The following is a 144,179-nucleotide window of genomic DNA, read 5'->3' as shown; positions in this document are numbered from 1 at the left end:
AGTCAATTGGAGGTGTACCTGTGGATGTATTTCAAGGCCTATCTTCAAACTCATTGCCTCTTTGCTTGACATCATGGGAAAATCAAAAGAAATCAGCCAAGACCTCAGAAATTTGTGGACCACCACAAGTCTGGTACATCATTGGGAGCAATTTCCAAATGCCTGAAGGTACCACGTTCATCTCTACAAACAATAGTACGCAAGTATAAACACCAAGGGACCGCGCAGCCGTCATACCGCTCAGAAAGGAGACGCGTTCTGTCTCCTAGAGATGAACGTACTTTGGTGGGAAAAGTGCAAATCAATCCCAGAACAACAGCAAAGGACCTTGTGAAGATGCTGGAGGAAACGGGTACAAAAGTATTTAAATCCACAGTAAAAAGAGTCATATATCGACATAACCTGAATGGCCGCTCAGCAAGGAAGAAGCCACTGCTCCAAAACCGCCATAAAAAAGACAGACTACGGTTTGCAACTGCACATGGGGACAAAGATCGTACTTTTTGGAGAAATGTCCTCTGGTCTGATGAAACAAAAAATAGAACTGTTTGGCCATAATGACCATCGTTGTGTTTGGAGGAAAAAGGGGGAGGCTTGTAAGTCGAAGAACATCATCCCAACCGTGAAGCACGGTGGTGGCAGCATCATGTTGTAGGGGAGCTTTGCTGCAGGAGGGACTGGTACACCTCACAAAAAGATGGTATCATGAGGGAGGAAAATTATGTGGATATATTGAAGCAACATCTCAAGACATGGACAAATGGACAATGACCCCAAACATACTTCAAAAGTTGTGGCAAAATGGCTTAAGGAGAACAAAGTCAAGGTATTGGAGTGGCCATCACAAAGCCCTGACCTCAATCCTATAGAAAATTTGTGGGCAGAACTGAAAAAGCGTGTGCAAGCAAGGAGTCCTACAAACCTGACTCCGTTACACCAGCTCTGTCAGGAGGAATGGGCCAAAATTCCCCCAAAATTCACTTATTGTGGGACGCTTGTGGAAGGCTACCCGAAACATTTGACCCAAGTTAAACAATGTAAAGGCAATGCTACCAAATACTAATTGAGTGTATGTAAACTTCTGACCCACTGGGAATGTGATGAAAGAAATAAAACCAGAAATAAATCATTCTCTCTACTATTATTCTGACATTTCACATTCTTAAAATAAAGTGGTGATCCTAACTGACCTAAGACTGGGAATTTTTACTCTGATTAAATGTCAGGAATTGTGAAAAACTGAGTTTAAATGTATTTGGCTAAGCTGTATGTAAAATTCCGACTTCAACTGTATTGGGGTGTGAAAACGTATGTAAATTAGACATGTCTGTATTTCATTTTCAATAAATTTGCAAAATGTTCCAAAAACATTTTCACATTGTCCTTATGTGGCATTGTGTGTAGATCGGTGATTTTTTCATTCATTTTGAATTCAGGCCGTAAAACAACTAAATGTGGAATAAGTCGTGGGGTATGAATACTTTCTGAAGGCACTGTATATATAATACTTGTTTTATCCTTAGAAACACACTTCTCTCTCCTTGGGGACCATTCAGAGTTCTTAAACAGGGTTGGGTGGTGGGGTTACAGCCAGTCCTGATTGGTTAATGTGTGGCCAGTAAGCCATGGGGTTAGGGGGTCCGTTTGTGGACACCTTGCGGTCGAATGGGCGTTTGAGACAAACACAAAGACTAGGGTATGCAAAGTTCCGCTCAATTGACCTTCCTTTGTAGCCCCGGGTTAAGAGGTGACAAGAGGGCAGTGATGATATTCTCTTTATGGGGTGGTGGTGGTCAGGGTGCCCCCAAACCCAAGTCTGGTCACAAGCAAACAAACATATGCTCTTTCTCAATGGAGGCGACGCCATCTGAAAGCACACGTGGGGTTCCAGTTCATTAAGTGGACTTGAACTTCTGCTCTGGTCAAGATTAGTCAGTATTGATGTAATTCCATAGTGGATTAACTGAGCCTAACGTAGAGTCCTAGAGAGACTATTGTCTGTCATTCAGTGTGGCAATGCCTCAATGGAAACATTGCGGAAACAGAATGGTAAAATTGACAATCTGTTATGGAAATATCAACAATTGAAAAATTAAATAGGCTTTGTCACTATCCTATGGCATTATCTAACTGTTTGATTTACTGCTTTGTATATCTAGATTCCTTTTATTTAAAAAAAATGTGTCTGCTTCAAAATGGCCACTATTTCGCTGTGTAGCTAACTGTGGTAAAGATCTGCCTGTGTTGCATAGGTTTACATAATTACTTAGCCTCTCAAAAGGAACAACCAAATCAGGATAAGAGCGCAGGTTACCACAACAACCATCAGCTCTATGAAGACCTTGCCCTTATAGAGTGTAATGGTACAACCTCTGACTCGTAAACACATATCATGCATAAGTCAATGAACATTTCCATCTCTTGCCAGTAAAATACCACCCACCTTACCGAAATGCACAATAAGCCCCTTCCCACTCTCCCACGGAAGCCACTAGAAGTTCAAAATCACACACATTACCATAAGAGTCACCCAGACGAATCCTGAGACGATGCATTGTTTTATTTCCACCTTTATTCTGGCGATAGGGCAGTGGTGAGACAAAAGGGAATTTGTGTTTAGCCTCAGATTTAATGTTGGGAAGAGGAGAGAATGGGGGAACCAATGGGAGTAGAAGAACTGGGTGGGTGTGGTACGGCACTTAAAATGCAGACAGTGACAGTTGCCTTGAACTTGAACCCCCCTGAGTTCCCCTTAACCCCGGCTCTTTTCCCGTACTCCTCTCTGCCCCGATGGCGGGGATGCCTTTGTTGAACTGAACTGTCTGCATTAACTCTTCGCGCCTCTCTTCGCACCCCCCAGCCCCTCTCTTCTCCAGCCTCCTCCGCCTATTAGAGGGGCCTTCCTCAGACCTTCCACGGCTGCTTTCGGGACACCCTTCTGGTCCCATCCAACGCCACTGTGTGTGTATGCTAATTTGACCCAAGGGTTCTGTTCCCACACACTAGATCTCAGATTTCTTATTTTGTTTTTAAGTGATTAAGGGAGAAGCTCCACTAGCTTTCTGCCTTCCCATGACACTAGACACACGTTTCAGAATCTGTCGAAAGTGTCAGATTTGATCCATTCTCTAATGGGATTGATTGGTATTCAAACAACAATCAAATCCAATAAGCACTGTTTAATATAATTCTCCATAACTAACTTACTTTATGGTTTCAACATCTGACCCAAAAATGTTTTATGTTAAAGAGAAGCTGCGATTGGAGTGGATGCACAGTTGATGTAGGTCGAAACCAAATACAAGATGATAGGATTTCTGTCAATCAAGGAGAGATCAAGACCGTCAAGACCCTTTCAACAACAGCAATGTTGATTTGTGATAGTTATTGAGTTAACCTAAACCCTCAGTGACATTTAAACTTCCCCTCAACTACACCAATTGAAAGTTGAGTGCTTGAACTGAGCAAACATGGCCGAATGCAGTTTAATTTTACGAGATTGTATAACCAACCTTTTGAGTTTCCTTGATTGCATTTGGCCTTCCACCAATTCACTTTACAAATGCTATTGTCATAATTAAGGACAGAAGTAAACTAGATCCCTCTTGTTAAATAGTTATAGTAGGCTATACTTAGTTAGTCTCAACAATCCTATGTGTCCTGTTGAGAGCCTTGAGAGTGTTCATGTATACGATTGCTCAAGAACAAATGATACGTAATATTTTAAGAGGATCCAAACAAGGTTTGTGCCAAAATAACTTGATAGTGAGGATGAGTAAGTGGAGGTGGGGGATGGTAGGAGGAGGGGGATTTAGGTCTACACAGTTTTCTCAGGTCGTTTGGTTAGTGACAGGCAAGTGTAATGGTCCTTCAAGTAATGGAATCGACCACTCGAGTAACATGTGCATGCACACACTCATTCATTCACTCACTCACTGAAAGCAAACCTCTTTTGCATATGAATGACATCACCATAAAGTTTGGAGGGACTTTTTGGCAGTTGAGGAGGATGCAGGGGGTTGAGAGGGCTGTGAAAGAGAAAACATTACTCACATTGCTGACTGCCTCCATTCGCCAGCTCTGGCCAAACTGGTTGACATTCCAGGACAGGATTCACTTGATGCACCCAAAACAAACAAAGACAGTGGCCACAATTGATCAGTGATCAATGCTTTTCACTTGATCCATTGATATTTCAGCACAATGTTTTGTTACTTTATTTCATTCTTCTGTTGATAACATTTTTATGTTGATTCCATATTTATCATAATTTTAGTATGCACCTCTGGCCACTGTCTTTTTGCTCACTGCATGGAATGGCCGTACAACGAAAGATGGCAAAAGCAGCAAACTATGGACAAACAACCGCTTAAAGAGGTCAAAATTATTTGAACAGGGTGACTGCTTATACTTGGCACTGACCACAGTTGGATCCAAGGACACGCATCCTCGGTCCATAGTGATAGGTTGAGAACGCGTTTCCCTCTAAAACCACACAGAATGGACTCCTAGGGGCACATTCCTGCATGGTAATGATGATGCTGAGGAACCTATGAAAGGAGCAGCACCCGAATTCCTGCCCATTGGACAACTACCAAAACCCGCCATTTTCCCCTCTGTACTCCCTTGGCGCTGGCCCTGGTGCCACTGTCCATCAAACAGCTATGGTCAGAAATGTGAATCTTCCATTTTACGTATCAGGTTAAAGCTACTGTATGTTGACAGACCGTTGCCGCCATCTTGGAATGCCTAAGAGTCTGTATTCATACATCGCTCTCATGTTAGATGTAGCTAATGCATGCTTCTCCCGAAAGAAGGCTACACCCTCTAAATGTTAACTAACTACAGCAACTCCTTATTTGCGCATGCTAATCCTTTGTTTGAAGCATTCACATTATCAGTCAATAAAATGGCAAGTGACCTCAAGTATTGCAAATCCACATTGTGCATCGTAAAATGAAGCTCACAGAGCCAATACGATTTGTAGCCCATATGATTATAGAACATTGAATTCTATTTTCCATGGCTCCCCCTTGTTGAAGTGATGCCAATGGATGACGGGGCTACAAAAGAAGCCGGGTGGTATCTTGACGAGTAGCAGGAGCGTTTCACAGACAAGCTGGGTGACTTTACCCTGGACCTGACCCTGACCCTGACCAACCTGTGAGTCCAAGCAGCAGCTAGCTCAGACCATAATCCACCATCAGTCTGACAACAGTTCCGTTGTGTAGTTAGCGTTGCTCAAATGTGCTTAACATCACCGCTCAGTTCATTAAAGCCTATAGCGCTCAGCAAATGCAACTTGTCTCTTGGCAGGTTGACAAAAACCAGTGAATTAGATTATGAGGACGATAACACCGCCAAGAAACATGGAGGGCGAGGGGAGATGTCACAAAAGACTGGATGTTAACGCCTGGAACATAATGTATTTGCAACCTGGCCCAGTTAATAAGGGCACTGTAATATTTGCATGGAGTGGATGTTTATTTGTACAGCCAATTGTTTTCTGCTGGCCATAGCTATACAAAACAGTAGAGTTTCTTCTAGAACTCCAACACTATCCAATGTGGAAATCAAAATCCTGTATCGGCATGCTTGCAGCATTAAAATGTTTACATTAAATTGCACAAAGATTCATGAAATGAAAACAACTGCTTGATAAGACTATGCTGTTAGGGTTGCATTTAATTTGTTTTACAGTATATTTACAGTCCTATACACTAGGGTCAGTAGACTCTTTTACATGACAATGGTAGTGACTTGTGAGGGCCCATATGCCGGTGTTGGCACATTTGCCATATGTGGTGTCAGACATCTCAGGGGGACGGTACACTGTGACATGCAGTACACAGAGGACTACACACCTGAGTAGGGTTGTGTGCGTGTGCGTGTGCGTGTGCGTGTGCGTGTGCGTGTGTATTGAGGTTTTTTGGGGTGTGTCCTTGAGTTCTTTGTGTTGAGTAAAATAAAGTAAATGAGAGAAATTGTGGATTTCATTTACAAAAAAATCCATCTCAATTATGTATTGAATTGGAATTTTACTTTTTAGGTTTTACTTTTTATCACAGTTATTATGATGATTATTGTGATCTCAAGTAGCTCAACACTAAACGTATAAGATCCTTAGTCCTGTGGAATTTGGCAATAGAATATTACAGTCCTGGCTCTGAGTTAACAGTAAATCTGCTAACAGCTTCAAAGTAGGGCTAGTATGTCTTGTGATATACTGTCAGTGATTTTTTGGGGTCTTCCACCTTCTCTTCTTACATGCCAATAGATTCATGACGATGGACAGAAATAGAACAAAACTGTTGTTTTCTGTTTGTTTTCAATGTAAACTTTTATTACTAATCCATGACAAGACAGTTTGTTTTTCATACAAAGGCACACGTGGTTCATTCAGTGCATTCTAGCATTACATAATACATATTAGATTGCATAACACAAACAACATCGGTTGCTTAAAAATATCTGAATAGACATTTCATCTCGGTGCAAAACAAAACAAGAAACATATAATTATTTAATAACTTCAGCGACCACAATTTGTTGAACGTATGCAAATAGACTGGTTTTAGCCATCCCTGAAGTGACTTTTAGTTACGGATTAAAAATGTTTTTCAATTTCAAGCTTATCCAGGCAGATAAGTAATAATATAGCATTGTGATTATCAAAATAATACATTTACAAATTCAGACCAAGATAGTCTCCTTCAACTTAATTGTACAAGCACCGAATAGATTGTTAAAGAAAATACTTCAAAGATTTGCATAGATTATCAATTGGAATAAAAATGTGCCACTTTCTGAAAATGTATATAAAACAAACTAGTCTATGATAGTGCTTGCATTATTGCATTTGCTCGCATGTGTATTGTGTGTGTGTGTATTGTGTGTATGCGTGTATGCGATAATGTCAAGGACAGGAAATTAAGGAAGCCTTTGAAATCTCTGTATTTATCATGTCTTACTCTAAAGTACCTTGTATTACGCTGATGTGGTTTGCTAGGGAAAGCCAGGCTACTGCATTCAAAGCCTACTTGGAAAGCTTTAGTGGTTTAGTAAGTTCTGCCCGTGCAGCCTAGCTTACTCCCTATAAACCGCACTGCTTATCAAACAGAGCTCTGCCATCAAGAATATTAGATGTGTAATTCCTACACTGATTTGCGTTGGCAGAGGCTTAGGGCCAGCATATTCAATTCTGTTATTGAAAAATTAAAACTAAAATGTCTCTCCACAATTTGTTTTATAAATCAAATGTGTTATGTTCATCTGTAATGTCTAACTTTCTCTCTCTCTCTCTCGCTTTCACGCACATGCACACACACACACACACACACACACACACACACACACACACACACACACACACACACACACACACACACACACACACACACACACACACACACACACACACACACACACACACGCATACACACACACACACACACACACACGCATACACACACACATACAAAAAACCTACACTGTGAGAGAAAACTGAATAAACAGTATAATATTTCATGAGATTGTTCGCCCAAAAATAATCCAGTTGACGGCTTGCCCAATATATTTGGTAGCAGACCAAAAACAGTTGCATAGAGTATAAAGACAACAGCTCTCCCATTCGCCTGTGTGGAGCCGTCCAATCGCAGTGCAGTATTCTTCACTGCTGCCGTGGGTCTCACATTCATGTATCTGTCAGTCATAGCAACTAGTAAATAATAAAACATAAACATAAAAATGGGCTAAAATCCTAACCATTATGATCTAGGTAGGTCTATGTTATTTATACAACTTGTTATACAACATTCCCATGCAACACCATGGACTCTATTCATACATTGTTATTTACTTTAAATTAAAGTAGTAGTAGTAGTAGTAGTAGTAGTAGTAAAGTGCTCTATGCTATTATATAAATGTTTGCACTTAAGAATCTGTATTGCAAGGAACATTTATATGTATGTAACATACACTGAGTGTACAAAACATTTAAGGACACCTTCCTACTATTGAGTTGCAGCCTCAATTCATCGGGGCATGGACTCTACAAGGTGTCGAAAAGCGTTCAACAGGGATGCTGGCCTATGTTGACTCCAATACTTCTCACAGTTGTGTCAAGTTGGCTGGATGTCCTTTGGCTGGTGGACCATTCTTGATACACACGGGAAACTGTTAAGTGTGCAAAACCCAGCAGTGTTGCAGTTCTTGACACAAATCGGTGTGCCTGGCACCTACTACCATACCCCGTTCAAAGGCACTTAAATTTTTTTGTCTTGCCCATTCACCCTCTGAATGGCACACATACACAATCCATGTCTCAATTGTCTCAAGGCTTAAACATCCTTCTTTAACCCGTCTCCTCCCCTTCATCTACACTGATTGAAGTGGATTTAACAAGTGACATCAATAAGGGATCATAGCTTTGACCTGGATTCACCTGGTCAGTCTGTCATGGAAAGAGCAGGTGTTCTTAATGTTTTGTGTAGATGTTAATGAGGCTGCAAGCAAATACTGTACTTACACAGCACATGTAATGTATCTCATTCATAGCACAGTGTATCCAAGAATCACTGCTTCTCTGTTCATCTTGGATCCTGAGATTTGCTCTTGTTTTCCACGCCACCAACCCACTTTCTTATTGGCTTAAGAAAGGAAACAAAACCAATCCAGATTGGCCCTTGCTGGATAACAAAACCCAGGCCGGAGGTCCAACCACACATCAGAGGCAGCTAAAGTGCTCTGATGCTCAAATGTTGGGGCACAAGTCGGAGTATAGTGGACAAACATTGTTGTAATGGGCCTGTTCCATTGCAAATACTAGGGATGGGTTGGTAGTTTGTGGGCAACTTTTCTTCTCCCAATGGATTACTGCTCGCTGTTTTTTCTGCCCTCTATCAGTGTTCTGGACCATTATTTGCCTGGAGGGGGGAAAAAATGTATGTTAGAAGCAGGGGTTGGAACCAAAATGATTTTCCAATCGTTCCCGAACAGAACCCCTATATTATTTGTTCCGGCCAGAATAATAAAGTTCTGAACCGGTTGAAGAAGAAAAAAGTAGTGGTTCATATAGTTAATTTAAAATATATATATATATATTTGTGAAATCGACATTGTTTTTATATTTAGCTTATTACTTTACCTCACCAATTAGCACGGATAGAGCATCTTGCTATGGAACAGGTAGGCTAGTTGTTTGCATGTTTAATTGGTCAGAGATGATGCGACTGAAGTTTCACGGGTGGGGAGAGAGCGAGATTAAGCGGTGGACATGGAGGAACATGGTTTGAAGCGCTGAGCATCATGACATGACTTGGGAGTGTGTATAGGCTATTACTAGCATCAGAACTGAATTGCAGAATTATATACTAGACATTAGGAATATTTTTGGAACAAAAAATAACATTATTAACCAGTTCTCAAGATTTGAAAATAACAGTTCTGTTCCGGAACACTAGAGATCCTTGACAGACGTTGTAATTTTCTGGTTTTCGGTTCTGTTCCCTGAACCGGTTCCAACCACTGGTTAAAACACCACCACATATAAAACAAACTCAAAATAAAGCCAGTACATTATGTGTTCAAATATTTCCTAGTGAACGGCCAGTCTCTTTCATATAGCAAAAACCATCCGGGAGTTTATGACAAGTGGCCTTAGGTGCGCCTGGTCTGGTTGTAGCTGAGGTAAGCCCGGCTCTGTGTGCCGGGCGCAGACTGCCAGCTAGCCAAGGGGATTGAGGGTGAAGTTGAAAGGCACTGCCGGGAGCCTGGTACGCTAAGGGGCCATAATGCAAAGAGGAAGCATGTGACACACCCTAAGCTGTAGGAGCTGAGACTGAGGGACTTCTGCCCTTTTATTTTAGAGCCACTCAGACAAGCAACTTAAAATCTTACCCAAGGGTCACAGAGTACATAGAGAGAGCCATGATGTTTGTGGTTGTCTGGTTTCAAAACTACAATGGGTAGAGCCAGCATGCTAACTAGCTAGCATCATGTTAGCCATATTAGCTATTAGCTAGAATCATGTTAGCCATGCCAGATAGCATTTCGATAGAAGTTTAATATGTACTGTATGTCAATGGGCTAACTACAAGTAAAGGAAGGACATTTCCAATGAAATGCAACATGAGACAGAAGGGGTGTCACAAAAGGGGTTTAGGGTATTGGTGTCGGTTTGAGTTATTGGGAAGCATGGTCTTGTTTTTGTTGAGTGGCCTATGGTGAATGAGCTAGTTAATGGTAAATTTACAACCCCAGCATGTGGGCCAATAAAACCAGGGGGACATACAGGATGATGAGAATGATTGTGAGAGGGGGGGAAGAGAAAGAGGGAGAGAGAGTAGAGTGGAGGACGCTGGTAATTAAGAGTCTAAGGGAGTGTGAGAGGGGGCACGCACTGCTCAGAGCAAACTTTGTGCACGGAATCCTCACTCTTATTTATGCACCCTGTCTATTCTCCCCTCCCTTCTACCCTTTATCTTCTTCCTGGCCTTTCCTCTCTCTCCATTCACTTGTCTCTCCCTCTGAATGAATAGTCACAGCTCTGTGGTGTCCCCCCCACCAACGCCCCCACCGTACACCCCTTAAACTCCCCCTCTAGCTCAGTCTTGAATAGGGAGTCGAATTGAGCAAACAGTCAGCCTGTCAGCTCAATAGGAGGTCTGGCCGTGAACTTCAAGTCCTTCCCAGGCCCCCATCGTCACATTGGGGAGAGAGGCAGGGAGTTGGGAGGGAGGTGTGGGCTTGGGGGGCTGTGGGGAGACAGGAGGGAGGGGGTGAGTGGGAGCCACAGACACAGACAGACTTTAGGGGGCCCCTACGTGCCAATATTGGGGGGACCTCTGCCTGCCACAGAAGTTCCCAAGACTGGAGCTTTCGCTGGAGCTATGGGGGAGGGTGCTCCATGTCCCAGCTGCCTCCCCCCACCCCCTAGTCTAGGCAGGAGGGGTGTGTGCAGACGGGACAGTGTCTGCCCCCTGCCCAAACTCCAGCCCTCCAGACCCGCACACTCAGACGCAAGCTGCTGACTGTGCCCACCCACCCCCTCGACTCGCCTCGCTCCCAGCCCGCACAGGCCACACATCATCTCATTACCCAACGCCAGCCACTCTACTGTCTACTGTTTGTATTGTTTTGGGCTCTGCATAATTTACACAGTAAATTGAGAATGGCCCTGGCCCCTGCTCAATCTACCACCTGTTTACAGAGACTGCCCGTGATTAGTGGGTTTGCATTAGATTAGACACTGTTACTACTAAGATTCTCATGCGATGTTTTGTTAGACTGGCTCCCCAACATAGAAACTTTGAATGTTGTTGGTTTTGTCAGGATTTTTTTCTATCTCCACATTTGGCTTAATCAGCTGCTATAGTTTATTTGAATATCCTTAATGGATTCATTATGTCTAGTCCTAACAGCAATGTCTCTGTAGACCTCATGCAGCGGAACACCTTGGTGGGATTGGCGACGAGACAGACTTAATAGCACTCTAGTGTTTCACCGTCCATATGCATGGGTAGTAACTCAGTAGCCTATCCATTAGCAATGCTCTGGCACCGTACAGTATCTTAGCGATAGCACTGTCTCGACCTCCAGTATGCAGACACAAACAAAGGGAGTTCTCTCCGTGAGGCACGGACAATGGCACACATTGTTTACCGGCTGCCTTATTTAACCGGGCCCGGCCGACTCTAATTGGTGTTTTGGTTATTAAGCGTTTTTTAAACTTGCAGCTCCCTGCTCGGAATAAAGGAGTCGCTACAACAAGCTTGCTTAGGAGAACAATACACGACTTGTCTCAGCACCAGCTCCCCCAAAACCTCACCCACCAACACAAAGACAGCTTTCCTCTACTGAGACCTCGCTATCATACTCTCATTCGGCCTCTGCCTCTCTCGCTCCCTCTCTCAACCACACTCACTCTCTCCTGGTTCCTTTCTCTCTGTGTTGGTGTTGTACTGCAGTCTCTGTCTGAGTAGCATACGCTGGCTCATGGGCGTCACAGTTTTCTCCTTTAAAGATATGCTCTGAACTGCTTTTAGCATTTTTAACTAAACAGTCATTTGCGTAAATGTTTACATGTCAGCAAATTAGGATCATTAATTACAAAAACGGAATGATAAGACTTGGTGAAAATAAATATTGCAAAAAGCGTACTGTCTCTTTGATTACTATTGATAATAAGAATAGTGATGATGATATTATATAGCCCTAGCTAATATTTGTTAATAGTCTCTGGGTGTAACTATCTTGTGTAATATGCTAAATGTGGAACATTCATGTCTCAGATGTTCTGACCAGGGAATACGGCCCGCGTATTTCAACCAAAATGGCAGCCGTCGCCATGTCGGGCATGTGTGTGAAGAGGATGGCACAACAATTCCCAAACGGGAAGAAAACTAGGCTGTTCAGAGCACAGATGCCCACTGAATGCCTCCTGAGAGAGCGCGAGAGCAAGGAGGGATTTAATGCAAGCACACACACAAAAACCCCAGCCTGCCCCCCCACCCATCAACGCGTCCCGTGATTTCTGCAATTAGCAAACACATCTGAGGTGCTTAAAAGCAAGGCCAGCCTGGCAGAGGGAGGGAGCGAGAGAGAAGGGAGGGTCCGGAGGAGAAGGAAAGGATGGGGTGATGGTGGCGGTGGTGGTGTTATGGAGGCATGATGCCGGGCTCAGGGCTGTTATTGTTACCTGCTCTCTCTGGTCCTCACTTCCATTTCATGCCAGCGAACGTCGTCCTAAGATGGTGGCGTGGGCTACGTCTCGCGGTACAGGAGAATGGGGAAGGCAGCTGAGGATGAAGCGAGGGAGGGGAGAAGGGGAGAGGCGATACGGAGGAGGGCGAGAAGAGGGAGGCAAAGTCAACAGCAACCTCTCTTCCTCTCCTTGTTTTTCAGCCTCATTTTGCCAGCATTCTGTCACGGTGGTGTTGGTAGTCTGCACACAAAAATAAGAATAGGGAAAGAGATGAGGCAAAAAGACAAAATGTGAGTATGTGGTTTAACCAGCCGAGATACACATACATGCATTTGTATGTATATACACGCACCCACACATGTCTTTTCTCATGGTACAGTCTGCCCCTGAGCATGCAAATGACTTTCATTATGCAAATGCATGCAAATCAGATCCAAGCATCTGAGAATCAAGCCTGGGAAGAAAAAAAATTGACACAGAGATTGAATGAAAGAATGAAAGAGAAAAAGAACAGGGGGGAAATCATTTTGAGTGGCAGGAGGCGGTAAGTCAGGTAAATGGTATGTGGAGGAACAACGGTGGCCCAAATTGGACAAACAAGATTACCTATTCTATTATGAAGATGACTTATCTTTTTTCTGACTGCACTGTATTTTAACATCATACTTGATATCATACAAGTTTCACATGAAGTTAAGTTCAGACTCACATCATCTGCAATAGTAAGCAAAGCGATTGCTCCAGCTAACATAGTCTTTTCAGCAATTCCACAATGTCTTCACTTTCATTCAAGGACGCAACAAGGACTTGAGCTCCGTTATTGAAAAAACACATGAATTTCACATGTGATCACGTGATCTTATGTGAAGTTAATGTGATAACATAACCAACATGTAAAAGCAACATGTGATAACATGAAACTACACGTGAAAACATTTGAGCACACGTGAAAACATGGTCTTGTGAAAGAAATGTGACAACATGGGGATGCAAATTTTTTAAACGTTTTTCACATGTGAAACTGCAAATTTCACATGTTGCTTTTACTACAATTCACGTGAGGTGAAAACCTGTTATTCTCCACACGTGAAAAGGTGGTGTAAATGTAAACATGTGAACATATGGTTTCACATGTGAACAACTAACCTCACTTGTCTCTTTTCATGTTTTTTTTGTAAAGGAAGTAATGATACTTGAAGATTTAAGGTAAGTGTTACGCTGTTCAGCTAAAATAGTGTAATACTGTATATTTAATCAATATGATGACATTTGATGACTCAGTGCTGACTTTTCAATATGACGCATTGGGATTTGAAATCACACTCTCTATATTTGGAGTACGCTGATCTTTCTGCTGTGTCACAAAGTCTGTAGTATTCTCAGAAGTCCTCCACAGATTAATTACCTACAATGTATCTCTGCAATTAGCAAAAAAGTGCCATCTGCGCTGCTATTTTAGTTCTAAATTAATCTGACTATTATATCATCGTTGATTTCCTTTACTTATTTCATAAATTTGGGGGTTTTCTGTATAGTTGTCTAACGTTGGTGGGGCTTATTATTTACTTTGTCCTGAATCACTATGATAAATATAATGGTGTATTATTAACAAAACTGAGATTTACTTTGAAGTACAAAGTGTAGGAATAGAGGTGAAATCAGTTACTGAAACAGACATGGTGGTGTAGAAAGGAAGATCGTACGTAATGCCGTGAACCAAGAGGTTGTGAGTTCATATCCCAGGTGAGGACATGTTAAATAATAATTACTGTATAAATAAACATACACGATGTAATCATTTGTGTCAAATATGTCAATTGAAAACACTGCGACTGTGGGACCTTTTGTTTGCAGGGCATCACCTATGTAGTCATGTGAAATATCCCCACATGTACTGTAAGTCGTACCAAAACCACATGAAAGGTTATGTGATCACATGTGAAAATATAATATAATACAGTGGGAGAAAGGCTGTGACCTAGAAGGGGATTGTTGTCCGAAATATGCTGCTGGAGTCACAGATGGTTGGCTGTATGAGATCAAATGTTGTGAAACTTCATTATAACAAAGACAACAATGCTACAGTATCAACATGCTAGGTTGATGAAGAGGTTGGCGGAGCTATTATGTTAGCCTTCGCATTCTTTTAGCACAAACTCAAACTAGTCAAACATATTGTAGTGGTGCCTTTCCATGTCATTCTCCGGCCAAGCTACACATGCAAGTAACCCAAGAGCTACAAACTAACTCCACCAATCTGGGTTGGAATCTACTAACTAGCTACCAGCCTAGCCTATACATGACATTTGGTGAACCAACAAGCAGACTGATCGGGGAGGAGAGAGCTGCTGTCTGTTTTCACTCTCAGGCTGGAGGAAGGAGGCAGCTTTCGTTTCAGCGTGCCAGTAGGGAGACACTATTTTGTAGGCTGTAATGGGGGAGTAGGGCTTGGGGTGAAGGGAATGGGCTTGGGAGTATGAGAGAGTAGGCTAGGAGGAAGGGAGGGGCAGTAGTAGAGGGGGTGGGGTACCACTGAATGGTGGCAAACCTCTCCTAATTGGCACTTGACATTTTTTTGCCATTGGCACTAAAGTGGGCCGGCTTTCAAGCCCGCTCTGAGTCCTTGTTGGAAAAGTGCCATATGCAAATATGGCGAATGGGCTCCATTGTGAAGCCTCTGATATTAACAGCTCAGGGAACAATGAATTTGTGTGCTTACTCTGGACTCGTAGGTGTGTGAGCGAGAACAAGACAATGGCTGCCAAAGCCGCTTCGGTCTGAACAGCCCCTTCACATGACGTTCTGACAAGTAATTTCACCAGAATGGCCTTCTGTGGACTGAGGCTCTGTCAGGCTCTGTCCAAAAGCTTTGTTCAAGACTGAAATAGTTTGTTTCACTTTGTGCAATACTTGCCCAACTTCTGAAAATGTAATCTTTCTCTTTTTGTTGAGAGGCTCTTTTTCCTAACTGTTAAAATATTCAGAAAATTATTAGTTTTTCCTTCTAAAAATGCATCCTATGTTAAAGCATTTCCAGTTGAGCACATTGTTCTAAATGCTAGAATGTATAGTGTTCTGTAATCATTCTGATATTTCTCTATTTGGATTGTTTACCCTTCACTAGCTCCCGGGGCAACAGCGGAGGGAGATCTAAACATAACTCCTGTCTCCCTTTGGAGACTTCTTGGCAAATCAATGATGAATTGTAGCAAAACTGAGAAGTATTTTCAAAGACTGAGAAATGATAAGAGACTGGTCTTGAACAGCTAGGCCAAACAAACTCCCAGCACTAACTTCCAAGAGGAAACATATAAAGCAGATTGTCAAAGGCCGTAAAGCAGTTCCATCTTTATCTCCACACAAGTCGAAACTGTCAGGGAGGAAACAGAACAACGGGTCCAACAATAGCACCCACCTCCGGTGTGGTCCGAACCAAGTCAAAGTACACCTGTTACTGCTAAGTTACCAAACTTAATCTCCTTTGTCTGGGTGGGTCCATTGACTTCTGTAAACGCCTGAAATACATGAATTTCTCTGTGAGCGACAGGGAGGCGGGGGCCGCTTTAGAAATGGCAAAGTCTGCCCCTCTGTACCAGCCCAGCAGTGAAGCCATTTTCCAAACTCTGTTGGTGTGTTCTGTTGAGAGAAAAAAGAGGCAGAGAAAAGGGGGCAAGAATCACTGGGCCTTTTTCAGAAACCCGTCTGGCTGCTAGGACCCGGAGGTGCTGAAAGGGTGGTAAAGGAGCCCATTGTCTCCCTGTGACAAGTGGACTAGCTCTATTGACTGTAAAGTCTACTGGTGGGGGGCCGCCAGGGCCCGGCCACAATGCCTGTTTTTCTACTTGACACTTGGAGTCTAAATCTGCTTGCCTAGAGCCTGAAAGCTAAGACAAATCCACCAAACCCTCCCTCCCTCTGCCTCCCTTCCTTTCTCCTCTCCCTCCCTCCATCCTTTCTCTTTACCTCCTCTCTCTTTCCCTCCCTCCACTCCAGACAGGGCTACAGTAGAGTCCCGGAGGTTTTGTGGAACTCCCGCTTTTGTGCCATTTTCAGGCAGGCAGTGCAAAGGCCATCTTTCCTCTGGGGTAGGGTTGCAAAATTCCAGGAACTTTCAATGAACTCCCTGGTGTTCCAGAAATCCTGGTTGAAAGATTCTGGATATCCTGCTTATTCCCTCCTTACTCCGTGCATCCTCCAACCAGAAAGTTCCTGGAGTCCCTAGTGTGGACTGTTTTTGATATGACTGTGCCACACACAGTCATCCCCCTTATCGCCACCAACAAAACAGCTGCACCAGTGCACACACCTTTATGGCAATCTGTCACTCACTTCATATCATCTTCTCTTGAAATAGTATTCATGCTTATCGTACAAATTGTAGCTAATTGGAGAGAAAAAATACTATTTTACTGCCTGAAAAATAAATACAAACTGATGTCAGAAAGCTAATCTAACTTTGCTAAAATCTCTACCCATAGATGTTGTCAATCAATCAAATTTTACTTGCATAACACTTTGTAAAAGGCCAATTTGTCACATTAACAACCACAACGGCATGTATGTAGCTATACATCCACAGATAACAGCCAAGAACAGTCGTTGGGGCCTTGTTCCAGTTCCCCTGGATTCTTCCGTTGGTAATGACAGTAGCTAGGGAAAACAGACAAAGAGCCAGGTACCACTGTGCCACCGGAGGAGGTGACATCACCGCATGTCACTTGCTGTCAAGGCCCTCGTCTCTCTCGTTCCCTCGCTGAGCCCTGAGCTCAAATGTCACACTCAGCACCTGCAATGCAGCAGGCAGGGACCGCTGCACAACACGCTAAAATTGACATTGTGAGTGTTGTTGCTATACAAACGCTCCAACAGGAGTTTCAGTCTAGTCCGACGTGCCATATTGGAGTAAGTATTGTGTTTGTTATCAAAGCAGAATTCAAATGTATAAATTTAGCCGAGTAAATGTGATTAAAACCCTGTTTAGGCCATTGATCACCAGATAACGTGTTTTTCAAACATACTGGTGCTATAGTATACAATTTACTCTCCAATTTCTCTGTAATGTCTTGAAGCTATGGAAGGCTGATTTGGCCGAAAGACAGAAATATCATACTAGAGGCCTCACTCGACATGATTCTTTTTCTAGTTGAAAAGAAATCAACATCATTGCCTTTATGACTGATTGAAGGTGTGAAGATCTGATTGACCAATTACTCCCACTATTGGCTGAGGCCCGGATTGTTCCCTCTCTCATGGCTCTGTCACTGGGGGCAGTTTCTGGTTGATTGCCCTCGGACCACTCCCCCACAGAGCCCCACACAGTGGCATTCAACAAGACCCATCAGGCCTTTCCACATGGTAGCACCTCATGCAATGGAGGCTTCGCCATGGCCCATTCACAACCAAGCCAACTGTCACCTCAAATCAAACACCCAAACAAAAGCAAAATCAAACACCTTCCCACATGAAAGAAAGAGGGGGAGAAAACAAATAAACAACCATCTAGCTTAACAAAACTGGCCTCAAACAAATCTGTCCATTCGACTATGTGCTGGCAGGGGATTAACTTAAAAAGTCCATTGTAAACTTCCACAATCCAAATAACGTATGACATTAGAGGCTATAATCAGCAACCATACTTTCTATTCATTTCACCTGTTTCCCAAACAGCATTAACTAAAACCCCATCAGCCAAGTACAGAATTGCTACAACCGTAGGATGGTTACTTGCAGCTACTGGCTGACCAATTTGTTAACCGCAAAGTCCGCAGTCAGCACCATTCAGGTTGCCGTTGGTTCTTTGGGACCCGCCCACCACTGCTGGCCATGTGATCGTAAGTATAAGCCGCTGCATGCAGCCCCACACAGAGGGATCAGGGGCTTATTAGATTACAAGTGATCCTGTTGGACCAACCGGGCTGCTACGGACCAATGCCACCGGCCATGTACAAATACGTGGAAATATGTGTATGGCATTATGTGTATAGTTCATTATTTTTAGAGATCAATCTCAAAGAGATCAGGCTTTCCCAACTATATTGCTCAGAGGGAAATATCAAAAATTATAATACTCAAATATGTAAATTTATAAGAAACTCAACAAATACTCAAACTCTCAAATCTGCTGCTAAAATTCTCAGAGGCAATTGTGATATATTTGAGGCAATAACAGAGACCAGATAGTTGTAATTGTCAAGCTGAGTTAAAAAGACACACACACGTACACATACACACATAAACCTGTGCAATTGGATGACATCACACGACTTACTTGACATTTTCTTCTGCTCCCATGTCCTATGATGTCGGCCATTTTTTTGCTTGTTTTGCTGTGAATGGTAGAATGGGGTGGTGCGGCATGGGGGGTATGTGTTGGGGATCTTGATGCCTTTCAGGAGCGTAATGGGATTCTTGTTACTTTCGGTTATCTAGCTTTATGAAGAATGTACATCACTCATACAGCTAGATAACCAAAGATAACAACCAACCCCTAAGGCTGCCCATCCTCTTGTGCCACAGGTGATACGCAAGGGCCAGATTCTGACCTATAATCAGGAAAAAATAGTATTAACAATCAGAAAAATTAAGACTTTAATTTCCCTTTTCAAACTTAAGTGCACAGTGAGTAAACTGTATCAGTTCTATAGAGGGGTCTGGTAAGATGTAAGAAATGCTGATTATTTTAAATGAATCAACTTTCATCAAATGTGTACTTAACAGTTCACAAAAATACCAGAACCTCCTGACCCTCTGCTTAAAGTACTCATCAGCAATTGGCCACTTACTAACTGTAACATTTCTCTGCCAATCCGCCCTCACTGTTCTGCTGTTACAAAGCCTTTGATTGGACGGCCAGCCCGTAACATGGCAGCCAAAGCCTTGACTCCTCAAAGTCAAATAATCAGCGTGAGGCTTGATCAAAACACACAGGCTGGCGAACCAGTCCAAACTGGTTACGGCGCCAGTCTTCCCAGACCACACCTCTCCGCCCCTGCGCCCACCCCTATAGTGAGGCAGTCTCTCACATGGACTGGCTCCATAGGAGGGTGATGGCTTCAAATGCCGCCCCCCCCCCCCCATGTCCAAAATTTATTTTTTAAATTAAAGCTGTTTTACTGTAAGATACAGAGAGAAAGGTTTGCCTCTTGCGTATGCATATCTATCAGAGATTCCACAGTAAATTGTGGAGGGCATGTTCAAGGTTGGGGTCAGAATACAGCACAAAAGCACAAACACACACAAGTGCAAACCTACACACACAGACACACACACACACACGGAGTACACACATTTATGGTACATGGCACAAGGGCCAATTTAAAGCTTTTCTTTATGCCCAGCCCAACAACGAGGCTCCTCCCATCTATACATGTTCTAATGACTGACAGGAGATAGATGGAGGGAGAGAGAGAGAGAAAGACAGAGAACATTCTCCCCTTTAGTGTACACATCTTTACCTGTAGTCTCACACTGTTGGCAGACAACACATCCTCTCCTTACTGTCAGCTAGGACAAGGATTCAAGCTTCAAAATGTCTTATTTTTGATCATAATCTACCAGTCACCATAAGGATTTCTAATCACCTTTATCATTTCTTACTACAGTATGCTACACAAGGATAAAACAAGGCTCTTTCAAAGCATCCGCACTCGCAAACATGCATATGTCATACAGTGCATGCACATACACCCATGCACGCAAGCACACACACACGTGCAAACCAAACAAAAGCGTGCACACATGCTGGAAATAGAAATGATACTATCTTTCCTGAAAAAGTGACTATTCACCCAGGAAGGTATTTCTTCCTGCCAAGGACAAAATGCCATCAAAACAAAATACTGATGCAGTTACAGAAATGTCCTGATCTCTACGTGTCTTTTTGTCAGAGAGAGAATTGACATGCTACAACATCATTTGAAATGATATCTGACATGGATAATGGATACACTTTGTTTAAATAGTGAGACTTGATTATATAAGCATAAAGGGTTAACAATACATTTATCTCAGTTATTAATTTGTGCTATTTATTGGCACAGCCAATAACTTGATTGTACATATAATGCATGAAATTATTGTGAATTATACTGTCCCAGGATTAATATTTGAAATCCAACTAAATAATAATAATAATTTACTGTTTTTGTGACACTGTACACAGTATGTGAGACAGTTCTGTGAATATATATATTTTTTAAATTGCAAAGTTATTATATAATATAAATACTTATAATACTACCACAAACGATAAATAGCATTATATTCTCAACATTATATTGAAAAAAATCAAAAACGTGTATTTTATGTTATTTTCAAGAAATTACATTTACCATGTATTTCATCATTTGCAGTGGAGAGTTTGAATTGGAAAGTTGTTGTTTTTATTATCCTATTTTATTAATCAATATTATTACAATTCATATTATTGTCATTATTATTGTTTTTATTATACTGTGCAAATTCCAAATAGTTTGATACGCAGTTGCGACGTTTCCTTCTGATATTGTCAATGCATTTGACCAACTTTATTTCAAGTAATAATAATAAACATTATTTAAGGAAATAAAGTAGGAAATAATATGTTTCATATTAGGCCTACATTGCGCCAGATAAGATTACAAATAACTCACACTGCGCAACAGTAACGAAGCTCACCTCAGATTCAGCACCACAGCAGTGGACAGCGGCCTTGTCTCTTAGTAGCCTTCAGTGCCAGGATTTCAACACCACTATAACGTATCAAAATCCCCGATAAGCATATTAACTATCATACAATCAGTTTGTTAAAAATAACTGCATTTGTCTTCTTGTTTTAACAGTTAACCTAGGCCTACCCCTTGGTAAATTCAGATAGGCCTATATTGCGCAGTAACGTGCCAGGGAGAGATCCGGTTCGACTGTCTATTACTGCATCTTGCCAACCTCATAATTGTCAAGGGGTATAACTCATTCAACCATTCATTCATTCATTCATTCAAACAAACCTAATCCCTCCTCGTCATTGGATAAGACGTTGGTGACGTCCTTCAAATTGATCCTTAGGAATAATTGAAGCGCACAGGGATAGGCTGCATTGAAAATGTTTGATGAAGCAATACACAATGTACATATTTTCTGTAGATGTATTTTAGGTACAAAGAACGTAGTTATAGCTTTATAATAAAGTGATCAATGTATGCCATTGAGATATGACGTGAATCGATGTAATTCAATCCAACCTGATCCGTAATTTATTGGCACATTGCTGTTGCTCAGGTCTCAATGCTTATGCACGAGGCACGAACTGAGGTCATTTCTAAATGTTCATCATATGTAATTGGCGCGGTCCATGCAATCTGTTGGCAGAGGGCCTAAACTACTGTAGCCTACCGCTGCACACTGGAACCTTGTGAAGTCATAATACCAACAGCGTTCACTGCTACGAAAAAATGACGAGCTTGACAAGTATGAACGCAAAGGTGTAGATATGCAGTAAAATTATGCAGTAAAATAACATTTCATTTCTGTATTCTCTTGTGAAATTATGATTGATTGATACGGTATTAATATCCATAGGCTTAGTCAATTTGTAATACTTTATTAACTATTGACTCGAATTTCCTAAGTTTTCAACGGGTACTTTCACTGCACTCTTATGCACAAATTATATCATATATGCTAATTTAATAACAAAAGGTCAGTGCTATCGAGGATCCTTGGGACATCCCTACCCTAAACCCTAACCTTAACCATATCAATAACCATAACCCATTACATAACCCTAACCATAACCATTACCCTAACCATTTCGACTTCAACGGAGTATGGACGTTCCAAGGATCCCGGATATCATGGACTACAAAAAACTACGATTTTAGCAAAACACGTCCTACAATGTCTCTTCCATTTGGATTTTGTGCAAGTGATTTAACTGAGTTAAAGTGAACAATGTCTAAGCCATACCTGCCCAGTTATTAAAACTGTAAGAGATTGTGGTGTATTTATATTACCTATGCCACCTGCTCTGTTGCGCCTATATGTCTCTCCATTGAATCCTGAAAAAAACAAAAACAAGAAACGCTTATTTTCCAACCCAACTGCAGTCCTATGGTAACTGTCCGGTTTAGGTCAACAATTACAACAACTCAGTCTCGTTTGAACTGAGTATATAACTTTTTTTTATTGTGCCTACAGACAGGTACGAAGCCTCAAGCCTGCATCTGCCCCTCTAGATATGACGTTGAGGCGACATAAAAACATTACATGGTCCAAGATAGTAGGCTAAAATTCACGAGAGCGTTGTTAAGTAATCTACCTGTATAAAGGCACCTGAGCTAGATAGGTACCCGAGTCTAGAGGTAGGACACGCCCCAGATGACATCTCCAAAAGCACCCTAAAGACATATAGGCAATAGGCAGATCGATTTTTAGACAAGGCCTTCAACAATACTCGTAAAAAAACGAGTCAGACCTACATTACGCACAACCCACAATCCAGCTAAGTGCTTGGGAGAAATGTGCAGATTAAATTATTTGCAATTTAATAAATAAAACACGCACGTTTATGGATAGAATGTCACCAGATGTAACACGAACTATAACACCAAACAAAACAACAACCTGGCTGTGCAAAAGCAATTCACTTTTTGATCTTAGGCCGCACAATACAAGCGTTACATTTCATATAATTCTGCAGTCTCTTTACTTACACATCATACCATGGCCTATGACAACTAATGTGTACGCAATCTGCTATTGCGCTATTAACGTATGTATTAGTGTCCTGTACAGGCCTACCACTGTCACATATATAGTACTACTTCACAAAGCATAATGGTGGTACATATCAATGCTCTATGCTCCAGTAATGTGCACACGTGTGCTCAGAAGGCCGCGTATTCGGCGTGCACGTGCGGATTGGATGGCCTTGTGATTCCCCATCCATCCGCTATAGGTGTGAGCAGTTGTACTTTATACTATATTGCTATTAATAATTTTTATAGTCTGGACTCGAACCTCAATTGATCAACTGATCGAGGCCTAACCTACATTTCGAATAGGCGACTTTTCCTTAAAACTATAGAAATGTAATAATAGGCTACATTATTGTAGCCTACATTATGTGGCAAATTACACGCCGGATGACATATAGACAATTTCCCTGTGATGTTTTAGAAGTATATCTGGCTATATCAATAATTTATGTAGAAATGGCATGGTATGTAAAATGACATGTGATTTCTATTACCTCTGTGGGTCTGCGTCTGTCTGGGTGATGCATGTGGAACCTTGCCGTGTGAGGGGCATGGTTAGTCTACTCCATAGTGCGTAATGGAGGTCGTTATCAAGCCCCCTAGCCTGAGATTGCCCATATCCCATCTTTCTTTGTTTGCTCAAAATGATTCAACTAGAATAGGTGAAGTGTTGGGTGTAATGAAGGAGAAAGCTGTATCCTATCTAATGCATTGTAAGCCTGACCTTTCAGTCATTAAATTCAAGTGAGACCACATCCAAAATTGAGGATATATCGAAATGGTTGTTTCCTATGCTACAAACATAATTTCAGCCTACAAAATTAAACAAGCTGTAATGGATAGGCTAGTTGTTTTTTGTCTTGTAGGATATCTAATATGCGGATACCATTCAATATAAATTATCATACACAATCTTCAAATGAGCATAAACATTGCAATTGATAGCCTATTCGATTGATACAGGACAACCGGTGCCAAAGACGTATAGCTCGATATTGCACGAGTCTCATACAGTGAGTGCCAACCCCACCAGGATAAAATGATGCGCTAGCGTGTTCTTTTATTTGTTATGTTTTATGCTATACATGCATGCAAAATTACGACTGCGTTGTCCGCATCCGCGTCAATAGCACGCAACAGAACATACATTTTCTAATCATATATGCCATACTCACCCCGGTGTCTGCCAGCCACGGTTACAAACGCTCTCCACAACAATCAACCGAGCGAGTCAAGAGATGTAGAACAACTGAGCGCTTGTAGGTTGGCTCGCGCCTGGTCTTGAGCTTCATGGCTGCAGCTCGCTGTGACGTCGCGCTGGCCCCATCCATTCATCTTTTCGCGGCCGGGTCCCCCCTTGTTTAGAATCGAGATTATTTCCCATAGAGATGGTGTTCGCCTCCCCCCGCTGAGAGCGAAGTGAACTGTTCGCTGTGCCTTGCGCTCGCCATTCCTCTTGTACAATGCATATGAACTTAAACATGCTTGCCAAAAAGCATATAGCATCGCCAAGACCCTCCCCTTATGACACGACAGTAGGGGCCTCTTTGACACGATGCAGCTCTATTGTGTCCCCTCCCTCTGAAATTAAGAAAACGGGCTGCGATATGAATATATTCAACATCTCTCCCAACCATGGTTTTGTATTACCGTAAATGTCATCGCCCTCAAGAGTGCACGTGTCCAAGATATTCGTCTCATATAGGCTAGGCTACTACAATCCTTTATGTCTGTTCATGGCGTCCATTTTCTTGTGATTTCATGCCAACGTTATGAGGATGAGTTTATATGAATCAGTGATATGGGCTTCAAAACTCCCATTGGGATACATTTCAAATATTGAGTGAAATAACTCTATTGCTTTGTGAAAGTCTAAAAAGTTTGGCATAACTGGTTGGAGAGAGTTTTAGACCCTGGCTCCTGTGGGATTATATGAATTCCATGTAATCTTGTCTAGTTACCAATATTCGTTTGACGTGAAGGCCCCTGCGACTATGGACTAACTCCTGCGCCTGAATCAAGTGCGCGCATTCCCCATTCCCTTTGTCTGTCTCTTTGATACAGAAGACTCGTGGAATGTGACCACTGGATCGCCAGGGTGAGACCGTGCAAATCAACTTTTACCGTCAGCAACGAGTCCAGACCAGCAGACAAGGGCCAAGAAAGGGGTCTAGGTCGGTTGATTATCATAATAATCAGATCGTGGGGATGAAAATCTCCTTTGAATAAATTACTTATTCAATAGGAGGTTCGACTGCCAAAGAGACAACTTTGTCAGCCACAGTTGTTGTTGGTTTCTCTCTATCAGTGTTCAGGGGTCCCCATTTCTTTCTCTCCAAATGTTGGACGCTTCCTAGAGATCAAACTATAAATACGGCTACTGTTTCTTTCCCGGGCTTAGCTTGGTAAGCTTTTTTTCTTCTCTCCAGCTCACAACGATGCACGGGTTACCAAGGGCAAGCCTTAAACCGTCCTTTGGTAGCGGCTAATGGGCTATGGGTTGGGACAATGGCTTCGTTTCCCCCCAGCGACCGCATGATGGGAACCCGGGACCGTGGTGGACAAGAGATATTGTACAGAAATGTATGATGGCAATTTGCACGTCCCAAGTTCATTATCACTCGTCAGGCAACTCTAGCATGTCCCCCCCCCCCCCCCGCCCCCGCCCCCCTCCCCTGGCAGTACAGCCTCACTGTTTGCACATTTTAGACTAAAACCACAACAAAAGGTTACACTCTTCTTATACGGGCCTATTAGTAGTAACATATTTTAGGCTAACATTTATGAGGAATAATGTCATGCGTCATTACTTAATGACGCATAAATCGAATATGTCCTGTAGTGCTCATTCTGTGATGTGTCTACTGACGGGTTTAATCTCTTGAACAGCTCCCTGTGAAAAACTAGCCTATCAGTTTAGGCAACACCCATATGTTGGCTAGTAAATGCTGTGGTAAATACACAATGTCATCATGCGTAACTTTACATTCGTGTACTTCACGCATTGGTTAACAAAACGGAATATGAGGGAGGATTTTGATTATGTTCTTATTTTGTGTGACTCCACACCTGACATAACAATTATGTAAAGGACAAAGCACTTGTTATATCATCCAGATTCCGTGCACCCATAGACTATGGTATCCTTCTTCATTTGATGCTGGTAATAGATTGAGATTAAGATTTAGAAAATCTTTATTGTCCCATTAGGCATATTGCAACAAAAACCCAAACATACAAGGAAAACACACATAGGCCTACATGAAAACATAAACCATGAAAACGTAAACCCTCTCTTGATGAACATGTGTGTGTAAGTGTGCGTAATGACAACCCGCCTGAGATCCATCTTTGCTCGTGCTTCTAGTGAAGCAATAGCCTCATACTCACCTATGGCTGAGCATGGAAACGTGTTGATTTAGACTCCCAATGCGATAGTAGGCACTTTGGGCATTATGCAAACCTGATCCATTCATCTCTATGCATATTTCAGACTTAAGCCATTGTGAGAGCGTCAAATTAAATTCTAAGACAATGTTTAATTTTGCATTGGTTTGAACGTAAATTACAGAGCCAAAGTCTTATTCACTCTTTTTCACGAATAGCTCCGTACTTTTACAGTGAGGCCTCGTGTAGCCAAATTGCAAAGGTAAGACGTGGCACAACGTTTATAAGAGCACCGTAAATTCTATCTGCACAGTGAGAAATAAAAAAGGAGATGAAGCAACAAAATTGAACAAATACCGACCAAGGGCTTGTGGTTTTGTGGCCTTATTCCTCCAAATAACATATTTTTCTTATTCACACTTCAAGGCACATTAAAATATAGCCTGTGGGCTACGAGCCCAAACCAGCAGAGGTGTGTTTCCGGCAATAGCAACGTTTGCCAGGTGCAAGAGCTTGAGCTCAAAGGCACAGGTCACTCCCAATCCCTTTTTAATTGAAATATGAGGCAATTATAAACTACAAGTGCAATGCAATTTTGATCATATTTGTGTGTGTGTGTGTGTGTGTGTGTGTGTGTGTGTGTGTGTGTGTGTGTGTGTGTGTGTGTGTGTGTGTGTGTGTGTGTGTGTGTGTGTGTGTGTGTGTGTGTGTGTGTGTGTGTGTGCGAGAGAGAGAGAAAAAAATACAGATATGTGGTGTGGAAATTGAAAAACCCCACTACCTCAATTGTTTTTAAACTTTGCACATAATGCTTTCACTCGTATTTATCAATTATTTTTAATAATATCACATTTCCCCGATAAACAATCATATTTGTGTGTCATGGCTTGAAATTATGCGCTTTGCAATATATTTCCCAAGTCCAACCTAGCTATTTCTAGTTTTCTCACCACTGCTAATAAATTGCCACCCTTTTCTTGGTAAGCTAGAATCTGAGACGTGCTTAGCAACGCAAAGCTCAACGATCTTTTGTCCCCCTAAATCTGGACATATTGTCAAGACTCCATGGGAGCCCATTGCGCGCACACACTCTCCTCGCGCCACACGAGACAATCCCTTCCCCCTATATCATTCATCAACCGATAGGAAGTTTTAACGTCAGGTATTTTAGAAACAAGGCGATAATATATCGCCTACACATTTCTGTAACACGGATATCAAATATGCCTATTGTAAATAGGCTACAAATGATACCTACATATATTCTTACCTTTACATTTACGATAGGGATGCACCTTTCCGCTTGCACTTCTTGATATACAATATTAAAAACAATTAACATTGAATCTGTTCTGGAATTGTGTGAATAGCATTACGTTGAGAGAATTGCAACCGAGCGTTTCAGTAGTAGCGTACATGCCTCATGCAGATAAAAATACAAACTTGCAGGTCTACTTACAATTACAGTACATTTAGTAGGCCTACATTCTTTGGTATTAAGTGTAAGAATGTATTTTGAATAACAAAATAATCTAGGTCTGTTTATTGAAAAAGGTTTCCTGTAAACCATGCAGGAACAAAAATGGCGGGTTGAAAAATCGCACACGCAAGAGTCATTACGCCTGCAATTAAAAATAATTTGCATATGCTAATCAGTTTAAAATTAATCTTGACGCTCAATTGGAGAAGAGAAGGAGGCCCTTCGTGTGGATCAAAAGCAAAATCATAATATATGTTTGGTGCAATCGGTAAAGATGAGGTTTAGAAAGCATTAAGAATGAAAAATGGCAATACATTTTACAGCAAGTTTTTCACTTCACTGCAGGTCTACTTATCAATGCACTTCAATGCACATTGGCACAAATACATAATATGCACACAAGAAAAAATGCAGTCCAGGCCTATATTTCTGATGTCAGTGTGTGTTTAGTGTCTGTGTGTGTTAAAATTCCGAAAATGATTTCCTTATGTTAGATAGAACAATCTAATGCATGTATATGGTCACATTGCAATGGTGCATAAGTTTAGTTCATGATTAATATCTTAAACAATGTTTATGGGCCATATACGTTATAGGCTATTAACAATCACAATGCATGTATTGTGGTTTTACAGGAGTGAGAGCGTTTTATTTCACTCCAAGTGTGCAGGAAACAACCTCTCCCAGATGCACATCTGACGTTGCAAAACTTGAGGGGCAGAATGCGTACATAGGCCATACACAAACCCTGTTCGGTATTCATGTAAGTCCAATGGTCCCGTTTATTTAGTAAAGAGCCAAATTGGTGGGACAACACAAAACGCAGGTTACATCATGATTGAAGAAATAATTGATAAGTAAGTAAATACTGCACCAAGGTTATGTGATAGTATATATGTGCTTTGCACTGTTGCAAACGCTCAGTAAATCTGTTCCTGAGTCAAAAATCGTTTTCCCCAATGCATTAGACATATTTCAAAAGAAGGCTCTGCTTTGAGATATAATCTCTCACTGACCAAACATAGTATTTCTGGTGGATCATGTTAGCTCGCTGGTCGGTGGTCTGGTTTCTCCTCCCCGTAGCAGGACTCTCGGAATGATGAAGAGTGATGTGTAGGCCCTAATGCCAAATTAATTGCTTAATTAATGCGTTCATAAATATGAATGCAAGAGGCCCCAATTTGCTGACATGCGTGTAGGAGCTTTGCGTAGCTACATGATGTCATCATGGGGAACACAAAGTGCTTCAGAATGACAACGTTACAAAGGCTGGTAACCTATAGATGCCACCCTCATAATGGTATAATAATGTGGCTGAAAAATCTGAATTTACTTCCTCACCACAAATATAAGGGTGTAGGCCTGGTCCATAGTTGCTAAGATCCTTCATAATAGGTATTGCTCATAATTTCGAATATAATATAATACAATACAGATCTTATATTTGGCTGTAGGTTCATACTTAATATTAGTTGTATTCTAAAAAAAAATGTTGCCACTTGCTTGCCTGTAGCCTGAATTATTATAGAATAGTCTTTTTTTAAAGTATTTTATGGAGACGTTTGTGGCCATGGCAAATCAATGGAAAACATATTTTGAAGCTGCTCTCCAATTTTCGGAACAATAAGCCTAACAAAAATGTATTGCTGTGAGTAATTATACTTCTATTATATTTTACAAAGTAAAACTATTTTTAAGGTCTTGTGAAAGGGGCGATCCAAGCTTTCTAACGTTCCAATCTTGAATTGCATGAGCTTTGCTAAGTCAAAATATCCCTCGTTCAGTTGAAGTATTAATAAACGAAATTTATTCTGACAATAACGAATACCAAAGGTAGCCTAGTGGTTAGAGCGTTGGACTTGTAACCGAAAGGTTGCAAGATCGAATCCCCGAGATAACAAGGTAAAATTCTATCGTTCTGCCCCTGAACAAGGCATTTAACCCACCTTCATTGAAAATAAGATTTTGTTCTTAAATGAAGGTAAAAAAATGTATCTAATACAGAAACACAACATAGTAGGTATGCATATTATGTACCCACAGTTCAAGAAAATGAACACAGGCAATTGAGGCGACTTTAATACCAATGTAACTTGATTCATTTTTTATAGGCCTACAAGCCAGTGTACTGTAAACTGTATGCATTTCAATTGTTGAATTCCTGCACTTTTCTGGATATGTGCAGATTTGTGCACAATATTTTGATTGATCAGATGAATTTGTTATACAGGCATTTGGCCCAATTATAACCTCTTAATCGTAGGGTAACACACATGCAATTGAATGCGTTCCAATCACTTTGAACGACAAAACTTGTGAAAAGAAGAAATCACAGGCCATGTTTCTGAGGAGGAATATCAACAGGTGCCCACACTTAAAATGAGAAAGAACTACGAATATTTAAATCGTTATATCTCTAGCGTGTCATACCCGTTGCCATTTATTTTACTGGAGAAGTTGAGGTTATAGAGGCTATATGAAAAATGTCAAAACTCGTAGATGGTCTCTCATGTCAGACTTCGAGGCCCATTTAATGCATTTCTCTATGCCCATTCTGTCGGGTTTGTCCTACTCTGTCCTCATTAGGACTTGATACCAAATGCTTTATTGTAGAGTATGAATGAATGATGGGCTGCATATTGAATACACATTGCCATCTTCTTACATAATTTGCTTGGCCGAGAATTTACTTGGAGTAAATCCAATGCGCGAAGCACTAATTGGGTTTGGGGATTAGGGTTCAGGTTACTCTTTGCGTTCTGACGGTGTCAGTGGTAAAAGACAGCTCGATTTAAACTTTCTGAGCACCGAGCACTCCTACACCATACCTGACAGGAAGGCTTTGTAGCAATTATTTATTTCTGCCTCCCTTCCCCATTCATAACCCAAAGAAAGAATCGAATGAAAAAAAATGGATTTGTAATAATACGACCACGCCCATCATGAAACGAGATGTTTTAAAGAGAGCAAAGTGCAGGGGCACAATGGTGAAAGTCAGTCTTTTGAGCACGGTTCACCTCTGCGATTGAGTTGTCAGCGTGGTTGTATGCCTACAGTATTAAAGAGGTCGGTGTGTTCATAGAAATGCACCCGGCTGCACGAAACCGAGCTTATTTGTGATAAAGGTGACGCGCGAGTGTGAAGATGGGACCATTTTCATTATTGGACCTCTGATCTCGTGGGGCTTTTGAATGTTTATTGAATGTATGCCTGGGGGCGTTTAGACAACATTAGAGATATTTTCCTAGTACCAACCCCTTCCTATCCTTTGGATTTGGCCTCATTTAAAAGAGGTTAGGCCTATGTGCCTGCACCAGTTGCTCTGGTTTAGTTTAAGTGCCGGTAGCAATAAGTGAAGGGGGTGGAGATGCACTTTGATTATGGTATTAATCTGGGAATCATGTGTGAGAATCAATGGGAGTTAAACCGTTCAGATTTAACTGAACTAATGATGGAATTCAATGGGATTATGGGTTAATTATAGTCTTAACTAGGCCTGTTTTTGGACGAATTGGATCGATTAGATCTCAATGAACAAAAGGTTTTAACCAAACAAGTAGACTAGCCTTTATCGCCTGACTTGTTCAACTGGATAGGATATCAACTTCCTAACTTGTATTAAACCCATTCGGTGCCTTGTGACATGTGAGATCAGAGCAAAAAGGCTGTATTTTCATCATTTAAATCTGCGGAGAGCATCCAAACATGCTTTATTTGTCGATGCTATATTTCTAAATAAATTCAATGTCTCATCTATTGAGAAAACAAACCGTGTTCTTTTATTAATTCATCACTTTTGCAGGGCCTAAACCTTAGGTCTAAAACCTTACACAGAAGCATATGTCAAATGAATCGGTGCAAAAAATGCATATTTGAGATCAGCACGTTTACTATTGACAATACATCAACGTCCGGCTGCATTATCTTCCTGGATAAAAGTAAATTGAATTATATGGACTGTTTGTCCCTTCTTTGCAGGAATAAAACATCCCCCTGCATTCAACAAATAGGCATATTCTTGGAGAAGAGGCAAGACTGTATAGTACGATTTACCTGACTGAGTGCGCCACCGCACCTGTATAGCCTTCAGTCAGGAGGCACTGTCCACTCCATGCATGGTCCTGAAGTTACGCGTCACTCAAACTTCAGCCCTAGTGTTGGTATTTCTTATGTAAACTTATTCTTGTCCTGGATCTAAATATAATTAGTGGAATATATAGAGTAGTGGCAATTATTAGTATCACATTTAAGTAAATGGATACTGAGGCCATAACGTTTTTTTTTTGACTGGATCCACATCACACATGATGGTCTGCACCCATTTGAAATACAAAAAACAGGCCACATGTTCTCAATTGTTGTTTTGTAACTAGAATGGATCTAATATTTTTGGCATTACTTAAAGGCAACCCAAAGTTCTAATTAGGTTATACATTATATATATTTTTTTATGAGTTTATGTGTATCCCACATGCTCTTTTTGAATCAAGTATCATATGGTAACCAGTGAACTTAATTGTTTTATTCAAATTAGAAGGCTCTGGTGGTAAACAATAATGTCCAAATGGAATAGAGGAATTTCAACAGGGAAAACCTACACAAATTGCATGCACCATGTATAATTAATATTGCATAAAGCAACATTGATAACGTGTATTCGTCTCTTCATTCTGCATATTGGTATTTTACTTCTTACTTACTTACATACTTACTTATCAGGATCAGATAGATAGTCAACTAAAAGTAGGCGATCTCCAGCAATGGACATTGATCATAGGTTACTTACTTTTTGAGTATGAGAAGAAAAAAATCGCATGTTGGCCATACACGTTTATGTCCTTCAAAACTCTTCCATATAGATAGACAAATAATGAAAGATAATCCCCAACATTGTAAAACGGAAACCTCAATGATCATTTAAAGGAAACATGAATGTAAACTATAGGCCTATATATGGCTATACATTATTCTGGGATTGGAATTTACCTGCATATTTTCTATAAAGGCCCAGTGCAGTCAAAATCGTGATTTTTCTATATTTTCTGTATATATCCATAATGTGAGGTTGGAATAATATTGTGAAATTGTGAAAATTATGATAATGTCCTTTTAGTGTAATAGCTGTTTGAAAATATTGCCTGAAATGTCAGCCTGTTTTGGGGGGATGGAGTTTTGGCCTGCCTGGTGACATCGCCAGGCAGTAAATTAGCTAATAGACCAATAGTAATTGGGGTGGAAGGTAGCCTAGTGGTTAGAGCGTTGGACTAGTAACCGAAAGGTTGGAAGATCATAAGGTAAAAATCTGTCATCTGCCCCTGAACAACGCAGTTGATCGTTCTTTGGCCGTCATTAAAAATAAGAATTTGTTCTTAACTGACTTGCCTAGTTAAATAAAGGTAAAATAAAGACAATTCCAAACCTCTCTGCCAATAAAAGCTCGTTTTCAGATTTCCCTCCCCACTCAGACCACTCCTAGCTAAATTCTTGCTTGAGAAATTGTCCTTTGCTAAGAAACTATTTTGGTTTCTTTTTGACCATTTTCATTGGAAACAATCACAATAAGGTTGTTACCCAAAAATAATTTGATATCGAAATAAAAACAGCTGCGTTAGACCTTTAAGGCTATTTGTATGTTCATGCTGAGAATAAATAAATATCAACTAGTCACTTTCGAAGTGTAAGAACTTACTTTTGTGCGAAATGATAGCTGAATAAAACATTAAATGTCCATTATGTTTTACTTGGAAGAAGTCAATTACAGGTTTTCCCTCGATATTAAATATTTTGTTAGTTGTTTTCAACGAAGACACTTTGCCTTCGGTGGGCCTATCATGTTCCATATTGGCTATACTCAGTTGTGCCGCCAACGCTACATTTGGCAGAAATAATGGAATTTAAATTGCATATTTCAAATATCAAAATATGGAAACATCCCATGCTGATGTAGCCTATAGCACTCTTTACACTTAGGCCTACTATTTTAACATTATGCAAACCACCTCTCATCAGGTAAAAAAATCAGCAGGTAGGTTTTTTCTATTACCTCGGATCCTATTGAATAAACATTGCCTTCTGGTTGCTTACCTATGCCTATAATTATTCGTATTATTTGTATTAAAAAAACACCTAATTAGCACAATTTTCATTTATGGGAATATTAATTTCATGACGTTTCCATGCAACCACAGACCGAGAAGAATACACCACTAAGCATGGCAGAAACGTGCTAATTGAACCAACTGCAGTCATAATTCAGAATTTGTTTCATGTCCATTGGCAGGGTATGCGGGCTACTCACGATGTTTTATAATTATGGGCATGTGGGTTGGTTTTAGAAATATTCCTCTCTTGCGGTAGTGCAGGATTAACAGAGGAGGGAAAAAAATCTGACAAACACACACTGTTCATTTGCATGTTGTATCCCACGGTGGAAATTACAATGGCGTGCAATTAATATGCACATAAATTAAAAGTGAGAGGGTTCTAAATTCCAGGCACAGGCGGTCTTCCTAGAGGAAGAGAAAGGCCTCCGTTGGCGGAGTAACAAGCAGAGTGTTCACACGCTAAATTAGGGAAGGAGGGAGGAAAGTCTTTCTGCAAGTAGGCTACATCAGCCCTATACCACCCCCCCCCCCCCCCCCACCACTCTTCCCAAGGACAAAAGTAGGCCTATCGATGAAATGACGGTATGCAGAATACCTAGCTCCACATAAAGGTGGGCGTTTCCACTTAACCACTCCATAAACATCATACAATATTATATTAAAAAACATATAATTATGGAAATTGTTTGCAGTTATGTTATTGCACTATAAATGGTAATGATCAAATGGTCCATTTAAGGTTGACATATTGCCCCACCCCTTATGTCGTATATAATTGTATGGATAAAGGTTTACAAAAACAACTATTTTGATTACCCCATACAGTGCCTAGTGAAAGTCTACACACCCTTTTCACAGTCTTCACATTTTGCTGCCTTAAAATTTAACTTAAAAAGGGATTACATTAGATTTTTTTTCCTACAGTTGGTGAAAGCACCTTTTGCGGCCATTAATTACAGCTGTGAATAGAAAGTACAGCAATATTCAAACCTTGTCAATCTATGATTTTCAAGCATATTCAAATCAGGACTGAGACTGGACCACTCAGGTACACCCAATATCTCTTGGAAAGCCATCCTGGTTTATCTTTGGCATTGCGTTATTGTCCAGCTGAAAAATAGAACTATCCCAGTGTTAGGTTTTCAGAAAACTTAAGAGTGTTTTCCTCTAACGTTTTAGCTTGGCTTTGCTCCTACCATATTTATTTCGATCCATACCTATAAGCATACCTATAGCATGATTCTGCCACCACAATACTTTAAAATACAGAAGGTTTTACTCTGTGCTGTGCTGTATTGAATGTGATCCAAACCTGTAGTTTTAAATGTAACCCTCCTGCTGTGTTCTGGTATAATTTGACCAATTTACAAGTTTTCTCTCTGAAAAATGTAGTTAATTTAATCTGATTGTCATAAGGTTCCATGACTTTGTCCACACAGTGCATCTGAATACACAAAATACATTTGGATGATTTTCATTCAATTTTGGGTGTTTTATTTAACTTTTGTACACCTGTGGTGTTCCTGGTCAAAAATGACCGTCATTAGAAATGAATGGGTGAAACTACAATTAGTGTATAAAATTGAGTTCAGGCATATGGCCATTCATCAGATGGACACACTTCCTCTCCCAGACCCCCACATGCATGTGTGTTTGAGCGCACACACACACACCTCACTCCCCTTCTTGGCTTCTATGGCAACCCCCACGGGAACCTTTCCCCAATAGAATCTTCCCCCACGGGAACCACACCTGTTGGCATTCTCACAAATAACCGCAACATTGTTTCACTAATATCAATAACTTTTCTCGAAGCTCTGGTATATAAAGCTTTTTTGAGGCCTTGCTCACAATTCATTCTGTGGCAGCACAATGACCAAACAATATACTGTATATGAGGCTCTTGATCATATCTTTGATCATGACACTGGTGAGGAGGAGAGAGTCCTTGTTAAACTTTGACACAAAGTAGTCTTTGATAGATAGCACAATATGTTTCATCTGAGTATTTGTTATAGTCAAAATAATCCATACATTATGCTTCTTTTACTCAACATCTAGTTGTATGAGCTCAGGTCAATAAGGCCTACAGGCCATTAATAGCAAATATAAGTTCAACACTTTTAATGTTCACAAGAACTTAAGTTGATAAAAAGATCTAACACAACATTAGGTGATAATATATGTATTATTATGGATTTATAATCAGCTATAATGGAGCGGTCATTTTGGACCAGGAACACAGAATTAATTAACATGAAACGAACACAACAGTAGGGTTAAGTCAAAAAGTTAATTTCCGTGTTATTTTGCAATATTCCTTAACAGCCTTGTTGCAAACAAAGTGGATGATTATGGAGTGGATTTTTAAAAATACAGGCTTCCTTCTTTGTCATACAGGCCAGTAATGTGGAGTGAATGCAATGTTGTTGATCCTCTGTATTTTCAAGTATTGTTGTGGCAGCATCATGGTATGCTTGTCACCACCACCAGGATCAAAAGAAATATGAAAGGAATAAAGCCGAGCTAAAAAGTTAGAGGAAACCATCCACTTCTGAAAACCTAATACTGAGGTACAGTTTTATTTTTCAGCAGGACAATTACACACATTTTAATGGCAAAGACACACCAGAATCACTTTTCAAGATGTGAGTCTCAGTAGTGACTTAAATAAGCTTGACAATCAGAAACAAGGTTTGCATATTGATGTCCATCAATGATTCCCAACCAATTTTACTGAGCTTGAGGAATTTTTACATAAACAATGGATATACACTGAGTGTACAAAACATGCTCTTTCCATGACATAGACTGACCAGGTGAAAGCTATGCTCCCTTATTGATGACACCTGTTAAATCCACTTCAATCAGTGTAGATGAAGGGGAGGAGACAGGTTAAAGAAGGATTTTAAAGCTTTGAGACAATTGAGACATGGATTGTGTATGTGTGCCATTCAGAGGGTGAATGGGCAAGACAAAAGATTTAAGTGCCTTAAAATGGGGTATGGTAGTAGGTGCCAGGTACACCGGTTTGAATGTGTCAAGAACTGCAACGCTACTGGGTTTTTCACGCTCAACAGTTTCCCGTGTGTATCAAGAATGGCCCACCACCCAAGGACATCGAGACAACTTGACCCAACTGTGTGAAGCATTGAAATCAACATCCCTGTGGGACACTTTTGACACCTGGTAGAGACCATAACCCGACGAGTTGAGGCTGTTCCGAGGGCAAAGGGGGGTGCAACTCAAAATTAGGAAGGTGTTCATAATGTTTTGTACACTCAGTGTATGTTGCCCTGAGAGTTGTGCAAGGTTGGTAGAATCCTATTCAAAATTATTCACAGTTGCCAAGTATTAACTCTGGGGTAATCTTTAATTTCTGTAATAATTTGGAACATTTACCATAATTCTTTCACTTTCAAAATGTGGAATAGGTTGTGTTCCCCATAGGAGAACCCTTTTTAGTTCCAGGGAGAACCCCTTTGTGTTCCGTGTAGAACCCACTCTGGAAAGGGTCCTACATGGAACCCAAAAGGGTTCTTCAAAGGGTTCTACTATGGGGACCATCAAAGAACCCTTTTGGGTTCTAGATAGCACCTTTTCTCTACAGATGTAGTGACTGTATATGAAGTGCTTACTCGTTGACCTGCGTCTAGTATTTTATTCACAAATGACAATGCAAGGAAAATATAAAAGTTGGTCTTATAGACTCAACCCTATATGGATATGTCTTATAAGTTTCAGTTATTGGGCATCATCTGCCTAAAGATTTGTAAGTATTCTTAATGCTGCAGATAATGAAACCTCATATTGAGGTTTAGTTCTGTTATGGATCTACCTGTAGGCAAATCTTATTGATAGGCCTAATATCAACATGGAATATTATCATAAAAAAGCACAATTATATCTGTCATTTTTGCAACTTTAAAAAAAAATAGGCTTCTAATGAATTACAACCTCTTCATAGCCTAATTGCCATGGTTATTGTACACATGGTTTTAGCCTAGGGGTGTTGAATGTGGAGAAATGTAGCCCCCATCCTTGATACAAAAGATTGCTTGTGCAGGATAGGCCAATTCCTTGATAGAGGTCGCCACCAAGTGATTTTATTTGTCCATTACATGATGTTTCTTCCAAAAAACATTGGTGTCAAATTAAATAGGTCTAATTATACAGATTTCCATTCTATTAATTTGCATGCAGTATCCTAGCATTGTAATAAAAAAATGCATGGGCTCATAGACTTTGTTTAAATGGTATAGGCCTCTAAGCCTCCATTCACTGTAACACTACATGGCCATTCTATATCCATCAGCTGCCTTAAAATGGGTTACTTTTAAATAACATCAGCAACTGAGAGAGTAGGCATAATGTACTGACTGTGTAGAACCAGAATCAATCAAACCCTAAACAACAGGGGTGAAATGGCATGTTTACAAGTGTGTAAATACTACATGTGGATTCAATTGAATTAAGCGCACACACAGTCATGTCCTCATCTCAATGTGAGCATATATCAAACCAGTTACAAAGCAATGTAAAAATGGCATAAATGGTGTAAGTCGTCAACAGTGAACTCATGATATCTTTGGAACAGGTGAACTACGACCTTGCTGTCAATTTTCACTTGGGTGTAATGCTTACTTATATCCGCTAGAGGGGGCACACTACCTCTAACCCAGGGTTTTCCAATCCTGTTTCTGGAGAGCTGCCGTCCTGTAGGTTTTCACTCCAACCCTAATCTATCCTGATTCTAATAATTATCTGGTTGATAAACTGAATCAGGTTTGGATTGGAGCCAGAGGGTAGCTCTCCAGGAACAGGGTAGAAGAGCCTGTTCTAACCAAAGCCATACATTTATTGTTCACATGAATGTATACAGTAGGCCTATATGCATCCATGTCTGTCTCTAATCAGAACGAAAACTCAGGTGGGCTTCTGTTAAGACAATCTCAATCATAACTTTTTACAGTTTTTTCATATCGTAATGAAAGACAAAAAGGTAAAAGTTGAAAACTAATTTCACCCTGGCTTAGTTACTTTTTATGTTGTATTCCCTTTACAAAATAACAGATACAGCCTCTGCACTTTGGAAACTCTACGCTGGTGCAATTACTTGGCCTCCCTCTAGTCTCTCATTTGGGCATCCTGGTTCTCGAGAACCTGTCACCCTTTTTGAACCCTCTTAGCTGAAAATTGTTCACCTGTTCACCTGTTCACTCCACCTGTTCACTATAGCCCAGATACTGGATTCCAGTCCTCCTCCTGATTGCCACATTTAAGCTCTGATTGTGGGGGTACAGCTGATGGAGGTGGGAGGGTTTGTTGGCTCCGTTGCCATGGACACTGAGTGTTGCTAGGCAGCCGACAGGATGCTTTGGAAGCAAAGTGCGGCGGAGCAGCAGGTCACTGCAGAGAGAGGGAGCTGCACCCACACACCTTTCACGTGGACTAACACACTCTCCACACAGAGAGAAAGAGAGGGAGAGAGGAATAGAAGGGAAAAAATAAAGGAAAGATTGGCTTATGGAGAGGGAGCAGGAGGAGAGAGCAAGGGTGAGGCAGTGAAAAACAATATTTACAAGTATGTCAGATATTGTCTGACCTCAAAAGAGGTCCAATATCAAGATAAATCAATTTCCCACAACTCCTATTGAGAGGATTTAGCTGTAGCCTATGTCAACAAACAAAAAAATATGGGCATCACACACACACTCTGATTGGTACTGATTCTGGTCGGCTGGACACAAGAGCCCTGATAAAGAGCAATCAAGTTACATCACTATAACAGCCTGCTTCCCTCCCTCAAAGCCTCTTGTTGCTAATGTGTTTGTTTGGATGGGATGAAGGGTCTCTAGCCTGCAGAAGTCTGGGGTGAGAGAGGCAGCTAGGTCACCAGGGACACTGCATTTAGCTTGAACACCAAATCAACTGAGACAGAGACACTCATATTGTCATTGTGGAACCCTTTTTCTTTCAACTAAAAACATTAACCTCATGCAACAATATGATCTTATATGTGTCCCCACAATCAGGATCCTCCACATAGTGCTGCCTGCATATTGTCCACACAACTAATATTATGATGACATTTGAAAACAAGGTGGTGAGGGTAGGTAACAACATCTCCACCCCGCTGATCCTCAACACTGGGGCCCCACAAGGGTGCGTTCTGAGCCCTCTCCTGTACTCCCTGTTCACCCACGACTGCGTGGCCATGCACGCCTCCAACTCAATCATCAAGTTTTCGGACGACACTACAGTGGTAGGCTTGATTACCAACAACGACGAGACGGCCTACAGGGAGGAGGTGAGGGCCCTCGGAGTGTGGTGTCAGGAAAATAACCTCACACTCAACGTCAACAAAACAAAGGAGATGATTGTGGACTTCAGGAAACAGCAGAGGGAGCACCCCCCTATCCACATCGACGGGACAGTAGTGGAGAGGGTAGTAAGTTTTAAGTTCCTCGGTGTACACATCACGGACAAACTGAATTGGTCCACCCACACAGACAGCGTTGTGAAGAAGGCGCAGCAGCGCCTCTTCAACCTCAGGAGGCTGAAGAAACTTCTACAGATGCACAATCGAGAGCATCCTGTCGGGCTGTATCACCGCCTGGTACGGCAACTGCTCCGCCCACAACCGTAAGGCTCTCCAGAGGGTAGTGAGGTCTGCACAACGCATCACCGGGGGCAAACTACCTGCCCTCCAGGACACCTACACCACCCGATGTCACAGGAAGGCCATAAAGATCATCAAGGACAACAACCACACGAGCCACTGCCTGTTCACCCCGCTATCATCCAGAAGGCGAGGTCAGTACAGGTGCATCAAAGCAGGGACCGAGAGACTGAAAAACAGCTTCTATCTCAAGGCCATCAGACTGTTAAACAGCCACCACTAACATTTAGTGGCCGCTGCCAACATACTGACTCAACTCCAGCCACTTTAATAATGGGAATTGATGGAAATGTATGTAGAAATGTATCACTAGCCACTTTAAACAATGCCACTTAATATAATGTTTACATACCCTACATTACTCATCTCATATGTATATGTATATACTGTACTCTATATCATCTACTGCATCTTGCCATCTTTATGTAATACATGTATCACTAGCCACTTTAAACTATGCCACTTTATGTTTATATACCCTACATTACTCATCTCATATGTATATACTGTACTCTATACCATCTACTGCATCTTGCCTATGCAGTTCTGTACCATCACTCATTCATATATCTTTATGTACATATTCTTTATCCCTTTACACTTGTGTGTATAAGGTAGTAGTTGTGGAATTGTTAGGTTAGATTACTCGTTGGTTATTACTGCATTGTCGGAACTAGAAGCACAAGCATTTCGCTACACTCGCATTAACATCTGCTAACCATGTGTATGTGACAAATAAAATTTGATTTGATTTGATTTGAGAAGTAACTATTGTGTGGAATGTGCTTGGACACTTACCTGATCTTCCATAAGATTACATTGCTCTTGATGACTGTTTCAGAATAAACAAAGTTTTATAACTGCAAGTGAACCCCTTACCAAAATAATACTTTATACTGAACAAAAATATAAATGCAACATGTAAAGTGTTGGTGCCATGTTTCATGTTCCATATGCACAAAAAGCTTATTTATCTCAAATTGTTTGCACAAATAAGTGTACATCCCTGTTAGTGATGAGCATTTCTCCTTTGCCAAGATAATCCATCCACCTGACAGGTGTGGCATATCAAGAACCTGATTATACAGCATGATCATTACACAGGTGCACCTTATGCTGGAGACAATAAAAGTCCACTCTAAAATGTGCAGTTCTGTCACACAACACAATGCCACAGATGTCTCAAGTTTTGAGGGAGCGTGCAATAGGCATGCCGAATGCAGGAATGTCCACCAGAGCTGTTGCCAGAGAATTTAATGTTCATTGATCTACCTTAAACTGCCTCCAACATCGTTTTAGAGAATTTGGTAGTACATCCAACCGGCCTCACAACCGGAGACCACATGTAACCACGCCAGCCCAGGACCTCCACACCCGGCTTCTTCACCTGTGGGATCGTCAGAGACCAGCCACCTGGACAGCTGCTGAAACTGTGGATTTGCACAACCAAAAAATTTCTGCACAAACAATCAGAAACCATCTCAGGGAAGCTCATCTGCGTGCTCGTCGTCCTCACTAGGGTATTGACCTGACTGCAGTTTGGCTTCGTAACCGACTTCAGTGGCCACTGGCACGCTGGAGAAGTGTGCTCTTCATGGATGAATCCCGGTTTCAACTGTACTGGGCAGATGGCAGACAGCGTGTATGGCGTCATGTGGGCAAGCGGTTTGCTGATATCAACGTTGTGAACAGAGTGCCCCATGGTGGCGGTGGGGTTATGGTATGGGCAGGTATAAGCTACGGACAACGAACACAATTGCATTTTATCGATGGCATTTTGAATGCACAGAGATACTGTGACCTGGTCCTGAGGCCCATTGTCGTGCCATTCATCCACCGCCATCACCTCATATTTCAGCATGATAATGTCACAAGGATCTGTACACAATTCCTGGAAGCTGAACATGTTCCAGTTCTTCTATGGCCTGTATACTCACCAGACATGTCATCCATTGAGTATGTTTGGGATGCTCTGGATCGACGTGTACGACAGCGCGTTCCAGTTCCCGCCAATATCCATCGACATCGCACAGCCATTGAAGAGGAGTAGGACAACAATCCACAGGCACAATCTACAGCCCGATCAACTTTGAAGGAGATGTCTCTGGGGACTTATTCCCACCAGTGTGAATAGTTTGTTTTTATTTCCCATGGCATTTCCATAGCTTCAAGGCCAACTGGTTGAATGCTATGCTGTCCAACTCTAGGAACAGGCCGGTGTGAGAGGCCAACAGGGTGCCCATCTGTTTGCATTAATTCTCCTCTGCAAAACCCCACTACGTAAGCTCCTTACATAAAGCATAAAATACAGTGTAATCTCTCTACCTACAGCCTACTCCTCCCCTCTACTACTTATATTGCTTGATTACCCCCCAATGATCTCTCTTTCTGATTATCTGGCTGTTCGTCGATGGATCACAAAAAGTCCAATGTACATTTATGGATACACTGATTAAAGTGTCAGGCAAGTAAATGGTCCATTTGCCGAGCCTCCCTGGTTGGGCGTTTCCATATGTTGCTCTGCATCGACTGTGGCAGCACAGAATTAAATACGACACATTTTTGGTGTGTGTGCGTGCGTGCGTGAGAGAGAGATCGAGAAAGAGAGAAATGGGAAGTTAAGGAGAGCCCCCAAAAGTGACTGGAAATATTACAACAGGCAAACAAAGACATATTTGATCTAAATAAGAGGAACCTCATCTGCAGTTCGATAAAATGCAAAATGTGGGAAAAGATTAAAGTTGGCCCATTAAACGTTTTATTCAATTTTTGTGTCATCAAATCAAATCAAATTGTATTGGTCACATACACGTGTTAAGCAGATGTTATTGCGGTTGTAGCGAAATGCTTTTAAATCTGTCATCAGCCTGTCTAATAATAAATTAACACATTTGTTTCAAAAATTGAGATACTGACATCATTAATAAACCGTAGGCTACTTTCAGATACAATATAATTAAATATTTCTGTGATACCATGTCCTGTAACTTTACATTTGACAGCCCTGACCATTTGCTTCATACTGACGAAGTGGTGACGTAGGCTATGTGCGACAGACTGTAATATGAAACTAAATAAGATATGAATACTGTATGCATATTTTCATTAGTCTGGAATAAATAACATTACGTGTTTATACTGGTGAAGTAGCCTTAAAACTTTACAGATGATTATGAGCAAATTAACACTCAAGCGTGTCATGCGCTTCACACTACATCCGTACATTTTCATTTCTATGCAGACCAGCATCACCCCTTTCCTCACTGTAAACACCATTTTCTTCCGCAGCCATGAGATAAGGTAGTTCATATTTGAAACGCTGCTCTGCGTTTCGCTCAGTGCGTACCGTACCCTTCAAGTGTGCAGAAATCGAAGTTTCCAATTTTACCTCATTAGGTGATACCCATTGTACAGGATTTGTATGCTACTTTCCGTAGGTTATGCTGTACCTATATGCTACTTTATAGAGCTTATGGATGCACTTTTGTCCAACAGCATATAGCCAAATAAATAATAAGACTAAATGCAAGAGAAATGTATTGAGGGAAAACGCACACGTATAAGGTCAGATGATTGGCCACATTCTATAGCCGTACAAGAGGAAAGATAATATTTATTTTGCTATTACGCTACAAGGCACATAAGAAATCACTGGCATCACAATTGAAATGACACACTCCATTACTTCAAACGCTGTGCGTAAATTCGAGAAGTAAGACAATGGATATCATGATTTAAATAGAGACGTTCCCACTTACAGTAAAACAGAAGAGGCGGAGGGATACACTCACACATGATCTCACCATTAGTCCTTCCTACTTCACGGATCACCTTCTACTAACTTCACGTTGACGAGTCAAATCCTCTGACTTCTCCAGTGATTGGTTAAACAACACGAATATCTCTTGTCTATTGGTCCGGCTAGTGTCAATCATGAAGCAGTGCCAATCAAGATAGATTGGGCAGCAGCAGCTACATTGTATCGTTTGACAGAACTAAATAGTTACATTGTACATCAAGAGGAACGATTTTTTAAATTTATACTGACGTCGACAGACAGACTGTTAACATAATCTTTATTCCTCAATCAACATTTTAAATACATAGTCATATATCTTTGAATCTCCGGTTTTACCAGACAGATGTGGATACAGTTCTACAGGGTAAGTCACTCTTCACAAACTCGCTAACGTTACCCAGGTTAGCTAACGTTACCTGCTAGTGAATATGTTTGGTCAGTAACATTAGGCATCTGTTTACTTTGAATAACTTACATTTAACAACATGTTGCTTTCGAATGGCCACTTTCTGATGTCATTGAACTGAGGGCAACTCCAAGCAACCATAATTCGGTGTGGTGGTCGCGCGCTGTCTCGTGCTTTATTTTGAGTGTCAGGGGTAGACTACATGATGGAGAGTTTGCTTACTGGTTTGTATTTCTTGCAAACTAGGGATTACTTTATGTCGCCTCAATGGTATGATACTAGCACAGTTAATAAACGCTAATAATTGATGGATGTAGGGATTCTCTTCCTTCATGAGCGCAACAGCCGTGGTGACTGTTCACTAGGAGCTGTCAGAACGATTTATGAAAAGTGTCACCGATGTTTTGACACGATTACTCTTCAATTCTATGAATTGCTTTCACTTAAGTGAGTAGAATGAATAGTTTACTGCATACTTTATTCCTATTGAGAGGCTTTTGTTGGTTATTCCTTCATGGCAGACACGTAATTCGATGGTCTCTTTCTCCATCGGCAAGAGAATTACAGCACAGCATAGAATAGCGCAAAGAGAGCATCAAGGTGTCAGAATTTTTTTTATTTAAGGAACCTTTGGTATCAACGTAATGCGCATGTAAGCCAACGTTAATGTTTTGCGTCCATCAAATGTTAAACATTGCCAAAACACTTTTGACCTGACTGTATAAGAATTTGACGGCCCAAAAATGGTTGCCTGTGGTGTAATTGCTGTTTCCTCACGGGAAAAGTGTCAACAAACTATTGATTACTCCTAAAATGCGGAATTCATTTTGCCCGTGAAAGTGTTGGAGATAGCATGTGTAGATAAATCTTCAGTGTAATTAGTGTGTTGTAATAGGAATTCTTTCCCAATATTCTTTGAGGGAGAAATTATATTCTGTCAGTTTTTCCATTACCCTTGCATGTTGTTTTTACAGTAAAATAGGAAGTCTAGTTATTTTAATTAATGCTCTGCTTAAACCTTAATATGTGACAGTTTAGTGTCTCTCTTGTGGGATTAAATGTATTAATGTCTTTCCCCTCCCCCCATAAATGAGGGGCATAAACTGATGAGTGTTTCAGCTATGCATGCAGGTATAGTGCACGTTGTGATTCCAGTCAGGGTGTCACATGGCAGAGACAGGGTCCTCAGGGACACAGTCCAGATAGAGGTTCTCACCAGCCCTGGTAAGCCTCAGAGCAGTCAGAGACCGAGTAGGAGATTACAGGAAAATGAGCTGTCCCCGTAAGGACATGCCCCTGTGTTTCCCGCTGAGGAGTACTTACAGGTAAGACAGGGAACAAATTACACTTTTCACCCTGATATAAAGATAAAGGCTAATCTGTTTTCATCGTTGAGACAGTATGGGTCAGGACCAGTGCCATGGACTGGGTATTCCAACCAATACAAAATAACTGCTGTCTCTGACATTGTCAAGATGTCAGAGCTAATGGGAGCTTTACACCCCTCCCCCTCACAGCTCCCCCTACCTTATCTATTCTCGTCTCTCTGGAAGACACTGGCCCTCATGAGTCTCCTGTGCTGGCCTCAATTTTGACATCATTAGAGGCTCCCGCCATCATTCCCGCATGTGCCACAGGACACGGTAGGATGTCATGAAATAGTTTAAAGTGTTTAGGCATTGCAATTGGATTGGATGAGTTGCACCCTCTTTATTTCTCCACATACACATACACATACACATACACATACACATACACACACACACAGCCTAAATTGGCAGATTGAGTGTAAGTAGACTTTTACTTTGCTGAGCCTAAAAACGACAAATAACTTTTAGGCTCAGCAAAGTAAAAGCCTTTTTTGTGCCTGAGAAGCGTGACCGCATCCTACTAGCCTCTGTCAGACAAGTCTCTTACAATTTTTTATTTATTTTACCTTTTATTTAACTAGGCAAGTCAGTTAAGAACAAATCTTTATTTACATTGACGGCCTAGGAACAGAGGGCAAACTGCCTTGTTCAGGGACAGAACGACAGATTTTTACCTTGTCAGCTCAGGGATTCAATCTAGCAACGTACTAACCACTAGGCTACCTGCCGCTCCTCCTTCTCTCCTATTTAATAATGGGCAACACAAAAATGTAACTTAAGTTATATTAAAGGCAAATGGGAAACACTTTACATTAAGTTGGTCTTACACCTATGTAATAACTCTGTAATTACACAAGTGAAAACATAATGTTTTTATGGCGCCCTCAGAATAGCCATGCCACATGGTGGCTCCAGTCAAATAAATAAGATTCCTCTTGTTAAATCATTCTCCATGGAATAACAATCATCCTCATGCTGCAGCGACCTGCTTAATTGCAAACACAGATGGTCAGCTATTGTGCTCTTCAGACATCTCACATGTGGCAGTCTGTATGGAATAATGACTGAATATGTTTTCATGTAAGTGTTTGAGTATGTGCCCATACAATTACTGTATTTTTATGTGTGGTACGTGTGTGAATGTGAATGTAAAATATTTGTTTTGGCGTGAGCATCTATATGGAGGGAGGGAATGACAGAGAGAGTAAGGATACTTGAGAAGGGATAGAAGTGGGGGTCTAGCAATCTATGGATTAGACTAAAGAGTGAGTGATCAGCATAGCCCTAAATCCTTAAGATGCCTGCTGCCCAGAACATCCTATTGGTCAAGGCCTTCTCTCCTCCAATTACAGAGTAATTTCAATTAAGCACTAATCTCTGGGACAATCAATGGTGTACTGGCCACCCCTTGCCTGACACAAATATTGATGTGATTTAATCACTGCCTAACCCTAGGCTAAAATAATGCCTGGACAGTTCAAGTTAAATGTCTGTCTGATCTCCCATGCACTGGCTTACAGCTGATCTCATGTTATCTCGCTCTATTGCGAAGGAAGATGTCTTATCTTCACTTCAGTCAGGTCAGATAAGTATAGGTCAGATAAGTATAGCCTCTGCTTATTGTCATGCCGAAGAACCCAATTGTTCCACCTGTAACAAACCAACAGCTTTGGAAAGAATGAGAGCATTTTAGTTATATCAAGTATAAAATACTGAGTGTGTGCTCTCGCCGTGTTTGTTTCATGGCCTCTTTTTTTTGTGTTATTTTATTCCAAGGCAGCTTTGCCCACTGCTTTCCCACGCTGAGTGTTGAGAGCAGGAAGAACTCCGCTGCACAGCAGGGTCCTGCCTTCTGCCATTATGGCTGTGATTCAATCATCACAGGGCCTCACTTTACCCCAGCACACTGTAAGGGAAAGAAATGTCACCCTCTCTCTTCGCTTGATGGAGCCACAAGCCAAAGGTGCTTATAGTGAGAAGTATACTGGCATGATTCGCCTCTCCATACCCTTTCTTTCCATGTCATTTCAAAATGGCCTCCCCTCAATGCTTCATCCTGAAATTGCAGCCAGAGGACCTCTGCACAGGGCAAAGATCTATAGAGGTGTAATATGGGAAGCAGTCTTGGCAACCGTCCCTCCAAGGATTAAAGCCCAGTGAGCTCTGCTTCTCCTTAGCTATAGGGCAGAAAACTCTTTACTAACCCAGGACTAATCTATCCTCCAGCAAGCTCTTAATTGCTGACCTCATGTAGAGCGATGGCCCAGTAACTGAAAGGTTGCTGGATCGAATCACCAAGCTGACAAGGTAAAAATCTGTCGTTCTGACCCTGAACAAGGCAGTTAGCCCATTGTTCCACGGTAGGCCGTCATTGTAAATAAGAATTTGTTCTTCACTGGCTTGCCTAGTTAAATAAAGTTTTTAAATAAAAAAAAATTATAATAATAATAATAATAATTGAACCATCAGCAGCTGATTAGGGGTTAAACATCAATTAAGGTCATGTGCAGAGAGGCACAGAGGAGAGAGGGCTCCAGTCCAGAGGGCAGGGAGGTCAACTAGGCCCTAGGGTCCCTGAAGGAAAGAGGGGGCCAGTGGAGGGGATACTGTGGGAGAAGTGGAGATGTGAAGTGCCCGCTTAGGGATGAGTGGTTTGGACCATGGAGTGGAACAGGTTGATGGTGATAATGAGATTCTCTACCGATCAGTGGTAATAGAACATGAAAACGGTTCGGTACTAGAATTTTTGTTACTTTAGTTTCTTCTGTCAAACGTGTTTCACGTCATCTATTGATTGAGAGAGGATTAAGTCTATCAGCGCAGCCGATGTCCCCTTATAGCACGAGAGCACCATGCATGCTCCACTTACTCATTGCTAGCTTTAGCCTGTCCTGAGGAACCACTGTTCTAACTGGTAGTCTGGGCAGCATCACCACTCGTGCTGCACAGAAGTTAACACACTTGAATAATGCAACACGTCATGTAGAAATGTTGAAACTGTTCATTACTGGTTGCAAAACAATGTCCATTACAGGCTAGAGCAATTTAAATGCAAGAAGGTGATACCGGCATCTTCCAGTTTTGTAGGCTAACTTTCCTTGCTAGCTTACAGTTGAAGCTAACATCAATTCACTTACCTAGTACCTTGTTTGTGATAATATGCAAACCATAACGCAAAAAGCAGATTTTCGCCGAAAACTTGATTCTTTCATTTCGTGTCCCTCGCCTCATGTCTCTTCCAGTCAATAACATCTTTGCTGGTGCCTTGAACTGACTGTGTGTGTGTGTGTGTGTGAATGACGTCATGGGTCTTAACTACAGAGACAACTCACACTTTTATAGGAGAAGAGATTGCTTCTTCTATTCAAATGTTGTTGATCAGTTAGGGCTGGGATTCGGGGCTTAGATTCATTCAAATTTATGTTTTAGCACGATATTTCAAATGCCTGTATCGCAAGAATCAAGTTTTTATTTTCATGAGTGTTTGTCCGCTTGTTCTCATGTTGTCTTTTTGGCCTTGCCTCCTCTGCTCCTTCTGTGCTGTTTGCACCTTTTACACACATACCAAGCCCCTCCCCCTGCCACTCACAACAACAAAGCTGAGGGATCACTTCTTCCTTTCGAACAAGCGGTTTCAACTCCCTATTTGCATTTGAGGTTTGGTCCAACAGAATTGGTCATATGGACACCGAAACACATTGAGAGATTATTGTACTGTGATCGAGGATAAATGAACATTTCTAACCATACAATTTTTATGTCTCAACTCTATGCATGCAGAGCAGACACTACTCAAATGGGACTATCAATGAACATTGATTCTGGAAAATGTATACTCAGTTTTTCGCATGCGGCATTGCTTTAACACGTACCGCTAGTAGCATTTTAGCTAAAGACTTATGCTAGCTGTCTAGTCCGTTTATAAATGTGCAATAACCATAAAAAGCACAATTTATATAAGGAGTTGGCAACTCGTTCTCATTCTGAGAAATAAGGTAACGTAAACTCACGTAAACCCGTACATCGCCTTGGTCCGTACAATTGCCCTTATTTTAGCGCCCCAAAACGTAATACTTCCAGATCAACTGTAATGTCAATACCATTGTAAAGCACAATTTCTTCCCTTTCCAACAGAATAAATTACATGACCTAAACGCTGCCCGTTTCTGCATAATTCAAGCAGGCAATGAGCCCCGTTGGGTCTTTTTAAAAATGGCGGGTGGGGAAGCGAAACTAATGCGTGAGAGTGAGAAGGAGAGATATCGTGTGGGAAAATTACTTTTTGTCACTCGATCTGTTCAACTTATCACCTTATCGCCTCTAAAATGTAAATAGAACACTATAAAGAGTTTATATAATGTGTCATTACATACCTATTTGAAGGTTTGTGTCGAATTTGAATCGGGTTTTTAGGGCGGTGCTAAAGTGATCTTAGAAGTAAACAGTGGCTTTGAGAATGATGATCGCATGCAATGAAGACGCAAAAAATGACTAGGTATCCCCCCCTTACCCCCGTCACTGTCCATTTCTTGTTTTTAAAGGATGAGAGAAGTGGTGGAGAGAGATTGTAAGACAGAAATAGTTGCTTTATGCGTGCTGTACGTTACGACATGACACGTCTAGATGTAACGGAGGGTCTGTTTTTTTCAACTTTTCTCCAATACTATAAATCCATTACCATGTCGATCAACGCTTGAATAGAAACCTAGTTCACACCCCCGATTTTGAAGTCAACACAGTTGCTACAGTCCCATTAGTTTTCTTTGTAGCCTCGTTTTGAATGTTGCGGTTGCGCACATTTGTACGGAATGGGGTGAGTTTATGTTAGGTTGCTTGATTTCAACTTCTGAACAAAGTGGAGGGGCTAGCATGCTGTCCAGAACGGTTGGAGACGGACCGAAGGTTGTGTTCGTAACAGTTCAACTGTTCTACCTTGTTAGCTAGCAAATAGATCCAAGTTGGCTAAACTTAAAGTATAAAGATTAGATGGCTACTCACTATAGATAGGGCTGGGAATTGCCAGGGACCTTACGATTTTATCACAATACTTAGGTGGCGATACGATATGTATTGCGACTCACAATTTTATGTTTATTGCAATTTAATACTGTGATTTTATTGTGATTTTGATGTTCCAAACATATTGTTTTGATCAGTTATATAAATAAAAGTGCTGGAAACATATTGGCTTTCTATTTAAAATTTAGATGGAGAACGAGCTATGAAGGGAAAATACTGTAGTTTTGGTGCAGGTACAGCCTACTAGCACAAAATAATATAGCGAAATTGTCAAAACGATACGATATATTGTCAAATAATATCCCGATATGTAACTGTATCGATTTGTCTCCACCCCCATCACTAACTCACCTGGGCTTGTGCTTGAGAGATTGTTTATGAGACCTGTGTTAATTTTCTATAATGCCTGCTACAAGAAGTTAGTCATTATTAGTGAATGTGTGTTATGTGTGGTTCTAGTTAAATCTAACAAATAGGGCATTTTCATAGACAGACTTGAAAGCCAGATCAGTGATTATAAGTTCCAAATGGAAGTTGAACATATTTATTCTGTAACCCCACAAAATCAGCCAAAACAAGCTCAATAATTCAACGCATACACACACTCCTATTGAATATGATTCACCTGTATTGTGAATAGGCCTAGGCTACATCTTCATTTACCCAATTTAGCAATAGACTAGAGATTTACCATTTAAAATAAATGATTACTATTATGTGGTAAAAAAAAAAAAAAAAGTAAAAAAAAAAAAAAAGTTAAATGTAATGATATTGAACTCAAAAGGTATGGATCAAGTGCCATTCTGTTACTTTGGCTAATATGCCTTTTTTTTTTTTTACGTGTCATTTTGGTATAGAGTATCGTGATTCTAAAACTGGTATCGGTATCGAAGTCAAGATTCTGGTGTTGTGAGTGGTAACGGCCTGGTACAGTTGAGGTCGGATGTAGTAGTCTTATTCTAATTACCAAAGGGTGGTTCTTGGCATACCCCCAATCTAAAGGCAAAGTAGAGAAGATTGACATATTCTCAACACGATTGTAGGTAGTCTATTTGAGGCTCCCATTTTGCATCTTTTACTGCCCTTCAGATTTGATTCCCACCCACCTTTTCTTGGTCATTTTGAATAAGCAGAGGTGATTGAATATTATGAAATAACCTGAATAGCAGTGAGAAACAGCTGAAATCCTCTCATATTATTTAGAAATACTTTATTTGACTTGAAACGGCTACTTGCTCTCTAGCGGAGGTTCAAACACCTTCAACCTGAGCATGTAGAACTTCGCACCAATTAATTGGGTACAAGGACGCAATGTTTCAAACGGCTCCAACACACCAAAGAGTAATCTCATGAGCATTTGAATCTGTTACCTCCATTCTCTGAACTAAAAAACTATGAGAACTGACTGGTGTCACTCTGGAAAACCGAGTTCCCTGAAACGAGGTGGTTGATTTTGTGTGACCACCGGTGTCGGCTTACAGCAAAAATAGCAGCTGCTCGCTTCTTGAAGGGGAAGTTATGTTCCACATCTCTGCTTGTTAGAATTCAACCATAGACTTAAAGCCGTGAATGGTATAGCGATTAGCGTTCCATTGTACTGCCGGTCATAAAAGCATACCAATGATTCCCTATTAATTTAATATACTGTAGCATTCATCAATTCTCACTGGAGCCATTAGTGTACCATAACTAAAATAACATTTCCTTTCCTTTCACAGCTCTAAATGGTCACTCTTGATCCTTGTTGTTGTAACAGCATTAGTAAGCATGTTAACATCTCGCATTGATTAGATGGACTCCGAAAGATGAAGAGATCTTCCATGGTTCTTGTAAGGGCAGCTAAATTCACTGAAATGACCCATCTTAACAGTTCTTCAAAAGTTGGTTTATCATCAGATACCATTGTCTTGTGATTGGTTTGCTCACCATGTTTCTATATGTATGTCAATCATGCATCAGGTTATAGCTTACAGTGATCAATGTTTCGTAAAAATATAGCTGAAGAGAAAAAAATCTATGGTAAATCCTTACATCCAGTTGTTGCTTTTCTCTAAAAATACTCTGCTCAGAGCACTACATTTATCCAATCTGCCTCTAAAGACTGCTTGAAATATACAGCTTTGGAGAAAAACATTGAAATCTGGGTTGACCTCCTTTTGGCTAGTAGGTAGAAACAGATGAATAAATCAAAATGGTGAATGCACGTAACATGTATTTTTATCTGGGATTATGGAATCTGTAGGAGTATATTAAAACTCCCTCATTCCGTTCCATGACGGTGTCCATATCCTTTTGTTTTCATTCTTCTTCTCTACCACTCAGTAGTTTTGCCAGAGGCTTTATCCAGATGAAGTCAAATTTCCCTCCTTAATATACTCTTTGCGAATAGAAAGGGTAATCTTGCATAATGCCAACCGAATGGGCTTTTTGGGGGTCTTTGGTGGGATCAAGACATCACAACACATGTAGGCTAAATGCAACACATATGCAAGATTATCATTAATAAATGAGTCTGGGATGAGCAGGGATGAGCAGGGATTCGGAACACAAAGTGTTACACTACACCACACCGGGGCCAGCGTGACCTTGACTGTGGTGTCAATTTAATTACATTTGTGTTCATTCAGTTCAAATCAGGCAAGCCTTTTTTCTGTCATTTTCTACATAGAAGATCTCAAAGAAACAAGGTAATAAGAACAGTATTTAGAAAATCTACTGAGTCGAGCACAAATGGTTCATAACTAACCTGAACCAGTGTGTTCAGGTAATATTAGATTTAATGTAAGGGGAGAGGACGTTGGATCAGGATCAGCAACCACCAGTGAACTGTATTTAAACAGAGTATTGGATGAGGCCTTTGGGACAACCAACCCGTGTTCTTTGGAAAATGCAGCTGAATCCATTGGACAATGTGAAAACTTCAAGTACAGTGGGAAGGTCTGTCATCATTACGAGAGTTCAAAACCATTCAGGAGAGAGACAAAAGTAGAAATGAAGAGACTTCCACAGCTGTAGAGAAATATAATAATCCCAACTTTGAGACTGAAAGAGAAAAAGAGCGAGTGAGACCAAGCGCCAGCTATGCCGCTGTGCTGACGGGGTTACCGTGGTGCGGGAGCAGGGGCTGGCCATCACTTCGGCACAGCTGAAATGGCAAGCGCCCGAGCTGAAACACTACACCTCCGCCTCTCACACTCCTCTCTCCTTCTTCACTCCCTCTTTCCCTTTGATCTCAAGTCCTGCCATTACTTGCTCTTCATCCTTTCCAAACTCCCCTCCCATCTTATTCCCCCCAAACCTGTGTCTTACACTTGTTATGTCACTGACTTACGGCAAATGCTGTAAGTTGTGCCCTCAATTGAATGTATATCACCCTTTCCTCACTGCGGCGTGGTATAGTTTTATGGTTGTACAGATGTGGTACAGTAGTGGGGCCATCTGCACAGGGCTCATTGAGTTAGCCGTGCGCTCCATGCAGGGTGTGTTAAGTTACGTTGGGAGGGAAGATGGCTGGCTTATTCCTCTTCTCTTGTGAAGCAGAGAAGAGCTGGGAATGGTTACAGTGAGTCAGGGAGAGGGAGAGAGTAAAAAAATCCCCTCTCCACCCTTCCAAAGTGACACACTTTCCATTGTGTGCGTGTGTGTGCGTGCATTGGTGCTGGTCTGGTACTGATCCCCAGCAGCAATCTGAGTAGTGTGGACAACAACTGGGAAGGGCAATCTGATGTTACCATGGAACAAGTGTTGAAATGGCAGACTACTGCATGTCATACAGCCTTTGGACCACAGAAATACAGTCTATAATCAGGTTTACATCCAACCTTTTTATGCGAGTAAAGTACATGTCGTATAAAAAAATGTCATGACATTCCTGATGGAAACAGCTAATTTGTTGGTCAAATTTCCAAATGTAGACCAAACAAAATATGCTAGACAAGGTGGGATCAGTTTGTATCTGTAAAATTAAATATGCTTGAAATGGCGGTGGCAAGTTTGTGTGGTCCTCTGACCACGACTCGAAAGCTTGCAGTTTATTAGTCTACAGATTAAATAAATGATGATGAACTTCACAGGATGGTGAAAGTGCACAGTGATGAGCTTGATGCTCCTTTCCAATAAATATCCAGGTTCTTATTCTGATGACATGGTGATCGATGTTTGGCTGCCATTTGACAAATAAAATAATCTTGCTCTTTTGTCCATAATAATCTCATCATGTGGGCTATACCCACACTGTGACTGTGAGCTGTTGGCTTAGGCGCACATGCCAATACCAGAGTGGACTATATAGCAATGCAGGTGGTCAGTTAGTTTGCCATGGGGAAAACGCAGTGACATTCTAGATAGTGTATTTTTCTCACAATTTTTAACCGACAGCCTCACCGTTCCTCTCCATGTATTAGATAACATTTCATTTCAGAGTGTTTGCTGACTGACTCGTCCTCACCTCTCTCTCTCTCTCCCAGGCCTCTTATGCTCTTCATCCCACACAGTCTTATGTGCACACACAGAGACATCTATCCACTGAGACACACACACACACTCACTCTCTAACACTCACGCTATGTGTTTACAAGTCAGCTTCCATGTGCGCTTTGGCCTCGACACTCCAAGTGCATCTTAACCACTCCTTCCTCTGGAGGAGTCTGGCTATTGTTTATATAATTGAAATGGTTATCATATTACAGCTAAAAGCCAACAGACTAATTTCCTTCAGAAAGAAAGAGAAATAGAGAGAAGCATGGAGAGGAAGAAAATAAGTGAGAGAAAATGTAAGAGATTCAGCAAGGATAGATGGATGGAGAGATTGGAGGGTGAGAAGGTAAGTGACAAGAGTGAGGAAAAGTGTTCTGCTCTATTTTGCACACACAGCACGAATACCCACATCCTAAATTCTTTTTTTTCACCCCATGGTTGGTTTCCCCATCCAATCCAAAGAAGTGCTGTGCTTTCAAATCCCCTCTCTTCTAGAGCTTTAGCCTTTTACAAACTGTCTACTTGTCCTAAATATGAAGACAGCATTCCCTCACAATTCAACTTTCACGAGTCTTTCAGTCAGTCTGTCACCCTTGAGACTGTGATCACAGCTCCCTGTAAGAAGAGCGCTGCAACCACTGGTAGTTTAACTGCAGCCCAAGGCCCCTTCAGCTGCTTTGACCTTCTACCACTACCTGTAAAACTGATATCTTGCTGCAATTCATTTTCATTGTGTGTGTCAGTCTAGTATGCTCCTGAGAAGGTTTAAGAACATCTGACTTGTCTACCTTTTTAATGATTGTATTATTTAATAATTGAAAGCAAAAATGTAATACAAAATAGGGCATCATGTAACATAATGTCTACAGATTACATAAAAACATTGAGAAATTATTCCAGATTAAAACTGTAGTCAATGATTCTATTTCCATTGTGGTCTTGCTGTTTGGTAATACCACTGAGGACATCCGTAAGGGAATCAGCAAAGGAGCTTAGCGGGTTTGCTTGTGCCATAGTTCTAGTCGACACCAGAGTAGCATGTGTTGACGCTCTCACATACTGTACACAGTGCCCACACACTGAGCCACGTGGTCAAACCAAGCCTCTCCAACACATGCTGTCAGGTCATAAAGCTCTTTTTTAAAGGGCCAAAGAATAGGTGGGTTAGAGATGGAGAGGTCAACTGAGTTGGACGGGTGGTTACTGGCATGTCTGTCTGTCTGTGTGTGCGGCTCAGAGGAATTATGGAGCTGGGGACTAAGAGGAGAGGAAGGGGGTTATAAAGGGTCCCCTCTGACCCACCTGTAGCCTGTCAGCTGTTGTAAGCCTGTTAAAACGTCAGCTGTTTCTGAGATGTGTGTGTGTTAGATGGGGGATAAGGAAGGGAGGAGTTTTTGTGGAGGCCTCTCCGCCCCACTGTGTACATCAAATGTCTCGTCGCCTGGGTGTCTGTGCACAACACAGCGCCTCGTCTGCATTGTGTGCAATGACAGTTGGGCCGTGCCATGCCGAGCATATACCCCCCCAGTCTTATTTTCCCTTGGGGTCAGCTGCCTCCATCTTAAATACCGAAGTAGTCATCTAGCACAGCTCTTGTGGTCCATACCAGTCCATTGTGATCTGAAGGACAGACTTCTGGACCCAATATGAAAAAGGTTTACTGAAAAAGCACAGGTTGCCTCTTCTGTTAAATCCTATCTTGAATCTTATAGGACAATACATTCCCTTTGACTGTAATGGCTAGAAATAGCCATTCGGGTTGGGCGGTATCCAGATGTTCATATCTTCATACCGTCCTTCTCTCACCCTGAGATTTACGGTGTTACAGGCTTAGTGCACAAGAGGGCACCAAAAAACACGAAAAATCCCATTGGGCGTCTATTACCAGAATGCTAACAAAATAAGCACAAGTAATAGCGATTTTCCATGAAGGTTGCTAGCTAAATTTGCTAACGAGCGAAAATGAAAATAAACTAATTGCAAAGACAGGCAAACCAGCTCATAAAGTTATGCATATATATATATATATGTAGGAGCTACCGAATGCCGTTTTTGGTGAGTTTGGACATTTTACAAGCGAATGTGAACAAGAGACATTGTGCAAATGTCATTGTGCAAATAATTTCTGCTCGCCATCAGACAGATTTTGTGCTTCAGTTGCACTTCTTAACTTGGATGACAATTCACAGATGGGCATTTTATCAGCAGACAGTGCCCTGACTGATGTGTAGCTACTTTTCTCCATACTTTTCTCAGTGTAGTCAACCAATTTTTCTCTAGTAAAATGCAAGATTATCTTTAAGCAAAACATTAGGAAATGTAGCTGACTACATTCTTTCTATGATAGGCCTAAACATTAGAAATATGATGGCCATGCATTGTTTTGTAAAAAAATACATTGCTTTTTCATTGTAAGCTCATTTACTTGTGTGGCTGCCAGCCAAATAGCTTTGCACTTCTGTTGTCATCTGATGAAAATTAAGCTATTTTCTGCTGAATGTGTTGCACTAATATATTTTCTGTGAAGGAAACTATAGTTGCATGTCCCTGATCACTCTATTAAAGTTTAAAAAAACACTGACTTTCAATATAAAACGCAACCCCTGTCAAAACACAGCTGGACTCACCTGCTCCCGCTTTCTCCAGTTGTGCTATTTACAAACGCATGACTGGCTCAACTGTTCTGGGGACCTAAGGTAAGCTTCATAAAATAATGTGAAAGGTAAAATGAAGAACGCGATCTGCTTTATCTCCTAACGCATTGCACAAGTTGACTGCAGGTATTTACAAAACAAATTGCTACAAATATTAAAATCTATTGAAAAACTTCAAAGAAATCATTTTTCAACGATATTGAAGAACCACCCTGTGGCTATAACCCAGTATAAGGTTTACCGCACAAGCCTAATACCCATCACCATAGATTAGAATGTGGACTCGGGAGCCTTTCTTGTTTTCGTCACTTCTTTTTTTTATCCAGTGATCATGTATAGTCTGAAGGCTGTAGTAGATTTCATACAGATATTCAACATCAAGTATACTCAAATTGGATTTTAATTTAAGCCGATATCATGATTCTACAACTTACATTGATTCCATTATTTGTCTTTACAAAATAATGAGACCACAGGCATTGGTTTTATTGAAATGTCCTAATCTGTTCACAATCAAAAGAACATCCTGTTGATAAACCTTTGAGTATAAACGTTATGTCTCATTCTGTCTCAGCCTAGACTAAATGTCTGGCACCTCCCAGGTTGGTCATTCTGCTGTGTGGTAGTCTCCGAGTGTCGTTTCTGGCGACTGCCTCTGTGTGAAGGCAGCGGAACTTTGTGGTGGCAGCTGAGCGAGGCGCGGCTGAAGGGAACAGGTTGCCGCGTCTGTTAGGACTCGTCTCGCTCCTCTTGACCTCTACCCTTTAACTGTGACAGCTCCCAGGGCTGGGAGATACCAAATTTCCCCTGATTAGGAGAATGCCTTCAAGGCTCTCAGGGAGGGACACTAACAGAAATCCATGTTGTTGTTGTTGGACAGTAGTCTTGTTCAGAGAATTTGGGTCAAGTCCTTTGGTTGTCTCTCCAAGCACTGTTGATATTCATGAATGAGATCATATTAGTTGCTAAATGTTAATGATGTTGTGAGGCTGATTAGGGTAAAGTGGGTCGGATGTGTTGGCATCTTCTTTTTGAGAATCCCCAAATATCTTAGTGGCAGCTGTTGCCACCTAGGACTGAAAATTGTGCTGAATGGTCAAACCCTGAAGGAATGTCTGTCAAGTCTCACATCAGACCTCAGGTCAGAATTTCAGGGTTTACTACTTTTACCCTGAAGATTATTCTACTATAATAATGCATTAGAGAACATTGTTTTCACGGTACTGAAAAGTTATTGTTGTTATGGTTGACACAATTGTAATATCAATTGTCATGAAATTAAAATGCTGTACTGCAGTTTCTTTGTCATTTTGCTTTTTTATGTAGTCCCTGAGAAGGAAGCAGATTTGCATAATTAGGGTATTCATTGTCAAACACTTGAAAGCGTATCATGTTTGTTCACAAATCTATTAGTCATTTACAAAGAGAGTACCAAATGGGCTTGTATTGAATAAAGCATCTGTGAATTTCCTGTTATGCTGTTCGAGCAGAGAGTTCCTTCTAAAGACGCACCTTTCATGGTTCAATCTCTATTCCGTTATTTTATTTTAAAAGTGTACTTTGTAAGTTAGTGTTGTCAAGATACCAGAATTTTGACTTTGATACCGATACCAGGGTTAGTATCACAATACTCGGTACCATCACGATACTAAATTCCAAAACGGTACCATAGCAAAAAAAAGTATGCATATTAGCTAAGTCACAGAATGGCAATTGATTCATACAAAAACCCGGCTCCTGCTCTGTTCAATCGTTGGGCATCTTTTGAGTTCAGCATTATATTTGCAAATGTTTGTCAATGTATGCATTAATACAATCAATGATACAATCAATTTGACTTTGGTAAGAACAATCTAACTACAAAACAACATGGTAAAACAGGGTGAATCAAGATGTAGTGTAGGTCTTCACAGTACAGGTGAATGCATATTATTCAACAAGTGTGTGCATGCATTGAGTTATTGAGCTTGTTTTAGTTGATTTCATGGGGCTACACACTTATTTTATTGGCAACTGCTAGGAGAACATTACTTTATTGTACTGATCAGTACAATAAAGAAGATGAAGATCTCTTTTTTATAAAAGTGTGTGCTGCTTCTTTAAGAAATTGAATGAGGTCATTTGCTGAGACAGAATGTGGCTGTGGAATCTGACTTTGGCTATGGAATCTAGTGTAAACCAGACTGAAGGCAAGGGAGACGAAGAAGTGAATGAGCTTTTTGGTGGCGAGGGAGACAAAGTGAATTAATATATATTTTTTTGCTGCTGCACAGCTTTGAAATCAGCATATTTTGCATTATGGTTATCACAAAGTACTAGGGTAGTGAATTCAGCTGTAGCCTAAGCTAGCAATGAAAGTGAACCTACAATTAAAGCTGGAAGCTATACCGGTATCGTCTTGCACTGTAAAAGGGTTCTAGCCTGTATGGACATTGTTTTGTGAACAGTAATGAACAGTTTCAACATTTTCTACATGCTGTGTAGCATTATTCAGGTGTGTTAACTTCTGTGCAGCAAGAGTGGGAAGCTAATGCAGCCCAGACAGCTCTAGCAATGAATGAGTATGTGGAGCAGGTGCTTTACTGTGTGCTCTAAAGCCATAGTGCAAAGAACCTGCTTTATTAAAGGGGCTGCGCTCAGTGTGCTGATTGAAAGGATCAAGTCTGTCTATCACCTGAAACACATTTTGACAGAAGTACGCACAAAACAAAATTTCTTGAACCAAACAATTATATATTTTTTGTATCTCAAAAGTACTGAATTTTTGGTATACTGTCAACACTAGTGTAAGTAGTATCCACATTCTCTGCCTGGGTAGACCCAGAACGAAGTGAATCTGGACTCCTAGGGTAAGCAGCTATCCAGCACAGGGAGGTATAAGAGCTCTATGGAAGTTTATTTGCATGTCCTTTTCTAAAACCAAATATCCCTTCCAGTATGGTTGCGATACGATACCATCATGATACTTAGGTGCCGATACGATATGTATGGTGATTCTATATGTATTGCAATTTGATACTGTGACTTTACTGAGATTCGACGTTCCAAACATATTGCTCACCACATGTCTTCTGCAGCGGGACAAGCGAGAGTTTTGAAAAAAGGAAAAATACTGGAGTTTTGGTACAGGTACAGCCAACTAGCGCAAAAATAATATTGCGATATTGTCAAAACAATACAATATATCGGCAAAAAGAATATCCCGATATGTAACTGTCTATTTTCCCCCCATCACTACATTCCAGCATAATAATTCAATGATCCATTTGGTATTGTGACTTTTTTCAGGGAAAAACATAAATGCCTTCGTTCTTTAATACTCTCCATACTGCAGCTCTACCACCACCATCCCTCTCCCTTCTTGATGCCCGTACTCTACCACCACACGTGGGCCAGCAGCACCACACAGTCCTGGGCAGCGTTCACATTAGTCACCGGAAGAGCGGAGGCAGTCACATGGATCCCCTTATTAGGCTGTGGGCCAACACAATGTGTTCAACATGGAGAGCCCCAGGCTGCCTTGCTAGCACATAGACGATAAGGGGGAGGAAGGGAAAAACCTGGAGAGGGGCAGCGAGATAAGGCCATTACCAATCACTGGTGTTTTGTTGTTGAAGTAATTGTGTCCTCAAAGTGTCTTGTTGTGTTTAGGGCTGTTGTGCATTTTTCCCATCCATGTGCAGATTTCCTTTCCGATACTCAAAGGGAGCCATTTCTTTTCCCTCCCTCAGATGTATCCATATAAGTTATTGCTTCAAGGCGAGATTGCTCCTCGGAATTTCAACCCTTTGTTAACCAGTTGGTTTCTGGACATAGACGTGCCTTTACCCATTAAGATATTTGCTGTGTTTTGTGGAAACTCAATGACACAACTGTTCAACAGACTCCTGGCCTCACATTTCCCACACCCTCTCGACCCCCTCAGAGATTCAAAGGTCAGGAAAGGGCACAGCCTGAGATTTACTCCTTGGGAAGCAGAGTCATTCTTGGAAACAGACACAAATGACAACTTGTACATATGGCATCACTTCTCAACTCTCATGTGGATTTCTCCAGTTTTCCAGTTTTTAATTGGGCCTGATTGTGAGATTATAGCTAGTCAAGTCAGAGCCTTCAGTCGTACCCTTGAACGTTTTGCCTTCTTGTATGACACACTAGCAATTTGAGGCAAACTATGTGACTACACGCAACATGTGTAAAAGAAAAGATGAGTAGGTCAAAAGACCATTTCAGAACATCTACAGATTTGGGTCTGCATAGACCAGCACTAGTCCGGTGTGCCCAACCTTTCAACAGCTGAGCATGTGTGAGGAGATGACAGGGGGTAGGGGGAGAGGGGCTGTTGGAACAAAAGGTGTGTAGGGGCAGCTGCCACTGCACTTACAGCAGCTTGTGAATCCGAAGGGAGAATGTACACATGTGTACAGGCCAGGGAATAGGGGGGGGGGGGGGGTATAGAGGATCTGACAAACTACAGAGCCTGACTGCATATTAGGGCAAAGGGTGACTTGGGAAGAGTTAGGGAGGGGGTTGACCGAGGGGGGGGGGGGGGGGGGTTGTTGTCCAGGGGATGGAGGGGGGTTGTTGTCCTGAGGGAAGGTGAGTATGGGGAGGGGGTCTCCAGTGTGAGGGGCTCTGCTGCAGTTGTCATTTCTACCAGTCATGCGCAGGACGGGACTCACCACACTTTGTTTGGACCCCTCTCACTGGGAATATGCCTGAACTTTGACTTAGAATGCTCTGGGTGCCACTGTAACAGAGTCTTTTGGATTCAATTCAGAGTGCTTGCTGGTGCTTTCTGCCTTTTTTTAAAGAGTCTTTTTAAACTTGTGCCTCTGATTTTTGACTGCGGTCTACTGATCAGCTAAGGGTAAGGGCAACCAATACCGGCATTGCGTTTTCATATAAGATTTGTTGCTTCCTTACAACGTTACTTGTGCATTAACTCAAATGTTGCTCCAGCTAAATACCTAATGAATTTAAACCGAAAAATGTCCCTCCTGAGCACAGTCTGAGGCCTCTCCTCTGGTTTATTTTCTAATGAAAAAAAAGTTGTCTTGGTGGAATAATATTACTGTAAGACTGTGCTTTCAGCATATTCTTTCACAGAACAGCCACATGTTCAGGGTAGTTACTGTGTTTTATGTTTTGCTTTTGTGGTTTAGTAATCAGTATAGGAGGCTAGTGTGGCTCAGGCACATCCTGAGGACTTTACGAGGCAGATGTCAGACTGTGAAGTGACTTACTGTGTGGCCTGTGCTTCACTGTCAACCACACAGTGGGGCCAACACTATTAACAGTTTCCATCCTGGTGGTTTGGTAAAGCCTACTTTGTGAATTCCCCACTTCTTCTACAGCAGCTCATGTGACTCAGTAGGCCTAAGGGACATTTTGGTTTATTTGATAGGTTTTAGGTAGCCAGTTTTCATCCAAGTTCCATCTACATACAGTAATAGCCTAAGGGTATGCTATTTTTTGTTTTTTAAATGTTAGCATTGTGCTAATATGCTATGAAATATGGCCTTACATTATCGTTTTATTTTTGTCTGTTCTTTCGTGACTCGCATAACTGTGAGAAGAATAACTCTTTCAAGCTACTGATCTGTGAAGTGTGGTTAGTTAACTCCAATTTTCCACTTTTCCATTGCAATTGGCTGCTCACTGCGAATCTGTTTTCAATAGGGGTTTGAGACGCTAACCGAAAATGAGTTGAGTTTTTCCAAGACATGTCAATTTTACTTCCTTTAATTATATTCATGTAGCACGCTTAATAAAGTCACTGATCAGATACTTCTGAGCAAAAAGCCCTGCTAATGATCATGCAGCCTCAATAAATGCTCCTACGAAGAATAACAGAATGATGAGAAATCTTGTGAGAGTCACTGCAGGTGCATAGGAGATGTGCAGGATACAGTGTAAGTAGGTTGATCTCTTCAAATGAGGTTAGTCAAAGAACCTTGGTTGTCTAACCAAAAAATGACCACATGTTTGGTAAACACATTGCAAGCTCCTTCTTTACGTAGAGTTGTGCTAAACACTGGTAATCTCCTGAAAACAACATCACAAGGTTTGGTGCGCTGTTGAGTATTTACAGACTCATTGTCATGTTTATATGTACATTAGCTTTTATTCACTAATGACTTAAAAGAGCAGGAAAATGGTTTCAAATTCGACATAAGGCTGAACCAAGACATTCCAACACCCACTCACCGGTAGTCTTAAAAATAAACAAACGTGATACTATTTAGTGATCGATGACTGTACTTAAGTGCCAGTCAACTATCTTGATCTTTTCTGTCTAGCTCTTTTGTGAGGCCTCATTGACAGAACATGTTCGACTGGTGACAACAACCAACGTTTGCACACACAGACCTGCGCACACACACCCTCTAACCTAATGTCACATTGATGTCGTCAGTGTTTTGTCTGGAGGGTGTTTTTCTCTCTCAGACCTTCAGCGCTGGTTGGCCCTCATCTGATGCGAGGTGAAAGGGAAGTTTTGTGGGGGAGGGGCATCCATTAGGTTTCACCAACCGAAAGGCTGAGAATAAAGAGAAAGATGATGGGTTGAGTATTCCCATTAGAGACATGCTGGTGGAAGAACCTGTGGAAAGCAGCAAGGGATACTTTACTCTACCCAAGCACCTGTGTTTATTTTGTTCTGGCATGGCCCCAGGAGTGTTCCAGGTGAATGGGAGCAGTTTCCAACTCCCAGGGCTGGGTGAGTGGGTGTGGTCCTGCTTGTGGATGAGTCTGTGATGTCACCTGACAGGTCAAACCACATCGCCACACTAATAACGTGGTGACAGAGACAAGCCTCTGTCAACAACAAACCTGACTACACCAGTCTTGTGGCCCTCTGTGCATATGAATGTGTGTTTTTGTGCACAGTTAAGTGAGAGTGTCGCAGAAGGCAGACTTGTTTGTGTAGGAGTTTGTGATTCGTTGTATGTGTGGTGGCAGTAGTTCCGTGACAGTAAGGTGCTTTGAGGTTGTGTCTTTGTGTATCGTGTGTGTTTGTTGTTGGGGTAGACTGCAGTATTGACATGACTGGCAGCGGGGGCGTGATTCACGAGCCGAGGAGCGCAGATCTCTTTACCGCCCATCCAAAACCTGTCCAACCTCCTCCAATTTCCCACCCCCTTCTAGAAGTGCTGCTCTTGCACTGCAGCTAACCCCTCACCAAAAACCCACCCTACGATTGGTGAACAGAAGGAGGGAGGTGGGATCATATTCCCCTGCCAGTTTTGGCAGCGTGAACACAGGCACAAGCCCAGTCACAAGCCAAACCGCAGACCAAGGTCCAGCCCCCATCCTTCCTTCCTCTCCTCCAAAGAATCCAAGCCCACCACCATACATTTCTCCACCATATCACTCACACAGATTCACCTTCACACTGAATACTTCAGTAATAAGCCACAATGCACACCCGTCTAACCAAACAAGAGGTCAGTCAACAGGCAGAGTGGAAGTGGACCAGCCGTGCGGAATGGCTGTGCCGGAACATGAGGCAACAGGCTGTAAATATCCCACAGCTAGTGCTGGGACTACAGCCCAAGGTTGGGGTGAAAGCACAGAGTCCCACTGGGTAGGATGAGAGAGAGATCAGTAGCCCAGTTACTGCCTGTGTTTGTGGATATGTCTGCCCCAATGAATGGCTAACTAATCAGACTCCTGTCCCTCTGTTCAGGTGGCCTCCATGCCTCAGGTGTGGATTGCAATGATTATACGCAAAACCGTGGTGGCACTCTGGTTTGATTGAATTCTATTAAATTCCGAGTAGCAATTTCATTTGCATGGAGCAGCCAGACTGTCATCCATCATCTAATATTTTATCGTTCATACAGTCAGAAGGGATTCTACCTTTACCCTCGCTCGGGTGACCATGGTGATACTGAATATAAGTATTGATTTGCCTGGACCACAAATTGAGAGAGATCTGTCTTGTTGATAGCTTCCACAGAGCCTGTTGCCCCATGCAGCCAGAGAGGGAGATTTTGCCTGCTCTGAAAGAAACCTGAGCTGTAGGTGACTCTCCTGATATTGGCGATGTCTGCCAACAAGGCAACGTAAGCATATACACAGCAAAGCTTGTAACTGCTCTCAATAAACAGATCTGTTTACATAAAACAAAACAAAACCCGCTGCCAATGAGAGGTAACTTAATTTTAAAGGTTAGTTTTCTCCTGTTTTGGGTGTAAGTAACAGTTTCCTAACTATAGTGTAGCTGTGTTTGTTATGAGCAGACTGTGGTCAGTCCTGGCAGGCTCTGGTGCTGAGTGGGTAAGGTGATGGATTTCTCAGCAGTGCTGTTGGCCTGACTCCAGCAGCCCACACCACTGACTGTTATCTCTGTGCCCCAGGGTGCTCTGATCCAACTTACAAAGAGATGGACGTGTGTGTGTGTGTATATATGCATACACAATTGATAGCTTGACACATGTATAGCCGACTACACTGACAGGCTGACACACAGTCATACATACATGTATATATGCATTGACAGAAGGACATACACACATGCACAAAACCTCTCCAACACAAATCTCTCTGCCCATATGCCCTGCTGCTGTGGCATGCAATTGTAGTTTGTGCTATACGTCATAACTCAGTCGTGACCCCTGTGCCTATGGCACCTGTGTAGGCTATGACACATGCAGCAGAATGAATAAGGTGGTGGCAACTCTGTGCGACACTGTGGCTCCTACTGTGTTGCACCACCTTTTAGCCAATAGCTCTGCTCCCTCAGGCTGAACAGGAGGTGGTCCTCTGAAATGGTTGAAAGAACAGCAACAGATTTTCTGAATTTACACACAAATGATGCACCATTTTGTATCTTATTTGATGGATTATTCTGTCGTGAGTGCCTTACGGTTCTGACCTTACATGCAAAGATCGAAGATCTTGCCCATGTAGTGTAGCTGTTGATATTTTAGTGTGCAGTATACTATCTTCAACAATACAGATACAAATTGCATATATTTTAGGGGGTTACTCAGGGCTCAATGCAAGGACCACTGCAGAATAGCTTTTATCGGTGTTAATCTGTTCCTTGTCTTAAGTATCTCACACACTCTCCCTAGTTCAGTCAGTCAGTAGACACTCTCCAGGCCCTCTGCCTTCAATGTGAGAGGGGAGATTCTACCTGACATCAGACATGGGAGGCTGACTCCCGCTGCATGAAAGGTAAAAGGTCGAGGCTTGAACACCCGGGCAGATAAAGCAGCCTTTTCATGTGTGACCGGCCCGCAGCCCAAAACAAATCCCACTGACCGCTGCCTTTGAACTGTAGACCAGTGTTCCTATGGCAGGAGTAGTGCTCTGCTCCCTCACTAGTCCACTACTATTTGAGTGTATAACATAAAACTCAAGTGTTTTCTGTTTTAGTTTGAGTATTTTCAGTATAAACCTGTCTCTTCTACAGTCTTTGGCAAATATAACACCCCCCTCCAGAGTTGCTCGTATATAATGGGCATTTCCATCAAAAAGGACCCATGAGCACACACGTGAAGTTTATAGGAGCATGTCAAATGAACGGCAAGAGTCTATAAGTTTTAGAAATTAATGCATATATTTTTTTACCATTTTCCATCCCAAAAAATTGGAATAAGCAAAGGCTTTCATTTCTGGTCCAACAGATGGAAAAAAAGGATCTTGGAGAACATTGACCAGAAAAATGATTGAAATGTATTAGACGTACATCAAAACTTAATAATATTGAAGTAAAGACCTCTGCCAACTAATATCAACACTTTCAGTGCCTTCAAAGTATTCACACCCCTTGACTTTTTCCACATTTTGTTGTGTTACAGCCTGCATTTTAAATTGATTACATTCAGATTGTGTGTCACTGGCCTTCACACAATACCCCATAATGTCAAAGTAGAATTATGTTTTTAGAAATGTTTAACCCCTTTGTTATGGCACGCCTAAATAAGTTCAGAAGTCAAAATTTGCTGAACAAGTCTCATAATAAGTTGCATGGACTCGCACTGCGTGCAATAATAGTGTTTTAAGATGATTTTTAATCATGATTTCCCCACACATCCAATTATCTGTAAGGTCCCTCAGTCGAGCAGTGACTTTCAAACACAGATTCAACCACAAAGACCAGGGAGGTTTTCCAATGCCCCGCAAAGAAGGGCACCTATTGGTAGATGGAAGAAAAAAAAGTAAAGCAGACATTGAATATCCCTTTGTGCATGGTGAAGTTATTCATTACACTTTGGATGGTGTATCAAAGATACAGGCGTCCTCCTAACTCGGTTGCCGGAGAGGAAGGAAACCACTCAGGGATTTCACCATGAGGCAAATGGTGACTTTAAAACAGTTACAGAGTTTAATGGCTGGGGTAGGAGAACTGAGGATGGATCAAAAACATTGTAGTTACTCCACAATACTAACCTAAATGACAGAGTGAAAAAAAGGAAGCCAGTACAGAATAAAAAATATTCCATAACATGCATCCTGTCGGCCACATTTTTTGCCTGCATGGTACCGCTTGCCGTGAAGTAGCAGAGAGAACAGTCTATGACTTGGGTGACTGGAGTCTTTGACAATTTCTTTGGGCCTCTCTCTGACACCTCCTAGTATATAGGTCCTGGATGTCAGGAAGCTTGGCCCCAGTGATGTACTGGGCTGTACGCACTACCCTCTAGCGCCTTACGGTAAGATGCCGAGCAGTTGCCATACCAGGCGGTGATGCAACCGGTCAGGGTGCTCTCGATGGTGCAGCTGTAGAACCTTTTAAGGATCTGGGGACCCATGCCAAATCTTTTCAGTCTCCTGAGGGGGAAAAGGGGTTGTCATGCCCTCTTCACAACTGTCTTGGTGTGTTTGGACCATGATAGTTTGTCGGTGATATGGACACCAAGGAACTTGAAATTTCTCGACCCGCTCCACTTCAGCCCTGTCGATGTGAATGGGGGCCTGTAGTCCTATAGTCCACAATCAGCTCCTTTGTGTTGCTCACATTGAGGGAGAGGTTGTTGTCCTGGCACCACACTGCCAGGTCTCTGACCTCCTCCCTATAGGCTGTCTCATCATTGTCGGTGATCAGGCCTACCATTGTCAGAAAACTTAATGACGGAGTTGTGCTTGGCCATGCAGCCGTGGGTGAACAGGGAGTACAGGATGGCACTAAGCACGCACCTCTGAGGGGCCCCGGTGTTGAGGATCAGCGTGGCAGATGTGTTGTTGCCTACCCTTACCAGCTGGGGGCAGCCCGTCAGGAAGTCCAGGATCCATGTGCAGAGGGAGGTGTTTAGTTCCAGGGTCCTTAGCTTGGTGATGAGCTTTGGGCACTATGGTTTTGAACGCTGAGCTGTAGTCAATGAACAGCATTCTCACATAGGTGTTCCTGTTGTCCAGTGTGGAAAGGGCAGTGTGGCGTGCGATTGAGATTGCGTCATCTGTGGATCTGTTGGGGCGGTATGCGAATTGGAGTGGGTCTGGGGTTTCCGTCATGATGGTGTTGACGTGAGCGATGACCAGCCTTTCAAATCACTTCATGGTTACCAACATGAGTGCTACGGGGCGGTAATCATTTGGGCAGGTTACCTTCGCTTTCTTGGGCACAGGGACTATGGTGGTCTGTTTGAAACATGTAGGTATTAGACTTGGTCAGGGAAAGGTTAAAAATGTCAGTGAAGACACTTGCCAGTTGGTCCGTGCATGCTTTGAGTACACGTCCTGGTAATCTGTCTGGCCCCGTGGCTTTGTGAATGTTGACCTGTTTAAACGTCTTGCTCACGTCGGCTACGGAGAGAGTGATCACACAGTCATCCAGAACAGCTGGTGCTCTCATGCATGCTTCAGTGTTGCTTACCTAAAAGTGAGCATAAAATACATTTAGCTTGTCTGGTAGGCTCGTGTCACTAGGCAGCTCGCGACTGGGTTTTCCTTATTTTAGACAGGTCTAAAGAAGCATGATATGAAAAAAATGTAGTATATTTCAGAAGACAGAATAGCATACTCTGAGTTGTCCTTATGTTAGGTCCTGATCTGGCTATGCCAAATGGCTGTGGCCTACACTAGTTTATTTAGCAGACAAGATTTCCTTAGAATTTTATGGCATTATTCTATAGTATGAAGATTACAATTGAACAAAGCTGAATTAAATAGAAAGGATATTTTCTCCAAACAATTTGAGGGAGTGTGAACATGCAGCTATTCTGTGTTGAGTGGTTAACAAAGAAAGAAAGAAATATATATATTCCTATATGCTTAATTTAGAGTTATTAATTTAACTTTAGTTGTTCTGCAAACATTGGGCTATATGTTTAGATTTTTAATACATTGTACTGCTGCAAGATGCGACTTTAATGATGTGACTCTCCCTTTATGTGGCCATAATGCAGCCTAAAAAATAATCCATGCCTTTTGCGGCCAGTGGCCTTTGTGCCCTTCTCCCTGAGTGCTGCGTGCTCCATGGCGTGATCGGGTCTTTCTCACAGGCTACAAGTGAAGACCGACACATCGGGGACACAACTGTGCACGTCCTTATCCAATTCCGAGGTGAATATTGAAGATATTGGAAGATCTGTCCACATTTACTTTTCGTCAGCAAACAAGATGAGTAGGCCTAACGAACAGCAAAAGCACTAACCTATGTCAATCTACTATTCTTCATTGTGCAAAGGTTGACCTATTCTGTGCGAGAAATAAATATTCCAAACAGTCTGGGACAGTTGTGGGATGCGATAGATCCCAAATTAATACAACCACTAGCATCCCAAAACTTTTTTTACGCAATGTGGCTGACGCAACAGATCAGAACGTTTAGCTTAAAATGTTGATAAACTATTAGGCTATTTCTTCACATTATAAGTACAGCAATGCGCACATGGTAGTAGGCTAAAAGCGCATATGTTCCATTAGAGGAAAACACCATTATCAAAAGTGACCACAAATCCAATTTATGCGTGTAATGCTTTTATTATAAAGGTGAGTTTTTTTATGGTGAAAATTATCCTCCCCAAATTTGAAACTCACATGCTGCTTATTGTATGCCAGTTAGGCTCTACACCCCTTGTGAAACAAACCTTATTAAAACATATAGGCCTATTGGCTAGGCTACATGAGGTGTGCGAATATGATTTGAAAATGTTGCAAAAAAAAGGTATTGTTACTTTTTCTCGGCATCATTCACAAGTGTTAATATATAATTCACAAGTGATAGGCTAATATTGTGAACCATCAGACTATTCTTGGTTTAATCTCGTCTTTACATATACTAAATAATATATGTGTGAAATTTGTTTTGATTTAGAATGGACTATTATCATGCACCTGTATTGAAACAGAGGCAGCGGGAAAAAATACATGTCATCTATGCTCTTAAATAGCGAATGGGGGGGCGCTTTTCCCCGTGGTTTATTTTCATGCCAGGCTATAATCCTGTTGTAGATATAAGCAATGTGCTTAATATTAAGGAAGTTGAGAAATAAAAATAGTAGGCCTAGCCTATAGAAAGCTGATCCTCCTCTTTTTAGTAGAGGCCATCATTGATGACAGTGTGATTAGTGGACCAATAGAGTGCTGAGTAACAGGCAGTTAGCAAGTTTGGTAGGCTACTAATGACCATCAGCAGCATCAGAGCTTGGAGAAGCCTAATTACCATGACTAAACGGTCACATGGAATTTGGCTGCCTTCATGACTCGTGACCGCCGGTGTGGCGGTAACATGGTCACCGCAACAGCCCTACTTGTTCCTTGAAATTCCATTACCAAAAACCCTCGTATCTTGAAGATATTTTCTTATTTATCTCCCTCATGAGGAGGGAGGATTATGAAAGTTTACAGAAGTAACAAGTAAAGGAAGACCAACCCAAATAGTTGTAGTGTTTTTACTGATATCAAGTTTGTTAATAATTATTAAGTGATTCAAACTCGTAATTCTGTTACCAAATCATTAACCGAATTACTGAAAAATCTGTAAGGGAATTGCTGCAATTGAATTGGCTACAATGGGAAATCGTAGTAGTCACAAACCACAGTTAGGTCACCTGCTACTGTCCTCCCTTCCACTGGCATACTGTTATGTTCAGATCATAACTGTTTTTTTATGTTTCTGTCATCTGGTGGTCAAAGCAATGCTGTAAAAACAGTCTGTACAACCTCTCTCTCCCTCTCTTTCAATTCAATTTCAATTTAAGGGGGTTTATTGGTATGGGAAACATATGTTTACATTGCCAAAGCAAGTGAAATAGATAATTAACAAAAGTGAAATAAACCAATAAAAGATGTACAGTAAATATTACACTCACAAAAGTTCCCAAAAAATAAAGACATTTCAAATGTCATATTATGTCTATATACAGTGTTGTAATGATGTGCAAATAGTTCAAGTACAAAAGGGAAAATAAATAAACATAAATATTGGTTGTATTTACAATAGTGTTTGTTTTTCACTGGTTGCCCTTTTCCTGTGGCAACAGGTCACAAATCTTGCTACTGTGATTGCACACTGTGGTATTTCACTCAATAGATATGGGAGTTTATGAACATTTTATGTGTTTTCGATTTTCTTTGTGGGTCTGTGTAATCTGAGGGAAATATGTGTCTCTAATATGGTCATACATTTGGCAGGAGGTTAGGAAGTGCAGCTCAGTTTCCACCTTCAGTGGCCTTTCTCAATAGCAAGACTATGCTCACTGAGTCTGTACATAGTCAAAGATTTCCTTAATTTTGTGTCAGTCACAGTGGTCAGGTTTTCTGCCACTGTCTACTCTGTTTAGGACCAAATAGCATTCTAGTTTGCTCTGATTCTGCGGGAATCGACCTAATTCTGCTATGCATACATTATTTGTTGTTCTACGTTGTACACAGAGGATATTTTTGCAGAATTCTGCATGCAGTCTCTCAATTTGGAGTGAGTGGATCCCAGACCTCACAAACATAAAGGGCAATGGGTTCTAGAACTGATTCAAGTATTTTTAGCCAGATCCTAATTGGTATGTCTAATTTTATGTTCCTTTTGATGGCATAGAAGGCCCTTCTTGCCCCTCTCTCCTCTCTCTCTCGTTAATGTCACCTCTCCCGGCTGTTACTGACACCTACCCTCTTTCCATTCACTGTAACAAGCATCCTCACCCACTGGGCACCGACCAACATCGCACGTCCATGGATGTTGAAATTTGGTCAGTCCGCCCTGACCGGACCAAATTTGAACCAATCATAGAAGTCTGTTTCACAAGTTTGGACAGTAAAGTAGTGTAGTGTAGTATAGTATAATTTAATGTACTATACTGAACATATCTACTTTACTGTGCTCTGCTGTACTGTACTCGACTACTGTGCTGTACTGTGATGTCCAAACTTGTGAAACATAGACGCCTATGATTGTTTTAGATTTGGTCTGGTCCGGACCAACCAAATGTGGTCTTGTTTGGGGGTGGTGCTCATTACAATAATACCCAGTGTGTAGAATAATACCCATATATGCAAAAGAAGGATGTTGCATATTTCTACCTTTTTTGTGTACCTATTCAGGATACATTACCATGAAGAGAATTATATTCATATCCATAATTATGCATTTCTATAAAGTACAGTTCAGGGAATCATGATGTAATTCCGTTACCTTAATTCTGTTACCAGATGTAAATCCACTTCTGTAGTTCAATAACCAAAATATTTTTTTTCAATCAAACTAAAGGTATCATGTCATAGCTGACACCCCATTCTTTCTGCAGACATCTTTTAATCTTAATTGGAGCAGATATTTAAGAGTTTTTCTCAAATGTGGCCGCCTAAAAAAACAGAGAGAGATTTTACAGTAATCATGTTACCAAAGGTTGCATCTGCACAGTTCTTCCAGTAAATGTGTTTTTGTGAAATGTTCTGTGTAAATTGTTCAAAGTAGTCCTTGTGCATTGAGTTGTATGCTTTGTTAAACTTTGAAATCAATTGTTTTAGTTTGGCATACATTTTAAAGTGAAAAAGCGTAATTCCAAATGCCCTAACACAACCCCCTCCATATTTTCCATGTGAAACGAGAGCTGAAGCTGCCTCTAGTTCTTTTGTTAGGGCTTTATTTTTAAGAGAACAACTATGACATGCGTAATACCCTTTTCTCAGACCTCCCATTGTCCTTCCTCCAAGCCAAATACGTAGTGCATAATTCATGGAGAAGTCATTGCTATAGTGAAGGCAATTGCATCAACTGAAAGCAAGTGTGTGGTATGTGTCCGTGCACACACAGACACACAGAACCCGTTCTATCACGTCCCTGTTTTTTTTAATGGTAATGGTGGCAGAGCAGGCATTAATCAGGGGGTGGTTTTACTATTCTCTCAGGTAAACAATGTGGGTGATGTAGTGTTGAAACTGCACTCAAGGCTTTCCAGATGCACTCACTCTAATGCAATGTCTCGGCTCCCACTGTCATGCGGGTGTGTTGGAACAGTACACAGTCTGGATGTATATATAGAGAGCTATTTTTAAGGCTGAACCACAAATAGTAGTAGTAGTGGGGCTTAATTAAAATGGTCCATGCCTCTGTTGCCGTTCCCGGGTTGCGGTCTGCTCGTTCATTCATTCATGAATTTATATGCTCACATGTACTCTGTTCTCTCTCATTTGCCCTCTCTCTTTTTGTTATTACAAATTGCTATACATTGCAAAAAAAGTATAATAATAAATCCCTGTTTAGTTAAAGGGGCAATCTGCAGTTGCTACACCCACTTTTGAACTAATTAAATTAATGATATTTACTGAATGATATAGATATATTGATTAATACAATAATATAACTTTAGAAATGCCTCATGAGCTTAGTTCAACTGTTACACCCCATCAGAACCCCAAATATAAGCTTGTTTTTACTCCAATGTTTGTAAACATTATAAATGTAAACTAACACTGTATAGCTTCAACATGGTTAAAACGATCATTTTGATTATTATAGATGGTCGGTCCATAGCTCTTTCTATGAATTTGAGTGGTTACATTTATCCAATCCCATCCCTCAGCTTTTTACTAAAACAGAGATGGGGTGGCGGCTTTGTTATTTTTTCAACTGCGGATTGGACCTTGACTTTTCTGTCTTCAATTAAATATTTTTAAATACACTCCTTTTCCTTATATTAAAGGGACACAGAGTGTTATCTAACATGGAACTGTGCCAAATTACCACAGTTAAGATAACAAAACCTAGTGGTAATGATAACATTACTGGTTCAGTGACTGAATCCAAGAGCCTACTTCAAACCGCAACAGAACTCTGAGCACTAGCGTCCCGCCCACTCGTGGCGAGCAGCCTCACTGGGACATAGGGCCGGGCTCTGCCTTCGATTGGGAATCGCATGCAGCGTGTCAGGTCGAGCAGGCAGCGAGTTGCTGCAGGCAACCAACATATCAGTTATGTGTCAGTGATGCCTCTAATAAAGCTGACACAGCACAGTCTCCCCGTGGCCCCCCTGAGGGGCTCCCGCTCCGCAGCGCACCAGGCTCACTTGCCCCCATGGAAACACTAACCCCAAGAGAAGGGTTCCCCCATCCTTCAGTTCCCCCCACTGCTGCGGCTGCTCTTTCGAAGCGTGCTTCTAATTTGTCCGAAAGGAATCCTGACTTAAATGCATCGCTTTGGTTTCTCTGTCGAGTACTGTGGAGGTTAAAAGGCTAAGACAATTGTTGATTCTGAAGGACATTGGCAGGAATGGTACATGAATGATACCTCTCCTGAATCTCATACTGATCCGATGCTCTCTATTTTCCAGGAGTAACACACCTGCAGTAAAGAGGGGAAGAGGATCCTAATTCAGAGGACCAGTGGATGACCTGCCTACTGTACAGACCATGATCTGAAGGCCCCGCCACGTGGCCCCATTCTTTCTTCTTCATTATTTCCTGCAGGGGTAAGAGCTCCTAGACTAGCCGCCTCAGACAGGTGGAGCGGAGGGAGATAGAGAGAGTGTGTACAAGAGAGTGTGACAGCCAAGCGCCTAGTCTGCAACAGTGCCCACCAACCACCTCCACAGGACAGCCGTGCCCTCTGACCCCGCCACGCCCCCTGCCCCTCCCACCGCCAGACCGGAACCATGGGAAGGAAAAAGATCCAAATACAGAGGATTACAGACGAACGGAACAGACAGGTGTGTGTGTGTGTCTGTGGATAATGTTTCTTTGTATGTAGAAACTCTATCATGCCTATGACTACACCGGTATGTTTCCAAGACTATGAAAGGTTAAATGATCCATCTATAATGAGTCAACTGGTTAATGGGCTTTGGTTCATTTGAGCTTATTGAGTAATGGATGTGATGCGTCTGCCATCCCCAAAATGTCCCTGGCTGAGTAAAATCTGAGTGTTTTAGACACTAGGTGGCCTGAGGTCCTACAATCATCTTAAGTTTAAATCTTTAAAGGTGCCCATTTTCATAGAGCAGCACACACAGAGACTCAAAATGCTTCAGGCATTCAAGCATTATGTTCATTCATCAAAAGTTGAGAGAAATATTGGTGAACCATCATCCTGCTAGATGTTGATTACAAGATACTGTCAATAGCACTAATGGATTGGCCCCGTCCCCAAGGCTATAGACTCTGACTGAAATTCAACAGCAGTGAAATACATGATGTGAAAAGAGAGCGTGAGAACCACAAATACTTTACATAGTAATGGATTATTAACTGAACGCCGAATGCTACAGAGACCACGAACACTTCTGAAACATTGCAGGTGCAGAAAGTAGAGCAGCTGGGGAGGTTGTGGTTGTCACTGTGGCTTCCTCCTCTGCTCACCACACAACCACGCTCGTTAGGACACGGCCATGTCTCATGGCGGATGTCTTGTTCTGTCGTTCGTTGCCATTGGTTACTTCCAATTCTATTCTTAATGTCAATTATGTTCAGCTTGTTTATCCTGGCATTCATGTCGAAGGAAGGATCAAGACTAATTATTGTCGAAGACTCGGTGTACCTCACGCCTCCGACAAATCAGAATATTTCTCTTCGTGATAAACCGTCTTATAATTGGTTATGAGAGTCATTGTAATAGTATTGTTTATCAGCTCTGTGAGCCTGGCTTGCCATTGTCCTCGCTGAACTTTCTTCCCCTTGTTTCTATGTTCTGCTCTGTGTGTGTGTGTGTGTGTGTGTGTGTGTGTGTGTGTGTGTGTGTGTGTGTGTGTGTGTGTGTGTGTGTGCACGCGCAGAGATGATTGTGGGAGTGTGTGTGTGTGATGGGGTTTGAGAGAGGGGGTGGTAGGCGGTTGCCCATGGATACGACCCCGATATAATTTGATTTGTGGCAGCGGGAGGCAATGAGTGAGCAAGAACGACGCAGAGAGGAAAAGGAGGGAGACAAAAGATAATGAGGGCGAGGAAATGAGAGAGACGGAGACAGTGAGAGAGGGAGACTGCGACCGTGGGGACAAGGAGAGAGCACAAGCTGGCTCCTGCCCCACAGAGAGGCATCAGTGTAACATGGGAGCGCTCAAGCAATTATAGAGGGGAGATGGAGAGAGCGAGCAATTGAAGGTCTCACATGGCAGCTGTAGAATCTGCCTGTGTGGTTCCTTTCCATGCGTCTGCTTCCTCGTGCTCCTCTCTGATCCTGTCTACAGCAAAACAAACAAACTCAAATCCCCCATTGCATAAATGCCTCAAAACCAAGGGAGTGGTATTAAACAGAACCACAACACACTGCGGGGCCTCATCCCTGTTGTCACCTTTAATTAGCTGTCTGTAATGTGTTGTTTGTTCACACATTGTCTGTTCTCTAAGAGACTGTTATTTATTTACTGTTATTCAAATATTCCCTCCCATTTTTATTACGTTTAACCAATTGTTATACAGTACCACAAATTCCTTTTACTTTTGCAGTATCGCTAATGTTATTGTTCTTCCTCTTTCCTTCTATGCCAAATATCCCCCTCCCCCTTCTCCACAACATCCCTTCTCTACCACCTTCTAATATACCCCCCAATATACCCACACCATCCCTCCCTTGACAGGTGACGTTCACCAAGAGGAAGTTTGGCCTGATGAAGAAGGCGTATGAGCTGAGCGTGCTGTGCGACTGTGAGATCGCCCTCATCATCTTCAACCACTCCAACAAGCTGTTCCAGTACGCCAGCACCGACATGGACAAGGTCCTGCTCAAATACACCGAGTACAACGAGCCCCACGAGAGCCGTACCAACGTCGACATCATGGAGGTAATGGAGGAGGAGGAGAGGTGTTACTGTGTAGTTCCCTGCAGGAGAGGTTGAACCGAGTGGTTGTGTGTTCTGAAGTAGTGGGGGAGAGGTGTTACAATACGACGTTTCAGTACAGTGCCATGGAGGAGAGACGGTAATGAAACGGCTCGCTGTGTTTTTAATTTTGTTTTTACAACCGTGGTTGTAATTTGGTCGCCGTATGGTCATTAATATGCTAGTATTGAAGGTCGTTTAGATTTGATAACACTTTATTTCAGGGTTTGCCTATAAACTGATGATTATTTTATTTTGTTGGTAAATTAAGTAGGCAATATTTCTAGGGTGTTCATGATTTTATGTTTGATAACAGGCCCATGTGACCTGGTGTTATGTTTTCTTGATATCAAGAGCTGTTTTTGACTACCACCACTCTGGTCTGGATGAGCACTTTCCATCCAAAGCCATCAGCTCCCTCAGGTCTTTATTTATGTAGCAGGAGAAAGGGATGGTTTTATCTTTCTCTTTTCTTTTTTAGTGTTCGAGTATTCAAGATCCCTTTTGTTTTGTTTCTTGTGCTTTTCTCTGTTGAACCCTTGGTTGAATCCAGAGTTGTTTGGATGTTGTGTTTGTCATAGCCAGAGTAGATGAATACAAACACAAGCTATAAGCCTTCATCATTAATTCCTCTTAAAGCAAATGTCTAGTGAGAGGGCAGCTACAGTAACTTCCATGACATTACCTTCAGAGAGCGAAGGAGACGGATCAAGAGAGATAGAGAGACGGTGAGGGCAGTTAGCCTTGCATGGCCGCCCCTAGCTAGCATGGGCTGGCTCTAGAAGGCCATGCATGTACACCAGTGTGCTGTGGCCAGATTACAGGCTTGTGTGGGGCCTGTTCCAGTATCCATCCATGCATCCAGGCCTGGCCGGCTGCCTGGTGCCTGGGATCATGGAGGGAGGGCAGAGGTAGGGACAGCTGGACCTGCTGTCACCACCCCCTGGCCTTGGCCGGGGCTCCAAGGCCACTCCAACAAAAAGCCTCCGGTCTCCCTGGAACCACACTGTCACAAAATGGAGGGCTGCATGAAGGAGGAGGAGCGTAGAGATTAGTTTCTAGATGGGGAATGTGAATGAGGTTACATTGAGCGCTCATTCGCTCAAGTGATATCTTTTTTTCACCAACATGTGCGGTATAATCTATCTGCCTTGACCCTTTCATACACAAAGGTTTCCTCATGGATTCATAACAAATGGGCAGATACATTTTAACTGGCTATTTAAATATTAACTTACCACTTATAATTCATATGCAGTGAAGCCTTTTCGCTCTATGAAGACCATGTCACTGGATCATGAAGTACTTGGTACAGCCGTTGCAGCTGTCCATTACCACGTGGAATAACTGAGATGGCATTCAAAGTGTTAGTCTCTCTCGCTCTCTGTCTCTCTCGCTCTCTGTCTGTGTCTCTGTCTGTCTGTCTCTCTCTGTCTGTCTCTCTGTCTGTCTCTATGGATGGCAGAGGTGAGGGCTTTCAGTGGGAGAGCTACATGGAGCTCCAGTTGCAGATGGCTCTTAAGTGTGTGTGCCTGTGTGCTGTGGCAGGGCTTTGGGCCGCTCCGGGCCACATTAGCTTAAGCTCCACTGACTGTGTGTGTGTGCGCCTCCTAATGTGTGTATGTCTGCCTGTATTTGTGTTGTAAGCCTTCATGTTTGTGTGCATGCGCCCACTCTGCAGTGGCCCGTGAGAATGCCTCATACAATATTCAGGCCAGATGAGAGCCTCAGCGCGGGAGTGTGTCACTGCCTGAATCCATATGAGGGTTCCCCCATGCATCTCCATCTCCTTCAGCAAGCCTCAGGCCCAGAGGCAAACCACTGTTCTACTGCCATTCCTCAGACCGAGAGGCTCCTTCTAGCTTGTTTAGTTTGATCTGTACTGTGTAGCGAGGGAGATGGGCAGAGTTTAGATGAATCGTTTGGCACGGGTGAGCGGGAAAAGAGGAGGAGAAAGACAGAGGGAGAAAGAGGAGAGGGGTTGAGCGGATAGGCACAAAATGTGTCCATTTGCCGCTCTGCCTCCCCGGGTACCTCCAAGCAAGTGCTTTGGTGTATGAATTATGGAGTTTGATGCAGTCACGCACACACACTTAGTCATACGTTATGCTTACTATGTACCCTACGCACACACACATACACACAGAGTACATGAATATACATACACATAAATATACAGACCCAATGCTCAAAGGCACTTATACTAATAACACTGAAATGTGTATACATACAGTACCAGTCAAAGGTTTGGACACACCTACTCATTCCAGGGTTTTTCTTTATTTTTACTATTTTATACATTGTAGAGAAATAGTGAAGACATCAAAACTATGAAAAATACATATGGAATCATGTAGTAACCAAAAAAGTGTTTAACAAATCAAAATATATTTTAGATTTTAGATTCTTCAAAGTAGCCACCCTTTGCCTTGATGACGGCTTTGCACACTCTTTGCATTCTCTCAACCAGCTTCATGAGGTAGTCACCTGGAATGCATTTCAGTTAACAGGTGTGCCATGTTAAAAGGTAATTTGTGGAATTTCTTTCCTTTTTAATGTGTTTGAGCCAATCAGTTGTTGTGACAAGGTAGGGGTGGTATACAGAAGATAGCCCTATTTGGTAAAAGACCAAGTCCATATTATGGCAAGAACAGCTCACATAAGCAAAGAGAAATGACAGTCCATCATTACTTTAAGACATGAGGGTCAGTCAATCCAGAAAATTTCAAGAACTTTGAATGTTTCTTCAAGTGCAGTCGCAAAAACTGTGAAGAAACTGGCTCACATGAGGACCGCCAGAGGGAAGGAAGACCCAGAGTTACCTCTGCAGCAGAGGACGTTCATTAGCATTACCAGCCTCAGAAATCGGCAATTAACTGCACCTTAGATTGCAGCCCAAATAAATGCTTCACAGAGTTCAAGTAACAGACACATCTCAACATCAGCTGTTCAGAGGAGACTGTGTAAATCAGGCCTTCATGGTCAAATTTCTGCAAAGAAACCACTACTAAAGGACACCACTACTAAAGGACACCAATAAGAAGAAGAGACTTGCTTGGGCCAAGAAACACGAGCAATGGACATTAGACCGGTGGAAATCTGTCCTTTGGTCTGATGAGTCCAAATTGGAGATTTTTGGTTCCAACCGCTGAGAGACGCAGAGTAGATGAACGGATGATCGCCGCATGTGTGGTTCCCACCGTGAAGCATGGATGAGGAGGTGTGATGGTGTGGGGGTGCTTTGCTGGTGACACTGTTGGTGATTTATTCAGAATTCAAGCCACACTTAAACAGCATGGCTACCACAGCATTCTTCAGCGATACGCCATCCCATCTGGTTTGCGCTTAGTGGGACTATCATTGGTTTTTCAACAGGACAATGACCCAAAACACAACTCCAGGCTGTGTAAGGGCTATTTGACCAAGAAGGAGAGTGATTGAGTGCTGCATCAGATGACCTGGCCTCCACAATCACCCGACCTCAACCCAATTGAGATGGTTTGGGGACCTCAGAGTGAAGGAAAAGCAGCCAACAAGTGCTCAGCATATGTGGGAACTCCTTCAAGACTGTTGGACAAGCATTCCAGGTGAAGCTGGTTGAGAGAATGCAAAGCGTGTGCAAAGCTATCATCAAGGCAAAGGGTGGCTGCTTTGAATAATCTCAAATATATTTAGATTTGTTTTTAAAAATTGGGTTACTACATGATTCCATATGTGTTATTTCATATTTTTGATGTCTTCACTATTATTCTACAATGTAGAAAATAGTAAAAATAAAGAAAAAAACGAACGACTAGGTGTGTCCAAACGACTGGTACTGTACGTACACACACACACTCACACTCAATATTCTTCACACAGTTGGGCATTCCTTCACTCTAGTACACAGCTGGGAGGTGATGCATATGTACACACACGACTTCTCTCTGTGCTGCACGTGTTGTGTGTGTGTGTGTAGTGTGTGTGTGTGTGTGTGTGTGGGCAGCCTGCCTCTCCTGCCAGAACGTGTTAATCCGCTTGACTGCAGATCCCAATCAGGGACGAGGGAAGGCAAAACGAGGGAGAATGAGCTCTGAAGGAGGAGGGAGATGAATAGCCATGGAGAGGAAAGAGGAAGAGGGAATGCCTTTTTTCTTAAACACCTCAAAGAGGAAGATCTTACCACAGCATGGCTTAAAGACTTTGTCACTTCTCCGATTCAAGGTCACGGTGAGAGGAGCTCCTCACGACACGCGCCACAAAACAGCACTTGACAAGATTCCCCCTAAGTAATTGATTCCAATTAGAACATATAATTGCCCATCACTTTCCAATATGGAGGCTCACCACCAAAAGGGGTTCTGGGTAGAGGCCAGGGCCCTTCGGGAACTGTCCTATCACAACGCTGATGGTTCCCTATAGGGCCTCCCTCTGTTGCCCTGGTGATGCTCCCTACCTCGGGACTAATCCCATTTTGCCATGTCAACCAAATTCCTGGGACGTCCCCTAAGACCTGTCGTATCCCAATATCCTAATCAGGGCAGGACAGGGTCAATGGGGGCTTCTCCTTATCACGTGGCCTCCAAAGGTCACATGACGCACCATGATCGCCATGGAGACGGTAATAGGTTTAATGATGATGCACCAGGGTGTGATGGTAAATGGCATCAAATCAGATTCAGTTTTTTGTGTTTGTTAAACAGGCACTTAGTCTGCATCATGTTTGTTGTTGTTACTGCCAGGAACATTAATGTGGCAGGGTTGATTATTTAAGAGCAAATAAAAACCACATTTATTTATTCATCATGGCAAGCAAAATAAATAGTGTGATTTGATGCCTGAGTTAAAATGAATCTCAATATTTTAAAGAGCTTATGCAGCATTATGCCCATTTTAGACTGTTAAATGCAACAGGATGCGATTGCAGACGGATCATATGGTCCTCCTCATAGGCACAAGTACACTGTCATCCTATGAGCTGCTATCTGACATCTGACACCCGGCAGATTCCAGACCACCCATATCCAATGAGGGCATGGTCCGCTACCTCTGTACTCTGTGAGGAAGCAAGCCATCGGCCCCTCCTGAGATGGTGTGATAGAGGGGATCCATCAACCACATGTATAAGTAATAACACCCACTGCTGGCCATTGTGGTAATGGTGGGAGACATTCTTCAGGGATGTGCTACTGTCGAATGAATAGGGAGGATAAAGCCGGACAGCCGCTATGGCCACTCAGTTTCCCCGATGCAGCCACGTTAGTGATGTGTTCTTTGGCAGCCCAGTAGTGTAGTAAGCAGAGGCTTTAGTTGTGCTCTATCAGGATGCCCTGGGGGGCTCCATGTACCTGAATGCGGACAACTGCAAATGGGACGTGACATTACATTCTGCCTTTGTGGACAAGGGCCCCAGCCCGTACTGCTCACCACATACTTCCATTCTAAAGAGAAAGAGGAGGTAGAAAAGGAGAGATGGATGGCATTTTGAGAGCAAAAAGTAGGATGGGAAGCTGTGGGAATAGGTCAACAGAGGAAGAGGGAGAAATAAGACGGGTGAGGAGAGAGATGGAGGAAAGTGAAGGCCGGATAAGAGGACTAAGGAGAGCAGCAAAGGAAAACGTGGGAGAGTTGGAGGCTGACGTGAGAGGACTGTATGGATTGATTATGAGATCCTGAGAGAGAGAAATGGATAGAGTGGAAGAGAAGAGAGTGAAAGGTGAAGGAAAGCGAGAGATACAGCTGGAGAGACAAGGACCAAGCGACCGCGAGAGAATGAAAGAGAGAGTGAGGGAGAGCAGGAGATAGGACGAGAGTGCCAGAGGGGGAGGGGCAGGGAAGCTCACAGCCCAGCCAGTCACTGTGTGCTGCTCTACAGGGGAATCTTACCCTGGCAACACAATAGAGGGCAGCACTTGAAAGATTGTGCCAGTGGGGGAGAGGTGCGGAAGGACCGATGAACAGATGGAGCTGACTGAGACAAGCTGATCAGCTGACCGATTTGTGTGTGTGTGTGTGTGTGTGTGTGTATGTGTGTGTGCCATTATATAGGACTGCCAGGTCCTATTGTCAGGGCAGTTTTGTATGTAGCGATTTTTGTTTTTGTTGACAGTCGGCTGCATATGTCCATGACTACCACGTCCCCCGCACAGACTTTTGTCACATATTGTCAGTTTTTAGCTTTTTAGGTCAGCACAGACACACACGGATCATGTTTTCCATGAACAGTGCAGAATAAACAGTATGGTGGCTGAACAGTGTCAGGAAGTTCTAGTGTCTAATTTGATCAGTGCACTGATTTGAATTGATATGCCTGAACAGAGAAATCGGGTACTGATGGAAGAATCATCTCCATGTGGGTGGAATGTGGAATGTATTTCATAATGTGTGTAATAATGTGTAATAATATGGATATAATATATACTATATTTTTTGGATATCCTACTATACATGATGGATAATAGTATTGGCATCACATTTAAAGTGAATTTGATATGTATTGGGGGGTTTAGCTCAGTAAACCTGGATTTAACTTCACAGTTGGGTAGCTAATGACTGCATTAGTCTTTTTACGTCTTTTATTCTCTCTCCCTCTCAGCTTGGCATTGAATTTCATGGTATTGAGTCATCCTCACTACACAGAGAACAGTGATCGTCCCTAGTGGGTGTCCTAGAGAACATCCACTTATCTACTAATCAAATCTCCCATCAGGCAGCACTCACTGTATGGCGGATAATACAGTCATCTCTCTGCCACACAGTACTGTAGATACCCATTTATTTATGTTGCTTTACTTAAAAACACATTCCCTTTTTCCATATACAATAGAACTGAATAGTACATCTGTCGTGTAGAAGAACTTGCCACACTCTAGGTTAGAATCCTTTTTGCTAGTGTTGGGACCTGGTTTGCTGTTTGGTCCAGATCCCACTGGCAAAGCTACTTACAGTAAAGCTTGTTTCCAGAATAATGTCAAAGCAAGACCCTTTCCACTGTGCATTAGAGCTGAAATGGCCAGACTGCTCTAGCTCTGTGGCTGGTGGTGTGCTCCCGTCACCACGGTGTGCTTCCGTTTCACCCCCTACCCTTTACCTTTGCTCAATGGCTTTTGTTGGCGTCACGCTTCACATCAATTTAGAGGTGCTCGAATATCCGAGCCGACAGATGAAAAAAACATGTTGATGTGCCCTTAAACAAGGCACTTAACTTTAATTTGCTCCAGGAGCGCCGTACTACTACGGCTGACCCTACATCTATCCGGTGTATGTGACAATAAAATATATACAGTACCAGTCAAAAGTTTGGACACACCTACTCATTCCAGGGTTTTTCTCTATTTTTACTATTTTCTACATTTGTAGAATAATAGTGAAGACATCAAACTATGAAATAACATACCAAAAAAGTGTTAAACAAATCAAAATATATTTTAGATTTTAGATTCTTCAAAGTAGCCACCCTTTGCCTTGATGACAGCTTTGCACACTCTTGGCATTCTCTCAACCAGCTTCATGAGGTAGTCACCTGGAATGCTTTTCCCACAGTCTTGAAGGAGTTCCCAAACATGCTGAGCATTTGTTTTCCTTCACTCTGAGGTCCCCAAACCATCTCAATTGGTTTGAGGTTGGGTGATTGTGGAGGCCAGGTCATCTGATGCAGATCTCCATCACTCTCCTTCTTGGTCAAGTAGCCCTTATACAGCCTGGAGGTGTGTTTTGAGTCATTGTCCTGTTGAAAAACAAATGATAGTCCCGCTAAGTGCAAACCAGATGGGATGGCATATCGCTGCAGAATGCTGTGGTAGCCATGCTGGTTAAGTGTGCCTTGAATTCTAAATAAATCACTGACAGAGTCACCAGAAAAGCACCCCCACACCACCACCTCCATGCTTAACGTTGGGAACCACACATGCAGAGATCATCCGTTCACCTACTCTGTGTCTCACAAAGACACCAAAAATCTCAAATTTGGTCTCATCAGACCAAAGGACAGACTTCCACTGGTCTAATGTCCATCGCTCGTGTTTCTTGTCCCAAGCAAGTCTCTTATTATTATTGGAGTCCTTTAGTAGTGGTTTCTTTGCAGAAATTCTTCCATGAACGGCCAACTCTGAACAGTTGATGCTGATGTGTCTGTTACTTGAACTCTGGGAAGCATTTATTTGGGCTGCAATCTGACGTGCAATTAATTGCCGATTTCTGAGGCTGGTAACTCTAATGAACTTGTCCTCTGCAGCAGAGGTAACTCTGGGTCTTCCTTTCCTGTGGCGGTCCTCATGAGAGCCAGTTTCATCATAGCGTTTGATGTTTTTTTGCGACAAATAGCCCTATCTTCCCACAAAACACACACAAAACACCAGTCTCAATGTCAACAGTGAAGAGGCGACTCCGGGATGCTGGCCTTCTAGGCAGAGTTCCTGTGTTCTTTTTCCCATCTTAATCTTTTCTTTTTATTGGCCAGTCTGAGATATAGCTTTTTCTTTGCAACTCTGCCTAGAAGGCCAGCATCCCGGAGTCGCCTCTTCACTGTTGACATTGAGACTGGTGTTTTTAATGAAACTGCCAGTTGAGGACTTGTGAGGCGTCTGTTTCTCAAATTAGACCGTCTAATGTACTTGTCCTCTTGCTCAGTTGTGCACCGGGGCCTCCCACTCCTCTTTCTATTCTGGTTAGAGACAGTTTGGGCTGTTCTGTGAAAGGAGTAGTACACAGCATTGTACGAGATCTTCAGTTTCTTGGCAATTTCTCGCTTGGAATAGCCTTCATTTCTCAGAACAAGAGTTGACTAACGAGTTTCAGAAGAAAGTTCTTTGTTTCTGGCCATTTTGAGCCTGTAATCGAACCCACAAATGCTGATGCTCCAGATACTCAACAAGTCTAAAGAAGGCCAGTTTTATTGCTTCTTTAATCAGAACAGTTTTCAGCTGTGCTAACATAATTGTAAAAGGGTTTTCTAATGATCAATTAGCCTTTTTAAAATTATAAACTTGTATTAGCTAACACAATGTGCCATTGGAACAAAGGAGTGGTGGTTTCTGATAATGGGCCTCTGTACGCCTATGTAGCTATTCCATAAAAAATCTGTCGTTTCCAGCTACAATAGTCATTTACAACATTAACAATGTCTACACTGTATTTCTGATCCATCATATTTTAATAGACAATAAATGTGATTTCTTTTTAAAAGAAGGACATTTCTAAGTGACCCCAAACTTTTGAGCGTGTGCGTGTGTGTGTGTGTGTGTGTGTGTGTGTGTGTGTGTGTGTGTGTGTGTGTGTGTGTGTGTGTGTGTGTGTGTGTGTGCGCGCGCAGTTGAAGTCGGAAGTTTACATACACCTTAGCCAAATACATTTAAACTCAGTTTTTCACAATTCCTGACATTTAATCATAGTAAAAAATTCCCTGTCTTAGGTCAGTTAGGATCACCACTTTATTTTAAGAATGTGAAATGTCAGAATAATAGTAGAATGATTTATTTCAGCTTTTATTTCTTTCATCACATTCCCAGAGGGTCAGAAGTTTACATACACTCAATTAGTATTTGGTAGAATTGCCTTTAAATTGTTTAACTTGGGTCAAACGTTTCAGGTATCCTTCCACAAGCTTCCCACAATAAGTTGGGTGAATTTTGGCCCATTCCTCCTGACAGAGCTGGTGTAACTGAGTCAGGTTTGTAGGCCTCCTTGCTCGCACGCGCTTTTTCAGTTCTGCCCACATATTTTCTATAGGATTGAGGTCAGGGCTTTGTGATGGCCACTCCAATACCTTGACTTTGTTCTCCTTAAGCCATTTTGCCACAACTTTGGAAGTATGCTTGGAGTCATTGTTCATTTGGAAGACCCATTTGCGACCAAGCTTTAACTTCTTGACTGATGTCTTGAGATTGATTCAAAATATCCACATAATTTTCCTTCCTCATGATGCCATCTATTTTGTGAAGTGCACCAGTCCCTCCTGCAGTAAAGCACCCCCACAACATGATGCTGCCACCCCTGTGCTTCACGGTTGGGATGGTGTTCTTCGGCTTGCAAGCCTCCCCCTTTTTCCTCCAAACATAACGATGGTCATTATGGCCAAACAGTTCTATTTTTGTTTTATCAGACCAGAGGACATTTCTCCAAAAAGTACGATCTTTGTCCCCATGTGCAGTTGCAAACCGTAGTCTGGCTTTTTTATGGCGGTTTTGGAGCAGTGGCTTCTTCCTTGCTGAGCGGCCTTTCAGGTTATGTCGATATAGGACTCGTTTTGTGGATATAGATACTTTTGTACCTGTTTCCTCCAGCATATTAACACGGTCCTTTGCTGTTGTTCTGGGATTGATTTGCACTTTTCGCACCAAAGTACGTTCATCTCTAGGAGACAGAACGCGTCTCCTTCCTGAGCGGTATGACGGCTGCGTGGTCCCATGGTGTTTATACTTGCGTGCTATTGTTTGTACAGATGAACGTGATACCTTCAGGCGTTTGGAAATTCCTCCCAAGGATGAACCAGATATGTGGAGGTCTACAATTTTTTTTGAGGTCTTGGCTAATTTCTTTTGATTTCCCATGATGTCAAGCAAAGAGACACTGAGTTAGAAGGTAGGCCTTGAAATACATCCACAGGTACACCTCAAATGATGTAAATGATCCTATCAGAAGCTTCTAAAGCCATGACATCATTTTATGGAATTTTCCAAGCTGTTTAAATGCACAGTCAACTTAGTGTATGTAAACCTCTGACCCACTGGAATTGTGATACAGTAAATTATAAGTGAAATAATCTGTCTGTAAACAATTGTTGGAAAAATGACTTGTGTCATGCACAAAGTAGATGTCCTAACCGACTTGCCAAAACTATAGTTTATTAACAAGAAATTTGCGGAGTGGTTTGAAAAACGAGTTTTAATGACTCCAACCTATGTGTATGTAAACTTCTGACTACAACTGTGTGTATATATATATATATAAAAAGTTTGGTTTAAATTCTTAGTCATTGTCCAGTAATAATTCATTATTTCAGACATCTTTATTGATTTGTGTAGAGTAGACCTTTGAAGGTGGTTAGCTTCGAAACAATGGTCATGATGTTGACCTTCCTGGAATGGATCGATGTTATATATTATCTGAGGCTCAGAATCATGTTACTGGTCTTGTTCGAATGCCATCGCTGTTCTTTTCTTTATCATTATTAGAATTTAAATGGTGGTACAGTCTGGATAATGCGTGTTGTTGGCATAATTGTGTGTGAAAATGAATTGTTTTCCTCCTTCCTCTGCTTCTTCTTCCTCTAACCGCTTCAGACGTTGCGAAAGAAAGGCTTTAATGGTTGCAACAGCCCTGAGCCGGACGGCGACGACTCCATCGACCAAAGCCCGTTAAACGACGACAAGTACCGCAAGAACGAGGACCTGGATATCCTGTTCAAGCGCTATGGCGTGAGTACCATCGTCCTCTCGTCACGTTCTCTAACCTCCCTCTCTCTCCCTCTCTCTCTCTCTCTGTTGTGGGAACAAACGGACCAAGGCTCTGAACAAGAAAGAGCACCGGGACTCAGAGAGCCCAGACCCTGAGGAGCCCTTCTCCCTCACCCCCCACACTGAGGAGAAATACAAAAAAATTGACGAGGAGTTTGATAAAATGATGCAGAGCTATAGGCTGTCAGTGAGTACCGTGAGCTGTACTGCAACTGCTGTGTTACCCGGACTGGATTTTACCCAGATCCGGTTGCAGACAGCAACCCAAATACTCACAGAGCACCCCCCCCCCCCCCCCCCCCCCCCCCCCACTCCCCTCCATTTCTCCCCCTCCCCCTCTGATCGTGTGTGCCCGGGCAAGGGCAAGGAGGTTTGGGCGCGGAGCTCAACAGTCTGATTGGAGAGTGGTCGCAGCCAACCATTTAGGAAGTAATCGTAAAGGCTTCATAAACATGACATAACCGGTCTCAGGAGTCATTCATAAGCTATTGACAGATTTCATAAAGACTACATAAAAGTGACATATGATGATGCCATAGCAAACGGGGCATAACACATTCAAAGCAATACATCTCATTATGCGTTGTCACCCCTTTGTTAGAGTGAGAAGAATCGTACAAATTAATGCTTTTCAAGGGTGTTAGTTTTACAGATAAAGTGTGACCATCTCGGTTCGGATAGGCCGTTCCTAATTTTCCAGGGTGTCAGTCAGACACTCTCCAGGGCTGCCTTATAATTGGCACACTGCCACGGTTTTTCGCCTCTTTTATTCCTCTCTCCGGTGCCAATTTTTTTATGATTTATTATTTTCCACCAGGGCTCAGTAATGTCATTAACGTCAGTTTAATGAGAAGCACTCAATTTACAACCAGGCTTCCTGTCTGATCTGGCCTCCCTATTGGTCACGAGGGATAGGACTTTGTCTATCGAGTTCCCGTCGGGCCAATTTGAAGGACTTTACTGCTCACAGGATGAGCTGAACTGGAGATATACACATCTATCCCTGATTTAAGCCCTGGTTTCTTAGAATGTATTCTACAACATGTACTACAATGTATTGCATAATCTGTATTATGTAGGATATTGTCACTAAAACAAAAAACCCAATGTTGATGGAAAGGTTTTGTTCTCCAAAACTGATAATATTATCACACACCCAACCACTCAGTTACATTAAAGCAGCGGTTCAGCAAAAAAAGTTGAATGTCTCTCTATCGAATCAGTTCAGTGAATACCGCTCATTTAACCTAAGCCATATCGCCAACACTTTGATGTTTGTGGTGAGCTGAAATAGTTCCTAAAAGCATTTCTGAGTAGAAAGAAGAAGAATAGAATTGAATCTGCCACCCCCTGGAGAGTGTTGCTCCCGCCCCAGTCGATTGGAAGCAAGCAAGCCCCCATCCCCCACCTTGCCCGGCACACCTTTCACAGGGCGCACTGTAGCAAACGGAAGCATACAGCACCAATTTCCCTCAACAGCATCATAATCCACCAACATGACAGCTAGGGGGCTGGGATATACACGCTTAATCCCACTCATTCTGCAATCCCCGGAGTCGAGTAGAAGGCGCTAGGGAGCATAGGGAGGCTAGCTATACAGTCTACAGGCATGTACAGGATTATAAAGCAAGACTGGAACTTGCCAATTGGTGACACAGCTGATTTAGCTTTTCAGATTTAAGTGATGTTACTTGATATTGTTTGCAATGTTATGTGTTTCCTTGTTTGTTTACATTGACATTGTTTGTTTGAAATAGGCTGTCACTGTCAAATTTGTACTAAAAAGAGAGACAAATTTTGTTTATTTCTCCGTCTATTGATGTTATTTTAGAAATCTTTAAAGCACTCGTTTTCCCTCCTGTATTCCAACAATACTAAGATTAAAGCTGAGCATTATTTTTGTAAAACGATTCATTCTAATTACATTTTACAGAGTATTCACTGGTGAGATCAACGTTGTAGTCAAATGTCAAGGACCAACGTTCAACGGAACGTTGTTGGAAAGTTGTTTTTGTGGTTTTAATCCATCACTGCTAACAAATAGGATGAGACATTTCCTAAAATTGAAAGGGAACTTTCAAAGGCTTCTAGGACAAGAGGGAGGGAAGGAAAGTAGGGCATGAGTTTAATTCATTCTGATACCCTCGCATCCAGGAAATACACCAATGTAGCGCTCCGCTGAGAAAAATAGGTTCATTTTTTGTTATGCCGTTGGAGAAGGCCTTGAGCTGCCTTCAACGAACCCACTTAGCCCGAGGAAAAGCTGAAAGACTATTATTTATCCAATATGATTCATTTTAGGGCCTTTGTAATGCCATGTACTTGACACAATGAATGAGCCACTCTACTCTAGTATTAAGATTATGCCCACTGGCAGTTATCTGACCTAACGTAGCAATACCCCTGAATAACTTGTTATCCAAGAGACATCTGACCAAATGGCACAGCACAGTTTAGTGTACATCAGTGGAGTATTCAACAGTATTTTAATGAGTGTACGATAAGTGTATGTAGGAAGTGCTGTATGCTCCACGTTTCCACACCTCTGCTCCCTCACACTAACCTCACTGCCATCCTTCCATCCCTCCACCCATCCATCTCTCCCTCCTCTCTGCCTGGCCAGTGTGCAGTGCTGTAACCTTCTGCCTTATATTGTAGACTACCTCCCCAGATTCCAGACCTAGCCACCAGCATGCCCAGTAGGTTTACCCATTTGGTCTTTCTGTCTTTCTCTTTATTTCTCTTTCGCTCTTCTTTTTCTCTCCCCTACCCTCTCTCGCGCTTTCTTTCTTTCTCTGCCTCTCTCTCAGTTTCTGGTGCTCTGGGATTTGAGACATCTCTATTATTGTGGAGTCCAAGGCAGATTGGTTTTGTCACCATAGTCCCCTGAACATTGTTGCCGTATGCAGCATATTGAGTGAAGTTGTGTACGTGACATGACACCCTCACGGGTCTTATGGGTCAGAGGAGCTACAGCACTAGTGACAGCCTGGATGCCTTTCTGTCTTTACTTTACCTAGCACTGTTGTTGTTCGTCACTAGAACAAGATAATGCAGACACAGACTAATACTCAGTCTACTAAAATGCTATAAAGAAAGGAAAAGGACACACTCCGTCTCCCCACATTGACAAATGGTTTGTCACAAGAATGACAGGACTCTTATCAGATTATGTCAGATACAATACAAAACACACAATACCAAAACAACTTAGTCCTCCCTGCTCCCCTTGTATAACATCACACACACATCCCAGATGTAAACTTGTGGAATACACTGTAGGCTAACGGGAAGGAAGGTCGATATGATGGACAGAGTAGAGCATCTTCTTTCTCTCTTTTAAACTGGGTCCCACTCAGCACATACAGTACCAGGCCACGCTTGGCCCATATCCTATATATAGAGGCCCTGCCTGCTTTCTGCCATGATGAGGAACAGGGTGAAATGGGTTACAGGCAGAAGAGTGGACAACCCTGGCCTGGGTCCTGTCTCTGACTAGGACCTGGTGTTGGGCTGGGTCACACGGTAGTATTATTTAGCTGACTCAGGACCTGTCAAAGCTATTTGCTAACTACACTTCTTATACTTTAAGAAAGCACTCCTTGATACGTTAGAGAATGTTTTATTGGCTAGTTATATACATTTTTAAGGGTAAACGTTTACTTCCAGGTAAAAGTAAGCAAATTAGCAGTCAACTTCTCAAGTAGAGGCTACGTATCAGATACTCAAAGTTCCAAGCTCTGTGCAAAAAACTTTTTCCCCCCAATGGTTTCTCTTCAATTTTCCCTGCAATTAAAGATACTATATGGGGTCATGAGATGTATGATGTGATGTACAATATGACATGTCACCAATAACCAATGCAATAACAATCCCATGTAGCTTTTATGATGTACACATAACCTTGCATGTGATCTGAAAGCAAACACTTTTTCAGCTTCTTATTTCCACAAGTCAGTTGCATGCTAACAAATCCTGTGCGATAGTATGTGTGTGTTCTTGTGCATGCACATGCTTCTGAGAGTGTGTGTTTAACATTATACATGTGCCCATCGTGTGTTTACATTTCTAAGCCCCTCTTCCTGTCTCTCCTTCAGTCAGCCGTCCCCCAGCCCACTTTCTCCATGCCCGTCACAGTGCCAGTGTCCAATCAGAATGCTCTCCAGTTCAGTAACTCTGGCGGCCTGGTAACCACCTCCTTCGTCACCTCCACCCTCACAGACCCACGCCTGCTGTCGCCACAGCAACCTCTCCAGAGGAACACTGGGTCTCCAGGGTTACCACAGCGACCGGCCAGCGCAGGTAAGGAACAGAGTGGACAGTGGTTAATGGTTGACTTCATCACAAGTTCAAGTTTTATTTGTCACATGCACAAGTACAGTGACATACTTAACTTGCAAGCCCTACACAACAGTGCAGTAATATTGAACTAATAATAAAAAATAAAAAACAGGAGAAATAAAAAATAAAAGAGGAAGCTATATACAGGTGCAGTGCCAGTACAACATGTGCAGAGATACTGGAGTATTTGAGATGTACTGTACATGTAGGCAGGGATTAGGAGAAAGTGTCTGGTAGCAGGATAAATAATAATAGTACACAGTATGGCATAAGTTGTGTGTGTGTGTGCGCAAGAGTGTAAATGAAGGCGTGATAGGAGGTTTATACAAAACATTAAAACCTCTTAGGGATCCCTTAAACTCGAATCCCGTTACCGGGATAGATTTGACAACATCCGGTGAAATTGCAGAGCGCCAAATTCCAACTACAGAAATATAAATATTTAACATTCATATAAATACAAGTGTAATACATCAAAATAAAGCTTAACTTGTTGTTAATCCAGCCGCTGTGTCAGATTTCAAAAAGGCTTTACGGCGAAAGCACACCATGCGATTATCTGAGGACAGTGCCCCGCATACAAAAACATGAAAACCATTTTTCAACCAGGCAGGTGCGACACGAAAGTCAGAAATAGCGATATAATAAATGCCTTACCTTTTGAAGATCTTCATCTTTTTGCAATCCCAAATGTCTCAGTGACACAATGAATGGTCGTTTTGTTCGATAAATTCCTTCTTTATATCCCCAAAATGTCCATTTATTTGGCGCGTTTGATTCAGAAATACACCGGTTCCAACTCGCCCAACATGACTACAAAATATCTAATAAGTTACCTGTAAACTTGGTCCAAACATTTCAAACAACGTTTCTAATCCAACCTCAGGTACCCTAAAATGTAAATAATCGATCAAATTTAAGACCGGATAAAGTGTTTCCAATACCGGAGAAAAATAACGAGGAGCGCGCTCCTGTTCACATGCACCAAAAGACTTGAGTCCATCTGAGTGACACATGGAAAGAATAGGACTACTTCTTAATTTCTCAAAAGAAAACATCAAACAATTTCCAAAGACTGTTGACATCTAGTGGAAGCCATAGGAACTGCAATCTGGGCAAGCCATAGGAACTGCAATCTGTTTCCCATAGAAAAGCATTGGAAAACACAATGACCTCAAAAAAAAAAATCCCTGGATGGATTGTGCTCGGGGTTTCGCTGCCAAATCAGTTCTGTTATACTCACAGACATTATTGTAACAGTTCTAGAAACTTTAGAGTGTTTCCTATCCAATACCACCATGCATATGCATATCCTAGCTTCTGGGCCTGAGTAACAGGCAGTTTATTTTGGGCACGCTTTTCATCCGGACGTGAACATACTGCCCCCTAGCCCGAAGAAGTTTTAAGAACACCTGCCCTTTCTATGACAGACTGACCAGGTGAATCCAGGTGAAAGCTATGATCCCTTATCGATGTCACTTGTTAACTCCACTTCAATCAGTGTAGATGAAGGGGAGGAGACAAGTTAAAGAAGGATTTTTAAGCCTTGAGACAAGGTGTGTGTATGTGTGCCATTCAGAGGGTGAAAGGGCGATATTTAAGTATGGTAGGTGCCAGGCGCACTGGTTTGTGTCAAGAACTGCAACACTGCTGGGTTGTTCACGCTCAACAGTTTCCTGTGTGTATCAAGAAAGGTCCACCATCCAAAGGACATCCAGCCAACTTGACACAACTGTGGGAAGTATTGTCAACATGGGCCAACATCCCTGTGGAATGCTTTCGACACCTTGTAGAGTCCATGCCCAGATGAGTTGTAGCTGTTCTGAGGGAAATAGTGTGGTGCAACTCAATATTGGGAAGGTGTTCCTAATGTTTGGTATACTCAGTGTACATGTAAACAGGGCTGAAAAGTGTCTGGTAGCAGGAATATATAAATACTTATGGTAATATGCTAATTGTTATATATATATATAAATACGAATGGTAATGGCAATCAATAATCAATGAACAGCAGCGTAGTGGTAGTAATAGATATAATAATTTTAACAGCAGCGTAGGTGTGAGGGGGGCAGTAGTTGTTAGCCATTGAACAGTCTTATGGCCAGGGGATATAAGCTTTGGTAATTTTTCAGGCCTTTCTCAAACAGCTCCTAGCATGTACCTCCTGGATGGCTGGGAGCTCACCCCCAATGATGCATTTGACTGTCTGCACCACCCTCTGTAGGGCCTTCCTGACGAGGGTGGTGCAGTTGCCATACCAGACAGTGATACAACTAGTCAGGATGCTCTCGATGGTGCAGCAGTAAAAGTTCCTAAGGATCTGCCAACTCGTTTCAGCCTCCTGAGGGAGAAGCAACACTGCTGTGCCGTCTTCACAACTGTGCTGGTGTGAGAGGATCATGTTAAGTCCTCAGTGATGTGGACCCCGATGAACTTGAAGCTCTTGATCCTCTCCACTTCGGACCCGTCGATGTGGATTGGGGTGTGCACCTGCTCCGGTTTCGAGTAGTCCACAATCAGCTCCTTGGTCTTGCTGACGTTGAGGGAGAGGTTGTTGTCTTGGCACCACACTGCCAGGTCTCTGACCTCCTCCATGTAGGCTGTCTCATCGGCGTTAGTGATCAGGCCTACCATCCTCGTGTCATCAGCAAACTTGATGATGGAGTTAGTTGTGCGTGGCCACACAGTCATGGGTGAACAGGGAGTACAAGAGGGGGCTAAGCATACACCCCTGGGGGGTCCCCCTGTTAAGGATCAGCGTGGCTTTGGTATTGTTGTCTACTCTTACCACCTGGAGTTTACCTGTCAGGAAGTCCAGGATCTAGGGAGGTGTTCAGTCCCAGGTTCCTGAGCTTGGTGATGAGCTTGGCGGGCACTATGGTGTTGAACGCTGAGCTGTAGTCGATGAACAGCATCAATGTTATGGATTCAGAATTATTCATGTTCATGTTTTCTTCGCAATTCTTACCATTCACATCAACTCGTATGTGCAACTTGTTCTTTTCAACATGGCCGCTGTCTTTTGTTCTTCCCTCCACAGGTGCTCTATTGGGAGGTGAACTGAGCAACTCCAACGGAGGATGCCCAAGCCCTGTTCGTAAGTGACTTCTGCTAAAATACCTAGTTGTGTTTGAATCGTTTTTACATTGCAAATAAGATGATACCGTATACACAGTGAACTGCGTCTCGCTGTTGTAGCTGTGACAATAGATTATTAGCTTGTTAGTTTTGACCCTTCATGGCTTTCCTTGACGTGATGGGAGTTGTGGGTTATAGTAAAGCATAAAAGGTGTATGGATTACACTTTGGGACAGACTCCACTGTTTGATGGAAGAGAAAAAGATGTCAGGATAGCTGGTCGATGGCAACCGCCACAAACACTGACACTGGCACTCATGTACTCAAACACACACACACACACCTGTTGGCCAGCGACAGCTGAGGGTCACAGGAAAGCCGCTTGTAAATATCCCAGGGGGTTGATGGGAAAGAGAACGAGAGAGAATGAAAGACTGAGGAAAAAAGGGAGAAAGAGAGGTGTAGAGAGAGACCTGAATGACATGAACACTCTGGCCTAGCATCTTCACCTTCTTCTGTCTCCCCTGACCCCGCTTTCTCCCCCCTCTTTCTGTCCTTCTCTCCCTCTATCGCAGCTGTTGCCCCATGTCCCCCCCCCCCCCTTCCACACACACTCCAATCCCCCGTGGTTCAAAACTGGACCTTGTCTTGGCAGAGCCGTCTCCTCAGAGGTGACTTTGACATCGGCCAGAGCCTCACTTCTAATCTAATTCCTGAAGGCATACAGTCATCGGTAGATGACAATATTATCAGATATTGTGCTACAACATCTTCCCCAAAAGTGAATGGCTGTATTATTGTATAGAGGAGAATATGTTTTTCTATTTGTGACTAAGGCACTAAGAAACAAATCTTAACCTAGATTTTGTGAGCATAGGTTCGGCTTTCACATTGATATCAATGAAAGACTCGTACGAAAATGAGTTACACAATCCTATCAAGGTTCAGAATCAGACCCAAGTCACAAAGTCATGGAACAGGGACCACAGCAGTCACGATGTCTTTCTCTCTCTAAACCGGAGTTGTCTCAGTAACCCTCCAGTGCAGTAAACAGTGCGGTGGTCCCAAGACGCAGCTCAAGTGACTCACCCTGCTAGCCCGCTGTCTCTCTCTCTCTTCCCCCTCCTCCCTCCACATCCTCCTCCCCCTCGCTCTGTCGTTCTCAGCTGTTGAACACAGACCCAGGCTCTGGGCTCAGGGAATGTCACCATTGACGTCACCCGGCATTCCTGAGATTCCCACGCCCGGCACTGGGTAATAGGAGTAGAGCCTGGGAGAGAGAGCACACACACACTCACAGGTATACACTAAAATGCATATGTTGATGCATACATACAACACATAAACACTTAGAAACATACATGAACATGTACTTACACAAACACATGCATGGATAAACATTCACACAGACACATAATGAATGTGAATTCATACACACTAGAGCCCTGTTGTTCAAAGAGCCCAGGGCCTGGGGCCAACATCCGACTAACACGTTCTTTCTCCTCCTTCATCTCCCTCTGTTGCTGGGGTAGATGAGTGAGCGTCCAGTTTCTTAGAGGAAGGACTGAGTGAGTGTCTGTCTGCTAGGTCGGGTACAAACCAAAAAGCCACCATCGCCCTGTTCCACTTTTGCCTCGGCTGTGGCTCACACTCACGTGAATTCCCATATTCCCATCCCAAAACACCTCAGTACAAAGTAACCTTCACTGGCTGCCCAGAGTTCTCTATCCAGTTGTGAATGGTGCGAGCAAAATGATGGTAACTGTTACGCATTTGTATGTTTGATGGAAGTAGTGTGTTATTGATACTGCTGACACAAATGAGTCTGGAGCAAACATCATTCTGTCCTTGCCACCCGTCAGTGTGTACGTTTGTGTGTGTGTGTGTGTGTGTGTGTGTGTGTGTGTGTGTGTGTGTGTGTGTGTGTGTGTGTGTGTGTGTGTGTGTGTGTGTGTGTGTGTGTGTGTGTGTGTGTGTGTGTGTGTGTGTGTGTGTGTGTGTGTGTGTGTGTGTGTCTGAACTGAAGTATGTGTGACTGAGATGAAACGGTGTCACATGCTGGTAGCATCTGGGACACGTCATGGAGCAACTTTTATCTGCTATCGCAGAACCCTGCCCAGCTCTAGGGATTGTGTGTGTGTGCGTGCGTAGTTCTGCGTCTGACTGTGTGCCTGCCCACAGTATGTGTGCATGTCTCTTTGTATATCGCTCTCTCTCTGTCTGTGTGTGTCTACTGTCTGTGTTTGCCTGGTTGTGTTCCTGACAGTGCTTGGAAAGTCCCCCGCTCCCCTATCCACACAGTGAGCCTGTCTTCTTTGAGTCAACGGCTCCTTTTAACCAAGTAAGGGGAAATCAGGCTGAGGGTCTGTCCCATGGCAAGAAGGAATGCTGTTGTCTGAGTAGCTTGATGCTGTCCCAGATTAACACTGCTCACCATTGAGCCGTTCGATGGATAGACCTTCATAATGAGTGAAACCAAAATGAAGCGTACACTGTTTGATTTGTAAACTAATTAAAATATTAGAGGTATTTATTAGTTTTTTTAAATTGTGTCTTATGAGACAACAACACATTAGGAGGTTGGAATGTCTTGAGTAATAACAAAAGGTTGTTTCTCTTAGGGATGTGTCACATGACGTAACCTGAAGGGGACTGTCTGAATGTTGACATAGGGATGCCGTAGGGTTGACATAGGAGTGACATTGCTCCTATAGTGAAAAGCTATGAGGTTTTGTCAGTAGTGTTAGTGTAATGCGTGAAAGGGTCCAACGAGTAATGTTTACGGATTCATACTAATATTCACAGCGTTACAGTTGTCCTACAGTAAGTGATAGGCATACACACACCACACAAACACTCCATCCATTCCTTAACACCATATTAATATCTCCTCTCCGTCTCCCTCTCAACCAGCGAACGGCTACATCAGTGCCAGGGCCTCCCCCGGCCTCCTCTCCGTCTCCAACGGCAACAGCCTGGGGAAAGTAGTCCTGGCCAAGTCTCCACCTCCGCCCAGCCCTCAGATGGTGAACAGCCGCAAGCCTGATCTCCGGGTCATCACCTCCCAGAGCGGCAAGAGCCTGATGCAGCTGGTGAGCCACAGAGAGATTCACTACAGGAGCCCTACTGGCTCAAACTGAGTCTGTTTTCTCACATTGATAAATGCTTCATTGGTCGCCCGCCAGTCACAAAACAATGGGGTGCTGAATCTTTATGAATCTCTATTCCTTCTGAGATAAACATTTAATACCAAAACGAAGCGTATGCTGTTTGATTTGTAAACGGTTGAAATATGAGAGGTATTTATGTGACTCAACAGATTTTAGGAGGTTGGGATGTCTACAGTAATAAAGTTTTGTTTCTCAGAGTGGTGTCACTCGGAAGCTCACATTTTTCTACAAAACAGATGCTGAGTCATTATTAGTTTATAAAGCAATTGAACAATTAATAGGACAGCAATTATAATAAGATTAAATTCAAAGGTTGGTTTTGGCATGCACTGAGTGCGGCTTTAGACTATGCTAAAGAAGGGTTGACGTCAAAATGCATCTCGTCATTGCCATTCTGAATTTGATAGTTTCTTGAGTGTGTGATGAAATACCCCCCCCCCCCCCAGACGCTGATCTGAGTTCAGTTTTGCATTTCCCCTTAATGAGCCCAATGGTTAAGGTTAGGATTGGGGGCTGATCCTAGATCAGCAGGTTAGTACAGAGCTGTAACCCGTGTTCTCTGTCCTACTGCCCCCTGCAGACCGATGAGGAGCTGGAGTTGGTGAGTGAGGTGAATAAAAACTCCTCCTAGACTTGACTGTGGTTGCTGTGTCAACACTGGTCTCACAGGCATGAGTGTCATACTGGTATACTGTCGTACTGGTATATTAGTAGATAATTAGTATACAGTATTTACAGTGTAGTATCAGTTGAATAAGAGCACAGTACAATGTACAGTACCAGTCAAAAGTTTGGACACCTACTCATTCCAGGTTTTTTTTTTTTTTTTTTTTACTATTTTCTACATTGTAGAATAATAACGAAGGCATCAAAACTATAAAATAGCACATGGAATCATGTAGTAACCAAAAAAGTGTTAAACAAATCAAAATATATTTTAGGTTCTTCAAAGTAGCCACCGTTTGCCTTGATAACAGCTTTGCACACTCTTGGCATTCTCTCAACCAGCTTCATGAGGAATGCTTTTCCAACAGTCTTGAAGGAGTTCCCACATATGCTGAGCACTTGTTGGCTGCTTTTCCTTCACTCTGCGGTCCAACTCATCCCAAACCATCTCAATTGGGTTGAGGTCGGTTGATTGTGGAGGCCAGGTCATCTGATGCAGCACTCAATCATTCACCTTCTTGGTCAAATAGCCCTTACACAGCCTGGAGGTGTGTTTTGGGTCATTGTACTGTTGAAAAACAAATGATAGTCCCACTAAACGCAAATTCTAAATAAATCACAGACCGTGTCAACACCATAATATGGTATTGTTCTATTAACAAATAGGGCTATCTTCTGTATACCACCCCTACCTTGTCACAACACAACTGATTGGCTTAAACGCATTAAGAAGGCAAGAAATTCCACAAATTAACTTTTAACAAGGCACACCTGTTAATTGAAATGTATTCCAGGTAACTACATCATGAAGCTGGTTGAGAGAATGCCAAGAGTGTGCAAAGCTCTCATCAAGGCAAAGGGTGGCTACTTTGAATAATCTCAAATATCAAATATATTTTGATTTGTTTAAAACATTTTTGCTTACTACATACTTCCATATGTGTTATTTAATAGTTCTGATGTATTCACTATTATTCTACAATAATTATTCTATAGTAAAAAAAAAAAAACTTGAATGAGTAGGTATGTCCAAACTTTTGACGGGTACTGTATGTTATAGAATAGTGTGTATGCATACTATGTGTGGTAAATCCAAAATGGAGGTAAAGCTCTCTGTGAATGCATTGTATGTATCTTGGCATGTGCATGGGTCAACTCCATGTGTGTGTAATCCATGTCGGGTTGGACAGGAGGTCATTGTATATAGGCTACAGTACTCTCTGGAGTGTGTGTATCCATTGACTAGGACAAACTGTTTACAAGGTCACACCAATGGCACAATGACCTCCACCCCTGGAGCGTCTGAGCCCCGACTCACACACTTATCACCACGCACCAACACACACACAATCACTTTGTCGCTCACTCTGGTTGTTCTGCCCGATGCATGCCTCTCAATCAATCCGCATGATTCTCCATTTGAGTGGAACACTTCCTGACACCTCCACCAACTGTTCGTTCACGTGGCCGTGAATGTTGGTGTTTCCGTGTCATAGAGAAGTCATGAACCGTACAGGCCAGGATGTTCCCACCTTCGTTTCTATTTGATACTGTTAGCGAATGTCATGGTACTGCGTGGGCACAAACCTTTTGGTTTAAAATAAGTCTTTACTTCCTGCGTCCTGATGTTCAAGCATCTTTCCTGTGTCCTCTGTCTTCCCCAGAATGCTCAGCGGTTAGGCGGTTCTCAAGGGAACCTGTCCACGCCAGTGGTTTCCGTGGCGACGCCCAGTCTCCTAGCCCCCTTCTCCGCCATGCAGACGGCCTACAACACTGGTGAGGAAAAGGGTACTCGCTGCTCACGGGCAAAGCTTGCAGAATATGGGAATTGGACAGACACTGTATGTCTGTAGTATGTCTTAAAGCAAGTGTATTAGGACCAGTGGATGACAGAAACACAAGGGTGAATACTTTTGATTAGTTTATTTAGTTATTCTCTTTTTGTCAGTCTGCTCTGTAATTACCCAAATTGGCAAAGGCAGAAAAGAACACAATTTACCACTGTAAGTCAATCCTATGCATATTCACTTTGATCAATGTGTGAGTATTTCTCTCTCTCTCCCTCTCTTCCCCTCCCTCCCCCTTCCTCCCTCTCTTCCCCTCCCTCCCCCTTCCTCCATCTCAGAGTACCAGCTGACAAGTGCAGATCTCACAGCGCTCCAGACATTCACGCCATCAGGGCTGCTGCCTAGCAACATGTCCACCTGGCAACAGCAACCAGCAGTATCCCAGCAGCAGCAACAACAGCAGCAGCAACAACAACAGCAGCAGCAGCAACAACAACAACAGATCAGCTTGGCGTCACTCAGTAATTTGGTGTAAGTACACTTCCCCGGTCACCCTATTGTATAAGTGTAGCTAGCTGCACCCTAAACCAGTGGTATTCAAAGTTGGGGTCGCGACCCCTAGTGGGCCCCCCATATTTAAAAAAAAAAAAAAATAATACAATTAAGAGTACAGATTAGTGTATATAGAACATTATACAAAAACAATTATTAAGTAAATGTATTTATTGGTTTCTTTTCATTTTAATAAGAGCAGAAAATGCAATTCATTGAAGGTTGTGTCATTCGATTTTAACATTGTGTCGTTAGATATGGGTTGGGATGGGGGAGATTCATGGGGGGAAAAATGGGGTCACCAGAAATTAATGCTGAAAAAATTGGGTCCCCGCTGAAAAAGTTTGAATACCCCTGCCCTAAACCGATATCTGCGTTGCTCTCCATTCATGAGTTTCAGTTAAAGGGAATTAACCCAAAACTTTCCCCATACTATGTGACCAATCATTGAGTAGTAACTTCTCACCCATGCCATACAGACTATCCCTCTGTACTTACCTGTTCTATAGCCCATAGACCCTTAAACACACATGCACTTACTGTCTGCACACAATTTCATCAGCAAGTCTGACTTACTAAAGCCGTGCATCATTGGCATTTGACATGAAATTAAGCATTTTTCCTCGATAGCAGCATAGCATGGTTGCTAGCTACAATAAAGACCCAAACTGTGAACACCTCAGACCGTCACTGGTATCCACTTGCTATAGTATAGTATGCATCAGAGGAGGCTGGTGACAGGAGCTATAGGAGGACAGACTCATTGTAATGGCTGGAATGGAATATATCAAACATATGGAAACCACATGTTTGTCTCCGTTCCATTGATTCCATTCTAGCCATTACAATGAGCCGTCCTCCTATAACTCTTCCCACCAACCACCTCTGGTATGCATGTACCTCCACTTTCAGTTTGAGGATGTCTGAGAGGCTGACCTAAACTCCCTCTCCCTTAATTAACATCTCCCCACGTGGATCCAAGAGCGCTTTAGGTTTAGGTGTGCATTGACCACCTGCTGTAGGCTAATGCTAGCTAGTGATCCTCATTAGCCGTCAGCTTTGTCTCGTTACTAGCATTGTTAGAGCTAAATGCAGGTTTCTGTGATTGTGGCGGCTAGGCTAGCCGCGGGGTAGCTGTATGTAACCGCCTGTTTGTTCTCCCCCTCTTGTCCACAGCATGTGGGGCGCAGAGAAACAGAACGGGGAGATGGCTAACTGCATCTCCAATTTCGCTGCTAACCTGAGGTGAACGAATTAGCATCTAGCGCTACATGTGTGGTTATCGCCATGCATTTACTGTCTGTCGTATCAAATTAAGTTTGTGCGGCTCTCAGGTTGGGTACAACTCATAAGAACATAATGAAGGTATAACAGTTTAGATTTCATGTAACTTACACTGTAAAACATTATTTATTTATTTCCCCCCCCTTTTTCTCCCCAATTTCATGATATCCAATTGGTAGTTAGTCTTGTCCTATCGCTGCAACTCCCGTACGGACTCGGGAGAGGCGAAGGTTGAGAACCATGCGTCCTCTGAAACACAACGCGCCAAGCCACACTGCTTCTTAACACACTGCTCGATAAACCCGGAAGCCAGCCGCACCAATGTGTCGCAGGAAACACCATACACCTGGCGACCGTGTCAGCGTGCATGCGCCCGGCCCGCCACAGGAGTCGCTAGAGCGCGATGGGACAAGGACATTCTGGCCGGCCAAACCCACCCCTAACCTGGACGACGCTGGGCCAATTGTACGCCGCCTCATGGGTCTCCCGGTCGCGGCCGGCTGCGACACAGCCATGTATCGAACCCGGATCTGCGTCTTTCCTCTTTCTTTTATATCTTGTTTCTGAGGCTTTGATTGTTGGAACCAAAGAGAGAAATATGGCAGCCGCCCAAAGCTGTGTGCGTCAGTCTCACAGGACAGCATTGACACAACCCAAGAATGAGTAGTGTAGTCCTCCTTTTTTGTCTTGAAGCACAGGTCTATTAATCTCTCTCACCTGGATGGCCTGACAGTAAGATCAATAGTCAGATTTCACTCATCCATACTTCATATAGATCAGTGAAACTGCTGCTTCAAAGTAAGGCACTTGATCAAACCGTTCTCATTTTGCCCTGAAGAGCATGTTCCACCCACGATTTGTTCTCTCACACAAGCGTTTGATTACATAGGCTATACGTACAGTCCCACTGTTTTTGTTATTTATTCCCTTGCACGGTAGCCGCAGTGAGCAGACACTTCCAATCAAAGGTGATTGACGGGTTTTCACTGCAAGCCTCGCGTTCCCTGTCAGCCCTGGTTACTCGCCGTGGGAAGTGAGGGGGAAATGATTTCTGCCGGGGGTTTTTTCTCTCCACTTCCTTCTCTTGCACTGAGTGGCCAATCATTCCAGAGCCTCCTGTAAAGACTCACTGCAACTAGCGTGCACCTGTTGACTAGCACACCAATCTAAATGTTAATGCTGTGTCAAGGGCATCCCACTAGCCTTCCCACGGTGACTTGTTTATTGAATCGTTTTTCACACGTCAATTGCTGCCTTCAGCCTTGCAGGATGTGTTGGTCTCTGTGTTTGAGGAACCTAGCTGATGCATTCAGGAGAGAAAGGGTCTGAGTTGAGGAGGTTTAAGGGGTTTTGGAGAAATGCTTCCTGTTTAGTCTGTCTGTCCTTTCCTGTCCTGTCTCTTGTCTTGTCTTGTCTTGTCTTGTCTTGTCTTGTCTTGTCTTGTCTTGTCTTGTCTTGTCTTGTCTTGTCTTGTCTTGTCTTGTCTGTCTGTCTGTCTGTCTGTCTGTCTGTCTGTCTGTCTGTCTGTCTGTCTGTCTGTCTGTCTGTCTGTCTGTCTGTCTGTCTGTCTGTCTGTCTGTCTGTCTGTCTGTCTGTCTGTCTGTCTGTCTGTCTGTCTGTCTGTCTGTCTGTCTGTCTGTCTGTCTGTCTGTCTGTCTGTCTGTCTGTCAAGGACATGTCCTTTTGCATTGGAGAAATGGTGCACACACACAACTCGCTACCTCAGTATGTTGCTATCTGTCTATCACTATTAATTCACTCTGTCTGTGTCTCTTCCTTTCAATATCGCTCTCTGTCTGTCTCTCACTCTCTCACTCTGTGTTTCTGTCTCTCTCCCTATATCTCTATCTCTCTGTCTCCAGCTGTTTTGTTCAGGGAAAGGTTTACCTTTATGTGTCTACCTTACGCATGTTTTACAATGTACACAGTAATGAATAGTTGTTTGTGTACACACTGCTGATTTGTGTGCTGTGCACATAATATCCTGTTTAGTTCAGAGAAAGCTCCTTTCTCCTCAAGGAATAGTTGTTTGTTTGCACAGGCGACAGGATAGGGAATAATTGTGTCAACACATCCACTCCAGCTTGATTACTCTACATTGCAGGAAAGGGAAAAATAATAGAATCAATAAAATAACATTTATTTAGGGACTACATTGATGTCTTGGTCAATAAATTCAAAATGATGAGTCTATAATTACATTTTATTTAGTAAATGAATACCCAATGTTTGACTAAGTTTGAATGTAGAGTGATTTAGTCATGTTTATAATAAGTATTTTCTATCTCTGCCAAGTTTTTGGGCTGTCTGTTATGTACATTAATGGAGAGCAGGTTTCTGAATCACCCTCCGTGTGTTAGTTTCTCAAACTTTCTTTTTTACCCTCCCTTTACAGCATGGCCTCTCAATCAAACTTGCTATTTGGCAGGGAAGAGGGTCTCTGCTGGTACTGTATATCTCCTCAGTCAGAGGAGGCTGGTGGGATGAGCTATAGAAGGATGGGCTCATTGTAATGGGTGTAATGGAATAAATGGAACTGAGTCTAACATGTGGTTTCCAAATGTTTGACGTGTTTGATACCGTTCCATTCATCCATTCCAGCCATTACAATGAGCCCATCTTCCCATAGCTCCTCCCACCAGCCTCTTCTATCTTCAGTGTATAACTAGCCACACAGCATGGCACTGTTTCCCAAACCTGGTCTTTGAGGACCCCCATGCATGCTGGTTTTCATTTAAAACCAGATCCAATAATTATTCAACAGAAGCTACTGGTAATAATCATCCATGAAACTCACTATCAACTCAGTTTAAGCTCATTTATTGAGAGATTGGTTTAATGTGAAAACTGTGCACACAATGGTCCTTCTGGACCAGGTTTTGGGAAATGGCGCTATACTGTACTGTACTGTAACCGTGTGCTTCTGACTGCGCTAGCTGTGTTAGCGCTCTGAGCTAGCCTGAAGAGCGGGCCTTCATCACTGTCACCAGCCTGCTGACTCTGACCGTATTATTCTCCATAGCAACAGGACACTTGTGGCACTATAATCCATCAACCTGTACAAGTCCATAATGCCGGGCTTACACTTGATAAAGTGGCACATAGAGGCAGAGTAACACAGTCGAGGGTTTAGGGAGTGAGTGTGCACATGAGCGAGAGTATGTGTGTGTGTTGTATGGTAAAGAATCACGTTCTTGCATCTTTTATTGTGCAATTGTGAATATATAAAATAATATGAAGTACACTAGCTTAAAGGCCCAGTGCAGTCAAAAACATGATTTACCTGTGTGTTATGTACAGTGAGCAAAAAAAGTATTTGGACTGTGATTTATTTTGTTTGTTGTTTTGGCTCTTTACTTCAGCACTTTGGATTTGAAATGATACAATGACAAAATGCAGACTGTCAGCTTTAATTTGAGGGCATTTTCATCCATATCTGGTGAACCGTTTAGAATTATATTTCATATATTTCATCCATATCTGGTGAACCGTTTACTATTAACTCACTCTGTCTGTGTCTCTTCCTTTCAATATCGCTCTCTGTCTGTCACTCTGTCACTCTGTCACTTATGTGTATTAAAGAAGTTAAAAGTTTGGTATTTGGTCCCATATTCCTAGCACGCAATGATTACATCATTGTTTTTATTGTTTCACCTTATTTTGTAACCAATCATTTTGGAGTCACTTTTATTCTAAATAAGAATAGAATACGTTCCTAAACACTTCAACATTAATGGGGATGCTACCATGATTAGGGTTAATTCTGAATGAATTGTGAATAATGATCACTGAGAAAGTTAGACACACAAATATCATACCCCGCGAAGAATGCTAACCTCCCCTGTTATTCTAATGGTGAGAGGTTAGCATGTCTTGGGGATCTAATATTTGTAACTTTCTCACTCATAATTATTCACGATTCATTCAGGACTATCCGTAATCATGATAGCATTCACATGAATGTAGGAGTGTTTAGAAATATATTCTATTCTTATTTGTGCCAATACTTTTGGTCCCCTAAAATGGGGGGACAAAAAGTTCTATAATTTCTAAACGGTTCACCCGATATGGATGAAAATACACTCAAATCAAAGCTTGACAGTTTAAACTCATAGTATAATTTCAAGTCCAAAGTGCTGGACTACAGAGCCAAAACAACACAAAATGAGTCACTGTCCCAATACTTTCGGAGCTCACCGTATATTTCCACACTGAGGATGGAATAATACTGTGAAAAGGCCCTTTTAGTGTAAGAGCTGTTTGAAAATACTTTTGGGAAAGAATGGCTGCCTGTTTTTGTGGGATGGAGTTTTTGCCTGCCTGGTGAATATCTTTTTTATTGGTCTATTCACTAATTTACCGCCTGGTGACGTCCAAACCTCTCTGCCAATAACAGCTAGTTTTCAGTTTTCCACTCCACACTCATGAGAAATTGCTCTTTGCTAAGAAGCAATGTTTGTTTCTTTTTGACTATTTTAATTGAAAACAATCCCAGTAAGGTATTTAATTGTTAGCCAGAAAGTTGATCTTGAGATGAAAACGGCTGCGTTGGACCTTTTTTGAAGGGTGATCTGATTTAAGGGTGAAGTGATTCAAGTGAGTTGGCTTTTCCAATCGAGGGGAGTGGTGTGGGAGAGAGGGGGAGGGTGCTGAGGGCTGTGTGAATGTACAGGTGGGACTTGTTGGCGGGGTGTGAAGTTGGAGATGTCTGGGAACAATTGCATGAGTTACTAAATGCTAAAGATAAGTGACTGTGGACACATGGCACAAGGCATGGGAGTGGTCTTTCGGAATCCAGAGTCCGTCTGCATGGCTTGTGGACCGTGCACTTCCGTGTGGCCTTTTCATCCAGTCTGTTTGCGTCTCTGTTCGTGTGTCTAACCTCAACCTATAGTCGCTTTTAAAAGCTACGTCATGACACAGTGTTCCCTAAAACATTTAGCTACGTCATGACAGTGTTCCCTAACACATTTAGCAGTGAAACATTACCTGTCCTTAGCAATTAGCGAAAACATGAGCTGTCAGCCCAGGGTGGAACACAGAGCACGGCACATAGAATTGAAGACCTACGCAGTTCATAGAAGGGACACTTACATTCTTTCTCTCTGCAAGGTTCTGTTTGTTTTTCCACTACTCAATTTGCTGACACATTTGTCATCTAGGATCCCCCCCCCCCCCCCACCAACCTAGTGTGTGGAGATGTTGACTCTATGTTCCATCAGCGCTTACTACACTGTGTGCTGGTTAGCAGGTCCCTCTCTGGGCTCCTGTATTTAAAGTGATGTTCATGGTGATGTTGATATGTGTGTTTGTAAGTAGTGTTGCAGTTACCCTGGCTGACCAGCAGATGTCAGCACACGTCTCACCATTTCTCTCTTTTCTCGGTCCCTCCAGGCCGGTGGGCCACTTACCTCAGGGCACCATGCTGACGATTAACACCAACCCCAACATCAGCATCAAGTCGGAGCCCGTGTCACCCAACCGCGACCGCAGCACCCCGTGCTCCACAGCTGGGGGTGGCGGAGGAGGGGGCCTAGTGACCATCACAGGGGCCCCTATGTCAGGCCAGTACCCAGGGGCCCTGCGCCTGGAGCCGTCCACCCTGCAGGGCCGCTCGCCCGTCGGCAGCCTGAGCAGCAACGGCAGCTCCTACGAGGGTGACCGGGACGATGGGGCCCAAGGGCGGGCCCAGGACTTCCACCACCAGGGAGGGGCCTCCTCGGCCATGGGGCTCCTGAGGCCCTCGTCCACTCAGGAGCAGCAGGAGCAGGAGGGGGCCAACGTGAAAAGAATGAGACTGGACACCTGGGTCACATAGATGTGTAGAACAAGAGAGTGAAGGGAAGAGATGCCCCATCCCCCACCCTTTTACCGTATGTACAGTAAATGCTGACCTCACACACATGCCTCCACCACACACAAACACACACACATGCACCGGACTCACCCATTTGCGCATGCTCTTACACTCTTGCACACACTCTTTCTCTCACAAATGTATGCGTTGACACACAAGCTACATACTGTTTTACACTATATTGTACTAAACACACACACACACTTTCACACAAACACCCTCTATAGGGGCAGAGTCACCGAACCAGGGATTACATGTCAACATAGTGTGTTGGACAAGATTAGGATTGGAATGAATGACTTCTCTTTTGTTCAAGCTGGCTCGGTCTCCTTTTCGTTTTGAAGGGAGAGAGAGCAGCTAGAAAACTGACTGATTATTGACTGACTAATGGCTTTGCTGGGTTTTCTCTTCACCCTCTACATCACATAATACACACCTGGTATCCTCCTGTCTTTTATCCACAGTAGGTCTCTAGTCCAGCTGCACTGCTCTGTTGAGAAACAGTAGAACAACCAAAATGAATCCACTTCTTTGTATCTGCCCAGTGGCACTGTTATATCCAGCTTTTGGTGTTTTTGTAAAGAGTATGAGATTGGTGAATGAGATTTTAACTGTTTTTTTTTTAAATATTATGTCCTCTCTGTCTGACTGTTGTCCATCAACCATCTTTAAATTTCTATTAACATTTCTGTTTTAGATTTGAGAACCCAAAATTCACGGAGTCAAACTGATTAGCTATCCATTTTAGAAGACCGGTTTTACTCTTCTAAAGTGGATGATCCTTGTTTTGTTTAGTTTTAGCCAGGTATTTAATCAGAACCATGCAAATAGCTGTTTAATCTGAAACATCGATACCTTATCTAGGTCAAATACTGTTTTATCAGGGAAGGGCTGCCCTAGCTCTATGACACATGCTACAGATACCTACCGATCAACTTCAGATGCTGCGTGTGTTTCCTGTTCTGTGATATTTATTTCAAATGCTCTTTTTGTGTTTTTTTTACTACCTTCTTGACTTTTCAATTTTCCCCACGCTCAAATCCATCCAAACTCACACACAAAAAATGTTGTTGTTAAACAATGCCTGTGTTTCAGAAGGCTCTGAATAGGAGATGTAAACTGGGAGAAAAAGTGAAGAACTGTGTATATAAGCAATTTGTTCTGTTTCCTTCTGTATGGCTTTTGTATAGCAGGGACATCGTTTTTTGAGGGTAACATATAGAGCATATAAATATATATTTAAACAGCAGCGATAGCAGATCTTGAGAGTAAGTGATGAACTGCATATGATGCAGAGAAAACGATAGACGACAGGGATTGTATATAGATATATATGTTCACATATGTTCAGCAGGATATCCCTAAAAGCTAATGTGTTGATTCTCAGTGGATCTGTCTTTCTATTTATGTGTGTGTACATAAGTGTACTAGGTTGCAAAGCCAAGTGAGGGTGCTAGAGGGACAGAAAAGGAAGTAGCAGTGGATTGGACTGTTTGAGTGAGCAGTGGTTAGTACTCTGACGGAGCGCACTTTAACCTCTTCCTCCCCCCAAGCCCCCAAAATGCCCCCTCTCTTTAAAAGCCAGGTGTCCTCCAGAAAGGGACAGTCATGTCTGCATGTCCTCAGGCACGTCAAACTCATTCAACACACACACAAACACATTTACACACATTAGCCAGACAAGTATCCCCTGTGCTTTCTGTTAGAGGAGAGTTCCCTGGCCACATTAATTAATTACAGCATTTCACTCATTGAACCGTGGTGTGAACTCGACCGCTCCCTACCAGTGACTTAAGACAAGTCCATCTCACGCTCATTTGACCCCTGCCACTATCAATTTTCTGCCAAAACGCCTCATTGCTCCACACACTCAAACACCATATTCGCATATACTCTGCACTCTGTCCAGAACAGGTTCAAATGACCTCCCATTGGCTCTTTATCGTTTTATATCGTTGTAGTTGTTGCCGTAGGGATTGTGCAGCCTGACTCGTCAGGAGTCTAGACGATCGTCTAGAGGCGGATGGCAGAGAGAGAGAGAGAGAGATCACGCCTGCCGGCATATTCACACACCCTTAGACTGTAAGACTGTTGTGTCCTGAGCTTTGAACAAAACGTTGACCCTGATGTTTTTTTATAATAATGGTAGCTATGTCTTGAATAGGGCCACATGCCATGAAGAGATGTTTCATACCTAGACTAAATGGTGACTAGCGGAAGCAGACGATGGGGTTGGTTAGTACTCTGGACGCTGGCCAATCGAGGTGTTGTATAAAGCCCTGACATTATCTCAGAACAACACTAAGGGTCACTGTAATCACAAATGAAAAGACAATCGTCATGACAATAGTTAACCTGCGCCCCCATATTCCCCATGTATAATGAATGATGTTTAGAGAATCTCACTTTCCAGTGTTAATTTGTGCTGGTGACAGTTCTATTGTCTGTTTTTATTATAATTGTTCTATGATAATTGCTATTATTACTGTTAATATTATCATTATTGTGACCATCGATGGTAATTGTAATGATGATATAGAAAAGGCAATTTAATTTTTTGCGGTTTTGTGTAGGTTAGGAATCTTGTTTTATTTGAATTTTATTTTATTATATATAAATATATTTTTGTTTTGTTTTCATTTTTCATTTTGTTTTTTCTTCAAAGGGTGTACTAAAATTGCACGATTTATGACGTAAAACAAAACCGCTGTAGTAATATTAGTACATGTGCGATCATGAAAGGTGGTAAACAAGTTTAATATAATAACCAGTTCAATGCTGCAATGTACAAAACTTAGTCTACAGATAGTAAAGTGAGGACAAGACACATTTAATTTATTTCTGACCAGACACAAAGATGTCAATGCATGGGCGTAACACAAAAAAAGAATGAATCATATTATAGGAAATACATATGAAATGTAATATCAATAAGAATATACATCACACAGAAATAAAATAGAAATTGAAGAAAAAAGTACTATTATAGCTAATATATTGTGTTCGGCTAGTCTGCTTTTTGTTGTAAACAAAATTACGTTTTTTTGTTGTTTTTGGAGAATGATATACAATTTGTGTATATTTTCATAAATAAAGTATGCACTGATGTTATTACAAATTCTATACTGCTTTTACAAAAAAAGTGTTTGTTATTGTACCAAAGTATCCATTTGTCCCTTCTTACCCTCCCCTTTTTGCTTATGTTTTATCGTATTTTATATATTAAATAGACAAGTTGACCTACAAAGAGGTTTTGGTTTGTTATTATTATGATTTACATTAGAATGTGCATTTGTGTTGTTCACCATCAAAACATTTGATCATTTATCAATACAAACTTGTTTTCTGAAAAAAGTTTTCTGAAACGTGATTTATCAGCTATGTTTGGTAAGTGACAAAAAATATGGGACTGTTGAGAGAGTAGTTTATAAATTGCCAGAGATCTGTGAAGTGGAATGATGTATTTTCACCATAAGATGTCATCACATGTGCTGGTAATGCTTTGGGCATCATTATCACGTGTTCAGATCTACTGAATTATTTTAAGCCGAAACCTAAACCAAATTTGTTCTGTTTTTTCTTAGTTTTACAAAATGGAAATGTTTCTAGAAATCATTTATTATATCGAATCACATTTAAAGCATTCCCTTTTTCGCAAGCGAAGTGATAAACTGACTTAAACTGCATGTTATGTGAGACACTACGCCACGGTATTTCAATGACATAACTAAGATTAATACAAATAAAACTAATGTTGATATAAAATTCCTCTGTTTCTAAATCATAACTGTCATGGAAGGAAAAGAGAAAGCCAAATGAACTTGGAAGGAGAGACTTGGAAGAGTTCTAATGGAGAAATATTGTATTGAGGCGTCTATTCATTGCATGCTAACTTTTCCACTGACATAATCTCTACTTATTTAAAGAAGTGCAAGATTTCAGTTTCTAAATGCATCATTGGACATTTAAATTGCACAGTAAATAAATATTTAATAAATAAGACCCTGTTGAGTCCCAATTTTCTGAATGAGAGAGATGAAGTAATGAGACAAGAGGATTGGAGCGATGTGGTGGGGGTGTATTTTCCCCTCCTCCAGACAGTTGACCATAGTGGCAGCTGGAAGTGGCAGCTGTTCTGTCCTGTGTGGCCCATGAGCACATGTCTCAGACACACACTTCTGTCTCCAGTGGCAATGGCCAACTAATAATCATGTATAATCCAGACCACTCAGTCTGTGGCAGTATACCTCGCAGGTTAGCGTTTTTTGTCATGAATCTTATTTTGGAGGCAGCTCTGTAGTTTAGCTGGCGCAGCCACAAAGTAATACAATCTGATTTGAAACCTAACCTTAACCACACTGCTAACCCTAATGCCTAACCTTAAATGAAGACCAAAAATATAATTGTTTTCATCAATTATTACAATTTAGCCAATTTTGACTTTGCAGCTGGCCTAAGGGGAAATCACTCAGTTCTGCCTCCAGGACAAGACTCATGACAATAAACGCCAACCTGCGTATATATCATCCTTTTATCACTATTTACGGAGAGCAAGCTACGTTGTGTGTTTGTGTGTGTGTGTGTGTGTGTCACGTGGCCAGGGATGAGCCAGGGTGTGGCTCCACTATTGCAATCAAGGTCATTGGCTGGACGTGTGTGATTATTTCTGTTACACTGTTGCTGATTGCCATACATGACCTTATCTCATCATAAGGGGACCTTTTTATGTGAGAATGATTCACACATTCTATGGAGCAGCTGATGTGGTTGTGAGATAGCAGCTGGAGCCAAACCCTGTCAGAAGCGGCTCTGTCTAAAGTGCGTTGTCATTTGTTTGTCCTTGGTAAGTGGCACTTGTCCTTAGTGATGTATTCATACAATTATTTGAGTCTAATAGAACGAGTACATACTGTATATGCATCAGGTTGCACTGATTGAATATATTTTTCTACTCTGTTTACAACATGGCACGTCTAACATTTCTCTTCCTTATAGCCCATTGTTTGCAAGGGGTGGGCCAGTTGAACATTTAGCAGAGAAAAGGAAGACCAGCTAAGGAGCCACCCCTTCCTCCGTCTGATTTTACAGGTCTTCCATCACATGGAGTAAATCAACAGAAAGGGAATAATGGATGACAGATGGTTGTTGAAGGAGAGCAAACACACTCCCTATAGAGAGCTGGTATAGTTTTACATCCCTCCTGTGTCAAATTCACACACACACCAGCCCTGCAGCTGAGCCCCTCCCCCCATGTTAGCCAGAATGGCCCAGCTGAAATGGAGCCTCTGGTCGCAGCCGGACATAGTGACCAAGCACTTTCAGCCTCTTGCATCAGATATGGTCATCCTGGCTGTTTGTCAGGAAACTATTCTTCTATTAATAGCACTGGGCATGTGTTCCTGGGATAGACATAGCTTGTCCATCCACAACATCTCTTTATATAATTATTGTTATTTCATATACTGTAGATCATCTTGTGCCTATATAACCTAGTTAGTTTATTCTTATTCCCCGAACTGAATATATAAAGTTGTATTGTCATAGCTAGTTATAAGGCTGACTAGGAGCCATAGACGTTAGAGAATAAGAGCATGCCAGACAGCTGCCGTAATGCCATTCCAGCACCCAGCCTTTCTCTCTGTGAATGGCTGTGGTTCCCCCCTTTATTCAATCAGTCATTGCACAGATTTGGGCAGTGAGCAGGCAACCGGCAGCTAAAATAGCCAACATTGTTCTGAAAACTGACTCATGAATGACAAAAAAGGGGGAAAGGAGGCGGGAAGAGGAGGAGGTGAGGTCATCCATTGTTCCTTGTTGCCTATTTTATCCCTCGGTCTTCCCATGGGATGGTTGTTTGTTATGGAGGGCCCAGTGCGGCTTTGTTAGCTAGCCTGCTTTTGAGGTCAGTAAAGCTGGGATGGTGCCAAATCTCACCTCCCACACCGCCCCTGGGTCTCACTCACTTTAATGTAATACACAGAGGAAACGGATAGATGCTGAGGGAGAAGCCAGCTGTTTTCTTGGCCTGGTCTAAGGGTATACTTTCCTCTGAGCTTCATCCAGATTTCAACAGACACTGGATATTTATTCTCGGAACCCGTTGTGCGCTGGTCTTTCCTCTATCAGAAGAGACTACTGGATAATAGACCGTCATTGTAGAATAACTGATCGTTTCTTAACTGACTTGTCTAGTTAAATAAAACAATAAAATGGACAGTAGTGTGTTTATTTGTTTATATTTCTGTTTTTCTCCCTTCAATTTTCAAAAGCTTTTTGTAAATATTTCTATGTAGAGTAATATCAAACATGCATCATGAAATAAGTCATACACAGTTCTTAAGCAAAAATAAAATTATAAAACATATTTGTCAATTTGTTTTATTTTTCCATGTATGTTTTTTTTGTGCATTTCTACAGAGAGAACACTAGCCAAAAAAACAACACAAGTTTATTTTGCCGTAATCGTGAACAAAGCATAACTAATATGGTACCATGTTTCATTGTATGTTAGTTATACGTTGTGACACTGTATTGTGAAACGCTTTAATAAAATGAAGGCAAACTGTTCTTCTAGGATTTCAAACCATGCACTGCTGAACATCTAGACAAATGGCTACCCAGACTATTCACATTGCCGCCCCCCCCCCCCTCTCCACACCACTGCTACTCTCTGTTGTCATCTATGCACAGTCACTTTAATTAACCCTACCTACATCTACATACTACCTCAACTAACCGGTGCCCTTGCACATTGACTCTGTACCGGCACCCCCCTGTATATATTGATATTTTTTACTGCTCCTCTTTAATTACTTGTTACTTTTATCTCTTATTATTATCTGTATTTTTTTAAACAGGCACTGTCGGTTAGGGGCTCGTAAGTAAGCATTTCACTGTAAGGTCTACCACCTGTTGTATTCGGCGCAGGTGACTAATACATTTTGATTTGCTGCTTGTAGTGTGTGAGTTGAAATATCAAATTATAATCATAAATAACACTATTCAATGGAGTAAGTCAAGGGGTATGAATACTTTCTGAAGGCACTGTATATATCAACTGGAGTCCTTATCAAATGGACGTAAGATGTTAAGATAAAAGTTGCTACTAGAAAAAACAAGGTCTTGTGCAGTGAAATACCTTGGTTCTCACTTTTGCTCGAATTGATTTCCTTCAATCAGTGCAATCAAATCAACTATCAATTAATGGCAGTTCAGAATGCTTTGACTTTCAAATGTCCTTTCTTTGGTTTTTAATTAAGTTACTTTTGTTCTTCAAAGGGGGGGGGGTGGCAAAAAAAAAAAAATGCTATTCAAACATCAATTTGTAAAACTTACAAGAAATGGCCCTCAATGTCTTGAAATGGAGTAGGTACACTGGTGGTGTACCAGGGTGGCACCAAGGCACCAAGGCACCAAGGCACCAAAGCACAACTTTGGTTTTTGAAAACAGCATAAATATTTGACGCTCTGTGCTATCTCGCATCCTTGGGACGTCCCTACCCCATTGAAGTTGACATTTTAAATTGTGTAGGTAAGGATTATGGTTATAGTTAGGGTTTAGGTTAGGGACATCCCAAGGATCCCGGAGAGCACTGAATTGTCATGACATTCTGTGACATAGTACATTCATGTTTGGATGAAATTATCGTTTCATTTACTTTCCACTGTGAGGATCAATGTGAATCAATGCTCAAATTCAAAGCCTGTAAAATGTAAATAGTTTTACACTCTCAGTAACACTTGTTACTTCTACTTTACTCCTTATAGAAACCATGCTGAAATTGTTCCTATTCTTCCCCAGATGACCAGGAGTCTCCCTCATCTTCAGAACCTTCAGAAGTAACATTCACACCCTCTACCACATCTCTACAAACCAGCTGCTTCACCTGTGAGGGCATCTGTTTGTCCTCTTCTTCAAGGGTGGAAGCTTTAGGTGTGTCACTGTCCATCTTTGTGTTCCAATTAGTTGCCTGTGGATTCTCCAAATCCACCCAGGTTAGGTTGTTAGCCAAGGCTAGGTTCTGATTGGGTAGCTCGGTCACATGGTCATATGGCTCATCCAGTTGATAGGGGGTTCCTGTCTCCAGATTGGAACCCCAGAAGTTGTTGTGTACACCAGAGCTGAGGAAGCTGTGGAGGTCCCGGCCTTCGCTGTCAGTTTTGGATGATCTCTCGGATTCTCTCTTGTGACCTGCAAAAGGATCTCCAGATTCTAGGTGTTTGTTTGGACTTTCTAAGACTTCCCATTCATCTGTCTGAAGACATTCATTACTTGCCTGATAGCTAGTGACCTCCTCTGCAGAATGTTCAATAAGAGGATTGCAATCCTTATAGTGAGAGACCGCCGCATCTAACAAGTCTTCCTGATCTGCAGTTAGATTTGCTTTGGTGACAGGTTGCAAATACTGGCTTGCATTTGGAGACTCATCATCTGTGCTGTTGGACTCTTCTATATCCAAGTTGTTCATGTTGGTTTGACTCTCAGGCCTGCTGTTTAAACTGCTGTAGATAGAATGGCTTTCAGTGAAGTCTACATGAGTCAGCATAGAAAGGTTCTGGTCATCCTGTCCTTCTATTTTGTCTGATACAGCTTCAGTTCCCAGTCCCCCACTGAATACCTTACCTTGAGCCAAATATTCTTCTTTGGATATTTCTCCTGAACTTTCTCTAAGAGATGTGTGTTCAGATGTCAATAGAATCCTAGAGTGCACCGAATACATAACCTCTGAGGAAATACACTCTTGCTCAGACTGATTCAGTTTCTCTCCGCCTGAATGTATATTCTCTTGCTCAGACTGATTCAGTTTCTCTCCGCCTGAAGGTATATTCTCTTGCTCAGACTGATTCAGTTTCTCTCCGCCTGAAGGTATATACTCTGGCTCGGATTGATTCAGTTTCTCTCCGCCTAAAGGTATATTCTCTTGCTTGGATTGATTCAGTTTCTCTCCGCCTAAAGGTATATTCTCTTGCTTGGATTGATTCGGTTTCTCTCCGCCTGAAGTTATGTACTCTGGCTTGGATTGATTCAGTTTCTCTCCGCCTAAAGGTGTATACTCGGACTCGGATGGATTCATTTTCTCTCCGTCTGAGGGTATGTGTTCTTGCGCATATAGATTCAGTTTCTCTCCGCCTGAAGTTATGTACTCTGGCTCGGATTGATTCAGTTTCTCTCCGCCTAAAGGTATATTCTCTTGCTCGGATTGATTCAGTTTCTCTCCGCCTGAAGGTATATACTTTGGCTCTGATTGATTCATTTTCTCTCTGTCTGAGGGTATATGTTCTTGCTCACATATATCCAGTGTCTCTCCGCCTGAAGTTATATCCTCTGTCTCGGATTGATTCAGTTTCTCTCCGCCTGAGGGTATATTCTCTTGCTCAGATTGATTCATTTTCTCTCCGTCTGAGGGTATATTCTCTTGCTCAGATTGATTCATTTTCTCTCCGTCTGAGGGTATATTCTCTTGCTCAGATTGATTCAGTTTCTCTCCGTCTGAGGGTATATTCTCTTGCTCACATATATCCAGTGTCTCTCCGCCTGAAGTTATATCCTCTGTCTCGGATTGATTCAGTTTCTCTCCGCCTGAGGGTATATTCTCTTGCTCAGATTGATTCAGTTTCTCTCCGCCTGAAGGTATATTCTCTTGCTCAGACTGATTCAGTTTCTCTTCGCTTGAAATGATATACTGTTGTTCAGATTGATTAATTCTCTCTCCACCTAAAGGTATATTTTCTTGCTCAGATTGATTCAGTTTCTCTCCGTTTGAAGGTACATGCTCTGGCTCGAATTGATACATTTTTTCTCTGTCTGAGGGTATATGTTCTTGCTCACATATATCCAGTGTCTCTCCGCCTGAAGTTATATCCTCTGCCTCGGACTGATTCAGTTTCTCTCCTCCTGAAGGTATATTCTCTTGTTCAGATTGATTCAGTTTCTCTCCGTCTGATGGAATGTGTTCTTGCACATATAGATTCAGTTTCTCTCCGCCTGAGGGTATATGCTCTTGCTCAGATTGATTCAGTCTCTCTGAGTGTATCTGCTCTACCTCCTCACTGTATAATATGTCTTGTGTCTGGGCAAGTTCAGTGTGAGACTCAATTTGGAGACTCAGTACTGACTCGCTCTCAATCATCTGCCCAGTAAAGTGTTCACTGTAACTGGATATAGATAAATTCTCTAGCTCTTGCTCCACCAATCTATCAATTCTTTCTTCATTATAGTCCTCATCAGAGCACACCATGGAGTACTCTCCAGGTTCTGTAAGTTCCTCATAAGATTGCTCCTCTTCTGCCTCCTGAATTAACTGATCTACAGCATTCTCCTCATCGTTCTCCTGTGTAGCATGCTCCTTTGTTTGGCTAGCATCCGTGTCCTCTTGGTGAGTGGAGCCCATGTTACTTTCCTGATCTATGACGTCTCCTTCTGACTCTTCATACAGATACTCCATGGTGTCAAACTGTTTGGACTTGCCTTCGCCACAGGTGTCTGTTCCTGTCTGGCAAACCTCCCTGTCCTCTTCACCATCACTGGAGTCACTTTCGCCCATGTGTGAAGCCTGAGTGTTGACATCCGTCTCGTCACTCTTGTAACGGATCAGGGGGTGTGTGTCGGCTAGTGTGTTGTCCTGAGCATAGCTGTCGCCTTCTAGCTCAGCCCTCCATGAAACAGAATTATTTTGACAGTAGTTTGCCTCATCGTGATCCTCTTTGTCATTGTCGGATATATTCAGTTTCTCTCTGCCTGAAGGTATTTGCTCTTGCTCAAATTGATTCAGTTTCTCTACATTTGAAGGTATATACTCTTGATCAGACCGATTGGGTTGGGTTTCTCTGTTATTCCACGTCTCTTCCTCTTTCACATGATCCTTTCCTTCTTTCCAATCATCCATTCTTTCTCCAATTCTATTCTCTTCATCGTAACCTCCCACTCTATCCCATTCATCCTTTACATCCCCATTGGGGTTCAGTGCATGTTGTTCCTCACGTCTGTTAGACATATCATTTTCATCATCCCCTTTTGTGAAATTTATGTCACCTTCCTCCACTCTTTCAACATGGTGAAATACCTCTTCTGACCAGTGAGAAGCTTGAGCAGATTCATGTGAGATAATCTCCTCTTGGTTGAACTTATCGATTCTTTCTGTCATGTCATTTTCCTTATTGAATCCTCCCGATCTTTCACAATCATCCTTACCATACCCATAGGGGTGCAATTCATCTTCCAATTGATCTTCATCTTTGTTAGACATATCATTTTCATCCTCCTCTTTTGTGAGATTAATAATACTCTCTTGGTTGAACTCGCCGATTCTTTCTGTCATATCATTTTCCTTATTGAATCCTCCCGATCTTTCACAATCATCCTTACCATACCCATAGGGGTGCCATTCATCTTCCAATTGCTCCTCATGTTTGTTAGACATATCATTTTCATCCTCGTTTGGGAGATTAATAACATCTTCCTCCAGTCTTTTAACATGGCAAAATGCCTCTTCTAAACCGTGGGAGGCTTGAGTAGATTCATATGACATATTGTCCTCTTGGTTAAACTCTATTGGCTTGTTGTAACTTTTCCCCGCCCCATACTCAAATGCTTGTTCTAGCACTGATTTAGTTTCAGATTCCAAGCCTTCATTTCCCGCCCATTCAGCATCTTTCTTTGCTGTTTCAAGATCTCTTTCCTCCGATGCATTCATGGGACCGTAAGGCATATCTAGTAGAGGTTCCTCTTTTTCAAAAGACGTTTCTAAAGGTACATCATTATCATCATTCGCTGAGAAAGCAGAATGTGCCCCTGTCACCGAACCTGCTCTCTCATAGCTCACTGAAGGGCTGTAGAGCTCTTGAGCATCAGTGCTGAACACAGCTGGCATACTGAAGCTGGTCTCAACCTGGTGACTCATGGCAGATTCCAGAACGGGTTTGTCTTCAGCAACCCAGGTTCTGACTATGTTCTGATCCTCTTCCTCCTTTTCCATATCCCACATGGATTGTTCCTTATGGTCAGATCCAAGCAAAGATATAACATCAGCTCCTGCCTCTTCAGTGGGAGGTGAGAGAGGCTCAGCATAGTTGACTTCTTTATGGATATCTTGGGGTCTGAAGTGGTCGACTGAAATTCCGTCCTGTGGTACTTTGGGGTAAGGCGTTGAACAACTTACCTGGTGGTTGGACCCTACGCCAAAGTCAATATGCTCTTCTTCTGTCTTTCGACAACTCTCAGGTGTTTTGTTCAGGGTTACCCGATTCTGAGTCCAGATTGGTGATGCGGACATCATTGTTACATTGGATTGTGGGCTTGCTCTATGGATGGTAGAGATGGGCCTGATCATGTGACTGGTAGCCAGCTGTGTCTGGAAGCTTTGTTTAACCCCTCGAGAGCTGGGCACTCCATCTGTGAATGACATAGGAAGATTATTGAATAGGTACACCATACATAATGGTACTGGGTAGGCCACAGGCCAGGGACTATCGTAGATAGACATCATTAAGGTTGAAATGACACTGACAATCTTAACAATACCAGGAAACATTCACCAATGCTTTGATTGCTTTTTGTCTTACAATCTCTGTCTATTCCAAAATGTCTTCAGTTTTATCTTAGGTTGACAGAGATCTCGAAACCCCATCTCAAAGGCAATATTAGGATACATGTTCTCCTGAACAGAGGTTAGACAGTAATGGAGAGATATTGATCATGACTTCCTTCCCCTCCAGTCTGAATTACCGGAAAGCTAAGCCATATGGCTCAATGACCTTTGGGGACTCTAGGTAGCTTGCGTTACAGAGCACAAAGCGCCTAGCTCAGCCCCCTAACCAACCCACCCCATCCCCCACTTGTTTTGGTCTAATGTGAATATATACACGGTACAATACAGAGTCAGGACTTGCCCACCTTAAGTATGAGGAAGATGCCTTTTGGTTTACAGTACAATTATACAGTAACAGGAGTACATGTCATGTAGGTGTTGGCTTTGACACCTATCAATATCATGTTGTACTACAACACAGTCACTGATCTAGCTGGTTGATTCCTGTATGAAGTGATCCTTTACCAGAGATGTAGGTACTCCTTAGCTGATTTGTTGAAGAGAAATCCCCCTTCAGACTTTCATTGTCCAGTAAAGCTCTGAAGGAAAAGAGCAGACACAGACAAACGAGAGAAGGATTCATAAAAGGGAAAGTGATGTAATATATTTTTTTGCAACACTATCTAGAAAATCTTATGTCCTGGTTAGAAGCAGCTTGAATACTAATGTGACGAATAACCAAAATAATTTTTACTTTGGCCACACTAGGGGGTATTCTGAAATGATGTGTCATAGGCTGGGGTGAGAGGAGCGAAGTGGGAGGGCTTTTGTTGCCAACATGAGATCTGTTGTTATGGAAATGTGGGGACGACATTGTCATTGACAAACCATCTGCTGTGTATACCACTGCCATCAATTCCCCCTCTCACATACTCACAGCCTAAAATACAGGCATGCACGCCCTGACATTCTGATTAGCCCAAGCAGAACTAATACCATTTGTATTCACAGATGTGGACCATGCCCATTCCAACACACATTCAAACCAGCATCTCTAATGAAACAATACTTAGAAATACTTATAAACTGGTGCACATGAATATCCCAATATGATCCCAGAATTACATTCCAAGTGTTGCTCAATGTGTTCTATTGCGCGTTGGGATGTACTGTATAGGTGCCGATAATATGAATTTGATGCATTTAACAAATCTCTTTGAGACTTGCTCTCTGCTTCTCCCCCTGCTTCTTGTTCCTGTTCCTCTAGACTCCCATAGCTCATACGTTGGTCATTCCCTGCTGATACCTTGGGGTCACTATGGAGGGGGAAGAGATCAAGGGAAAGAGAAAGGCCCATATAAAGTTACCCTGCTCAAGACAGCTGAGACGGGCCTTTTCAAGGGGATGACCTTTGGGCCAGACGGCTGAGCCCTATTGGACAACAGGCCTTGGACATCTACATATTGTTCCACATTCTCACAGGGGGAGGGGTGATGGGGCTCAGTCTGAACTTCCAGTTGAAAAGCCATCTTTGAATGTGATAAATGGGGCTAATAACATGGGGCTAATAATGATGGCTTTCTCACAAATCGGTAGAAAAGTTTTTAAAAAAAGAACATGTTTGGAAAAGAACTATTGGAAAAGAAGAGGAAGATAGTAGTGAAGATGGGATGATTGCGACATTTGCCTTAATTTGCATATTCTGATCGACAGGCTTTTTTGCAGACATCAAACATACGTGGGCTTGGTGTCGCTTTTTCAGCTGTTGCCGCCTTCATCAGAGCATGTTCAAACCAACTTGAGGTGACACCTTTATTTGAACCTTCCCACGCCTCGCTTACATAAAAAAATGACACTACCTCATCACCTTTGGCTGTGTGCCAATAGTCTTTCATGGCTTCCTCGCCTTGTCTCCTTTCCCTCTACAGTTGATAAGTAAAATAACTGGATGGATGGCCATCAACATACTTTCATCTGTCATGGTCTATCCGATCAGTGGTTGTGAAGATAAACATACAAGGAAAACAAGTTAGTTAAGACTGACGTCCAACTTGAGATCCTTGTATACAAGTAATGTTTTCAAGCAAAGCTCCAATTGACATCAATGCATGATTTACTAGTTACCCTTTAGCATTTGGCCCAAAATGTCTATAGTTTCGTGCTAAAGATATGATGAGAGAGGTACTGTAGCTTCTGATATACAGTCGTATTAAAAAGTTTGGGCACCCCTGACAATTTCCATGATTTCCATTTATAAATAATTGGGTGTTTGGATCAGCAATTTCATTTTGATCTATCAAATAACTGATGGACACAGTAATATTTCAGTAGTGAAATGAGGTTTATTGGATTAACAGAAAATGTGCAATATGCATCAAAACAAAATTAGACAGGTGCATAAATTTGGGCACCCCAATAGAAAAATCACATCAATATTTAGTAGAGCCTACTTTTGCTAAAATAACAGCCTCTAGACGCTTCCCATAGCCTCTAATGAGTGTCTGGATTCTGGATGAAGGTATTTTGGACCATTCCTCCTTACAAAACATCTCCAGTTCAGTTAGGTTTGATGGTTGCCGAGCATGGACAGCCCGCTTCAAATCATCCCACAGATTCTCAATGATATTCAGGTCTGGGGACTGGGATGGCCAGTCCAGAACATTGTACTTGTTCCTCTGCATAAATTCCCGGGTAGATTTTGAGCAGTGTTTTGGGTCGTTGTCTTGTTGAAATATCCAGCGCCGGCGTAACTTCAACTTTGTGACTGATTCTTCAACATTCTTCCCAAGAATCTGCTGATATTGAGTGGAATCCATGCGACCCTCAACTTTAACAAGATTCCCAGTACCGGCACTGGCCACACAGCCCCACAGCATGATGGAACCCCCACCAAATTTTACTGTGGGTAACAAGTGTTTTTCTTGGAACGCTGTGTTCTTTTGCCGCCATGCATAACGTCCCTTGTTATGACCAAATAACTCAATCTTTGTTTCATCAGTCCACAGCACCTTATTCCAAAATGAAGCTGGCTTGTCCAAATGTGCGTTTGCATACCTCAAGCGACTCTGTTTGTGGCTTGTGTGCAGAAAAGGCTTCTTCCGCATCACTCTCCCATACAGCTTCTCCTTGTGCAAAGTGCGCTGAATTGTTGAACGATGCACAGTGACACCATCTGCAGCAAGATGATGTTGTAGGTCTTTGGAGGTGGTCTGTCGGCTGTTTTTGACCGTTCTCACCATCCTTCGCCTTTGCCTCTCCGATATTTTACTTGGCCTGCCACTTCTGGCCTTAACAAGAACTGTGCCTGTGGTCTTCCATTTCCTCACTATGTTCCTCACAGTGGACACTGACAGCTTAAATCTCTGCGATAGCTTTTTGTAGCTTTCCTCTAAACCATAATGTTGAACAATCTTTGTTTTCAGGTCATTTGAGAGTTGTTTTGAGGCCCCCATGTTGCCACTCTTCAGAGGAGAGTCAAAGAGAACAACTTGCAATTGGCCACCTTAAATACCTTTTCTCATGATTGGATGCACTTGTCTATGAAGTTCAAGGCTTAATGAGCTCACCAAACCAATTGTGTGTTCCAATTAATCAGTGCTAAGTAGTTACAGGTATTCAAATCAACAGAATGACAAGGGTGCCCACATATTTGCATAGCCTATTTTTCACATTTGATTTAATTTCATACAACTTAATATTGCTACACTAAAAATCTTTGTCTGGACAATACCCCAGTACTCAGCTTTTATTAGAAAATGAATGGCATGCCACTGTGATCATTTTCTGTGACGACAGAGTAAATTATTATGCAGCCTCAGAGAGGTGCCCAAACTTTTTCATACGCCTGTATGTACTGTGACATGTACCGTACCTGTATGTGGCCACCTCCATGCCTAGAGACATCTTCAGCTGCAGCAGACCCCTACTTTCTGTCAGGAGAGTGTCAATCTGATTTCCCAGCGCCCCCTTCTCCATCTCCAACACGTCCAGATGGGCCTGTGGAACAGGAAAAGGGAAGAGAATTGATTGGAAATGGCATTGATGTTATCCAACCATAGCACATGAACAGGTATTGAAGGCACCGAATTATGGTTCCTGGTCCCATGGCAAGAGCTTATGCCCAGCATAGAACATAGAATGTTCAATGTTGTGTTCCCTGCATCTTATGGTTGGGCCCCAGTGTGGATTTTTGACCTTTCTGGATAAATGATGACCTGGAACTAATTCCCAGAGCCCCAGCCTATGCCAGTCCAACATGCTGTTTCTGTCCAAACATTTCATTAGCATTTCAAATGAAAGGGAGCACAATATAAGCCTTCTCAGAGATACTGTGTTGGTATGTTTCTACGTCATAGATATCAGACTCATTTGGACAAAAACACCTTGTTTTAATAAAATTACCATATTGTTCCTGTTTTTATTTTCGGCCATGTCCATTTGAAAAACATTCTGCTATGACTGACATTTGAAACGTTTTGTTTTGCTCTGGTTTGCTCAACTGGAAGCAGCTTTAGCTGTCTTGATTAACTGGCAAGATACACAACAAGCACATTGTAATTTGTCTTTGGACTGAAATCATTAGAAGGTCCTAAATCCCAGACAGCAGTCACATTCAGACAACACACTCAAGACGTTTTAAACAATGCATGATTATTAAAGCCTCACTCGATATGGAATTTAATAGTATGGTTAGGAATCTCACTTTTATGGCTTCAGTCTCAGTTCAGGTGAACAGAAGTTCTAAATAATCTAATTGATACTGTTTTATGATTGAATTGGCAAATGACACTGTTAACAAAGTTACCTATGAGATATTGACATGAATAAACCCACACCCATAAATACGCCCACACCAAAGACCAGGGTCGGCTACTTTAACTGTTCTTACCTGCAGGTTTTGTATCTCTTGCCTCTGCCTGTCTCTTTGTTTGGCCACACTCCTCTCCAGACACTGCCTTCTATCCTGGGCTGATTGCAGCTCGTTCTCCAGGGCCTGAAGTTTCAGCTGGCTCTCAATCTTCTCCTGGCCCACCTGAGCCAACCGGGTTCTGGCCTGGTTTAGAGACTCGTCCAGGCTGTCCACCTGGCCCTGAAACACCATGGCTGCCTCATGCCACGCCCTGACAGCCATCTGGGAGTACTCCTCACCCAGCTCCTGGAGGCTGGGCAGCTGGGTTCCCGTTTGGGGTGGAGGGGGTGGCAGTGCAGGTCTGACATGGATTAGTGTTGCCTGGAAGCCGGCAACATCTTCCTGGTGGGTTTGTATCTGGAACTGGATTTGTTTCTCTAGCTGGCTCACCTTCTCTCTTAACCAGATCTGAGCCCTCCTCTCCTCCTCCATCTGCTTCCTGCTGTCTGCCAGCTTCTTCTTTACCTCCCCATGGGCGTCCGCCTCCCACTGTCTCTGCAGCCCCAGGACTTGGAGCTCTTCACCCAGGCTCCCTAGCTCCAGCTCCACCTGATCCTTCTCCCTCCAGGCTTCCTCTACCTCTTGCCTGGCCAGGCTCAGCTTGTCCTCCAGGCCCATCCGCCCCCCCTGGCCGCTGCCCCTCAGGGCCTGGATCTCCTGGCATAGTAGCTTGTTCTCCTCCTCCAGCAGCCTCACTCGGCCCAGGTAGGTCTCCAGGCGTTGGTTGAGGTTCAGCATCTGGAGCTTGTCGTCGGTCCGGTGGCTGTGGTGGTGTCGGAGGCGGTGGAGCTCCATGTCAGAGAGAGAGGACAGATAGTAATGCTGGTTGAGTAATTCAAATTTTTTAAAGTAAGTATTCCCTACCCTGGAGCGAGATGGTTCTGGCAATGTGTGTGAGGTGCTGATTCGGTCTCTCTCTCTCTCTCTCTCTCTCCAAGCCTGTGTGTGATGGTCAGCATCTGCTGTGAGGCTGCTTGCATCCTGGAGTGTGACCGCTGGTGAGATACTCTCCTTTCATACTGGAATTAATGCAGGGGGAGGGCAGAGGGGAAGAAAGGGGAGGAGGGATGGAGAGGAGGGAAGAGAGGGAGGTGGGAGTGAGCGGTGATGTCATTTGGGGGTTAACTCTAGCACTGCTGCGTGTCTTTTTCTTATTCACTGGGAGAAATTCACATTTTGATTGAATGATTTCTGTTATCTCTACAAGTACATATTCAGTTGTTATTTATGAAATTATGTATTTCTTTACACCAGTTTTTTTTGTTGATAAAAAAACAAATTGTGTGTAATTGTTAGACTACTGAATGTAATATGTAAGGCTAAATGCCATAGCATGAATACAATACTCTAATACGGCACTGTAAATGAAGAGACTTGACAGGAAGCCTAGAGGAAACATTTGTATTTGGACTAAGACAACTCTGATTGTCACACATGTTTAGAAATGATAGGCTAAATCAATCTAATTGGATAGTTTTTTTATAAAAAATAGTGATGTATCTACTTCTCAGATCCATTTTGACCTCACTACTACCCTCTGGTGACAGTATTTCAACATTGCAGCAGCCCCACGTCCATCCAGTATCAAGTCCACTTCCATTCAACCTTGATCCTATGGTTGGGAAAGGGAGGTACTTAATCAGTTGTACATCTGAATGCCTTCAACTGAAATGTGTCTTCCGCATTTAACCCAACCCCTCTGGCTCAATAGTGTCCTGAAGATCTATTGCAGACATATGGGAAATTAATTACAGACAAATGAGAAACACATTACTACATGTTCTGAAGTCTTAGCAAGTCGGGGTATTCCCTTTAACTTGTAAACCAGTCAACCACAATGTGAATTGGCCAACTTCTCAAAAAACATCTCAAGCAACCACTGACAGGAGGGTATGGCATGTCTTCAGAGGTGTCCTCATACTAAAACAAGTGAGCATAGAATGAGATACACTATGTACAAAACTATTTCTGTTTTCCATTCACAGTTGTATGCCTATTGTTTCCATACAGTTTTTCATATTGAGTACAGGTGTATGACAATGGCACGTCAACATGACTTCCTCTTCTCAGTGAAATTGTTGTCTGACATGAGTAATGAAAACCCGAGTCTAAGCAGAAGTCCTAATACAGGTCCTAATTGGAGCCGTCACCACTCATATAGATCAATACTGGGTAAGGTTTCTCTGTACTTGTATCTCTAAGAAACACACTGTTGACAACTAAAGGATGGCAGAAGAGCTGCAATATTCTACAGTGGTTTTCAAGAATCCCATAATTTCTTTGCTGAAAGGTGAGTCTTGGCCTTTCTTTCTCATCTCTTCATCAATGTCACTCACTTTTATTTAATTTCTATCAGTTTCAAAAATGTCAATTCCAGACTGAAGACTATAACAATCACAGTTGTTTGTGAATATTCCAATTAAAGGGTCCTTAAATCAAGTGAGCCAGATATGGCTGCTACAGTACGCTGAATCATGTTCATGTTTTTTTTGTCTTTGTGATGGCAAATCTACTCTGCCATTATGTATTAATCAAGTACAAATTACATTCTTAACCCATTTAATCTCATGGGTCACAATAGCAAGAATATATTTTTTGTACTTTACAGGCTCTGGAGAAGTTAAAGTTTGGATTTATAATCAATGTTTCAAATAATATACATTTTCATATAATCTAGAGAAGTTTCATTTGATTTCTCAAAAATGCTCACAAGACCACAAGCATATTTCTCCAAGATGTACTTTTACAGACAAACTTGGCACCAGAAGTCTGTACTCAACAGCTTTAAAAACAAATACGTTGTTGAAATAAAAAAATAATTTATCTATAAATATATTGTTTAAACGGTCTAGTTTACAAACACTATATATACCAAAGTATGTGGACACTCTTTCAAATTAGTGGATTCGTGTAACGATCTTCTTCGTCTGATGAACAGGAAAGATCGGACCAAAACACAGCGTGGTAAGTGTCCATGTTAATTTATTATAACAGAACACGAAACAAAAATAATGTAGGAAACGAAACAGTCCTGTCAGGTGAAACAACACAAAACAGAAAACAACTACCCACAACACACAGGTGGAAAAAGGCTACCTAAGTATGGTTCTTAATCAGAGACAATGATAGACAGCTGCCTCTGATTGAGAACCACACACGGCCAAACACAAAGAAATAGAAAGCATAGAAAAATGAACATAGAATGCAAGACATAGAATGCCCACCCCAACTCACGCCCTGACCAAACCAAAATAGAGACATAAAAAGGATCTCTAAGGTCAGGACGTGACAATTCGGCTATTTCAGCCACACCTGTTGCTGACAGGTGTATAAAATTGAGCACACAGTTATGCAATCTCCATAAACAAACATTGGCAGTAGAATGTACTGACTGAAGAGCTCAGTGACTTTCAACGTGGCACCGTCATAGGATGCCACCTTACCAAAAAGTCAGTTTGTCAAATTTCTGTCCTGCTAGAGCTGCCCCGGTCAATTAAGTCCTGTTATTGTGAAGTGGAAACAATGAGGAGCAACAACAGCTCAGCCGCGAAGTGGTAGGCCACACAAGCTCACAGAACGGAACCACCTAGTGATGAAGTGCATACCGCGTAAATATCGCCTGTTCTCGGTTGCAACACTCACTACCGAGTTCCAAATTACCTTTGGAAGCAACGTCAGCACAAGAACTGTTCGTTGGGAGCTTCATGAAATGGGTTTCCATGGCTGAGCAGCCGCACACAAGCCTAAGATCACCATGTGCAATGCCAAGCGTAGGCTGCAGTGGAGTAAAGCTCGCTGCTATTGGACTCTTGAGCAGTGGAAACTCGTTCTCTGGAGTGATGAATCACGCTTCACCATCTGGCAGTCCGATGGACGATTCTGGGTTTGGCGGATGCCAGGAGAACGCTACCTGCCCCAATGCCAACTGTAAAGTTTGGTGGAGGAGGAATAATGGTCTGGGGACGTTTTTCATGGTTCGGGTTAGGCCCCTTAGTTCCAGCGAAGGGAAATCTTAACACTAGGGCATACAATGACATTTTAGACAATTCTGTGCTTCCAACTTTGTGGCAACCTTTTAGGGAAGGTCCTTTCCTGTTTTAGCATGACAATGCCCCCATGCACAAAGCAAGGTCCATACAGAAATGGTTTGTCGAGATCGGTGTGGAAGTACTTGACTGGCCTGCACAGAGCCCTGACCTCAACTCATCGAACACCTTTGGAATGAATTGGGTCGCCGACTGAGAGCCAGGCCTAATCGCCCAACATCAGTGCCCAACCTCACTAATGCTCTTGTGGCTGAATGGAAGTAAGTCCCCGCAGCAATGTTCCAGCATCTAGATTAAAGCCTTCCCAGAAGAGTGGAGGCTGTTATTACAGCAAAAGGGGGAGCAACTCCATATTAATGCCCATGACTTTGGAATGAGATGTGTCCACACGCTTTTGGTCATGTAGCACATGTGCCTTAATTTTCAATACATTGAATCCATGATACTTGAGGTAAATTAATTAATACAATGTCTCTAATTTATAAAATACAAAAAAAAAATCTCTTATTTTTACTATTTTCTACATTGCAGCGTAATAGTGAAGACATCAAAACTATGAAATAACACATATGGAATCATGTAGTAAAGTAACCAAAAAAGTGTTAAACAAATCCAAATATATTTTATATTTAATATTCTTCAAAGTAGCCACCCTTCACCTTGATGACAGCTTTGCACACTCTTGGCATTCTCTTAGCCAGATTCATGAGGAATGCTTTTCCAACAGTCTTGAAGGAGTTCCCACATATGCTGAGCACTTGTTGGCTGCTTTTCCTTCACTCTGAGGTCCCCAAACCATCTCAATTGGGTTGAGGTCGGGTGATTGTGGAGGCCAGGTCATCTGATGCAGCACTCCTTCACTCTCCTTGGTGAAATAGTCTTTACACAGCCTGGAGGTGTGTTTTGGGTCATTGTCCTACTGAAAAATTAATTATTGTCCCACTAAGCGCAAACCAGATGGGATGGCGTATCGCTGCAGAATGCTGTGATAGCCATGCTGGTTAATTGTGCCTTGAATTCTAAATAAGTCACAGACAGTGTCACCAGCAAAGCACCCCCACACCATCACATCTCCTCCTCCATGCTTCACGATGGGAACCACACATGCGGAGATCATCTCTTCACCTACTCTGTCTCTCACAAAGCTACGGCGGTTGGAACCAAAAATCTCAAATTTTGACCAATCAGACCAAAGGACAGATTTCCACCGGTCTAATGTCCATTGCTCGTGTTTTTTGGCCCAAGCAAGTCTCTTCTTATTATTGGTGTCCTTTAGAAGTGGTTTCTTTGCAGAAATTCGACCATGAAGGCCTGATTCACGCATTCTCCTCTGAACAGATGATGTTGAGATGTGTCTGTTACTTGAACTCTGTGAAGCATTTATTTGGGCTGCAATCTGAGGTGCAGTTAAATGCCGATTTCTGAGGCTGGTAACTCTAATGAACTCTGGCTCTTGATGGACTGTCGTTTCTCTTTGCCTATTTGAGCTATTCTTGCCATAATATGAACTTGGTCTTTTACCAAATTGGGCTATCTTCTGTATACCACCCCTACCTTGTCACAACACAACTAGCAACAGCAAGCTAGCTAAATAGGACAAATTAGCTAGGAACTGCAAGCTAGCTAGCTAAATTGCCATAAATGTTTAATGATTTTCAAACTGCCCCCAAATTAACATAATTGGTTCAGAGTTTGTTTTGATATTTCAACCTGCGTGTTGTGATCGCGTTTGGTGTGGGGGGACCAAATCAATTTGTGCGTGTCCGGTTTTGGCATGGTGTTTTGGAGGAAACGGCACACGCAGGGATGAGACGCCATACACCTCGTCCAATTCTCCCTTGTGCCGATAGGGTGAACTGGAGATAAGCCAGCCTGTATGCTCTGCAAACAAAATCATAAGAAATGTTAGTCTGATACCGAAACTAAATCACAATGTATTTACAATGAGCACGCCCCATTATTGGTTAGAATGACATTTCATGAATCATGATGCTGTCTGCGATTCGAACTCCTGTCGTCTAATCTAAAGGTAAATGTGTTACCAACTTGGCAAACAGAGCTGATGATAAACATCATTATAAAATACTGAACACCTACCCACTACTGATATTACCTTAAGCAATTTTTAATCAAGCAAAATTTTACCAATTATTTAACTGGCATATCAGCTTCTGACTGGTCAAGTAACCTCTTCTGCCAGGAAGTCCTTCATATGGATTAGTAACACGTTCAATAAATACATTGCCATCCAGACAGACTGACAGGAACTTCTGACTGCATAATACAGCCACCATCCGCTGGGATATTGTGCTGTATCGCTACCATCTCTCTACAACACACACACTCCTACTCTAGCCATTACCTGGCAGCATCCCCACTCACACCAGTTTGTGTTTGCCCTCTAGCTGAGGTGTTTCAGGCGGCATATCTGTGTTGTTACTGCTACGAGAACAAACTCTTTGATCTGGGGCAACGATCGGCTCAAACATGAACGGCTTCAGTAGGTTTATTGGCTCCCTAACTAACAATTATGTCATTCTCTGTAATAAACTCATTCTCAGACTTGGAGCTACTCTGTAAATTCAGACATTTTGGGGAATTCCAAAATGCTCTCTCCTGCCAGTGATGCAACAATGCCAATATGGCGATTTACAATTACAGTTCGATGGCATTCTTAATCATAGTGTTTCCATTCCCCTTTAATGATTTTCTTACGAACTCCTCATATATCTTCTTACGAATCTTCTTATGTTTGTTCTGTTGTCTGTTGCTAGGCAACCAATTTAGCTAGCTATCTAGCTAGCAATGGCAATCATGTTAGCATATTTCCTACTGAGATTACTGTTCTAAAATATGTACTTTGGTTTAAAATAATCTATACTGAAACTTTCATTTGACTTTTGAGTGGATTAAACATGTTCAATTGCTTATTCTCTCACTGCCCAGAGTTTAAGACAAGAGTTTAGCTATCTTGGAATTAAGAACAAATCCAATAACTTTATTTTAAAGAATCTAATTTCTTGTAAACTTTTTGCTTAAGGAGAAACATAAGAAATAGTGCAATAACCTTTTTGAGGAATAGCAACTTTGCTTAACTTTCTTTAAGTTAATAATACATTTTTTCTTAAGATTTTGTGAATCCGGACACAGGTGACTACCTCATGAAGCTGGTTGAGAGAATGCCAAGAGTGTGCAAAACTGTCATCAAGGCAAAGGGTGGCTACTTTGAAGAATAGGAAAGCAACAGGGACGAGGAGTTTTGACAAAGAAACTGGGGTCTATGAGTAACAAATAGGACATTTAAGGGTAGGATATGGATGTATCAGTACTTGATTGTTTCAATATTAGGGTATTGGCATGTGGGTGTTAGGATTAGGGTATGGGTATGGGGGTAACAGGGCTGGGTTGTGTGGGTTACTCGGGTTTAGGTGTGTGGGTAAGTAGACTGAGGTATAAAGATATTGGGCTGAGGGATGGGGGTAAATGTTTGTTAATTGTATTATAGGCAGAGCACTGTATGCTCACATTGGTCACAATTACCAGAGAATATAACATACGTTTTTTACATACTTTTAAATCTTTATAAAAATGTAAAAAAGCAATACGGATTACATGTTAGGTTTACTAATGGCATAAGATTTGCATAGTGGCATGTCTGGGAAAAATGTAGGAACAAATGGGTTAATAATATTGAATATGTATGTGTCCCCTTTCTCTTCCCCACAGAGAAAAAAGAGGAAGAAACAGTATATGCTGAAGTAAAGGTTAAGGGAAGTGCAGTCACTCAACGGAATCCTGCCACAGCAGGTACATTTCAGAGATACAGAACTGCGGAAGATCTGCGTTATTGTGCAATTAGTCTCTCTAGATATCCGGGTTGCCTCCAACAATTACATGTTTTATCGCTTTAACACCGTCTGAACGGCAATTTGGCATAGAGGAATTACGTCACTGCCTATGCGAGTACCTTATCCGCTTGAATAAAATAAGAAATAGTAAATAGCAAAATGTAGATACATTTCCTCAAATTATCCACCATTTATTGTTCAATTATTAGATTTCATCAAATTATGGAATAACGCTTACCATTAAATGTATACACTTATGCTAACAATATATATGGCTATAATAACATTAATCTTATTTTTGCTATTCCTAGTGGATGAGAGGCCTGCTCTCCACTCTCAACCCCTTCGAGGAGTGGCAGTGTGTTTGGGTGTTCTTTGTGTCCTCTTGGTTTCAGCCATTATAGGCCTCTATGTGTACTGTGAGTATGTGGATCATAACATAATATGGATTGTGGAGGGGTGCAGGATGACATCATAGAGTAAACATGTTCTTCTCTCTCCATAGTCAGCACTGCTCTGTCAGAGCACAACACAAAGTTAGTGAGGGAACTGAAGCAACTAACAGATGCGAGTGCATTCCTACTGGCGGCCAATCAGGACCTTACGAACCTCAACAGCAATCTGAGTACAGCCAATCACATTTTGCAGAGTGATTATAGCAATGTAAGCACTGCAAACCAACGTTTAGCGGCTAAGAAAGAAGCATTGTCAAGAGAGAGGGATAGACTGAACTGGAATCTTAGGTCCATATATCAGTTTGAAGATTTTCCAGTCAATCAATATTGTTCACCAAAAGATGACGTAGGAGGTAAGCCCCCTTCCTGTTGGCCTTGTTTTCATCATAGTGTACACCACGTGTCAAACTCATCCCACGGAGGGCCAAGTGTTTGTGGGTTTTCGCTCCACCCTTGTACTCGATTGATGATTTAAGGTCACTAATTAGTAAGGAACTCCCCTCACCTGGTTGTCTAGGTCTTAATTGAAGGACAAAACTAAAACCTGCAGACACTCGGCCCTCCACGGAATGAGTTTGACACCCTTAGTGTACACTAAATACAAACTTTACACTTTCTATCTTACTCTGTAATATTGATAATACGTATGTAGTATAATTACCTAATAATTACCAACTAATAATTATTACCTGTAATTCTTCATTGTTGCAGAGAGAAAGTGTAACCCTTGTCGAAGTGGGTGGCTGTTGTTCCAATCTAGTTGTTACCAGATTTTATACCCTTCCAGTCCCTGGAAGACCTGGCAACAAAGCAGAGAGAATTGCAAACAACATAATTCGGATTTGCTTGTCATAGGAAGTCAAAAGGAACAGGTGGGACAATGCTACAGACTAGAGTTTTAAGGGACAGATTCATTTCACATTTAAAGTGGATCTCCAAAAAGTGAAATGGGAACTATATTATAATGTGTGATATATAGATATGAGCTCAAGGTAAAGCAGTCGTTGCTGAAAAACAAAAGCACAAAGGTCATTATACTGCTGCTACCTGTTGTGCCGTTTGTTATTCTCGCTCATTTGGACCTGATTAGATACATTTATTCAAAACGTTTAGACACTCTCTCCTGAAACTGTGGATTACCATATACATTTTTTTTTTTAACTACTTGTTTCATTCATTTCACATTCAGGAATTCATTCATAACCACACTCAATTCTACTTTGATATGCATCATGGATACTGGATCGGTTTGACTGACATAGCTCATGTCAGCCAATGGCTCTGGGTTAATGGAAGTCAACAGACTGATGGGTAAGGATGTTTCACTCAATGTAAACACAACAAAGAAGCATTGTTAAATCATTATTTGACTCAGTCATTTCTTTTCATTCATGGTGGTGTTCTCTTTTCACAGGTTTTGGAAAAAACAAACTGGGGGTAATTGCGTGTTAACTGTCCCAAATAATGCACCTTTGGTTAATTGGAATGCTGAATCGTGTAGCATGGAGAACCGTTGGATCTGTGAGAGTAGAGCCTTAATATGGTCAAATTAAATTGCAGGGACACTCTTTCAAGAGGTATTCTCACATACTGAACTCATATATTATTGCATCTCCACTTGAGAATTACATTGAGTTTTATTCTTCTAACTTAAGGACCCCTGCATCTGTCTGTTGGGGTCAATTCGAATTCACTCAATTCAGGAAGTGATTTTAATTAAACATTTACAATGGAAAACCTTCATTAGCTGACTTCAATTTGAATTGACCCCAATCCGGTTCTGTTTGTATGTTTTTGATATGTTAACAATCAAGGATCTGTTGTAATGTAGCTAGTTTAAAAAATAATGTTCCGTTTTGACCTTTCATATAAATCAGGCATATTTTCTTTAATGTCAATAATTTCACTTTGACAATAAATGTATGTTCTTCTATTGTCTTATTGTATTATGTTCGTAGTGTTTTAGAATAACATTTGTTTTGGCCTTTCATAGATCAGAAATCATATCATATTCAGTTTACAAAGCAAAGCAGGACTTGTCTTCCAAGATTGTCTTCTTTCGATTTTGAAAGATCTTACTTAGCATATGAAGTACAAGTTTAATACATGGAATGGAAGTTTTTAATGAAATCACTGTTTTATAAACTATACAATACTTCTAAATCAGCAGCTTTAGGCACTTGATTAAATCTTTATTTAAAGCAGCAATCAGGAGTTGAAACAATAACAAAGTAAATCCCCACCCCTGTTTTGGTATAATTTTTTTTTTTAAAGCTGAGGGATGGGGTTGGAGAAATGTAACCACTGTCAAATTCATAGAAAGAGCCATGGATGCAATGACTGACCATCCATGATATCAAAATTATAGTTTTAACCATGTTATGGGGCTATATAGTGTTTGTTTACATGTATTTTGATTACAAACATTGGAGGAAAACAAGCTTATAATTTTGGTTCTGATGAAGAATCACAGTTGAACGAAGCTCATGAGGCATTTATAAGTTATATTCTTTAAGAATCAATGGGTACATATCATTAATTTAAGTCCAAAATTGATTCCTCTTTAAGCATCATGCAAATGTGTCACATCACAGAGAGTAGTAAGGAAAGCTCATTGAGCAAAAGATGGGGTCCAATCCTTTATTCAGCCCATCAATTATCCAATAAGATGAATTTGATAAGATTAGTTAATGTTTTACACAATAGTCTCAAAATCTTTATCAGATAAACTAAAACCATTGTGTACATATTTAATTAAATAATTGCAAATGTATATGCAGAGACAGTCTTCTACAAAACAGTAATGTCAATCAAATCATGAATTTCTCCAAGTGACTGACTCAGACACTAATATCAAAAATAAGATGTCGTCCAAGAACAAAGAGGATTCAGCGGAGATAGAACACACTAACGTAGAGAAAGCAACCAATCAGAAACTGCGGTGGACTCCCCTCCAAAAAAGAAAAAGAAATTGGATGCAGCAATAGAGGAGAGTGAGATGAAGGGAGAACCTAAAATAAAAGGTAAAAACTAAACATGCAAAGAGGACAAGCAGACAGAGGACAGGTAACACAATGAGTCCATACCTCTAAAAAATAAATAATATGGAGCAAGATTGATGAGGACTTGCCTAAGATTGTTGGAGAGGCAAAGAGGTCAGGCATTTAGGAGCTTGTGGTCAGAGCTCCAATGTTCACTTCATCTCATAGACATATGAAACACAGTATATTTGAATCTGACATTATTGCAAAACCATGTTTTGTTTCCTGTCAACAGACTTTCAACAATATACTTTTTAGTGGAATGGATATTAGAAATAATTTTGTGTGCATCAACTGGTGATTATATACCGCTTCCTGTACGGGGGTCCTGTATTGTTAATATTCTCAACATGGATGTTTTAAACAATGCTACATCAGATAAAAGGTTGCTAGATATGAGCATAGTAGTGTCCATGTTTATTTTTAATAAACAAATGGCATAGCTATTTTCTCAGATCCATTTTGACCTCAATACTACCCTCTGGTGACAGTATTAAACATTGCAACAGCCCCACGTCCATATTGTACAGTGGCAACCCCGCTTCCATTCAACCTCCTAGGGTTGGCTCAATAGTGTACTGAAGATCTACTGCATTCATATTGGAAATAACTTAATATCTATTACAGACAAATTGGAAAACTGTTTTCTGACATCTTAGCAAGTCAGGGAATTTCCTTGAACTTGTAACCAGTCAATGTGGCTCGGTCTACTTATTTTTTAAGAATCAATCAGTGACTGGAGGGTATAAGGAGGGTATGGCAAGTCTTCAGAGATATGCTCACCCTAAAACAAGAGAGGAATGAAAGACAATCGTATTTCTGTTTCCCACAGCTATAGAGCTTTCCATATTGAGTACCACACAGCAACGTTACCATCATGACACGTAAACATACCTTCTTCCCCTTTTGAGTCAGATGTGTGAATCTGTACAGTGAAATGTCTGTTTGTGAAGTAACCTCATCCCCAGGCTCAATTGCTACAGTGAGAGAGAGCCGTCTGGGTGGAGATTATCTGTGAGTAATTAATGCAAACCAGAGTCGACCCAGAAGTACTTATACAGATCCTATTGGGGATAACAACAGTAGTCACACTTGTAGAAATAAAGCGTACCGAAACACGCTTCAGACCAGCTTGAACAAAAAAGGGAATCAGGTGCTTGACTGAGGGACTTGAAATTCCCAAAAAGCCTTCCTCACCCCAGGACACTTCAACAGGTAAATAACTACCTTTAAATAAACTGAAAAATAAAGAAAAGGAGCTTATGAAGGCATCCAATGACGAAACATAAGCCTGTTTGCTTTAAATGAAACAGATCAATGCAGACAGAGAACTATTTTTCTTTATTTTCCTGTTGAAAAGTCCTGGAGTAAGGAATGCTTTTTAACAGTAGTCGCACATGTATTTCAGACACCATTGGTTATGGTTTTATTTGTATCCGAAGGATGCCAGAAGAGCTGCATTACTCTACAGTGGTTTTAAAACATGTCTTCACCAAAAGGTGAGTCTTAGCATTTCTTTCTCTCTTCATCTATCTTACTCTCTTATAGTGCATTTCTACCAATTCAGCTCATTCTCACTGCCAGACCTAGCCCTAAAACGGTTTTATTTAAATCGCCATGTTTTTAAATGTTCAAGTTGATGGATGCTTAAAGCAAGCAAGCCAGTTATGGCAGCTATTTATTCCAGATTATTTGAATGTTTTACCAATTCTGTGTTGGAGAACATTGATGCCAAATGAATTGTAAATTAAGGTTTAATCAAGTACCTCTGTGTAAAAACGAATGAATAATCTCCCTCTCCCACAAAAAAAAAGAGGAAAAGGAAGAACATATGCCATATGTTGAAGTAAAGGCAAGGTGGAGTGCACCCAGTCAACCTGGTCCTGCCACAGCATGTGTTAAATAAGAGCTCAATATCCACCATTTATTGTTCAATTATTTGACTCCTTCGAATAATAGCATACTGTCAGATTCACTAATGAAGCATATTAAAATGTAGCTATAATGCACTCCTATTTTTGCTATTCCTAGTGGAGGAGGGCCCTGCTCCCCACTCTCAACGCTTTGGAGGAGTGGCAGTGTGTTTGGGGGTTCTTTGTGTCCTGTTGGTGTCAGCCATTTTACCTTTCTGTGTCTACTGTGAGTATGTGGATCATAAAGACACAATAATATGGAATTTGGAGAGGTGCAGGTTGAGTAAGCATGTCCTTCTCTCCACAGTCAGCACTGCCCTCTCAGAGCACAACACAAATTTGGTGAGGGAACTGGAGCAGCTAACAGATGAGCATATATCCCTACTGGCAGCCAATCAGGACCTAATGAATCTCTACTGCAAGCTGAGTGTAGCCAATCACATTTTGCAGAGCGATTACATCAATGTGTCTACTGAAAACCAGCAATTGAAGGCAGAGAGGATGAACTTGTCAAGAGACAGGGATGGGCTCAACTGGACTCTTGGGGTCATATTTCAGTTGAAGAATTTCCCAGTTGATAACTACTGCCCACATGAAGATGCCAACACCAAAGGTAAAGTTTCCATCCTTGTTAATATTTCTTCATTCATTTGAATTGCTTCATATGCTGATGGTCTAGAATGTATGTCACAGTGATACTTTGTTACTTTAAATGTCAAAAACACTATGTAGCTGGTCGTAGTGGTCCTCTGTTGCCCAGTTGATAGAGCATGGCACTTGCAATGCCAGGATAGTGGGTTTGATTCCCAGGACCACTCGTAGAACAAATGTATGCACGCATGACTAAGTCGCTTTGGACAAAAGCATCTGCTAAATGGTATATATTAATATTATTATATTACTTTGCATGTTTCATGTTGCACAGATAGAGAGTGCAAACCTTGTCAAGTTGGCTGGGTGCTGTTCCAATCCAGTTGTTACCTGTTTCTGCACATTAAAGTCCCCTTCGGTCACCTTTGGAGGACCTGGCAAGGAAGCAGACAGCACTGCAAAAACAACAATGCCGATTTGGTTGACATAGGCAGTCAAGAGGAACAGGTAGGACACTGCTATAGGTAAATGCTTTAAGGGAGATTCACACAGCCTTTAAAGGGTTACTCAAGCAATACAAATGTACAAAAAGTAGGAACCATATTAAAATGTGATATATAGCTCCTGTATGTTCATGGAAACACCCTCATAACATGAAGTTCATTAACACTGCTACAACTGTGCTCCTTGTTATATGGTATGAAAGTGGTACTTCCTGTTGTCTCATTTTGTAGGCTAAGAATGGGCTTCAAATAAGACTTTTCTAACTTTTGGCAATGTGTCGTACTTCTTGAGCATCAAATATTTTGATAAAAGGAATCGGGTATGAGCTAATCAATACATGAATAGAATTGTGTATATATATTTAATATATATCTAATACACTAAGTGTACAAAACATTAGGAACACCTTCCAAATATTAAGTTGCACCCCATTTTGCCCTCAGAACAGCCTCAATTTGTTAGAAAGTGGACTCTACAAGGTGAAAGCGTTCAACAGGGATGCTGGCCCCATGTGGACAATGCTTCCCACAGTTGTGTCAGTTTGGCAGGATGTCCTTTGGGTGGTGGAATATTCTTGATAAACACAGGAAACTGTTGAGTATTAAAAAAAAACAGCAGAGTTCTTGACACACAAACTGGTACACCTGGCACCTACTACCATACCCCATTCAAAGGCACTTCAAAAAATCTTGCCCATTCACCCTCTGAATGGCACACACAGTCCATGTCTCAAATGTCTCTAGGCTTAAAATCCTTCTTTAACCTGTCTCTCCTCATCTTCATCTACAATGATTAAAGTGTATTTAACAAGTGACATCAATAAGGGATCATAGCTTTCACCTGGTCAGTCTGTCATGGAAAGAGCACGTGTTCCTAATGTTGTGTACACTCAGTGTATGACCACCTTTTCATGAATTTGATTATATAACCTTGAAGCCCATTCAAAAGAAGTAGGGGACTGACAACAGGAAGTACTTTCATACAGTATTCTCTTTCATTTGGACCCGATAAGATGCATTTATCCATAACGTTTAGACACTGTCACACTGCCTCACAAAACTGTGGATTACTGTTAAATGTATCCTATATTTATTTTGATCTACTTGTGGTTTCCTTAATTTCTCATTCAGGAATTCATTCTCAACAACACTCAAGCCTACTATGATG

The 144,179-nt window shown here is 42.0% G+C and overlaps 2 protein-coding genes across 2 annotated transcripts; one reads left to right on the top strand and one right to left on the bottom strand.

Moving 5' to 3' along the window:
• The first annotated feature begins 45,047 nt into the window (after positions 1-45,047).
• On the top strand, positions 45,048-114,425 carry LOC120048411 (myocyte-specific enhancer factor 2D homolog). The gene is made up of 10 exons (XM_038994364.1): positions 45,048-45,252; positions 76,534-76,908; positions 78,772-78,975; positions 90,270-90,404; positions 94,541-94,745; positions 97,825-97,881; positions 100,776-100,954; positions 103,363-103,474; positions 103,824-104,016; positions 110,716-114,425. The coding sequence occupies exons 2-10, from the start codon at positions 76,855-76,857 to the stop codon at positions 111,137-111,139; spliced, it is 1,563 nt and encodes a 520-aa protein (XP_038850292.1). The 5' UTR covers positions 45,048-45,252; positions 76,534-76,854; the 3' UTR covers positions 111,140-114,425.
• Positions 114,426-118,043: 3,618 nt separating this feature from the next.
• On the bottom strand, positions 118,044-129,409 carry LOC120047164 (nestin-like). Its single transcript, XM_038992695.1, has 4 exons — positions 128,594-129,409; positions 127,577-127,701; positions 124,231-124,304; positions 118,044-121,916 (listed from the first exon to the last, which is right to left on the bottom strand). Exons 1-4 carry the CDS (start codon positions 129,407-129,409, stop codon positions 118,966-118,968), a joined length of 3,966 nt encoding a protein of 1,321 aa, XP_038848623.1. The 3' UTR covers positions 118,044-118,965.
• Between the last annotated feature and the right edge of the window lie 14,770 nt (positions 129,410-144,179).

Source organism: Salvelinus namaycush, chromosome 5 (genome assembly GCF_016432855.1).
Source record: "Salvelinus namaycush isolate Seneca chromosome 5, SaNama_1.0, whole genome shotgun sequence".
Lineage (NCBI taxonomy): Eukaryota > Metazoa > Chordata > Actinopteri > Salmoniformes > Salmonidae > Salvelinus > Salvelinus namaycush.
This window is presented reverse-complemented; position numbering and strand designations above follow the sequence as displayed.

Coding starts and splice junctions, on each gene's coding strand:
- LOC120048411 (XM_038994364.1), top strand. CDS start 76,855: ATGGGAAGGAAAAAGATCCAAATACAGAGGATTACAGACGAACGGAAC. Junction 94,746..97,824: donor ACAGCGACCGGCCAGCGCAG/GTAAGGAACAGA, acceptor TTCCCTCCACAG/GTGCTCTATTGGGAGGTGAA. Junction 103,475..103,823: donor GCAGACGGCCTACAACACTG/GTGAGGAAAAGG, acceptor CCTCCATCTCAG/AGTACCAGCTGACAAGTGCA.
- LOC120047164 (XM_038992695.1), bottom strand. CDS start 129,409: ATGGAGCTCCACCGCCTCCGACACCACCACAGCCACCGGACCGACGAC. Junction 127,702..128,593: donor AAGAGATACAAAACCTGCAG/GTAAGAACAGTT, acceptor CCTGTTCCACAG/GCCCATCTGGACGTGTTGGA. Junction 121,917..124,230: donor AAGGAGTACCTACATCTCTG/GTAAAGGATCAC, acceptor AAATACCTTCAG/GCAGAGAGAAACTGAATATA.